The sequence below is a fragment of the Cupressus sempervirens genome, chromosome 7, assembly GCF_028749045.1.
Source record: "Cupressus sempervirens isolate cs-2001-9-10 chromosome 7, ASM2874904v1, whole genome shotgun sequence".
In the NCBI taxonomy this organism is placed as follows: domain Eukaryota; kingdom Viridiplantae; phylum Streptophyta; class Pinopsida; order Cupressales; family Cupressaceae; genus Cupressus; species Cupressus sempervirens.
Window position 1 is genome coordinate 423133586 of NC_143124.1, and position 144179 is coordinate 423277764.

The 144179-nt window shown below is 36.5% G+C and overlaps 1 long non-coding RNA gene across 1 annotated transcript; it reads left to right on the forward strand.

Annotated features, from left to right (window-relative positions):
* The first annotated feature begins 21813 nt into the window (after nt 1-21813).
* LOC149547339 (uncharacterized) lies at nt 21814-89414 on the forward strand. The gene is made up of 2 exons (XR_016354395.1): nt 21814-22145; nt 89117-89414. It is a non-coding gene; the product is annotated as an uncharacterized LOC149547339 (long non-coding RNA).
* The last annotated feature ends 54765 nt before the right edge of the window (nt 89415-144179 follow it).

Below are 144179 nucleotides of genomic sequence, written 5' to 3' on the forward strand. Positions count from 1 at the left end.
TTAAATTTTTGCAAGTTATTTTGATAGTAACATATTAGTTTTAGTTAACACACAATGAGTGCATGCATGGATAAGGATGTTTTATGAGTTCACTAAATTGTGCAAAGTTTTACGTCTGGACCTTGAATAACTGATTAATCCCCCCCCCCCCAGCCCCCCCCCGATTATTCTAAAAGAAATCCAACAACTCCTCTTCACTACTTCAATATTTACTACTATTATCGGGAAGAATTTAATTCGCCCAATCTTCATTTTAACCATACCCCCCTGCCAATGATAAATTGTAGTTATATCCCACTCTATATGATCACATCCTAAGTCCTAAGAAAACCTACAGGATGTCTTTTAAATTGTGAAGTGGTTCCAAAAAATATGAACCATAATCTATGATCTTTTGTGTAAATCCCTTTTCATTTTAATTATTTATATAGAAAATTAATGGCACGCTACTTCAACTAGAAGGAGCCATTCAATGGCTTCATATTTTGATATCCATCTCATGCATATTAAACACAATTATAATCATTAGGGATAAAGGTTGCAGAATTCAGATATACCAATAAAACCATGCTTCAGTACTACACTATGAATTACTGTTCTTATCTCACCTACAATATTTAGTAACATGCATACTATTTTTCTCAAATGCTAAATGAAATAAAAATCTCACTATTCTTGAGAATACAAACACTTACAAGATCCATAAACACAATATTACAACTTATGGTACCAAACTTATGATTCTTTGAGCAAGAGTGGGTATGAGAGATGACATTCTAGATAATCCTCACCACAAAAAACCTAAAACATTGCTAAGAACAACACAACTTGCATTATATTGTAAACAACTTATCTAGAGGTGGATAGAACTAGGAAAAGGAATTATTGAAAAAAGGAGGACAAACTTAATACCTACCCTATGGCAGGACCACTATCCCAATTTTTTATTTCCTCCTAAAGCCTTTAATCCTATAATAATTGTCAAAATTGTTTGCATCTACTCATTAATAGTGATTCTTTACTACCTCCTAAAGCCTAATTATATAATGGTTGTCAACAATATTTGGATCTATTGATTAACAGTGAAATCCAATTCTTGCATCTCTAATTTAATTAATATTTGATTATATCTAATTGATATTCAAAAGAGAAGAATCAATCAAAGTGCTTACGTCTTATATAGGGCCAAAGTTGAGCCTAATTGTTTGTTCCTCAAAGAATGAGTATGGAAATGGTACCTAGTTTGCATTGTTAGGCTAAATTTTATTAATGTCAAATAAATGTGGTAATAGAAATGTTGGTTTTTATGTCAAAGGTATATATAGAAAAATGACAATAATTGTCATTGATGTAAAAAGTGTATTATCACAACCAATAATGGAAAAAGACTACTATTCAATGTTTAATGACTAATATATTTTAGTTATAGATCTCATTCAAAGAAAGTTTATTAATGTACTATTGACATGCCATTTAATTTGTGTAGGATGATTTACCACCTATTGTTTTGCATAAAATTACCAAATATAATATAATATAATTGCCTAAGTTACTTAAACAATATGAAAGAGTAATCTAGTTGGGTAAAATCCACGAGGGAGTATGTGGGTCACTCTAATGGTCTTGCACTACCTCAAAAACTACTTAGGGTTGGTTACTACTAGCCTACTATGTAGACTAATGCTATTAGATATGATAAATCTTGTAAGAAATGTCAGATGCATGGTAACCTGATACATGTTGTAGGTGCGGAGCTCATTTTGATTGTCAAACATTGGCCTTTTTAGTTGTGGGCCTTTGATTTGGTAGGTTAGATACATCCAACTCATTAGTACGACACACATTCATCATTACAACTACTAAGTATTTCACTAAATAGGTTGAAGCTATACCACTTTCTGTTGATACAAGAAAATAAGTGTCTGCACTTATCTTGAACTACATAATCTACCAGTATGGTGTCCCCTCCTTTATAATTAATGATAATGGAGGAAAATTTAAGATTAAATATCTGAAACAAATGTGTAAGAGATTTAAGATCAAACAACATTGGTCATCCATCTACTATTCATAGGGGGATAAACAAGTTGAAGCATCCAATAAGACCATTCTAAAGATCTTTCATATAATAGTTAACAAGTCTGGTAGAGTTTTACATCTTCAAATCAATACTACTTTATGAGCTTATAGAACAAATATTCACACACTAACATAAACTACTAATTATGGCCTATTGAGGTAGAAATAACTTAACTTAGAGCCTCCATAAAAGGGTTTGTAACATATGAAGACTATAGAATATCACACATCCAAGAACTTCAGCTATTGGATGAATGTAGACAAACTATGTTTGATCACGTGAGATTATTAAAAAATAATGTCATAGAGTTGCAACAAGAAACTGGATCACAAGACTTTTGAAGTTGGTGATTTGGTTTTAACAAAGAAACCTAAGAATTAATAGAAGTGTGAACAACAAGGAAAGTTTGAACCAAGTTAGTTAGGTCCTTAAATCATCACACTACCTTTAGATATGATGCATATCAATTCTCAACACCAAAAGGAGAATAGCTCCTCAAGCCTATCAACACTCTTCACCTCAAGAAGTTATATGGTTAACAATCTCTGCATCTAGTGTTCTTGTACAAATCATATATGATCTTGGAAAAACTCCAAAAAAAATGATATATGGTCTTGAAAAAAATCCTAAAATTTGTAAAATGTTTTAAAAAATCACCATCTTAGTGAAAACATGGCAAAATAGTACTTTGATGTATCTCAATAAAAATTCCTTTCAAAAAATATCTTAAAATAGAAGGAAAAAAATCCTTCCAACTGGTGAAAACCTGGAAACATACACTACTTGTACTTTTGCGCTTTCATCTATCAACTTGTGACTTTGGCCATTAATCAATCAGCCTTTGCAATACTTGTGTCAATGTTTTGGAATCAATCTCCATCTAAATCTTACTAGGAGTAGTTTTTGCATCATTTTGGTCTCTAGGACAAACCAAAGTGTCTCAACAATTCGTAGATAGTTTATCTTCAACCAACATTTTGTTAACACTTTAGGCTATGTGATATATCTCACTTGTAAGCTTATATCTTAGAGAGTTAGCAATAGTTTTTATATTGCACTTAAACTAAAATGACTAAGTTGTTTTTAATGATATTTTCATTGTATGGTGTTTGTTATTGATGATTTTCACTGATGCTCCCTCCTTAATCTCTCTAGGATGTCACTTGACTAGAGGACTAGGGGTATGAGGCATATCTTCTTTGTCTTAGACACATAGGTGAGTTGAAATTATATCCTTGACTATTAGATCAAGTTTTTTCCTGCAAAATCATGTTAATGATCATCTTGACACTTGTGTCTCGATGCTAGCATAATCTTGCAACATAACTAGAACCTTAACCTTTAATGTCTTTGATGCATACATTAGTTTTCTATATTCTATGTGATATAGATCATATTCATATCTTCATAGTTGAACTTTCACTAGTGATAGTTGCATGATCTTGTGATATCCCTTAATAAGGATCAATGATAAGAATAAGGACCTACCTAAAGGCTCTTGCATTGTACACTTGCATATTAGACTTTTCATCTTGTGTAGAGTGAGGTAAAGGCTTCCTATCAAAAAACTTGGGCCATGGCATCTTCATGCTATCAACTATGTTTTATCTCTATCTATCTTCTATCCCATGATCATCCTTTCACCATTTCTAAGCCTTCTGATCATCATCATCCTTCCTCTATCCTGCAATCAAAGGGGTTAACCATCTTCATATTTTATTTATCCAAAACACTAAGTTTCAAATCATGAATCTATATCAATCTTGAGAACATCACATGTATACCATGATATTGGAAAGATAAGAGGAAGCAACTACTGATCCACATCACATGAGCATGAAAGTAAAGTGATATAATTAAAACACACCCGCAACATGTGTAAAAACATGAGAGGAAGAGACAAGTACAAAATGAATATCACCAAATCCAATATCCCATATATATAAAGTTGTATGAAGTAGGGTCTTGTACTCCTATTTTATTGTGTTTTTTCATGTAGGGTGCTTATTTCTAGGCTTCTAGCATTGCCTTTGCTAGTATGGTTATTTTAGAGTTTAAACTTTTTTCGATGGAAATCATTTGACAAAGGCCACCCCTTGGTTTCCTTTCTTTGTTTTTCATAGTAGCATGAAGGGTTTTATTAGTAGAGTGTTTTGTCCCTTTAATTCAGGCTCATAAGATATTTCAACTAATATTTATTTGATTGGGAATGCCTTCCATTTCTTTGACTATTCTTACACTCCTTGCAATCCTATATAGATGGTTACTAGTCAATTTATGGTCCTATTTCATAGATTGTGGTCTAAGGGTTCAATTTGAGGTCTTGGTTGAGTACAACCATATTTATGCTTCAGAGGCTCATATTAAGGTAGTTTTACATTATTTTTGCCTATACTTCTAGAAGTCCTATTGAGGTTACATTTCTTTCGTAGGCTTGATCATGGTCCTATTTTAGTTGATGTATTCTTAGAGCTCTTATTCAAGGTCTTATTTTTTTCTCTCACTGGTGGTTCCTTCACTGTCTCCTATGACCATGAAGATTTTTTGACTACCCTTGTTTATCTATTTAATGTCTGAGTTATAGATCATTTGTTTCCCAAGATCCTTGGCATCATATTCTGTTCAATTGTATATTCTATTCAATTGTAGACATTTTAAGATTTTGGGATCTGTTAGAGATAATGGTGCTAACCTCTCTTAAATCTTGTCCAAACTTTTACTGTGTAAAGTTTGGGTTTGGTTGTTAGTTTACCCCACTCTTAATGTGGATTTTTGTAGTTTGTAGTTCTATGATGTAAGGCCCCATTTGGTTGCAAGAATTATTGAACGTGAAATTCATCTATGCTGGAATAAGCTCTCTTCTGGAATTCATGCATTCTTAAAATAATTTCTAGAATATCATTTGGACCTATTTGGTTGTCCTAGAATAGGATTTGGCAAATGAATATTCTGTGTTTGGTTGCAATAATTGATTTTTTTTTTTTAAATATTAGTAATTTAAACTCGATCTGATAATATTTTAATAATTTTTAAAATAGAAAAACTATTTTAACTTTCTTCTTTCTTTGTTTAATTGACTTTATTACAACCTTGTAATTGTGATATATATATATATATATATATATATATATATATATATATATATATATATATATATATATATATATATATATATATATATATATATATATATATATATATATATATATATATATATATATTCATTGTTTAAGAATTCAAAAGTTAATATTTTGATAGCATTTTCTAAAATTTTGATAACATTTTAACAATATGTTAGGTGTAGTTTATACTTGTGATTTAGTGATGATCATACATGCATGATGATTGTGATGTTATGACATGATGTTCTATGACAATAGTTGGCTTATATAGCATATGTGTTAATTTTTTATTACATGGCTTATGCTATGATTTTTTTGATGATCTCATGTTGATGTATGTACTAATGGAGTTTTCCCTCCTAAGTGTGAGTTAGAAACATCAGTAGATCAATTCCTAGTATTCACCCCTCTTGGATGGTTGTCAGTTCAATGTGGTTTCCATTCCCATCAACTATGAGAAGTTTTCAATTGGTTGGCACTAATGTGGTGCATGTGGTAGGGATCTCATTCAAACACCTAGTTCACATTTGACTACTATCCACTTTCAATGTGATTGATCACTATCTTCTTAGGATGTTGTCATTTAATTGACACGTATATAAGAAATCCTCACTATAAATCATCTTTTCCTCAAAATATGTAATCACTATTTTCTTATTCATTGGTTTGATCAGAACTTTGATCATGGTAATCATTTTTATTATGCATCATTATCTCTCCATTTTCACTTTTGCAATCTCTTATGTTCATTGTATGCAAGTGTCATAATAATGTATATATTCATTGTTTAAGAATTCAAAAGTTAATATTTTGATAGCATTTTCTAAAATTTTGATTACATTTTAACAATTTGATTATCAATAATATTGTAATTAAATATTAAACATAATTATAAATTTGAATAAAAGATCAAAACTAATATCATTTCATGTTTAAATATATTTAAGAAAATAAAAACTACAATTAATGACAAGTCTAAAGACTAGATTTTTTTTTGTAAAGATAATTTCAACGTAGTAATTTCAACATAGTATAAATTAAAAGACTAAAGAAAAGAATTTTTTCGATAATATAGTTTTATCAAAATTTATAAAAGATATGCAATCCGATATTAGTCTTTTTTGTCATTTTATAAAAATCCTTATACAAATTTTAGCTATACCCTTTTTTGCATATGTTCCCAACAAATAAGTGCAATTATAAGGCAAAGAAGACATCATAAAAATAAATTTTCAGCCTTCACAACCTTGCAACACTTGCACTTTGTTCCTTCATCACACATTGTTTTGTTCTTTTTGCATCACTAGCCCAATCAAAGAATCCACACCCATCATGTCCCTACAAAATAAAATTTGCATTATTTCTTAGTATATTAATTATTTATTCATTATGCTAACTTGTAACAAATTTAATTGTATTAACAACCCTTTTCAAATTTGGGCAACACCAAAATTTACGGCCAGAATTTGTTTGTGTGTTTGATGTCTTTAACATACAGAGGCCAACACCACATCAACATGTTGGAACATTCATTAAAGTCATCAACCCTACAACATTAGAAGTACATTTGTATTGAGGCATCATCTACTTAATATTGATGAGATTTAATGACAATGACTTTAATAATGTGGAAGATAAGAGTACAACAAAAATTAAAATTGGCCTAAACATTGTCTTAGAATAGTGTTACAAATGATACATTATTATGACACTTGCATACAATGAACATAAGAGATTGCAAAAGTGAAAATGGAGAGATAATGATGCATAATAACAATGATTACCATGATCAAAGTTCTGATCAAACCAATGAATAAGAAAATAGTGATTACATATTTTGAGGAAAAGATGATTTATAGTGAGGATTTCTTATATACGTGTCAATTAAATGACAACATCCTAAGAAGATAGTGATCAATCACATTGAAAGTGGATAGTAGTCAAATGTGAACTAGGTGTTTGAATGAGATCCCTACCACATGCACCACATCAGTGCCAACCAATTGAAAACTTCTCATAGTTGATGGGAATGGAAACCACATTGAACTGACAACCATCCAAGAGGGGTGAATACTAGGAATTGATCTACTGATGTTTCTAACTCACACTTAGGAGGGAAAACTCCATTAGTACATACATCAACATGAGATCATCAAAAAAATCATAGCATAAGCCATGTAATAAAAAATTAACACATATGCTATATAAGCCAACTATTGTCATAGAACATCATGTCATAACATCACAATCATCATGCATGTATGATCATCACTAAATCACAAGTATAAACTACACCTAACATATACATGATATCAAAATGAACAAAAGGAATCATAATTGTACTGTGTGCCTCTCACAATCCCAAAGCCAAAATAACAGAGTATGGAGATCATTTCAAGAGTCTAGCTCGGATCAAAATTACCAAAACAAAATGCAACCATTGAGAGGAAATATTATCAATTTGATCTTTTCAATTCTCTAAAACATGATTTACATTCCATCCACACATCAACTTGCTGAAATGATCTTCTATATATAGCAACTTCATCAATAAAATCCCTCAATTAGGTTGGTCACAAATTGAACAAACCTAATTGCAATAAGTCGGCCACCATACTCAAATGCAATGATTGTGGTCCACTTTCGGAGATCAATGGGACCTAAATATATCATATCTTTCTGAGTAGCACAAATGGGTTAAGGGAAACAACAAATCCTACAAAATCAACATCAAATGTAACATGTAGATAAACAATGTAGTCCATGATTAGTTGGCGTAAAAACTTGATCTGATGCAAATAATTCAATGCAGATCTTCACATGCCATAGTAAGACAATTACATCTTAATTCAACTCCTAGTGTAAGTCTTAACCAAAAGAATGTGATCCAAACAATAAAACTGAGTTGGCCAAAGACTAACACAAACCACACTACTAAGAAACAAAACTTCACTCCAAATCTTGGAGAGTAAATCAACAGCTGAAAATTGAACCAATACATTGCACAAACAATTTGAACATGGTCTTGAAACCACAAAATTGGAGATGACATTGATCTACTTGAAGTTAACAATTTTTAAAAAAAAATAGTTATCCCCTCTGAAAATTTAGAGCTTTTAGATCTTCCAAGAATTTTGTGATCAGGAAAACATAGTGTTGAAATCTACAATTGTTGAACAAAAAAACATACCAACATGTCATTAAAATAAATGAAAAAATAATGATACTATTAGGATTCACCATCACAGTCACACCACATAAATTACTCATTACAAACACTCATTACATTATTAACGAAAAAAGCAAGATCACCAATGCTAATCACATTCATTGTCTAATGAAATGACTTTCTTACATTAAAAAAAATGCAATACTATAAATAATGCAACAACAACACTTAAATTCAAAATTATCTTATGTGTTCAAAGAGTGGTTAATGGTGAAGCAATTTGTAGATCTAGAAAGTTTAAGTTAGCAACAGGTTTGTTTACAAAACACTAGCTCTATTCTCATAACCCTTGCACACTTTGTAGATGTGGAAATTGTACGATTCTATTTTTCTTCAAATGAGAGAAATGTGCAAGGCTGGGCAATGACTTCAACCTTCAACAATAATTTCAGCCTTTGACAATATCACACCTTCAGAAATGGCAAATATGCAAAGTTGGGCAATGACTTTAGCCTTGGAAAATATCTTGAGGAAAAACAATAATAGGGGCCTAATTTTCAATCTAATCTTACACAATTCTGATTTAAATTGTCATAGTTTTCAATATATTTCTAAGCACATGATTTGAGCTTCAAATGTATAATGTAAAGGCATCAAATGTCATCAATATCATAGCAAAGAAATAGGAAAAAGGTACATCAAATTATAAAGTAACCATATAAATACAACATCCATATTTAAAGCTGATAAAGCAAGGAAAATATATTTTAAGTTGATTAAAATCATGGACAAATGTCATGTTTTAAGCTGGTAAAGATCATATGGGCTATCACTAGGCATGTTATGAAGCAACCAAAATTAAAGGTGACTATAAATTGAAATAGTTTTAACAAGGACTCCAGAGTCCTCCATACTTAAGTAGTATGTATTTAACTCTCTCCCTTTCACTCATTCTTGGAAAACCTTTCGTTCTTTTAGTTTTAGCCAAAAAAATACCATATGCCTTTATCATTGAATCTTCACTAATTCCAAGAATGACTTTGAGGGCTTCATATATTTTCTCTCCAACTAATTTCAGAATCCTCTTCAACCACTTTGACAAAGAAAGGCTTTAACATTTCCTCATGGATCTTATTCATGGCTTTCCAAATGGTGTCCATTGAACCAACCATGCTCACCTTCTTCCTCTTTCCCTTCCTTGATGAGGATGGTGATATTCTTTGTCTGGCAGTTGTAGTTGATTGGTTGGACTGAACAACATCATCATCCAAATGATCATCAAGATCAACTGGCACATTGAAATCCCCATCACAATCTAGATTGAGGGAATCATCCATAATGTACCCTTCTTCAGTCTCTTGAGCTATGGTAGTTGTAGTACCTTCTACCATGTAATTTCCCACAATGATGGCTAACTCATTATAGAATTGGAAAGGCTTCCTTTTATACACTTTTGAATTTTTGAATTCTCTCATCTACAAGTTGGAAAATGATTGAAATGGTTATTAGTATTTCAATACTAACTTTAAAATATAAAATTATACTTAAATAAAATGAATATTAGATACCATTTTACCTTCAGAAGCTTATTCCAAACACTATCTTCAACATCTACACATTGTGTAGCTTCATTCTAAGAAAAACCACTTATATTCCTTAAATCTTTCATTACTAAAAATCCCATCTTCCAAGTTTTGAGTTTATTCTTAAAATTATCCCTATTCAAATTTTTCTTTAGTTCTTCACTTAACCGATTTTGAATTGATGTCCAAGCTTCTTTTTTGAATCCACCTTCAACTTTTTGATCGAGTTGGACTTGCTTTAGGAGCAACTCAAGGAACTTGTGCTTTATATCTATAGTCCATAGTACCCTATTAGAAGGAGTAGGTAAATTTTTGATTGACAGTTCTTGAGCCATGGTAATGAACATAACAAAAATGGGTCAAAATACTTAAGCATATATTGTTGAATTCATTAATTTAACATATCCTTATACGCATGAATAGAAAAAATGCCCTACAAATTACTGCAAAATGCAACACATTTTTGTTATTTGTATCTCAATTTTATATCAACTTTGATATACATAAGAATCATGCCCATTTCAAATATCTAGTAAACCAACAAACTCCATGATTTTAGGATATTCATAAAGCTTTTAAATAGACGCAATTGGCTAGTCATGTAGAGGTAAATTTTGCAACATATCACAAGAGTTGAAAAAATGATGCAACCATATAATTCTATTAACTGATGTCTATGAAAACTATTTTAGCATGTGAGTCAAATTTTAATAAAAAATATAATCACAAGTACCGCAATTTTACATATAAGCGCCACTGATAATAGAAATAATTAAGAACATGCATGTAACTGATGAAGATGAGAACAATAATGATGAGAAGAGACTATCAATGTTCTACATGTGTACCAAGGGTTGACCTAATGAATTGGTAACCTTACTTTATATCAAAGAAAAAGCACCTATCCATAATCTAATAATGTTTGTAGGTTATATTTAGTATTAACAGGGCCATTTAGGAAATTGCTTGTGAAGCTATAAATTATATTTGATGATCAACTATATCTAAATCTTCTTCCGACATCAAAGCTGGAAAAAAGTCTTTATATCCATTCAGATGTTTGTGGATCTTGCACTTTGTTACATATTTCATAGGTTAATCTAAATATGTATTCTCATCATAATCAATATTGCTAATCACTAGACTTGCAATATGAGATCAAATTTTTAACAATGGAAATTTAAATTGATTTTATTACTTCTACATTGAAGTCATTTCTCTCTTCTTTTTATGGCCCATATAGTAGGTTGTACTCACATTTGTGAGCTCACAAGATGACTTATTTGTTATGTTTTTGTTCATCCTTGACAAATTTTTCTCATTGAGCATTCTAGAACAAAATGTCCCTGTGTCTTGATCTCTTTTAGTCCATAAGTTTACCTTGTGTTAGAAGCATTATTTTGTAACTTCTCACATTTCTCAAAAGGTTTTAGGGAGTTAAAAATATTTCATTATGCCATGTACATTCTCCAACTCTAATATTATAAATGAGAATCAAATAAGCAATTCTATTGGATTATGAGAGTCAAGAGAACACATGGTTGTATTTGTTAGAAACCATTCTAATGAGTAATTCTGAAGCTTGAGAATTGGCAATCATCTTCACTCTGTATTGTGGTTGTAGAAAATACCACAGATGTTTGTTGAACAAATCAAAGATTTGATGGTACATATGTTATTCTTTAAGGGCCTAATGGACAACTTTGGCCTACAGAATTATGCTGCATGAGAAGACTAACGACTATTGAACATGGTTGGATAAGATTTATTTTTTACCATAGCATAGAATTCGAAGATTTATTAGTTTTAAAATATGATGAGGAATCCCATTTTATTGTTCAAATATTTGGAGCAAGTGGTAGAAAATAGCAAAGTGTATTCGTTGTGACAAGTATTGAATTCCTAATGGAAGAAAAAGACAAACTAAAAAAAATCAAAAGCCATATTTTTTCTTGAAAACAATTTGCCAACTATCACCAAAGATTTGACTGAAGAAGATAGCATACATAAAAGGAATTAAGCCTTGTTTTGCATTATGGTATGAGATGACAAGATGACCGATCTATTACAAAGATAAGACACGTAAGAATTACTATTTGTCACATGATAATTTTTTTGACTTAATGGGAGTTGTTATCCAAGATCAAGATATATGTTACTTGAAAAGTTTATTTTAAAATTTTTATTAAGTTAGGGCCTTGAAAGTATGAGGATTATGCACATGTAGTAGGTCCTATTGCAAAGAATTTGATAAGTTTAAGCTTTGAAGATCAAAGTATTGATTATATTTTGCAAGCTTGTTGTCTGAGTTCATCAATGTGTACAAATATGCTAAAAACAAGTGCAGGGTACATGTTTGGTTGATGATGCTTTGTAATTATGTGATTGTAATTGGTTACTAGTAAATGCTTTGAGAAAACAATCACCAAACTTGTTGAAAAAAAAACTTAATCAGTCATTCAAACCAATTTGGATAGTAGATTGGAGTTGATGGAGTTTATTGACAGTCATCTTTTGCATGACATGGACTTGCATGGGGTGGATTATACTTGGACTAATAGAAGGTCGGGGAAGGACCTGATCCAAGTAAGGTTGGATAGAGCCCTTATTAGTAATGATTGGTTTTTGAAGTAAAAATGCTTCCTCTCTGCGCAAGTGAGAGTGGGCTCGGATCACTGCCTCATTTTTCTTTTGGCTAACCCTATTACCTGTAAGAAGAACTATCCCTTTAGATTTGAGAAGATGTGGACTCTCCATCTTCGGCTAGAAGACCTTATGAAATAATGGTGGGAAATTCATGTGGAGGGAATAACTATGTTTAAAGTCGATATAAAGTTGAGAAATATTTTTAAAAAATCAAGAGATGGAACAAGCAAACCTTTGGGAACATTTTTGATAGCAAAAGGAGGATTCTTGAGGAATTAAAAGAGATTCAAGATAACATCTAGGCTAATGGCTATGAGAATGTGTCTAGAAAGGAAGAAGAGTTGAAAATGATTGAAATGCATGATATCATTACAAAGGAGGAGGTGTTTTGAAGACAATGATTAAGAAAAGTTTTTTTGAGTGAGGGGGATCAGAATACTAAATATTTTCATATGACTACCTTGAAGCATAGAATGGTTAACAAAATTTCTAGGTTTAATATTCAGGGGGTTCCTACTGATGATGTTGAAGCTATTAAAAGGGAAGCCATGAACTTTTTAAGTAACTTACTGGAGCATGATCCCAATCTGGATAAGGACAAGCAAGAGGTGTTTTCAGATTGTATCCTAAATTGCATTTCTAATGAATAAAATAAAAAACTTATTGCTATCCCCAACAATGAAGAAATTACTAAAGTCATCTTTTCCTTTGAAGGAGACAAAGCTCCTAGACCGGATGGGTTCCCTTTCCTCTTTTTTCATAAGTATTGGCATATCATTCAAGATGATATTAATAATGGCGTGAAAGAGTTCTTTGGGTCTAGGAAGCTCCTGAAGGAATTGAATGGTACCTTTCTGGCTTTGATTCCCAAAAAACATGGGGCTGACTGTATGGATCATTTCACCCAATTAGTCTTTGTAATTCTTTTTACAAGGTTATCTCTAAAGTTCTTACTCTCGAGAATTTTATCTATTCTTCCTAATCTAATTTCTAGATAGTGAAATGGGTTTGTTCCTAGCAGGAAAATTTCAGATTCTATCATTATAATGCATGAAAATATACATTCGCTTACTAAATCTAAGAAAGAGGGGTTCCTTCTTAAGCTTGACTTATCAAAAGCCTGTGATAGGATGGATTGGAAGTTTTTAAAATGCGTGTTGGAAGCTTTTGGGTTTAACAAAAGATTTTTGGAGATGGTCCTTTTGCTAGTTTTCTCTGCCACCTTCTCTCTTCTTGTTAATGGTTCTCAAACACCTTTCTTTTGGGCTTCTCGTGGGTTAAGGAAAGGAGCTCTGCTATCTCCTATCCTATTCATTCTCATGGCTGAATGTTTAAGTAGATATATGGAAAAAATGGTTAGTTTGGGGGAATTTTTTGGTCTCAAACCTTCTTCTAAGAATCTTACTTTCTCTCATCAGCAATTTGTGGATGACTTGATCGTTATGACAGAAGCTTCTATGAGAAATGTGAGAAACATTAAGAAAGCTCTTGAGGATTATGGGCATACTTCTAGTCAGATAATAAACTGGAATAAGGGTGTGATTTATTTTATCAATGTTAACGAGAACAAACAAAATAAAATTAAAAGAATCATTGGTTATGAGATTGGTACCCTTTTGGGCTCATATCTTGGCTTACCCCTTTGTCTCGACCCTCCTAAAACTTTTTGGATTTCTTTGATTGACAAAATCCACTCTAAATTAGCTGGCTGGAGAATCAAGGGTTTAGCTTCTTCCTTAGTAATGAGGCTTCCCAAGGGGTTCTGTAACCTGGAAACATGTTTAGAAAAATAAGCAGATTATTAATAAAAGGGTCACATGGAAGGCTGAAAATGGTAGGACTATTCATTTTTGAAATGTTATTTGGATTCTTGATCATACCCTCAGTTCTAACCAGAGGTGGAATGGATTTATGGATCAATACAAGAACCTATTCAAATTTTTTGTTGTTGATTATTGGGAAGAGGAAAAATGGGTTAACCTTAATAGAGTGGATAACAATCTTATTGATCTCAACAAAATCCTGAATGTTGTCTTTTTAGTTCAAGAAGAGGATGATTTAATATGGAAATATAATTCCAATGGGTTGTTTTCTATATCTTCTTTGTATGCCAATGCTTTTGAGGGATATTAGGTGCCTTGTTGGGCTAATGCTTGGTATAAAGGAATGATCCCTAAGGTTAATATTTTTTTTGGATTCTTTTGCAAGATACAATTCTAACCACTGATAATTTGATGAAGAGAGGTATAAATCTTGTCAACGGGTGCTATCTTTGCAAGGAAGAAAATGAGTCTATTAATCATCTGACTATTCATTTTTCTTATACTAGAAGGTTATGGAAAAGGGTATGTAGTTTGCTAGATTTGGTTTGGGTCTCCCCCCTTACTATTCAAGAATTCTTTAAAGGATGAAAGTATCCTTCTTTTAATTCATTGATTATGAAGGTTTGCAATTTCATCCTCCCTTTTTTTTGTTGGGGTATGTGGAAGGAAAGAAATGATTGGGTGTTCAGGGGTAATGAGACTAATTCTTTCTAGTTGTTCTATAAGATTAAGCATCTATTGATAGAGAATATTAGGACTGTTGGGAATAGACACCAACCTCTGAATGACTAGGAAGAAAATGTGATTTGGAAATGGAACTTGGAAGGGTTAAGTGTTTCTCAAAATGGGAATAACCTTAGGAATTTGGCTAGGTGGGATTTCCCTCCTCAAGGTTGGTGTAAGATTAATTTTGGAGGGGCCTCAAAGGGCAACCCAGGGACAACAGGTTGTGGTGTCATCACCAAAAATATGAATGGGGATGGTTTGGGTGTGTTGGCCATCCCTATTAGGGAACAAATGTATCATGTGGCAGAAGCTAGTGTTGCTCTCTACGGTCTTGGCTATGGCAAGAGTATGAATTTGGACAAGATTTGGCTAGAGGGGGACTCCCTCAATATTATTAATTGTCTTAATAAAATCAACCTTTCATAGAAAAATTATAATATTATTTGTAAGGCTATTTGTTTAATTAATTCATTTGAGACTCGTGTTATCACTCATAACTATATAGAAACTAACCATGTTGTTGATTGGGTTTTGAACGTGGCTTACAAAAGTGATGAAAAGGTGACTTGGAATCAAGATGATAATATCCCTATTTGCGGGGTTATCCTTGATTGAGTATGACAAGGTGTGGAGTAGGCAAAGTTTTTTTTATTAATGATGAATAAGGCAATAAGGATTAATTATGATTTGGGTAGATATGGGGTGTGGCGGATTATGATTAGATTGGTAGGGAATTTTCATTCATTGCCACACAGATTGTGGACACATTTATTTAACAATTTCCTTTACTATGATATTGACACTGACCTTTCCTTTCTGAATGTTTATTTTGAGATAGTGAGAATCCACAACAGATTGAAGAATATGGGAGGAAGGAGAAAGAGGGTCAAACTAGTTAGCTGTAAGAACTAGAAGAAGAAGACAAAGATTTGGGAAATTCTGGAATAGGGGAAGTTCACAGGTTTTATGGAGAAGCTTAAAGGTAGCAACCCTTCTATTACTTGCTAGTTCATTAAGACTTGGAAGGATGAGAGAATTTTGGTGGGTAATCAAAGAATGGAGGTTACTAAGGATATCATTGCAGAAGCTACGGGCCTGGACATAGATGGAATCAATTTTTACAGAGATATGAAGCTTTCGGATCAGGCAGTGGAAGAATTTGTGGATACAACTAAAGAGTGTAATAGATTGGTTAAAATTAGTAATTCTTATTTTAACCCTAGCTCTATATCTCACCCTTGGAGGTTTATGATGTTTGTTGTTGTTGAATACTTAACTTTGGATGGCCACTTTACTAAATTATTCAGGTACCATTTTATGGTAGTAAACCATTTTAGGCATAGGGTTATGCTTAATCTTCCCTTCTACCTCAGGCAATCATTGGGTAATACAATATTACCTATTCAAAATGATCCCAATAGTGACCATGCCTATCATGAGGGTTTAATGGTGCTAGTTATGAACCTCCTCAAATCAAAAAAAGTGGATAGACCTTGATATAGTAAGAAAACTCTAGAGCGTGAGACTGAGGGAAGTGAACAGGATTAGGGCTTTGATGAGGATATGGAGGATAAGGTTGAAGAGATAGAGGTTAAGAAGAGGAAAAAGATTGATCATGGAAGCTCATATGGGAAGAAAAGGAAGATTAAATAGGTTGTTTATTAAATGGATATGGATTTTGAAGAGGAGTCATAAGAGGGTTATGGAAAAAGTGGCATTGTTGGTAGGGTTTCTAGAAACAAGGGGAAGAATGTGGATAGGGTTTCTAGCACACCTTCTGATGATGAACCTCTGATTAAGAGGATGGAGCGAAAAGGGGAAAATGCACTATCTCAAGGGAAGGTGGATGTTAAAGGGCTTGAGGAGACAGGTTGTGAAAGAGACAATTTAGGCGGGGATAAGGATGACCTTACTCATAACAAGGTCAATTATGACCAACGATTTTTGAAAGGGATCTTTGGCAATCCAAGAATTACAAAGAAGGACATCAACAATTTGCAATAGCAGATGTACGAAATCTTGAGAGAATTTGACCAACATCAAAACTACTAGAGGGGAGATAACTCTAGGACAATGTATTGATAGATTTTTTGAGGAGATTGGTAATGCTAAAGGGGTTAAGAATCTTATGAAACATGTTCCACCCCTAGAAGCCAAGAACATAGATTTGAATCAGATGATTATAGATTTCCATAGAAAGATGGATGGTTTGGATAACATAGTGGTTAATATGGAGAAGAAAGTTAAGAAACTAGTTGATTAGAATTATTCTATTCTGAAGACTATGGTAAACAACATTAATACCCTCTTGAATAAATTTGAACAAGGGAAAGGTCAAGGTTCCAAGGAAGTGAAAGATGACCATGGACCTAGCAAGCGCACTAGGGCCAACTCAAAAAAAAAAAGAGGTTGTCGAAGACAAAGAAATGGATGATCTGAAGGCCTCTGGAGAAAACATGAATATCCTCGCAGACCAAGCAATGGATTTGCTAAAGACCCTGTAGCTAGTTTTGTGCTATATTTTTGCTTTCTTTTTGTTGTCTTTTCCTGCTGGTTGTTTCTGGCTACTTGTTTTAGCTAGTTCCACTCTTAGCTATTGATGCACATTTCTTTTAGGTTTTTAAAATTTTTTGTTATCTTGTTCCTATATAGAAGGTTTTAGGTCCTTTAAAACTTGTTTTTACTTAATCAAAACTCAATCATTCATTCATCTTTAACAACCATTACAATGATTAAAATGTTACACATTAGTCATTCATTCAAATACCATACAAGTGTCAAAATATATATAAAAAATATTCTACAATAAAATGAAATGTTGAAACTACAACTAAGCTTGAGATCTACAGTCTTCCCACATCCTTCCAATTATTTCATTATGAAAGTTGGCCCAATCATCTCTATGCCTCTAATGCATCCAATATGTCTCAAGTATTGGTACATTTATCCCATCACACTTTCCCTCTTCAATTTCAACTTCATAAGGAATCTCATCCTCTATCGCAATGAAGTTGTGTAAGATGCAACATGCTAAGACAATATTAGTTTGTCTCATGATTTGATAAGATGTTGCATGCCAAATGTACATTGTATTGAATTTCAAATTGAGGACTGTCAGTGATTAAATAACTCTCGTGGAGAGTGAATTGGATTTTATCTACAAAACTCTTTTAGATGGTAGCATGAACACTGATATGGAGTGAGAAAACTAGGTACATTTGGATATCCTTGGTAGGTGAATGTTAGCTTTGGTTTACCTTGGTAGTACTTTTGAGTCTTTAGTTTCCTAAGCAATCACGAAATCTTGTCAGTTTGGGTGGGGTTTTGGTCAGTTTATTAAATAGGTATGAAGTTGAAATGTTGTGAATGTAAGAGTGGAAATTTATGATGAATCACGAACCATCCACCCAATAGAAGAACAAACCTTCATAATTATGGCCGATTTTTCAAACTTTGAAAACCATGAAATGAAGAACTTTTCAATAAGTTTCGAATGTACGCTCTTGGAGATTGAATGGTTAGAAAAAAATGAAAGGGAAATGGAAAATTTATGGTCAAGGTCATTTTTACACCCTATGCAATTGAGAGAAAAAATCATGTAAAAACTAAATAGAAATGAAGTGGAAATTGAATCTTCATTGTGGAGGTTTGTTTTCCACTAGAAATTGACAAGGCAAAATGAGAAAGTAAAACATAATTTCCTCGTTGACTATGAAATTCCACCTTTCATCAAGACAAAAATTCCTTGTGCACGGTGAATTTTCACCCTTCCTTATGTGGGGAGTTTCCACCTTGGGCAAGTCTTGACAAATGAATGCAATTTAAATTTCTCATGATGTGAATATTGAAACCATAAAAGAAATGAGCTAGCCCAATTTCTCTCTTAGATTGATACATTGTTCCATTTTGTGCTTGTTCAATTGTTTCTATAAGTGATGATTATATAAATGCCCAAAATTAAAATACACATGTTGAGTTGCATTACAATCTAGGGCATAGTAGAATCCAAAGACATTGAATCGATAATCAATATATTGGGGTATTCCATGGATAAGTGCTCCCTACCCTCCAGGACTGATCTCTACATTGTGGGAATGTTAGAAGGCAGAGTGGACATACCATCACCTCATCATTTTTTTTTGCATGAGCCTTATCTCCTCAAATTTGTCACAAATTTTTTGGAATCCTGACATTTAAGGATTACATGGGTGCATCATGTTGACTCTAAGACTGGGAGCATCAAGAGGCACTCCCAATCTGATGAAAGCATCCCAATAATATTTTGATGTCCCATTCATCATCATTCATTTGAAATAACATAAATTAAAAAACTTTTGGGAAAATGGATGTAAGGGGTCATTTTGGAATAATTACTTTCATGACCATTGATTCATAAGTATTACAACAACGAGGTATTTGTGATTGAGAATTTCATATTTATATTTCAATGTTTCGCTCAAATTTTGGGTCCATTGTTCATCGTAATGTTCAATGTTCATTGCTCAATAAAAAACCTTCAGTGTTATAGAAGTTACAGTTCTGAGTTCCATCCCTGTGTGGTATAGAACATTGTATTTTAATAGTGACTATAGTGTTGAGAACTTAATCCTTTCACACTTGAAGTAGCAAGTATAATCCAATTAAAAATGGTCTTAATGCTCCAATGACAGAAATATTAGCTACAACTCATACAAAGCAAAATAAAATAAAATACAACTGAGTTAATTTTTGTCCAATAAACCCAACAACTCAATGGTATGAACGAGGAAAGAAAATGCTGCCACACGACTATGAAAATCCTTTTGAGCTCCTCAGATCAAAATCAAGCCATAAACCCCCAACCGCCAAATCAAACAAGAACCATGAAAATGACTCACAAAATAACCTCTAGAATAAGGAGAACTAAATTAAATTAATAAATTGAAGCAACTAAATAAACATAAACATTCATTTTACAACTTAAAATACCTCGAAGTGAAGAAACAAACAACGATCTAGGACTAGGAATTCTGTGAATATCATGTAAGAAAACAACCATTGGTAAACTTGCAAACCAACTTCATCTAACAAATAACAAAAATGTTTTAAAAAGAAATAAACATGACAAAAAAATTTAGTGAGGCCATGACAAGTGACTTACCTTGAGATCCTACAAAGATTGTGTAGCATTGTCGATGATGTCATTGAGAAAGACTGGGCAGAATGTGGAAGGAAAAATAATCCAAAACCCTTTGAGGTACCAATTTCTAGATGAAAGATGCAACAAAATATAGACTACCAACTAATAAGCATAACTAAAATTTTATACTTTATACCAAAATGACAAACTAAACATATTGTAAGTATACTACTGTAAAATGCGAATTTGAAGAAAGTTCTTGTCGAAAGGACTAGAGGAAAATAGCACAAAGGAGACCCTAACAAAAAAGATGTAAAAATCCCTATAAAATCGTGATGTATTTCAAAATGCTAGCAAAATCCTACCAAAATTTAGAAAACCCTAAATCAGACACACAAAATAGAACCCAAGAAATTATAAAAAGACTTGGCTTCTTTTGGATTCTTAACAACCAAGAAAATACCTGTTGTATAAACCAACAAAAAAGCCAAAGAATGATATTTGCCCTGCAAAAGAGTCGTGCTTTGCTCTGCAAATGGAGGAAATGATCAACAACAATGGAGGGAAACAATCTCTTTCAATCGAGCGACAAAATGTATGAGCGTCATGGACCCGGAAAAAAATCAAATTGGGTTATTAAAAAGATGGAATAAGAATAAGCTATTCTTATTCCATCTTTTTTTAGGAAGCCCGCTATGCTCATTTTAGGGTAAAATTAGGAGATAATAATCCTTATTCCAATTTTGACTTTTGCAAACAAACATTAAAATGGTCAATGCGAGTATACAACTTCTCTTATTCTTGCCCTATTCCTGCAACCAAATGGGGCCTAAGTGACTTGTTTGACTTATGTGCTATAAGTGACCTATTTTGACTTATTTGTTTGTGACATATTTTAGCCCTTTATTCAGGTCAACACCTTGATTAGCTTGTTCTTGACAACTAAAAACCATGCCATCAAAACTTAAACTTTTAGAAAATAATATATATTTATTTCCATATCTAGAAATTAAAAAAAAAAAAAAAACTATCACAACTTTTAGCATTTTTAGATTAAACTAATTTATGTCATTTATGTTTGCATCTCATGGTTTAATGAACTAGGACTTCCAACGATAAATTTTTATATTGTAGTTGAGACTTAATAAACAAAATTCAAACTTTAAATTACATAGAAGTTGGTGGTCTTCTAAACTCTTTTATTAACATATTCAATTAACATTAATAAAAAAATAAAAAATTAATTAACAAAAAAATGGCAGAAGAGAAGACTTAAGCTAATACGACAATTTATAGCCATCCACCACCTCCTCTAAAACCTTAGAAAAGTCGAGATACTTTTTTTAAGGAAAAGATTTGAATTAGTTTTGTAACTTTGATTTTTTTATTTTATAAGATCTCCCAACCCTTAATGATAAAGACTCCCCAAACATATGGGAAAACCCGTCCTAATAAATAAATAAGAGCCCCCCTCTATTCTTATCCCCAAACTAATTTCATTGAACATACCTTTAATGTATCATTAAATTTTAAGCTGCGGACAATTAGGGACTACTTTTACGTATTATAGATATTTAGAAGCGTGCGCGCAATAATCATTTATATTTTTCAGTTTTACATAAATGTGGAGCAATTTCAAACAAAGTGGCCGTTGATATTTTTCAAAATTCCAAACTTAAAAATCTTCCAGTCCCTTCCTTGACCCATACCTCGCTTCCATTTAATCAAGCGATTAAGAATTTCATACAGATACAGAGAGTTTTAAGTTTGATGGACATCCAGTATTCGCCGTACTCAGACACAGACGTACGTCTGCATTATCCTTTAGCGGCAGGATATGGCGAAGGCCAAACATCTCCCTTCCTCGGGCAGAATAGGTACTATCTTTTTTCACTGTGAAATAAATATTCTATATATTGATTAATTTGAGTTTACGAACTCATTTGTTTGGCTTTTCACGACTTTATGAATTTTGAGGAACCGGAGTTTGCAATAGTTTAACATATGCATTGTACATTACTTTCAGCGGTTTTTGTTAATCAGTTTAAAGCGTTATGAATTTCATATTTAATTCTTTTTGTTGTGGTCTCCATCCGTTAGGATTTCAAGATTTTGTGTATTTGTTTACTATTTTGCGTTTATTGGGAAAACCAAACAGAATAAATGGGGTTTCCTTTATATATTTTATGCAGTGCTTGCAATCTGAACTGCATTTTGTGCGTAATCCCTGACTGTGAAACCGAGTCATAGTTCTTTCTCCAAAACATGCGAGAACGTGTGTTGTTGTAGCCCAATAAAAAGTTTCTAGGGTTTGTCTGTACCAAAGATCAAAAGGAAATACGTTGAATGTTCTGATATGTATCTTGTCAGGAAAAGTCATACAGCTATATTTATAGAGTTCCCTCAAAACTTAATTGAATTCATGTAACAGTACATTCAGTGTTGTCTTAGTGGGGAAAAATAGCTTAAATCATACAAGAGGTTGCTCAATTCAAAAAATTGTTTATTATGCCCAGCTACTGTTTTGCAGACTTTTAGCTTCATTTATTTACTTTCACACATTTTTATTGAGATGCAATTCAGTTTATTTATGCTTTGATTGGATTATGCTGCTGGTTCTCATTCTGATTGGATTTGAAATTTTGTGGAGATAATGTAAGAGAAAGCACAATTTTCAGATATATCGAGTGATCTTTAACCAGTCATTACTTTCACATTCATCTTCTATATATATATGTATGGTTTTGGATTGTTGTCCTCAAGTTTCTCTGTAGTGCTGCATGCCCTGTATATGGTTCCTCATTTTCCATAAATGCTTATCAGGGAGTTTCATCTGTAACATGTAGCTGCCCTGTAACATGTGTCATGTGATAAGGTTGAACTTTCATTGTGCTTTCATGGATTTTCAGTTCCTGTGCTGAAGTTCCTACTTTGGTGGAGCAGAATGCTGGTTAAGGTTATTGAGTCTGGTTTTACATCTGCCAGTGGTATGTGGTATAGTAGTGATATAGATTATGGCTTGAGGGAATCAAGGGTAGGCACATAATGAGCTCTATCAAGTTTGAATGGTCCTTAAACCAATTTGCACTCTGCCATATTCATGAAAATAGGTACAGTTTGATTATTAATATAAGTTTGGGTCTTCTATGATATATGAATTCATGTCTTCAAAAATCTTGATCACTGACTTAAAATAAGTAGGTTCATCTAATAATCTCCTAAAACCTCCAAGCCATGGACTTTTTAAAAGGTGAATGAGAATTTTGATCAAAATAATTGAATCTAAGCAGTTCCACATTATGATCCCTAGATTCAACCCCTACTATGTCATAAGGGCTATCTCACAATCCTCATTGAGCCATACACTTAGTTTATTTGTGATAGATGAAACTTATGAAGAACCAACTACTTATTTGTGATAGACAAAACTCATGAAGAACCAACTACTTTTTTTTTTGATAGATAATCGGCCGAAGCCTAGATTATTTATTATTCATTTTATTATTATTGTTAAGGTTAATTATTATTATGTGATAATCTCGAGTAGATTCAAACCCAAGACCTCCCCGATGAGAGGCTCAAAATTTACCGATGCATTGTAGGCTCTTGCCTAAGAACTAACTACTTTTATTTCTATAGAAGTTTTGAAAATTATTTCCTCTCCTAGCATTTTGCTAACCTGTTTTTCATGTAGGCCATTAGAGGTAGATTCTGAGAATCTGCCTCCCATTTGTAAGAGCCCTTCCGGCTCTAGCTTCACTACATATATTGAATTCTGATTGCTCTGAAGAATTTGATGTTCCTTTGCAATTTTATGCTGTCTTGGAATATAAGATTTTCTTTGGTTTTTTTGCTTTTTGACCATATATGGAATTCGATAACAAAGCTTTGAAAGTAACTAGTTACAATGCAAGGGAATTCAACAATACAGACAATGCTTAATTCACCTTCAATTAACATGCAGTAATTCAATGTAAGAAATATATATAATGCTTGCACACAGACTTGCTTCAGAATTTATAAAAACCTGGAATTGACTGTATAGACTGCAATTATCTTCCAAATACAAACACTGCTTGCCAGAAAATTCTCTCAAGAAAGAAGTGGCTGGAAAGCAATGTGGCTCCTTCAAGACAGAAAACAAGCCAACCCGAACTGCCGCAAGCTCTGCATATGCAGCTACCCTTCCTTATTTATTGACATTACCTCAAAACTCACACTGAACAGTACCAGCCCCTTATGGTTATCACACAACTCTTAGAGGATAGCCACAATCAAGAAATACAAGCCGTCCACCCCTTACAAATTGCAGAGATCATTTTCAAAATAGTCTTGCACAAATGCCTTAGCGATTCTCATCAAATTGCTGCAAGAAACTATTGATCCGAGGTACAATTTATTGGCAGTTGTCAACCAACTGAGAGTGCAAAAAAACATAGAGAATTAATATTTCTCTAGCTTGGAAAACTTCAGAAACCCTTGACGCCAATCACCAAAATTCACAAGATCACAAAATGCATGCTGGATGAATGCTGCTTCGATTTCCTTCTTGCCTATATAATACAAACTTGCCAAATCTGAGCAAGTAGCTTCTATGATACTCTTCAAATAAATTTTAAATTCATACCTATCAGCTTTTGTTGCATACTTTTGAACTTTAAATCATTAAATATTATTTCATGATGTCTCATGGAAAATCAAGGTCAAATAATTGAATAATAATTTTTTAATCTAATTCCTCCCTCATATAAAAATCCTTAGTAAAAGGGTCATGTGAAATGTTTAACCATTAATTGGAGAAAGGCCTCCATATTTTTATTAATTAACTAAGATGCTGGTTTGGATTTTGGTATGGATGCGGGTTTGAGATTTGGGTTTGAAATTCGCTCAATTTTATTTTGAGTTGAGTTTGTTTGTACAAGATTCTTTTTATTTTTTCTTTATATATATGTAAAAATATGCTGCAGTAAATAAGTTCATATACCACTATGCTAATATTAAAGCAACTTAGAAAAATACACCACCACATATATTAATGATTTATTTTGAATGACATAACAAAATGTTTAAATACACCATATATCAATGTTTCAATTCAAAAACAATAATGTCAACATTCATTATCAATCATTTGTGATCAAATATCATAAAAAATCATTAAACAACACATTGTTATTATGCTGTTGCAAATTAGAAGCACAGAGAGTGCCAGTAGCATTAGTACTAGCAGCCTCAGGCACAACCTTAGGATCAACTTCAACATCATTAAGTATCTCACGATCACCATCATCAATCCCAAGTCCATCAAAGTGGTTTCCAATTCTGCAAAGTCTGGTTCAACATCCCAATGCTTTGCCTCCCCTTTTTTGTAAGTATTCTCTTTGTGTGTTGTGCTTGGTGGTCACTCTTTGGTCTTATTTGCTTATCTGTCATAATGGAATTTGCTTTATCTCAATTTGATCTAGATTCAACTCATTTCTATTTCTCCTTTATCTCATTTTGATTTTGATCCCGAGGGGGTAGGAATATTCTATCATTTTTGCAAATTGTTTTTCCGCTATGGCTATCTATTCTTTAGGAGCAAATGCTTGACCTTTCTTTTTGCTCTTGATTCATCTGATTTCTTTGGCTACTTGGCTTGACATATTAGTGCTCATCTTGAGTATTGATACTATTTATATCCTAATGTTCAGTCTTGTCGCTAATAGGATGAGCATTGAGGATTTGCTATCTCTCTGCACTTCAATCTTCAGAGTCAGTTTCTACTATCTTGCTATCTTCATTTTTTAACTTAATGTGTGTTGGTACACAGATTTGTCACAGTAGAATTGCCCAACGGAATGTGTGGCAAACCGTTCACAACAGTTGGATAGGCCCTTGGTATGCAGCCTTCCTCTGTGTTTTGAGGGGCAGCTCCCTCGTATGATATAATTTTTAAAAGGTTTTTCGATTAAAGAATCTAAAACTTCAAAGTTCAAGACAAAGTCGTGGAAGACGAATGCACCACTCGCCCTCACAACCTTCTGTGGTTAACAAGATCGATAACAGAGGTGCTCAAGAACTACGCTTGAAAGCAACCTGTATTATTAAGCACATTCACTATCATCCGTAAACACTCGCATAGCACCATGAGAATGTCCACTACAACGTATAAAAATTTGGATTTTAAAATAAGAAACGCAAAGCAGATCTCATTTCATTTCCTTGCACCAAGAAAAACAATAGAGATTTTTCAATTTAGAGACAAAAAGTGTACATACTTTCCAAAATTTATCCCTAGATGAAAATTTCAGCATAGTGTTCCCTTATTTTTCCAACCAAAAAAGTCCCTTTACAAAGCCAAAAGGTGTACTTATATAGACATAGAGGTTAATAACTACCTCTTCGTGGTTAATAACCACCTCCAAAATACCTAATTTTGGAAGGTTAATTAACCTCAAGAAAATTAACCTATACAAGGAAACTTGTAAAAAACAAAACTTTAGCTAGAGTTCCTAAAGATATTTGCATATACAATCACTGATTCTTCTAGCTCCTAATTCTATCTACCTGGACACAATTGATCTATCTCGGAAAGCCCTGTAAGCATCTAGGATGATCATCATTGATTCATAGTTCGGAATGAACACATTTTCCATCCTGAGTTTGGCTGTGAAGTATCTATCTTGAATTTCTTCTGACTCCTGTTGATAGGCTGGAATGTTACAATCTCCCAGCGTGACTGCAACCAGGCTAAGCTTCATCATAGTTTCAGCATCTGATACACGGTTCTCTATTTCTGAATGAATCTGAACACTAAAGGAATCAAGGAGAAACCGACAATCAACATGCCGAAGATCACTTACCGGCACCCCACCTGTGATAGTAGAGATTAATTCATCTGTACTCTTTATTTTCAGTTGCTCCAAAGAAACTATTACCTTTTCGAACTCAATGATCCCTTTGCTGATGTTTATCACCTTCCAACCAACACTTTTACTCCAGATACGTATTTGATTGTCACTTGGATCAGCAATAATTTTCTCAAGAAGTAGGGTGCTCGCATCCAGCTTGGCCATTTCTTTTAATTCATCAGCTACTTTTTGCCAGTTGGATTTTTGTTCTTTGCTATTTTCCAGCTCCTCAGAAATTTCCTGTATCTGCGTGATGGCTTTCCCATATATCTCTTTCACTCCAGTTATAAGTTTTGAAGCGTCTTCTATCATCCTGTTTATCCAAGCCTCGATCATCATACTATGTGACTTTTGTTGGCCGATTCTTTGAACAACAGTATGATCTAAAATACCATCAAGACCTATTAGAACCGGTGGAGTGACCACGACTTGGGTATTAGAAGGATTGCTGATTGAATTAATATAAGCTGTCATCATTTGAACTTGTTCTTTGAGTTGCTCTTTGGCTCTTTTCTCTTTCTTCGCCCTTTGCAACATCTGAGTGGCAATCAGTTCAAAATTTTGAAACTCTCTTTCCGCATTAGAAGGACCAAGGTCAACCTTTTCTGGAATGAAATCTGATTTAGATGCTTCATCAACATTCTTTTCAACTATAGGCTTGGCTAATTCCACACACAAATTGCCTGAAGTTTTATCAATAGCTAACCTGGACGTCACCTTGGTCTTTTTCGCCTTAGGAGGCTTCTGAAGAATGCTAGAGATCATATCAAATGGAGGTGGGACCATTTGTACAACTTTCTTCCTCTTTTGAAGACTATCTTGGAACCACGAATGTGTAATTTTTGAAGCTTGTACGTCACCTGTTACATTTTCAGCAACCATCATTAAGTCTTCTGAATTAGATAATGGGTTATCTAACTGTGTGATGTCTATTATTGACATATCAGGAGGAGGGAGACTCAAATTAGGAATCACTGTATCATGAGGGGATGTAACAGGGACATGCGATTCAGCAATTTGAGGAGTTCTTGGATCTTTTTCACTGGATTCATTCCATTCTTGATTCATTCTACCTTTCATTCTTGTCCTTTTTCTTGTGACTGTAAACCTATCTGGCTGATTCAGATCTTCTTCTCGATCTTGAGCACCTGTATCCAGTTGTTGTGTCGTCTCACTAGAAGTTGCCTCTATCGCCATCTGAGACGATTCTCCTATATTATTTCTCCTCTCTGTATTTTGAGATTCACCAGTTGCTTTTTCGGTTCTGACTTTACTGATCTAGTCTCTTGTCCTTTTAAGAACATAGGAAGATCTCTCCTTCAAGCTTTTCAATTCAGGAACTGACCAATCAATAGGAGGGAGCTCTAGCAATTCAATTTTCTCATAATAGTAAGGATCGACCAAAGAAACCTCATCATCATCTACGCCTGTCACATCAATGTCCAACTTGAAGTCTATTACCTGTCGTACTGTAAGCCGCATCCAATCTCTCTTCCTGACTTCAAAGTCATTTTCACAATCCTCCCAAAAGTCTTCTAGAGCCGGGAAGTGACCAAGACTGGGATTTAACTTTAATTCATTCACTGCATAGCCCTTACTGTCATAAGGGAAACGCATCATGTAAGGATGCAAATTTATTGTGGCAATAGATCTTTCAATGTTCCTGGCATCTGATGCAGTGTCACAACTATAGTATCCGATGCCGATAGGAAAAACTATTTCGTCTATCCTCCTGTTCCTGCAAAGTTTATTGATTTGAGTAATTTGCCTGCACATTTCAATTAAGACTAGTTTATCATCAACAAATCTAGGTAACATCAGCGGACATCCACCATAGGCAGCTAGCCGGATATAAGTAAACTTCGGAAATTGTATAAAAACACTTCCATATTTTTGTACTTTCATCGCTGCTTCTGGTGAAATCCTGAGTCCAATGTTCCCCTGAATTTCCCTTATAGTTAGCATGGTGAACGCATCATTCACTCTTCTGAAATGGTGTAGGCTATTATCATACTGAATTTGAGGAAGATGATTATAAATGATGGTTGCGTCATCATAAACGCCTTGCCAGTTAAGTCTTGGCCAACTTTTAGTGCTTGCAATAGCATAGAAAAGGTATGAAGTCATATAAAAGTATTCATTTTCTTGAAGTCCCATGAGCTGTCTATGCAATGAGTCGCTGATAATTTCAGCCCAATCAATGTATTGTTTTCCTTCACAGACCATATTAATGAATAGAAACATCCAACCTTCGAACTCGTGTGAATCCCGAAGACCAACGATCCTGCTCAACAAAGTTACCATGTTCGCCACATCTTCTTTCAGTGATGATCTGTGAATGGATTTGCCTAATTGAGATTTTCCTCTTCTTGGTTGGAAGAACCACGATCTTGCCACAATATTTAAACATTGGGTTTGATTGGCAGTAAAATATTCCTTGGCAGTTCTCAGGTTAATGCTGGCATATTGCATCCTAGTGGGCAATCAAAAAATGATAGCAATAGAGGCGGGGTCTAGACGGACAATTGCTTCATTGTTCGGTGAAAGAACTTCTCTAGTGTTGGGATGATAAGCCTTCATACACTCCAACACTAATTCTGGGCATTGTACGGAAATGGGATGTCCGCCTGCTTGAGCCAAGCCACTTTCCAATATTTTTTCAGCTAATGGAGTCTTTTCTTCATTTACAAGAGATGACCAGAAGTCCTTAAGGCAAATACTTCCTAAAATGGTATCACCGATATCTGGAAGTGTAAAATAGGAGCATAATCCGGCCTCTGGTACTTGTACTTCATGGTTTGATTTCCAATTTTTCTTTCAAAAATGGTGGATGTCTTCAACCCCGCATTGCACTCTTTATTTCCAGCTGAATTTGAGTGACATAATCAGTGAGGCTTCCATGGCTATAGGTTAGGAACGAGCATTTCATTTTGTCAAACATTTTGCGTGCTTCCCTAGCACTCTATATGTCATGTTCATGCTCATCACCCTTTCTTTTTAATTTGGGCATTTTGTCAAATAAGTTAAGAGCCATCTCAAGTCTTGCACATATTCCGCCATGAAAGTTCTTAAGAAGCCTTCCCTGTCGGCACCTTCAAGGTTGAGATCTGGCGATAGAATGAACAGGTGACACAAATACTTTAAGCAATCCGTAGGCTCAGTTCGCTTTGCTTTAGAACGATAACGCACTCTATATGTTCTGTTTGTGTCCACCACCTTTTTTTATCTTGGCATTACGTCAAACAAATCAGGTGCGATCTCAGGAGCTGCTTGCATTCCTCGTTACATGTCCATGGAGTTGTATTTTGTCTTCACCAATACCCGAGCTAGATAGTTCTCCATTCATGTTTGCAGATGGGCGCTGTCCACAAATTATATTTTAAATGACTTTAGGAAATTTGAAAGCGTTACGGGGCTGAGTCAATATGTTATGCTTTGGGTCTGCGGCTGGTACTGTACTTGCATATCTTCAGACTTAGCAAAGGCAGTATAAACTCGGGTTTTAATATCATACCCACTGCTCACCAGTTGACGTGTTGGTTAAACAAACCAAAAATGCATTTGATTCTTCAACGTATCCTTCCCTTGCGCACGTGGACATGAGCATAGACTCCTCTCTATCGCTCAAGCACTCATGCGTGAGGTTGGCTGGCAGCGTGATCGTTTGATTAATCACATTAACCAATGTGCATTTGAACTTGTGCCACGTTATGGCCCCATATGGCTTACGAAATTTTGAAGCATCTCCCACTGTGAAGGAAAGCCGCTGCTGAAAATGACCCCAATAAAAGTAGAATCGTGGGTTGGCAAAGCGTTGAATGAGGTGGTGTGAAGTTGTTTGATAAACGTTCTTACCCTGCACTGCACTCTTTATTTCCTTATCATTATGACACCCTCTACACCAGCATTTGCTACAGCTGCATATGCACAGGTTTGAATTGTTTGCATTCCAATCTTCTATCCGGCTGTTGCATTATTAACAATGTTGCATATGTCACCTTAACAGGTTAATAACTACCTTATAGAGGTTAATGAAAACGTATTTTTGAGCGTTATCATTAACCTTTTGAGAGAGGTTAACGAAAACGTGTTTTTGGTAGCTCTCATTAACCTTTTGAGAGGTTAGGTTAGGAAAAACATGTTTTTGGGTGTTAACATTAACCTTTTTTTTATGAGGTTAAGAAAAACGTATTTTTGAACGTTATCGTTAACCTATTGGGAGGTTAGGAAAAAAAAGTTTTGGGTGGCGATCATTAACCTTTAATTACTTGAGGCTCAGGAGTCGGATTTTAGCGATTTCAAGTGCTGTGCGGAGCTACTAACGAGCAGGAGACATGGAGGCTTAAAGACTCGCAAAATTCACAGATAGAATGATCAATTTAAGGCTTAAAACTAGGCAAGTTTTAAATATTAACCATGCCTCATAAAATTGAAACAAATTTTATAGTCGGGCAACAGCTGGCTCTAACTGGGGACAAGGACTGACAAGGACGAAGCTCGAATCTAGAATGAATAAAGTAGTGCCTTATCCATTGGGCTGTAAAATAGAGTCATTTGAGGGACCAATTTACAAAAGAGGGAACGAACACCAAAAATAGGACAACAGAAAGAAAGACCAAAACAACACCAACTGACAGGAGCACACCAAAAATGGGACAACCTATATACAAAAAGGTGTACAAACACCTTCTACTGATGATAATGTTTTAGGTGTTGCCCATTATAAGGTAAGGGCAACTTGGTACCACTCAGGTATGACAAAATAAAAGAGTTCTTTTCGCATACCTCTTTGATCTGGAAAGGGCCTCTCCATAAGGAGTCAAATTTTCCATGTAATCCCTTTGGCTCTCTGCGCTTATCCCAAAGCAAGACGAGGTCGCCTTCTTGAAACATCCTGTGCTTAGCCTTTTTAGCAAATAACTTCTTGACACGGGATTGATGTTCCTGAATTCTATCTATAACCATTTCTCTTTCTTCTTCCAACTTTGTCAAATACAACATTCGTTTTTCAAGAGCATCTTTGAATTCAAGATTCTCAATGGCACTCTGTAATTTCAAGGTGGATAGCTCTAAAGGAAGAGGAAGAGCTGGCTCAGTTCCATACAGGATCTCAAAGGGGGAAAATCCTATTGCTCTCTTTTTAGTAGTACGATCTGCCCACAGTGCATCGTACAGGTGCTTGTGCCAGGATCTTTGATTAACATCTATCAGTTTTCGCACAATGGTCGTAATATTTTTATTGCTTGATTCCGCCTGACCATTTCCTTGTGCAAAATAATCAGAGGAATGGGAGAGAATAATCCCGTATTGATAGCAAGATGATGATATCTCTTGGGAAGAGAAGTTGGTAGCATTGTCAGTAACAATTTTATTCGGGACACCAAACCTAACTAGAATATTTTGTTTAATAAAATTGCACACCACTTCTGAAGTTGTTTGTTTGACTGGGATTGCTTCCAACCACTTGCCATCAAAATGTGAGTTTGTCCAGTAGTGGATGAAGGATGAATAGGACCTATGAAATCCAAACCCCATTGTTGAAAGGGTTCTTCGATCACCACTGGCTTCAAGGGCAGTGCAGCCAATTGGACTCTTCCTTTGAAGTATTGACAAGAATCACACTTCTTCACCCATTCTTCTGCATCTTTAAACATCCCGGGCCAGTAAAAACAATTTCTCAAAATTTTGTAAGCCGTTACTGATGCCGCGTAATGACCTCCACATGCTTCGTTATGAAATAACTGGAGCAACTCCTTTCTTTGTTCAGAATCAACACATCTCAGAAAAGTGCCATCTATCCCTTTCTTGTATAAAGCATCACCCCAGAGAATGTATTTTGCAGATTTCAATTTTAAGGTCCTCTTCTCTTTAGGTGATAAATGAGTAGGACATTCCCCATATGTCAGAAAATAGGCAATATTCGAAAACCAATCATCAACATTGCTAATGAATAAAACTAAAGGCATTTCTTCCTCTGTCTCTTCTTCACCTTTAGAAGATCCTTTTGCAACTGCCTTACACAAACCTTTCCCTCTGACAAGTTTTGTAGGTTTGATATCAAGATCATATTCTTGTACTTTAGCTATCCAGGAGGCCCTTTTGTTCACACCAATTTCTTGTTGTGTCAGAATAGTTTTCACTGCTGAATCAGGAATAAACACCTTAGAGTGAGAGTTCAGGATGTAAAACCTGAATTGTTTCACTGCTCTAACTAGAGCATAAGCATTCTTCTCGATCAAGGACTATTTCAATTCATGTTTCTTAGGAGGGATACTCATGAATGCTATTGGGGCTTCGGTATTGTCTTTGTCAGGTTGGGTAAGTATAGCAGATAAAGTGTTTTCGGATGCATAACAATACACATGGAAATCCTTAGAAAAATCTGGATAAGAAAGGGTAGGGGCATTTGCAATCTCAGCCTTGATTTGTTCAAAAGAAGCCTTACCTTCTTTTGTCCACTTAAAATTTGTATTCCCTTTCATCATATCCACAATTGACTTTGTTATTTTAGAGAAGTCTGGTATGAACCTTCTTATAAAGTTTATCTGCCCAAAGAAAGATCTGACTCCTGGTTTACTCATGGGAAGTGACAACTGTTGGATAGCTTTCACCCGTTCAGGATCTATTCGAATACCCTCTTTGGAGACAATATGCCCTAGTAGTTTACCTTCTGTCACCCCAAATACAGACTTCTTCAGATTCAGTGAGATGCCTTGAGTTCGACATCGATGTAAGATGGCTTCTAGATGATGCACATGATCTCTTCTTTGTTTTGAAAACACTGTAAGATCATCAAGATACATTACAATGATCTTATTCTTGAAATCCTCGAATGAATGATCCATGGCCCTTTGGAAGGTGGCCCCAGCATTTATCAAACCAAAAGGCATACGATTGTAGGCAAAAGTACCCCATGGAGTGGTAAAAGCTGTTTTGTGTTGATCTTCTGGTGCAACACTGATCTGGTTATAACCGGAGAAGCCATCTAGCATTGACATGAGTTCTGAGCCTGATACCAACTGCAAAATATGATCCATGACAGGGAGTCCATAATTATCCTTAAGTGACGCCTGATTCAAATTGCGGAAGTCAACACATATTCTTATCTCACCATTCTTCTTCCTGACAGGAACAATATTGGCTACCCATGTTGAATGGTGAATGGGATAAATAATCTTTGCTTTAAGCATCTTATCAACTTCATTGAAAATAGCATCAGCTACCTTGGGATTGAATTGTCTTTGCTTTTGCCGAAAGGGAGTCGAGCCAGGTTTCAAGGGAATCTGATGTTTAAATTTCCCATTCATGAATTCCTTTAGATCTTCATAACCCCAAGCAAAAACGTCTTGGTAGGCTTTCAACAACTTCATGAATCCTTCTTTCTCCTCTAATGTCAAATCTTTCCCTATCGGGACCATCTGGGGATTTTCTTCAGAACCAATATTTACTTTCTCATCACCCGAACAATTAGAAGGCTTAGTGTCTGTAGCTTTCTCTTTCCTTTTATCTTCTCTATCAAAAAGACTCTCTAGGGTGACTAATCCTCTCGGGATAACATTACTTTCTAATTGAATAACCTCAGGATCATCTCCTAATTTTCCATCATGATTATGCGATCCTTCAAATTTCAAGTTTGAAAATGGAGGCCTTCCCTCGAGAAATGCAATTATTTGCCAATCATCATCAAAAACTTGCTAGTGTCGATCATTATCAGGCACACTGGGTCTATGAATCATCTCTACTGTATAAACATCTCTGTTGAACTCAGGATGAGGGATAAGTAGAGATGCAGAGACTGCAAGACAATCTGCTTTAGAATTTTGTTCGCGAGGGATAGCAAATAAAGAAAAAGCATCAAAATGCTCAATCTCATCCCACACTCTATTCCTATATGCCTTCAATTTTGCATTCTTTGTTTGATATTGTCTTCGCACCTGGTTTACAATTAATTCTGCATCTCCTGATACCTTGAGTTGCTTGATTCCCTTTTCTTTTGCATACTCGAGACCAAGTAGAAGAGCTTCCTATTCTGCGGTATTATTGGTGGTCTCAAAAGCTAGCTTATAAGCTTTTGGAAATCTCTCTCCTTTCGGTGATATCAACACTATCCCAGCACTTGAACCAGAAGAAGAACTTCCGTCAAACTCCATTGACCATAATTCATTGGTTATATTAGGTATGAGAGGCTCAGTTACATCTTCTTCATTGGACGTCATCATGTACGTTCCATGCCCAGTATCAACATATAATATTTCAGCTCTGGGATCATCTGATTTCAACACTGTATATTTAGCTTTGGGTTCAGGGTCAAGCTTAACCTTCTTATTTCCAATCGGGATAAGAGCATGAGACATGTCCATCTTGATTTCACCACCAAGATCTTTGCAAAAGCTTCTGCTCAAAAGCATCCCATAACTAGCAGGAATATCAGCAACCAAGATATTTAGTTTTAACTTCTTCTCAGGATGTGCTGCAAGTGCTACTTGAGCATCTTTCAACTGGCCAACTAGTGGGACTTGTTTTGCCTCCATAGAATACACTTTTCCAGAAGGTTTATTTAGAGAAAGACCCAAGGCATGTGCCACCTTTGAAGGCATAACATTGTCAGATGCACCAGAATCAATGATACAATTACTTAACTTGCATCCAGCTATATAAAGAGAAACATAGAAAGGCTCAAGTTTGTCTGACAAAGACACTGCAACAAAAGATTCTTTCTCAGTCATGGGCCCTTCCAAATTATCTTCCGCTTCTAGAGAAACTCCTGATTCATGGTTGATAGTGATCTTAGGTGAACGTTTCCCTTTGCCAACACATTGGATCAACCTTTCTAATTGATGAGGGTTGGCTTTTAGGTAATCCAATTGAGAAATTTGTACTTTGGTCTTCTTACAATGATCAATAAAATCGAAAGAGTCTTCAACGATAGGAGGAGTTTTACCTTTATCTGTCTCCTTTGTTTGTGATGGCTCTTCTGGAGTATGCTTACGAGACAGAATCCTCTTAGCAGTCTCATCAGAAGCTTTTTCTTTTGCTTGTTTACTCCACTTTTCTTCCAATCTCTATCTCCAACTTGGTGTAGCCGCATTGCAAGAATGATTGTTGATATCTTCAGTTTGGTCATCATCAGATTCATATTCCAAAAAGTCAATAGAAGAGGTGCCAACAATGGGTTCTGTTACATCTTCAGGAGCCACATATTCTTCTATCTTCTCCGCAGTCAAATGCATTTGCATGAACCTAGCCATCTCAGGACAGCTTGCACAATCATGATCTGTTGTTAGGTGAAAATCACACATAGCAGCCTGTTTACCAGATGATGAGGGATGTTCGATGGCTAATCTTGGTGTCAATTGGGGTAGCCACCTAGTCTGTCTATTTTGTTGATATGGCATATAATTCCTCCTTGGAATATCTTGATACAAAGGTGGAGGATTAGAAGGCAACTGCTTTTTGAGTTGTAACAGATCATTAGCCAATTTTTGATATAAAGGATCAGTGGCAGTGACAGGAGCTTGTTGACCTTTTCCCTTTTGTAGATCACGACTCCATTTTCCTGAACTAAGCAAGTCATCTTCCACCTCGATAGCCAAGGTTTGCGCAGCCGCTAGATTAACGGGTCTTGTCCTTCGTATTTGAAAGCTTACATCAGAAGGTTGAGCACTGATGAAGAAAGTCATTTGATTTTCTTTAGTGGGTCTTTTGTTGACAGGAATTCGATTCACCGTCTGATTAAAACGAGCAATGAATTCTCGCATTGGCTCATGAATTTCCTTCTACATTGAAGTCAACTGGGAAAGGAGCAAATGTTCATCTTCAGCAGTCTTAAATCTCCTCTCAAAAGCTTGAATCAAAGTTACCCACGAAGTAATTGATCCAACTGGTAGCTGTCCAAACCATTCAGCTACGGCTTCGGTGAGTTTTTCAACAAAAAGACGGACAGAAACATCTTCATATTGGATTGCAAGAACACCGCTTGCTGTAAAGAATGCACTTATATGCTGATCAATAGTGACTTTTCCGTCACCAGAAAACTTGGGAAGAATTTTTCGAGAACCAACGGGCATGTGATGTAATTGGTTCCCTAAATCTAGAGGGCCGATAGCAGCTCCCCATGGGACTGGTGGCTGCGGTGCTTGATGTGCCATGGTTGGAAGAATGATATTCAAGGGCTGTAAATTTATAGCTAAAGGTACAATAGTACCTGGCAAAAGCAAAGCTTGAAAGGCCGTAGGAGAAATAGTAGCCTTAGTTGGAGAAGAAGACCTACTAACAGACTTGACCTTTTTCTTCTTCTTAGGAGTAATTGGCTTAAAATCTAACTTTCGGAGGGCTTCAAAGTCTTCGTCTACCAAACCCTTTTGTCTATCAATTCACGTGTATGGTTTATCAGCCAGCTTAATGGTTATTATTTATTTGCCCTTGAATATGACCAAGATTCTGTCTGTTTCTTCTTGGAATAACCGCTATTCTTTCAATAACTACAATGTTCTGACCAATAGGGGCTCTTCGCAAGATTTCTCCGAACTCCTCTTCTTCTTCAAGAACTCGATTAACTTGATGATATTCTTGTACACTTCGTCTACACCTCCAGGCTAAAGTATTCAAGTCTGAGATGATATCTTCCTAGGTGTCTTGAAAGCCAAGGTTCGGTTGGAGAACAGGGAAAACGTTCTCATGCGGAAGCACCATTGCACGTCATTACAGGCGACTGTCAATCTTTCTGTTCAGTCTTCCCAGCAGAGTCGCCAAAAATCTGTTGGTACACAGATTTGTCACAGTAGAATTACCCAACGGAATGTGTGGCAAATCGTTCACAACAGTTGGATAGGCCCTTGGTATGCGGCGTTCCTCTGCGTTTTGAGGGGCAGCTCCCTCGTATGATATAATTTTTAAAAGGTTTTTCGATTAAAGAATCTAAAACTTCAAAGTTCAAGACAAAGTCGTGGAAGACGAATGCACCACTCGCCCTCACAACCTTCTATGGTTAACAAGATCGATAACAGAGGTGCTCAAGAATTACGCTTGAAAGCAACCTGTATTATTAAGCACATTCACTATCATCCGTAAACACTCGCATAACACCATGAGAATGTCCACTACAACGTATAACAATTTGGATTTTAAAATAAGAAACGCAAAGCAGATCTCATTTCATTTCCTTGCACCAAGAAAAACAATAGAGATTTTTCAATTTAGAGACAAAAAGTGTACATACTTTCCAAAATTTATCCCTAGATCAAAATTTCAGCATAGTGTTCCCTTATTTTTCCAACCAAAAAAGTCCCTTTACAAAGCCAAAAGGTGTCCTTATATAGACATAGAGGTTAATAACTACCTCTTCGTGGTTAATAACCACCTCCAAAATACGTAATTTTGGAAGGTTAATTAACCTCAAGAAAATTAACCTATACAAGGAAACTTGTAAAAAACAAAACTTTAGCAAGAGTTCCTAAAGATATTTGCATATACAATCACTGATTCTTCTAGCTACTAATTCTATCTACCCGGACACAATTGATCTACCTCGGAAAGCCCTGTAAGCATCTAGGATGATCATCATTGATTCATAGTTCGGAATGAACACATTTTCCATCCTAAGTTTGGCTGTGAAGTATCTATCTTGAATTTCTTTTCACTCCTGTTGATAGGCTGAAATGTTACAATCTCCCAGCGTGACTGCAACCAGGCTAAGCTTCATCATAGTTTTAGCATCTGATACACGGTTCTCTATTTCTTAATGAATCTGAACACTGAAGGAATCAAGGAGAAACCGACAATCAACATGCTGAAGATCACTTACCGGCACCCCACCTGTGATAGTAGAGATTAATTCATCTGTACTCTTTATTTTCAGTTGCTCCAAAAAAGCTGTTAGCTTTTCGAACTCAGTGATCCCTTTGCTGATGTTTATCACCTTCCAACCAACACTTTTACTCCAGATACGTATTTGATTGTCACTTGGATCAGCAATAATTTTCTCAAGAAGTAGGGTGCTCGCATCCAGCTTGGCCATTTCTTTTAATTCATCAGCTACTTTTTGCCAGTTGGATTTTTGTTCTTTGCTATTTTCCAGCTCCTCAGAAATTTCCTGTATCTGCGTGATGGCTTTCCCATATATCTATTTCACTCCAATTATAAGTTTTGAAGCGTCTTCTATCATCCTGTTTATCCAAGCGTCGATCATCATACTATGTGACTTTTGTTGGCCGATTCTTTGAACAACAGTATGATCTAAAATACCATCAAGACCTGTTAGATCCGGTGGAGTGACCACGACTTGGGTATTAGAAGGATTGCTGATTGAATTAATATAAGCTGTCATCATCTGAACTTGTTCTTTGAGTTGCTGTTTGGCTCTTTTCTCTTTCTTCGCCCTTTGCAACAGCTGAGTGGCAATCAGTTCAAAATTTTGAAACTCTCTTTCCGCATTAGAAGGACCAAGGTCAACCTTTTCTAGAATGAAATCTGATTCAGATGCTTCATCAACATTCTTTTCAACTATAGGCTTGGCTAATTCCACACACAAATTGCCTGAAGTTTTATCAATAGCTAACCTGGACGTCACCTTGGTCTTTTTCGCCTTAGGAGGCTTCTGAAGAATGCTAGAGATCATATCAAATGGAGGTGGGACCATTTGTACAACTTTCTTCCTCTTTTGAAGACTATCTTGGAACCACGAATGTGTAATTTTTGAAGCTTGTACGTCACCTGTTACATTTTCAGCAACCATCATTAAGTCTTCTGAATTAGATAATGGGTTATCTAACTGTGTGATGTCTATTATTGACATATCAGGAGGAGGGAGACTCAAATTAGGAATCACTGTATCATGAGGGGATGTAACAGGGACATGCGATTCAGCAATTTGAGGAGTTCTTGGATCTTTTTCACTGGATTCATTCCATTCTTGATTCATTCTACCTTTCATTCTTGTCCTTTTTCTTTTGACTGTAAACCTATCTGGCTGATTCAGATCTTCTTCTCGATCTTGAGCACCTGTATCCAGTTGTTGTGTCGTCTCACTAGAAGTTGCCTCTATCGCCATCTGAGACGATTCCCCTATATTATTTCTCCTCTCTGTATTTTGAGATTCACCAGTTGCTTTTTCGGTTCTGACTTTACTGATCTAGTCTCTTGTCCTTTTAAGAACATAGGAAGATCTCTCCTTCAAGCTTTTCAATTCAGGAACTGACCAATCAATAGGAGGGAGCTCTAGCAATTCAATTTTCTCATAATAGTAAGGATCGACCAAAGAAACCTCATCATCATCTACGCCTGTCACATCAATGTCCAACTTGAAGTCTATTACCTGTCGTACTGTAAGCCGCATCCAATCTCTCTTCCTGACTTCAAAGTCATTTTCACAATCCTCCCAAAAGTCTTCTAGAGCCGGGAAGTGACCAAGACTGGGATTTAACTTTAATTCATTCACTGCATAGCCCTTACTGTCATAAGGGAAACGCATCATGTAAGGATGCAAATTTATTGTGGCAATAGATCTTTCAATGTTCCTGGCATCTGATGCAGTGTCACAACTATAGTATCCGATGCCGATAGGAAAAGCTATTTCGTCTATCCTCCTGTTCCTGCAAAGTTTATTGATTTGAGTAATTTGCCTGAACATTTCAATTAAGACTAGTTTATCATCAACAAATCTAGGTACATCAGCGGACATCCATCATAGGTAGCTAGCCGGATATAAGTAAACTTCGGAAATTGTATAAAAACACTTCCATATTTTTGTACTTTCATCGCTGCTTTTGGTGAAATCCTGAGTCCAATGTTCCCCTAAATTTCCCTTACAGTTAGCATGGTGAACGCATCATTCACTCTTCTGAAATGGTGTAGGCTATTATCATACTGAATTTGAGGAAGATGATTATAAATGATGGTTGCGTCATCATAAACGCCCTGCCGGTTAAGTCCTGACCAACTTTTAGTGCTCGCAATAGCATAGAAAAGGTATGAAGTCATATAAAAGTATTCATTTTCTTGAAGTCCCATGAGCTGTCTATGCAGTGAGTCGCTGATAATTTCAGCCCAATCAATGTATTGTTTTCCTTCACAGACCATATTAATGAATAGAAACATCCAACCTTCGAACTCGTGTGAATCCCGAAGACCAACGATCCTGCTCAACAAAGTTACCATGTTCGCCACATCTTCTTTCAGTGATGATCTGTGAATGGATTTGCCTAATTGAGATTTTCCTCTTCTTGGTTGGAAGAACCACGATCTTGCCACAGTATTTAAACATTGGGTTTGATTGGCAGTAAAATATTCCTTGGCAGTTCTCAGGTTAATGCTGGCATATTGCATCCTAGTGGGCAATCGAAAAATGATAGCAATAGAGGCGGGGTCCAGACGGACAATTGCTTCATTGTTCGGTGAAAGAACTTCTCTAGTGTTGGGATGATAATCCTTCATGCACTCCAACACTAATTCTGGGCATTGTACGAAAATGGGATGTCTACTTGCTTGAGCCAATCCACTTTCCGATATTTTTCCAGCTAATGCAGTCTTTTCTTCATTTAGAAGAGATGACCAGAAGTCTTGAAGGCTGATACTTCCTAAAATGGTATCACCGATATCTGGAAGCGTACTTCTTAAAACAGGAGCATAATCCGGCCTCTGGTACTTGTACTTCATGGTTTGATTTCCAATTTTTCTTTGAAATATGGTGGATGTCTTCAACCCCGCACTGCACTCTTTATTTCCATCTGAATTTGAGTGACGTAATCAGTGAGGCTTCCATGGCTACAGGTTAGGAACGAGCATTTCATTTTGTCAAACATTTTGCGTGCTTCCCTAGCACTCTATATGTCATGTTCATGCTTATCACCCTTTCTTTTTAATTTGGGCATTTTGTCAAATAAGTTAAGAGCCATCTCAAGTCTTGCACATATTCCGCCATGAAAGTTCTTAAGAAGCCTTCCCTGTCCGCACCTTCAAGGTTGAGATCTGGCGATAGAATGAACAAGTGACACAAATACTTTAAGCAATCCGTAGGCTCAGTTCGCTTTTCTTTAGACTATCTCCGTCCCGCTAGCTCAAAAACGATAACGGACTCTATATGTTTTGTTTGTGCCCACCACCTTTTTTTTTCTTGGCATTACGTCAAACAAATCAGGGGCGATCTCAGGAGCTGCTTGCATTCCTCGTTACATGTCCATGGAGTTGTATTTTGTCTTCACCAATACCCGAGCTAGATAGTTCTCCATTCATGTTTGGAGATGGGCATTGTCCACAAATTATATTTTAAATGACTTTAGGAAATTTGAAAGCGTTATGGGGCTGAGTCAATATGTTATGCTTTGGGTCTGCGACTTGTACTGTACCTGCATATCTTCAGACTTAGCAAAGGCAGTATAAACTTGGGTTTTAATATCATACCCACTGCTCACCAGTTGACGTGTTTGTTAAACAAACCAAAAACGCATTTGATTCTTCAACGTATCCTTCCCTTGCGCACGTGGACATGAGCATAGACTCCTCTGTATCGCTCAAGCACTCATGCGTGAGGTTGGCTGGCAGCGTGATCGTTTGATTAATCACATTAACCAATGTGCATTTGAACTTGTGCCATGTTATGGCCCCATATGGCTTACGAACTTTTGAAGCATCTCCCACTGTGAAGGAAAGCTGTTGCTGAAAATGACCCCAATAAAAGTAGAATTGTGGGTTGGCAAAGCGTTGAATGAGGTGATGAGAAGTTGTTTGATAAACGTTCTTACCCTGCACTGCACTCTTTATTTCCTTATCATTATGACACCCTCTACACTGGCATTTGCTACAGCTGCATATGCACAGGTCTGAATTGTTTGCATTCCAATCTTCTATCCGGCTGTTGCATTATTAACAATGTTGCATATGTCACCTTAACAGGTTAATAACTACCTTATAGAGGTTAATGAAAATGTATTTTTGGGCGTTATCATTAACCTTTTGAGAGAGGTTAACGAAAACGTGTTTTTGGTAGCTCTCATTAACCTTTTGAGAGGTTAGGTTAGGAAAAACGTGTTTTTGGGTGTTAACATTAACCTTTTTTTATGAGGTTAAGAAAAAGGTATTTTTGAACGTTATCGTTAACCTATTGGGAGGTTAGGAAAAACACGTTTTGGGTGGCGATCATTAACCTTTAATTACTTGAGGCTCAGTAGTCGGATTTTAGCGATTTCAAGTGCTGTGCGGAGCTGCTAACGAGGAGGAGACATGGAGGCTTAAAGACTCACAAATTTCACAGATAGAATGATCAATTTAAGGCTTAAAACCATGCAAGTTTTAAATATTAACCATGGCTCATAAAATTGAAACAAATTTTATAGTCGGGCAACAATGTGTTCCCAGATCAATCACACATTAGTCAAGGAGGGGCAAATGTAATCACCCAAAAATGGTCATCTAGCCTATGAGCCCCCTTTCTAGCAATTTTTCATAATTTATCCATTGCTTATCTTTGATCAAATCGTCAAAAATCTACTTATTCGATAATAACCTATGGTTTCACCACTTTATCCAAAGTCTTTTATTTAGTTGAAAGAACTTGCTTCCTTTTAATTAAATAAAAAGTTCCACTTCCCACTTATCCAAAGTTTGGACACAAAGCATTATTCCTATTTTAAAAATAAATAAAATCCTTTTTGTCTCATATGAGGTGGACACTTTCCAAGGTGGGTGGAATCTTCATTCTCCTCCACACACTTCTCACCTTTTTGAACTCCACCATTGATCTTGATTAGATAAGATGCTTGTGCACATAGATCACTTAAGATGCATTCTCCACCCTTGATTAAACCTCTCTAGGTTCTTAATCTCAACCGTCCGGTTTACATTAAAAAAGAGTGCTATCTTCTCATCCTCCATCTTTTTTGTGTTCATGCTAGCATTATGTTGCAAGATTTCTTGGTGCTTTGGAGCTTTTGAAGATTTGGAGCATTTGCATTCTCATATTGGCATATCCATTATAGCTTCTTAACACTTGCATTATGGCATTTTAGTTTAGATTTCCTTTTATGCTTTAGCTTAGCTCACCTAGTCTAAATAGAGGGTTTTGTAATCTTTCATACTTGTTAGCTTGCATCTTGCATCTCATTTAGTTAGCTCTCATCTTGCATTTCATCATATAGTGATTCTTGGATGCTAGTATTGTTGCTTTCATCTTTGAATCTTCCATTCTATGGTGCACCTTCCAAGGAGTGCATGGGCTAGGTTCATTTGAGAGCCACCATTTCACTATTTGCACATCATAGATAGGAATCTATAAGCTGCTTGTTGAGACTCCCTCTTCCATGGATTCTCTCAATTGCAATGGTTTATAGAAGTGTGCTTGATTGTCAGTATACACCAATAAGCAAGTCGCCAATTCTTAAATTAGCGTGCAACTCTCCCTATGTGATGTAACACTACCTTTCAACACCAAAAAGCCATTGTTCATTGATAATCCTATTTATCTTAATTGATCGTAGGTCCTGATTGAGGACATAAATCCTTGTCAATGCAACCGCAGGCCCTGAGAGATCATTCAGAGGTTCTGCTAATTAAATCGTAACTCCAAGTATAGATTGCAAGGCATGTGACCCTTAAGGCAAGCCCTAGATTGTAGTTGCATGCCCTTATTTTAAATCCTAGGGCTCCAAATATGAAATGTAGGCCAAAATCCAATTTGCAAGTCTTCTAATCAGTGAGGAAATCGCCCAACAATCAATCACCAATAATGACGAACCATGGGCGCTTCATTTGCAGATGAATTGACGTCAACCAATAGAGAATTTGAAACCTAGTTTGCAAGGAAAGTTCTTGCCTTTGTGTTATTGTGTTTGTTTATTCATTCACATAATTCAATCCCCTTGAAGACTATTAAATTCACCACTCGATTGATCTATGACAAACACTCACAGCAACCCTCAAGAATTGTAGGTTGACCTCTTTAGATTTGTAGGTATAAACGTAATTAGAAATTCAAACAAAAGGTATCTCTAGCAGCCAATGAACTACCCAAACACTAATGAAAGTAATTGAAGACTAACAATTAATTCCCTAAACTCAATATCAATCCCTCATCAGAATTTCCTCTCACCCATAGTTTGAGAAAATCCAAGCCAACCACTATACCTCAGCAATAGTGAAAACCTTCAAGCTTCAAATCCTTATACTTCAACAAGGGCATCAAAATCAAAACCTCAAAAATGTCACCAAGACAACAAAAGAAAATAGCGTTCAATCGGATGTTTTTTCCATCAAATGTGCCCATATTTATAATCTCCCGATGGCAAGCAAAGATAATTAATGTAAAGAACTTGGACTAGTGCAGATCAATAATGCCAGGTTGAACTCCCAAATCACTTTCCTTGTTGTGTCAACACTATTTGATATTTTAGAATTTCCATGATTTGCAATGTCAGGGCTGTTAGGCTGAACGCAAGGCACAACAGACAAATCAGGATCTAGAAATAATTATCGCAAACTTTGCTAGATGAAATGCAGGTCTCCCAAACAAAATTGCAATCCTATAATAGTATTTTTGCAAGCCTATCTTGCAGACAGAGACCTTTGTAGGCATTCCTAGCTCCCAATAAGCAAGTCATCAGTTCTTAAATCGGCATACAACCCCTCTTATGTGATGCAACATTGCCTTTCAACATCAGAAAGCCATTGTTGATCGATAATCTTATTTATCTTAATTGATCGCAGGTCCTAATTGAAAACACAAATCCCTATTAACGCAAGTGCAGGCCTTAGGAGATCATTCACATGCTTTGTTAATTAAATTGAAGCTCCGGGCATAAATTGCAGAACTTGTAACCCTTAATGTGGGTCCTAAATTGCAATCGCAGGCCTTTAAAGTTGTGGTAATTAAGATTATTTTTAAAAAATGTAATTGGCATTTTTATTGGTGTGTTCTAAATGCAGATTTGAAAACTTATAAATATGAGAGGAGACATGTCTTATGAAGAGACATTTCTCTACAGTTAATCATCATTAGATTATAATTATATATTAATAATATACATAACCATATATATAATAATAATAATAATACTAATAATATTTGTCCAAATGATGATTTACCATCAACCATGTATCTCATGATCGAATCAATCCGACTGAAGCTACAAACTTAACACTCCCTCTTAGCTGGGGAGGATGGTTATAGAACACATTATGCTCTCAAGTATATGAAGAGATATCATCTCAATATGATATTCTTGGAACGACATATTTAAGGATATCAACATATATCCATCAACTTAGATGTTATCATTCAATATAATCTAAAGTATGATTCAACAAGAAATATCAATCAATTGATATTCATCATACATATATTCTTTGGATGTGCATTGGCATCAAATCCTTGATGCCTACCAAAAGAATATGTTATATCCTAGTATGATATGAGTTATTTAATTTCCGACACTCTAGGACAACAACTTATTGTAGTCTATCAGATAACAAGAAATCACAATGTCATGGTCTCTATTATGACGAGTATCATGATCTCCGGCACTCCAGGACAACAACTTAATGAAGTTTGATCATGATACATTTGTTATCATGACTTCCGACACTCCGGGAAACAACTTAATGAAGTTTGTCATGACACAAGGTCAAACTATTGACAAGGTTGCCACCTTACAATAGCTACCTTCCAGATATATATATCAATGAAAGATCGTCACCTTTCTTGACATAATCTACATATGCAAAATAGTAACCACCATGAACCAAGTTAGACGGTCGAATAAGGTCTTTCACTTCATGTAATGAAATAACTTGCACAATAGAAGAAATAATATAAAATATTACATAAATACTTGATAATAACTGAGAGTAATAGGCCACTTCGAGGGCAACCTCCAAATATCTCCAATGAGAACACACTTCACAATATGATGTTGAAATAAGACTCACAACCTCCTATATATACCTAATTATGATTAGCTTGAATAGACACAACCCCATATAACACCTAGACCGACCTACTTACCTAAATAATAATATAATAATGATAGCATGACATAATTAAAGATTAAGATAGCCACAAGTTGACTATTTGTAACCCTATATGCACCAATATTAAGGGCGTAGCATGCCCCCTCTCTTGAAAGAAGCATTGTCCTCAATGCTAACCAAGTGTGGATTTTTTTGAATGAATTCCTCATCTTCCCATGTGGCCTCTTCAACTAGTAAGTTTTTCCATTGGATGAGATATTGAGTTAGGGTTCTATTCCTCAACTTCTTCGTACGTGCTTGAAGAATGCACTCTCGTTCCAAAATTCTTCTTCTTTCTTCATCAAGTTCTATAGTAATATTTGAGTAGGAATATTCTGCCCAATTACCTTCTTCAAATGAGAAACATGAAAGACTGGATGTATCTTTGTTGTTGGTGGCAACTCAAGCTTGTAGGCAATACTACCAATCTTTTGCATGAATTGGTATGGTCCATAATATCTTGGAGACAACTTATTATTCTTTTTTTGTTGCTTCATTGAGATTTGTTTATAAGGCTGCAATCTCAAGAAGACCCAGTCCCCAACTTCAAAATTTCTTTCACTACGATGTTGTTCTACTTATTGTTTCATTCGATTTTGTGCCATAGCTAAATTCTCCTTGAGTCCTGAAAGTAGTTGTTGTTGATGAAGCAAGTGGTCCTCTATTGTCGGAACTCTTGGTGACACCTTAAATGATGATGTGATGGAAGGAGGATGATATGCATAAAGTGCCAAAAATGGAGACATGAAGTATTGTACCACCATTTTGCAAGAGGTAGCCAATCTACCCATTGAGATTGTTTATTGAAGTGAAACAACATAGATATCCTTCCAAACATTTATTAACAACCTCAGTTTGCCCATCTGATTGAGGATGGTATGAAGAACTATGAGCCAATTGAGTACCCAAACATGAGAATAAATCTTTCCAAAAGTGATTGATAAAGATAGAATCACGATCACTACCAATAACCTTAGGTGTACCATGTAGCTTTTGGATATTCTCTAAGAAATTTTTTGCCACTATACTTGTTGTAAAAGGATGTGATAATGCAATGAAATGTGCATATTTAGTGAGGCGATCAACTACTACCATGATGACATTATGACCTTTAGATTTGGGAAGCCCTGTGATGAAGTCCATGGATACCTCTTCCCAACGTTGGCTAGGAATAGATAAAGGTTGCAGGAGACCTGGTGTCTTAATTGTTTCCCCCTTATTTCTTAGACAAACTAAGCATTCAGCCACAATAAGGCTTTATCTTTTTTATCCTTCCTGGAAAGTGCATCAGACACAATATTTTCCTTCCCTTTCTTTTATAAAATTTCAAAGTCATATCCCAACATCTTAGTGACCCATTTTTTTTGCTCTTCTGATGATAGTCTTTGTTCCAAAAAATATTTTAGGCTATCATGATCTGTCTTAACCTTGAAGCATCGACCCATTAAAAAAGGCCTACATTTTTTAATTGCATGAAGGATTGCTAGCATTTCCTTCTCGTAAATATGTTTGAGTTGATTTTTACCTTTTAATTGACGACTCTAAAAAGCAATTGGTCGACCTTCTTGCATGAGAACTGCTCCTATCCCATTTCTAGAAGCATCACATTCTACAATGAATTCCTTGGTGAAGTTTGGAGTGGCAAGCATTGGAGTTGTACACATAGGCATCTTCAATTGTTGAAATGATACATTAGCAGGTTCATTCCAATGAAAAGAATCCTTCTTCAATAGAGTGGTAAGGGGTGCTATTATATGACCATAATTCTTCACAAATCTTCTATAGTTTCCTATCAATCCCAAGAAACCCCTCAACTTCTTAATAGTTTTTGGAATAGGCCATTCTATGATAGCCTTAATTTTGTTAGGGTCCACCTTTACTCTTTCATGTGAAACTACGTGTCCCAAATACTCCACTTCCTTAAGACTAAAAGCACACTTGGATGGCTTAGCATAGAGCTGATGATCTTCGAGTAATTGTAATGATTGATCTACATGCTGCAAATGTTCTTCCCAAGTCTTGTTATAAATTAATATATCATCAAAAAACACTAACACAAACTTTCTCAAGAACTTCTTAAAAATATAATTCATCAAACTTTGGAATGTAGATGGTGCATTGGTAAGACCGAATGACATCACCAAAAATTCATAATGACCCTCATGAGTTCAAAATGCTGTCTTACAAATATCTTCCTCAATCCGAATTTGGTGATTACCTGATCTAAGATCTAACTTGGTAAAAGACATAGCTCCATTTAATTCATCTATAAGATCATTGATTACTGGAATAGGAAACTTATCTCTAATGGTATGCTTGTTGAGCACTCTATAATCTAGACACATCTGCCAAGTTTCATCTTTCTTACGCACCATCACAATAGGTGAGGAGTAAGCACTATGGGTATGCTTGATAATTCTTGCCTCTAGCATTTCCTCAACAATTTTTTCTATCTCACTTTTTTGTATGTATGGGTACCTGTAAGGCCGTATGTTTGGTGGTTGTCTCCCTAGAACTAGTTGTATATCATGGTCATGATCCCTCTTAGGAGGAAGTCCTTTGGGCATATCTCCAAAAATCACTTAGTGACAATCAATTATTGCTTGTAAATCTGGATGAGTAAGAGCATTAGATTGAGAGACTTCTAATGAACATAGGTGGGCTGCAAATCCATCCACACCTTTCTTAAGAAGCATTTGCATTTGATGAGAGCTTACCATTTGTGGGGATTTTGCCTTCAATCCCCTTAGCTCCACTACCTTTCCTTTTGATTGAAATTGCATGAATATTTCTTGGAAGTTCATTTCAGTTGTTCCCAATGTAGTAAGCCATTGTACAACCAAAACAATATCCGCTGCACCCATGTATATTGCATACATTGGGGTATCAAGTTGATAATCTCCCATGGATAATATGACACTTCCTCAAACAACTAACTGTGCCCCCATTTGCAATCAAAACCTAAAACTCTGGGGCTGGATATATAAAACAATTTAGAAGAGTTGCCAACTTTTTGTTGATGAAATTATGAGTTCTACCTGAGTCGATCAACACTGTTACTTTTTGCTTCGTTAAGAAACCCACTACCTTGAGAGTTTGTGGTGCACTGAAACCTGAAAGTGCATGACAAGAAATGATTGGTTCAGAATCATGTGATTCCTCACCCGACTCCCTATCCTCCTTTGATATGGACTCATCCTCTTCTTCCTCACTTGGACCTTCAATATAGAACAATTTATTTTCACTACTTTTATGTCCTCGACCATATTTGCTATCACAATTGAAACACAACCCTTTTGCTCTTTTCTCCTCAATTTGCTGTGTTGTCAACCTTGTAGGTTGAGGAAGAGAAGGTGTTGAATATCCTTTTGCTTTTGTCACATGAGCCCCTTGCTTTCTAGGAATCAAGAACTTCTCCTCTACCTTGCGTGCCAATATAAAAGACTCATTTATTGAGCTGGGACAAAACATGCGTACCTCATGTTGAATGTGATCCTTGAGACCACCCAAGAATAAATCATTCAATTTCTCCTCTGCAATTGTATCCACTCTTAAGGATAGATTTTGGAATTTTTGAATATAATCCTTCACTGATCCTGTTTGTTGAAGCTTAGCAAGTTAGCTAAAGAAGTTTTCTGTCACACTATTGTTATATTGTGCTTGGAATTCTTCTGTAAAAATTGACCATGATACAATGAGAACCTTTTTCCTCCTATGAGTACAAAGCCAACGATACCAAATGAATTGATCTGGTTCTTGATATAAGGAAGTCATCATGACCTTTTGTCCATATGGGATTTGATGAACTTCAAAAAAATTCTCCATTTGATTTATTCATGTTAGAGGATCCTTGCCATCAAATTTGCGCATATCCACCTTTGGAAAAAAATTCCTAGATCCCGTAGGATTAATAAAATTTGTATCATTATTAGTCAACTTGAAGGTTTCACCTTGATTGCTTGAGAGCTCCTTCCTTGTTTCATTCATATAGGTGCTTAACATGCTTCGTATATTTGATATATCTCCTTGTAGGTCACACATATCCCTCTTAACCTCTTTGTTGAACTTACTAAGTTCCTCATTGGAATTACTATCCTTTGCTGCTTCCCAATCTTGATCAGAGGATTTCTCCGGTGTGGTAGCATTCTTTTTGCCTCTTGTTGAAGGCCTCGTCATGATGGAAACCAATATTTTTGAAATAAATCACACAAATGAAATTTAAATTCTTTGATTTATTTATTTATTTTTTTACTGTAATTTACTAGGGCTAAGATACCTTTACTCGGAAAAAAATCCCAAAAAAATTAGCAAATTTGCTGTCTTGAGAGAGAATTTTCCTAATTTTGCAATATCTTGCTTATTTTTTTCAATTTCTCCAAGGTTTGAAATAAAGGCTCCTCTACTATGTATTCAAAAACCCAATACAAGTTATACTCCAATTCGGCAGAATGTGAGAGATATGAAGATCTCAATAAATTGTGTACAAATAGTAATTTTGCAATAATTTCTGCAAATATGCTGCAATTCCTCTAAACTTTGGACTATAGCTTCTTTAATATGGTCTTCAAAAACCCTTTAAAAATCTTTGAAAAATTCGCTAAAATCTGAAAGTTACACTCTTTCCAAAATCGCCCCAATGTTGAGAAAAAATCTTGCCTCTATGGTGCCAAGATCATGCTCTGATACCACTTGTAATGAAATAACTTGCACAATATAAGAAATAATATGAAATATTATATAAATACTTGATAATAATTGAGAGTAATAGGCCACTTCGAGGGGGCAACCTCCAAATATCTCCAATAAGAACACACTTCACAATATGATGTTGAAATAAGACTCACAACCTCCTATATATACCTAATTATGATTAGGTTGAATAGACACAACCTTACATAACACCTAGGCGGATGTACTTACCTAAATAATAATATAATAATGATAACATGACATAATTAAGGATTAAGATAGCCACAAGTTGACTATTTGTAACCCTATATGCACCAATATTAAGGGCGTCACACTTTAACTTCTTTCTCACAGAGAAGATATCATTCACAAAAGGATTGCACCTCAAAATTCTCCCTCTGAACAATCATCCTAGGAAGTTAGGTCCTATAGTTACTCCCTTAAGATTCTCTTCCCTCAAGGATGCCTATTGGACTCCCTCTGAATTTGATATCGATCTTCCGACTTTTTTGGTAATAAGTCATTATCTCCTCATAATGTACACAGGAGTAGGCCCTTCAAAATCATGTAGTCACACACATTTATTTTTAGACTCCCTATGAATATCAATCTTCTAAGATTCTATTTTGCTTTTGAAGAAGTGTCAAACTCCCTCTTAATATAGAAGGGTACTCATAATCTTAATCAAGGATATTCCCTTGAAAACCCTTACTTTATCTACCTTGATATATACAGCAGGATTATAAGAGTGTGTATTAGAAATAAGTAAATAAATAGTATAAGAAGAGTGTGCTTTGAAGACAATAAATTCCTAGACAAAAAAATGGTAGATTTGTTAAAAGAAAAACGTAGGAGAGAAGTATATGTAGATATAAAATATCAAATTGGGAAAGAACGATGTGCAAGAAAAATGTCCATCATCAATTGAGTTGGAAACATTATCAAGGTGGAACAGAAGTTTGTGCGTAGTGGGTTGGTGCTCATGAAAACAGTAGTGAGGTTTGGTGCTTCTAGTAGGTCGGAGCTTGCAAAGTGTGGGACTTGGAGCTTCTAGTGAGTTGGTGCTCATAAACATAGAGGTTGCAGCCTCTAGCAGGTCATAGCCTACAAATCTTTGTAAAAGAACAATTTACATAAAAACATTTATTGTCATGGTTTTCTGCTGCACTGGGTTTCCACGTAAATCTTGTGTTATTGTGTTCATGTGAATAATTGTTCATTTCAGCATTTGAAGTAAATTGTTTGGATAAAAGTTTTATTTTGGCAAATTTGTTAATACACTAATTCACCCCCCTACCTCAGTATACTCGTGTGTTCTTCATAAACATCATCAATGTCATAGGTATGAATGAGGTTGTCATTGATAAGAAGTTGATCTTGATGTCAAATGTGCTCAGTTGCGATTGTTTTGTTGATATTTAAGGATTAATGCAAAAGGACCAAAGCACTTGTATACAAGATTAACTTGTTAATGATAAATAAATGAATACCAATGATTAAGAAGACATAGATGTTTCTTGCAATGTCCCTTGGTTGGGAACCCAAGAATATTGCAACAAAATGTCTCAATTTCTCACATGTGCTATTTCTGAATCTTAAGCTTGATCTAAGTAATGGAGATTAATTTCAGGTCCAGTTACTATAAAATATTATCAATAGATTCTTGCATTAATGATGGATGTTCTATATAATAATATAAACTATGGGATTCTGGTATTTCATCCATAGTATGGGGTATAAGCATGTGCCTATATGATACTAGCACCTTTACAGAGAAAATCTGATATGGATGTTTAAATAGGATTATGATGTATGGCATGATGACAAGTGGAATTGTTTGAATTATCTTTTTCTATCCAACCAAAGAGGTAGGAGCCTTTGGTGTGTATTGTAATTCTTATTTGTTCTCCTCCCAAATGTTCTAATGTAGTCCAAAGGCAAGAAGGATTTGTGTTGCACTAGTTGTCCCAAATCTACTTAGTCTCAATCCATAACTAATTGCGTCCATAAATATTGAAAAAGCAAGAATAATTTTTGAAGACTCTTCACTTTAATATTAATCAACTCCTTCATATCTAGTGACCATGAATGGAAACAAACCTTCTTATCTATCCATTGCTGATATTATTCACTCATTCTAGTCGCATCTATAACAACTTGAATCCTTCTATCTGGATACATGTGATTATCTGACTTGTCTTCTTCCTACATGCCATTCTCCTTTTTAAATTGCTCTATGTCTCATCTAGAGTGTTAATTCCTTTCTTTTGATAATGCTCAATTTATTTAATATATTGGTCTTGACTCAATCTATATTTGTATGGGAAGGTCGACAATCTAATTCCATCCTTGTTCAGTGGTTTAATTTTCCTTCGTCTGAATTTATATCTCCTTTTCTGCGATACCTTCTTATTGCAATGGTCACGGTAATGTATTTCCCTTTTACAAGAAATCCTCGATTGGAAATGATTTTCTTTATTCTAAATCCACCTATATATGTCTATCCCTCCTCTGCTGAGTCGGTGTAAGAAATATGATGGGTCTGTCTCTTCAAATGGTCTACACCTTTACTTCCCTATTGCACATAAGCATCGAATTGTGTCATCCTTTACTATTTTGATTATTTGTTCCTTTTCTCCAATGTGTTATTGTTCGGCCATGTTGTTCATTTGCTCCCGTTCTTTGATATTCAATGATTTCCAGGTTTGACATTCTTTCATCCGGATTAAGTGCTCCATTTTCCGTGTGCATCTCATTAACCTATTCGTTTTTCCCTCTATTCTGTGCTTTGTTACCTGTCCTGGATAGAAAACATGTTTTATCTTTCTCTGCTATCTCTGTCGCCCACATTGAGGTAATGGATTTTGTTCAGTCCGGTGCTTATAATCTCCCCTCCTATGTTTCTGAACTGTCTGCCTTGATGGAGTGTAAATCATTTCTTCCGTCTGTAATGTGTGCTTGTGATGGACGTTGATGTCTGCCCCCCATCTTTGATATCTTCTTCCTCCTCTTATATGAAGTATGGATAAAGTTGCGACTTTTCCCTTGCTGACTATTAGCTATAGCTTGGAATTTGATTTTCATTACTATGATTTTATTATTTTTTTGTTAAATTGTAGAATATTAAATAATATCTAATGTTATCTAATCATTTTTATTAATGATATATTATATAATAATATATCATATTGTATTATATTATTTGCATTGATGTTTTAGAATATTATTATTCAGTTATAACATAATGATAGTATATTATTTATCTATTTTATATTTTAGTATTTTAATATTATTATTTATTCATTTAATAGAATTATATCATTTATTTATTTTCAAATCCTATTTTGAGGGTAACATTAGATTTCTTAAGAGTTAAGAAGATGCAAATGTTTCTTAAAGAGGTAAGATCAATATATATCAGCAGAACATAACAGCAGTTGTATTAAATCATTGTTAACAATAAGCAGCAAACAAGGGAGACCTATATCTACACAGACATCTAGAGATGATAGAGTCAAACACAAAAAAAAATACAAATTGATATTGGCCATAAAATATCTACAAAAACAAGAATGCATTAATCATATATAATAAACATCAATGTCATAGGAGAAGCAATGAAACTGATAGTGCACCAATGAAAATATTTTCAGATCAAGAACATATTTATTTGGTTGTTTGCAGTGATTATGATGGAAGTCAGAAAGCTAAAATCCGTCTTATTCATAGAAAAGACAGAATAAGAGTAAGACAAAAAATTGTCTCATGTGAAGGATAGCACACAAAATATTAAGAAGATAAATCAGATAAAACAAAAATTTGCCTTATTCATATGTAAGGTCAGAAGTTATATTAACATACATAACAAAAAAAACTAGTCCGATATATATGATAAGGTGCAGAGTATTTTTTCAAAGGATTCATTCAATTGGATTGCTGTATTACTTATTGTCTATTGATGAAGAAAGATTGGAGAGTATTCACACAAAATCATTATGACAAAAGTCAATCTAATCATAGACAAGAGAACAAAAATAAGGGCAGCGATAAATTAGAGATTTGATTTGTAAGTCAAATCTCCTCTCATATTTATAAGTCAAATCTGCATTTGGAACCCACCAATATGATGGCAGTATTATTACATTTAAAGAAAATGGTCTATAAAACTCAATATGGTATCAAAGACAGACTGCAAATGTAATTGAAAAAAACCTGATATTAATTGATCCTCATCAATATACAGTTGACAACCAAAGCTCATTGACTGGGCAAGTAGTAACCACATCACACAAACTCTTGAATTTCTTTGTGCTTGTGTAAGGAGCCACACCAAATTTGGGCCTCTCATGGCTGGAATGTTACTCACGGAAGAATATATCAGAAACCCTCAAGAAAATGAAGGGGTCACACTTAGTCTCGAAGTCTCCAACAATCTTTTGAAATATATGAATCTGCCAATGATTACTAGTTGCTGGCTTCTAACAATTGTCAAGCTTTTGTCAAATAAATATTTTCCCCTTGAATTCAATTATTTCCAATATTTGGAAATAGCAGCCAATGTCAGATAGACACACATGGCTGAAAATTAGATGGTATGAATCCATTACAAATCTGAAGTGCTTATTGCTAGCGAACAATAATGTTGCAGTGTTGTTCAGATGCCAATGAGTTGGCAATCTAGTACTAGTGCAACCTTCGCTATTTTTCTGTAGCATTCAAGTTTCCTATTCGTGATTTCATTTTCAAGATCCATTTTGGGTTAGATTTTTAAGGATACACTTTAAAAAAAAACTTGTAATTTGAAGATAGATTTCCTTAAAGAGTAGGTTGGCTTGGTTCCATGTAATAACCCCAATAGGTTATAACTTCTTGAACACCAAAAATCTTTATACTTCAGTTGTTTGACATTTCGTCAAACACTTTGCAAGCAAGCTCTGATACCACTGTAATGGCCCTCCTCAAATCTGCCCTCAAAAAATGCTGATGAAAGCTCAAGGAATCTCATCAAACAATTCATATGCAAGGGACGTATGACTGATATAGTATTTCAGCTAGCTTCAAATGACTTTTTCTTCAATTTGCATCAATGAGAATCTTGTGCTAGAAGACTACAATGGACTACACAATGACCTAACATGAGTGTGCTACTAATTTTGACAATATTCAGTGCATATATATGATCTAAGCATGAGAAATGAACACTTACAGCCAACTGACATTTTTACAAACAGTTGGTATGCAAACTAACTAGCTGATAAATAATGATATTAAATTGCTTAAATAACACCAGCAACTATTATCTTTTTAATTGCAATGAAAATTACAATGCTCATGAAATATGGCCAAGACTTTGGCATTTACATGGATTACAAAATGATAATGCTGGTATAATGCACACTTACAACTGAAAGCTTAAAAAACAATACTAACAAAAGAACCTGGTTGTAGATGGCTGTAATAATTTCCTTCTATGCTGCCCTTTCTGCTTTGCTTTTTTCGAACTTCTTTTTCGGCCTGCTTTTTTCGGTTTTGCTTTTTCGGATTGCTTTTTCGTACCCGCTTTTTCAGCCTGCTTTTTCGGTTCCACTTTTTTCGGACTGCTTTTTTGTACCCGCTTTTTCAGACTGCTTTTTTGGTTCCTCTTTTTCGGACTGCTACTATGTTGAATCTCAAGACCATATCTTTCAATGGCGTCAAGATTTTCAATTTGAAGGGATTTCGTCCTCCAAACTATTGAGACATAATCTCTAGAAAATTTTCCAATTTCTTTGATATTTCCAAGCCTACTAAAAAGAAGCTCTTCCCTTTCTTTTATAGTGTTCTCACAAGAGCTCAATCCTTCGTTTTTTCAATGTGGGATAAAAGATAACTCCCTTTATGTAACTTATGTCTCCAATGTGTTATAAAATAAAGGGGACTCTTTTAATTTAAATATTTCTCATAAATTATAGTCTATGCATTAATAAAGTTAAATATTTAAATTTAACTTTATAAAATAGCTTTATCAATGCATAACAAATCTTATCAATGATAAACAAGTCTTTTTGTCGATTTTAAACAATTACCATTGACATACCGCTGCCACTGGATGTCTGACCATATCCAAGATGACTTACTATAAATAGTAAGTATGCCCAAAGTTGCCTCAAAACCCCCTTAGAAAGACCTGCAACTAAAACTATCTAGGCCAAATGGCCTCTAAGCCCCTTTAATGTCCTGGTTAGCCTACGGGACTGTGGGGAAATAGGCTAACGACAACATCATGCTATGAATGCTAAAAAAAGGAACATTACAGTCCACCCTTCCCAAAATTGCTTGTCCCCAAGCAATGGTCGAACAACAACCCAATCAATCCACCTGGATCCCAAATGTAGTCATGAACTATACTGTTGTCAATTAACATAGGCTCCTGCAACAACCTCTGAAAATTAACCAAGAGGAATCCATAATCAAATTGGCGAATACAACTCACCCAAACTCCAATGTCAGGAACCCATGAGAAACAAGCTCTTGAAATATCAGAACCCAAGTAGAGTAGATAACCCAAACTGCCAACATAGTAAATACCATCAACACATCCCACTAGCCTATACGGAATGTATAATCCAACTCTGCAACAATGGTGAACGCTCCCGAATGAAACTGTACCAAGTATGGAGAATCCACACATTGTACAACTCCTGCAGTCAACACAACTCTGCAGATGACCGGCCACTGTCTCATAACCATAACTCCCATGCACCGCTGATGGTGAAAAGACATCACAAGATAAACAACAAGAAATGGAACCCAAACCAAATTTGCCTGCCACCAACTCCTCAACACAAGGATCAAATGCTAACTGATGTACATACCCTGCAGTATAATGCTGATAAAAAGAACCAACCCTAGTGAACAGCTCACCATGAACAAGTGATACAACCCACTGTGATTGATCACTAGCTAAGTCAGGAGATGTCATAGCCAAAGGAGTAGAATCAATAACAACAACTGCTGAAGCATCACTCCCAAACTCCTGCTCTAAGTCATGTATTATCAAGCTATCAACTGCAGAACCTATTGCCATGTCATGCCCATCACAACTCTCATCTTGTGGTGTCAAACCATCCCATAACTGATGACAAGCACTAGGAATCAAAGTATATCTCCGTATCATCATCTCATCAACATGGTTATCAAAGGTAAATTGATGAGCATACCTCACAGTGTAATGCCGATAGAATGCGCCAATCTTAGTCAGTGGCTCAAACTGCAACCCAGATGAAACTAACTACAATTGATCACTAACCAAGCTGGAACTGATTACTACCTCCGAAGACATCGCCAAGGGAGTAGTATCACTAGCAAGAACCATGCCAACTGCCGGCTCACAAACATCACACATGATCTTTGATACAATATCTCTAGTCTCCGTGCCATCAGTACTAGAGGCCACCACCATGTCAGGCATACCACAACAATCTGCTATAGCACCCAACTCAACTGAACCTGACTCTAGTAGGAACGAAACCGATATGCCAATGTTAGTATCAAGGGTGGATGCATCCCTATCTCCACTGTCTCTGACAATCTTGACCATGGACATCCTCGGATCACCAGACACCACAGCTTGTGACTGTACAGAATTTGGTAAAGACTGCAGTCGCTCTAACTCCATGGTCACCTTAGCCAAATGAAACTGTGACTCCTCGAAAGCCAACTGCGTACTCTCAAGAATCTCAGAAGTCACCTCGAGCTGTTGAGTAAGCTCACTCATCTCATCTTCCTTGGCCAATAATGCATCGTATGCTGTACTCCCCCACTCCATAAGATAATCTCTGTCGGCTACCAACTGCATATAATCCTGTCTCAGAATCCGAATAGCCTCCCATAAAGAGTGGATCTTTGTCAAGGAAAGATAACTACCTCCCTGCTCATCACTAGTAGGACAACCCCATCCATAAACTGCTAACAACTGACGAGCAGTGTCGAAATGCTGGCAAGCGATAGAAATGTCTCGCTCACTAACTCTCAACTGACTAGACACATGATGGCACTGGCTAGACTGTCTCCTACAAACCTCCTCTGATACACTCTCTAAAGGAGCATCCTCAAAGTTACTGGTCTCTAGAGTATTACCATCCATATCCTGCGAATCAACTCCAAAGCTCATATCAACATACATAGTATCAAAAACGGTAGCATTGTTGTCCAACCCCTCCGTACCATAAGAAACTGCTGAGGAAACTAAGTCCTCAAAACTATCCACAACATCCCCCTGGGTGTCGTCTGTAATAATTAGATCCTGGGACTCTCCTGTAAACTCTGTCACCTTTGAGAAATCATCAACATGTGACCTGATTGTAAAAGAAAACTGAGTCCCTGCTATAAGCACTAACTCCCGAACTGAGTTCACCTCAAGACAAAGCTCGTCCACATGTCTCTCAGAATCCTGGAGAGCCAACTGAATACACACCAAGGAATTCCGAGTATCCTCTAGCTCATGAGAAAGCTGGTCAACCTCCTCCTCCTCCTTCTTCAATGAATCTAAATAGATCCCTGCAAGATTAAGGAGATGATCGTGATTTGAAAGTTGGTGTATGTAACTTACCTTCATTGCCTCCATGGCTTCCTTGATTTGCTGTAAGTCGTCACAAGAAGAACCTGTTGTGACTCCTTTCTGTGTCTCCTGTAGTTGAATCATCCAAATGTGATTCTCAATCAATCCATACATCTTGTCATGATGAGATAAAGCCGCGACAATATCCTTGTCCCTTGTCTTCAGCTGGCTCGCCAAACCAAGTGAATAGCTACTAGCTTCTATCTCATGTGAAGAAGCATCCAACTGTGCTTGATACTCATTTTCTGCAAAGTCCTGAATGCTCACTTTCTGATCAACTGTACTATCCTCAAACATGACAGTATCCTCAACTGCTATAACTTCATCCAGCCCAACTGTACTGGAATCACTATCTATGTCAATCATGCAATCCGGTGTGCCTATGATATCACCTTCTGATGCAACTGGCTCAACTTGCGCAACATCTGAAACCCCTTCTGCCCGTGAAGATGATGCAGATAAACCATTACTTGAAGATGTGCTGAACTCTCCTTGTATCGAATCTGCATGTCTGTTAAACTCCTCATACAAGTTTTTGCCTGTCATAGGGAAGGTATGATCCTTAGGCCTATCAATGCGTTCAATCAGTCTCTCCGTAAACTCCACATATGAGGTAATGTGTGCATGACCCATAGTTACCATACCATGATGCCACCACTTGTGTGCTAACCCATCCAGGTGAATTGCTGTATACTTAATAGCTTCTTCCTCAGGCATAAGGTTCAATTGTAAGTATGTGTCAAGCTTTTGAACCCAAGCTCTTGCTGTAGACTTCCCCGAGCCATCATAATATGGCAACTGAAGTTTTCCTACTTTCTTTCGTAGCTCATAGCTCTGGTTCCTGTCATGTCCACATGGCATATGCTTCATCCACACATCTATATATTCCCTAAAGGTGATTGCAGCAATAAAATTTGGACCTCCAGCTTCCCAATGTCTCCTCAGCTGGTCCTGTATATCAATGATCTGGGGCTCTAGTACGGGCTGCCCTGGAGCTCTAGGAGAAAATGTGGGAATAATGGGCCTCGAACTCACTGTCCTAGTTTGCTGGGGTGCATGACCGAAATTGTTCCCAATTTGTTCGCATCCATTATGTGTCCCATCCTGATTATTACCACTCTGGTTATTACCATTCTGATTATTTCCTCCACCCACATTACCATTCAACCCCATTTGATGAGCCATCATCTGCATCATAAGCTCCAATCTCTGACTCTGTTCCTGTGCTCTCTGCTCTGCTGATCGCTGTCCCTGTGCTAAGGTGTCTAATAAGTGTACGAATCTTTCCTTTCCCTGATCTGGACTGACATTCATTTTGTCAAACATTTTTCTCTCTATCTGGCTAATCTAAATTCTCAATAAGACCTCCACAGGATGACAAGAAACCGCTCTGATACCACTGTAATAACCCCAATAGGTTATAACTTCTTCAACACCAAAAATCTTTATACTTCAGTTGTTTGACATTTCGTTAAACACTTTGCAAGCAAGCTCTGATACCACTGTAATGGCCTTCCTCAAATCTGCGCTCAAAAAATGCTGATGAAAGCTCAAGGAATTTCATCAAACAATTCACATGCAAGGGACGTATGACTGATATAGTATTTCAGCTAGTTTCAAATGACTTTATCTTCAATTTGCATCAATGAGAATCTTGTGCTAGAAGACTACAATGGACTACACAATGACCTAACATGAGTGTGCTACTAATTTTGACAATATTCAGTGCATATATATGATCTAAGCATGAGAAATGAACAGCTACAGCCAACTAACATTTTTACAAATAGTTGGTATGCAAACTAACTAGCTGATAAATAATGATATTAAATTGCTTAAATAACACCAGTAACTATTATCTTCTTAATTGCAATGAAAATTACAATGCTCATGAAATATGGCCAAGACTTTAGCATTTACATGGATTACAAAATGATAATGCTGGTATAATGCACACTTACAGCTGAAAGCTTAAAAAACAATACTAACAAAAGAACCTGGTTGTAGATGGCTGTAATAATTTCCTTCTATGCTGCCCCTTCTGCTTTGCTTTTTTTGAACTGCTTTTTCAGCCTGCTTTTTTCGGTTTTGCTTTTTCAGGCTGCTTTTTCGTACCCGCTTTTTCAGCCTGCTTTTTCGGTTTCGCTTTTTTCGGACTGCTTTTTTGTACCCGCTTTTTTAGCCTGCTTTTTCGGTTCCGCTTTTTTAGACTGCTACTATGTTGAATCTCAAGACCATATCTTTCAACGGCGTCAAGATTTCCAGGTTGAAGAGATTTCGTCCTCCAAACTATTGAGACATAATCTCCAGAAAATTTTCCAGTTTCTTTGATATTTCCAAGCCTACTAAAAAGAAGCTCTTCCCTTTCTTTTATAGTGTTCTCACAAGAGCTCAATCCTTCGTTTTCTCAATGTGGGATAAAAGATAACTCCCTTTATGTAACTTATGTCTCCAATGTGTTATAAAATAAAAGGGACTCTTTTAATTTAAATAGTTCCCACAAACTATAGTCTATGCATTAATAAAATTAAATATTTATATTTAACTTTATAAAATAGCTTTATCAATGCATAACAAATCTTATCAATGATAAACAAGTCTTCTTGTCGATTTTAAACAATTACCATCGATATACCGCTGCCACTGAATGTCCGACCATATCCAAGATGGCTTACTATAAATAGTAAGTATGCCCAAAGTTGCCTCAAAACCCCCTTAGAAAGACCTGCAATTGAAACTATCTAGGCCAAATGGCCTCTAAGCCCCTTTAATGTCTTGGTTAGCCTACGGGACCGTGGGGAAATAGGCTAACGACAACGTCATGCTATGAATGCTAAAAAAAGGAACATTACATTCCATCTGTGTAGATGCTTATCAACTCATAATGTTGGCTTCCATGCAAACATTAACTTTTGTACTTTTCTTATCACATTTAAGTTTTAAACTGCAAAACCCAAGGATGCAACAGTGGTTGCCTGGTGTGATAATTTAACTTTACATTTTCTTGTACATCTAACTAGAATTCATAATCACATTGATACATGGGTCATAATAATGGAGTATGGAGCAGGTTAGAGAAATTTCTCTTCCCAGGAGTCGTTCGGCATTGGAGTTTCATTATGTACCTTCTTCATCGGGTTTGTGCTAGCAGATATAATACTTCAATCAGAGCATAATATTCAGAGAAGGTGTTCATAAATTTCTATTGTTCATTCTATTCAGAGTTCGGAGGTCTGCATGTATTCATTCTAGGTTTGACACCCATGAATTCAGAAACTCTTCTCTATTATTGTGATTAAGCTGATTCTCTTCAGGTTGATTGGCTTACAGACAAAATGAGAGCTTGGGATCACACAGTTTCTGTAACACAAGGTGATATGGATGAGAATACCAGAGTTATCAGTATGAGAAAATTTAGATCTGTTTCTTTTAGAATACTGATGACAACTGACCCTTTGGTTCGAGGTGGGTGGTCGTGTAATGGCAGAGTTGATGCTCTTAAGAAGAGAGGTGTTTCGTGACTCAATGCTTTGATGGGAAGTTTGACTACTATGGTAAGGAAAACAATTTTCTATAGAAACACGGAAGAATTAAGAATCATCATTGCATTAACCTCTTAGCAGACAGTCCTAACTGGGAGATCAAATAAATCAATATCAAGGAATTTAATATCTATTATTAAATCAACAGTGAAATCAAATGAAATAACTAGTAAAAGCAAGCCAATGAGAGAGGATTTCACTAGCTATTGAGGGAGGGAACCTTGTTTCCATGAACGGGAAAATTGGTTATCGAAGGATGTATGCATTGAGCTTTATACTGTCCTTGACACAGAATTTGCAATTTGTAGAATCATATTCATGCCATCACAAAGCAAGGTTGAGAACAAAAATCGGTCACTATTATCAACTCCAATGGCAAGGCATATGTGAAGGTGAATCAGTTGATGATGGTTGTGATCCAAAGAATCACAGTTGAATCCTGATAGCAATATCACAATTAGACTTGTTGTGGAAAATATCTCCTACTTATCAGAATAAATTCTATCAAGGTCGTGATAGCAGATGTATGCAAATTGTTTAACAAAATGTGGTGCTCATCTTCACCTTTGAATGCTTAAAAGACCTTTGAAGGAAGAAATGGATCAGAATAAGATGTTATAATTGTTAGGTCATTGTTTAGACAATCTGGGGTCTTTTGTAAGCATTCTCTTTGATGCAAATCGAAACAAGAGTTATTGTAGCAATCAGAAAAATTATATCAGTCATATGACCCCTTGTATGCAAAGTGTTTGACAAAATTCTTCAAGCCTTCAATCAGCATTTTAAGGTCGGATTTGAGCAGGGTCATTATAGTGGTATCAGAACTTGCTTGCAAAGTGTTTGACGAAATGTCAAACCACTGAAGTATAATTGAGCAGGGTCATTACAGTGGTATCAGAACTTGCTTGCAAAGTGTTTGATGAAATGTCAAACCACTGAAGTATAAAGATTTTTGGTGTTTGAAGAAGTTATAACCTATTGGGGTTATTACAAATATTGGCAATTCTGCCGGAAACATACTTGGAGTTTTTACAATTCCATATACTCATAATAAATATGTATGTTACCTCTATCTTTTCTCTTCACTGCTCTGCCCCTTTTTCTCATATATATTGCATTAGATTCTTCAAATATTTCTTTTACATTCTCTTTTTCTCTTAAGCACACTCACCTTCGTTCTCACCTATATAAATATTTTTCTTTATTTCCGTTCTCTTTATAGCAAAATTGATATCCTTTTGAAATGACCTGTCCTTTCCACTTATAATAATAATAATGTTTGTCTAAATTATTATTACTACTCATACTTTGTAATCTGCCGTGACTTATTATAATGTTTCTTTGAAAACAATATACTACACATCCTCTCTTTAATTCACACATTTGAAATTTTAGTCTCTCAACCATAATAATCTAATGAGCTTTTCTTATTTTATATTTTATTAGCTTTTAAAAGCTGGCGCTTGATTTCAAATTAATAACCTTTTTGTTATGCTCACATAGCTTTATCAATTCATTCAATTCTAATCATTTGAATGCCAAATCGACCTTTCAATACTGACTAGATTTTAAATTGAGGCTGGAGTTTTGTTTATTTGATCATTAGCTGTGTGCTGAAGATTGTCTTTGGCCCTTCATGCTTTTGCCCTTCACGCTTTTGCCACTGAATATTCAAATCGTATGTATTGACTGTGACCTTTCAAGAAGAGCTTTTTCCTTCCTACACCAAACCTCCAGCAACACATCTGATGGCATATGTATTTGTCATTCTTTATTTTGATTCACATATGCTGATATGGATTAAAGTGTTTCCAAATCATATCTCCTTTATGCATATTTGTTGCATCCTTCAAAACTTGCTTCAAATTCCCACATTGTTGGACGACATGGTAACATTCATAGACATTTGCTCTTTTCTCCATCTTGTATACAAATTATATTGCTGGCATAATATATATTTTTGGATTCCCTTCAACTTTTATCGGGCCTGTCTTTATTTTATCGATGTCTATCTTGGACTTCATTGAACAACATCTTTCAGAGACTTTTATATCTTTCCGCGTTTAATTATTACAGCCTGTATAAATTCAAATGCTATGATTGCTTTGGTCATTTGTATTGAATCGTTGTCTCAGGGCTCCGTCTTCCTTAAATACAAGAGCAACGTCAACCTCTGTTCAGCACTTAACTTTCGTCTTTGTCGGGCTACATAATATAGACATCAAACTTTTTTTAATTAATTTTATCGTTTCTCCAAAAACATTATTGGTGTCTTTTTCCTGAGACTTTCCTTGTTGGGGTTGTGTCATTTATAAAGCTGTGCAAATTCTTCATGCAACTGCATACGTTATTCAATGCTTATTTGCCTTGGAACTCCTTTCAATCAAATTCTGAAGCAACTGCTTCCAGATTGTGCGCTTTGTAGTGATTCAAATATGTTGTCATTCCATCAACGTTGTTCATGCTGCTATGCTGTGCTTTGTGGTAGAATTTAAAACATTTTGCTGGAGTAATAGATATTATAATGAGAGTAATGTGTATCACTAAACTTCTGATACTATCTTTGCATATCGATGACTCTTCCTGTTCACTATATAGGGCAAGCTCTGAATTCTTTGCAACAGATGTGGTGATGTGCCAAATTTGAATATTACATACTGTTATTGTTTTCTGATTTCAATGTATGTACAGAGTTTTGTGTATGTTCTGATCTGTTTGTTCCTATACTATGGTAAGCTGACTAGATGTTATGCTTCTCTAGGATGCAGCTCCACTATTTCATGTACTGACTCCTTAGTACTTTGCAAAATATTCTTATTTAAACCGTCAATGACAATGTTCCATCCCTGTGATTGCTTAAGCACTGAAATCCTTGCCTCTATAAATATAGCCTTACCCATAGTTCTCACTAGTCTCATTTTGTAAGTGTTTATTTTCCGTATTATATTTTTCTTCTATAACAAATATATTCTTTTTATGTGAACTGTCATATGATTACCTTTTTCACCAAATAATTTACCTTTCACATAGCCCAATTAACAACACCTACAATATTTCCAATTCTCTTCTAGAACAGGTTTGACATTGCTTACAACATGATATCTTTACACCTTTGACATCAATGACAATACTTTCATCAAGCACAAATACATGCAAAACGTCACATGTCAAGGCCCTCCAAGAGTGCGTTTACATCAAAAGTCCCAAATGCATGTGTTTTAAGTTGTGAATTTTCATCTTGACATCACATTTTGACTTATGGATGCATGAAAATGCTTCAAGAGACGACATTTTTCGTCCTTCCTGCCAAAATTATCTCATCTGTTTGGCTTTCTAGGCTTGTTTTGCCTTAAAATGGCCAAATATATGCATTTTTTCAAAAACTTTTTGCATGTAAATGAGTTGGGAGACGACGAATTGGCATTTACAAGCAAAAAAGTACATGCTATTGGGCTTTCAAAGTTTTATTTGCACCAAAATGTTTGAAGAAAGAGGTTTGTAACAATGTCTTTGCCTTTCCAAACTTCTTTTTCCTCCATTTTTGGCTCATTGAACTCCAAGTAGAAGAATTCAACTTTGTTTGTATTTCTTAGTTGTTTTGCTACAATATTGCATCCTTTTGCTTGTTTGTGCATTTGTAATTTCCCCGATTTAGCATGTTTCCAGAGTTTGGATTTGTCAATTCATCATCGCAACCCTCATGAGTTGATGTTTGGATTTGGTGGTCTTTGTTGAGAAATTACTATTTTTAGTAAGTCACTTTTGGCTAGTTGCTATTTTTGGTCAAATAGTTTAGGTCGGGTGATCGTTTGGCATTTGGGTACTTTTTCTCACAATGTTTTTTGATGAAGTAATATTTATTTGGAAGAGTGTTGGAATTTAATAAATATTTAATGTACAATAATTATTATTGTGCTTTATATTATAAAGTGTGAAGACTTTATATTATAAAAGTTGCTTATAAGTGAAAGGTGCGTGGGTGAAGCTAAATGGCTCAAATTGCATTATAAATATGGCTTTTTGGGAGATTGTGAGACATCTTGAATATTATATTTCTCATTGATTATCCGGTAGAGGGTTTTTGTGAAGATTTGCTGAGAATTGCTTTGAGTAGTATTGTAATCTGTAGCTAAGGATTAATAGATTGCAAGTATCTCCTACTGTCCTCATTGTGCCTTGGAGATTGGTTTGAAGTGTTGTACTGCCGAATTGCATCTGGAGGTAGCGTTCTGGGCATTATAATTGTGTTGACAGAATTCTGAATTAAATTCATCCATCAAGGAGGTAGACAACGTTAACATTGGGTCTGCATTTTATTGCCATCCGTGTGGACACTCCACCCCTAGTCATGTGAGCTTCATTAAGGGTCTGGGTTTTTGTTTATTGTTGCTTGGTGGCTGTGCATTGAGATTAAAGGGGCCGGCTTTGCATATTTATTAGTCGCGACTGCGCTAGAGGATAGTTTGGCACACTCAACAAAGTTGTGAGTCTTGTCGACAGCCTGCAGCATGATTGGACCGTACAACCTCCCCTCTTCCATCGTACAACCGTCATACCACAACATCTCTGCCCCACTGTACACCCAGACACCGTATGGCTAACAATTTGCTCTTGTACGACCTCATCCTTGATACCGTACAGTTAACTCAGTTGCATCGTACGATCAAGACCATTGCTGTGTACGGCCATATCAAATAAAATACCTTGCCGTACCACACACTCCAACTAATTGACATGAACAAAATTAGGATATAGCGGATGTTTTGTCTTCTCCGGGGTTGGATTATTACAGTGGTATTAGAGCACTTTGATCTTGCCAGCCTGTGAATAGTGAATGAGATTTTATAGCCGGAAGAGACAAAGAACCCATTCCGTTGATAGAATGGCTGTCGAACCGGAATCAACAGCTGTTGAACTCCTGGCAGCAAAGAATCAGGCACAGATCACCAATAATTAGCGACTCATGGAAGAGACTCTCAAGAAGTTGGCAAACAATAAAATATCCAGAGAACAAAATGGTCACGACGCGGGCTCAATGTTGGGTAAAACAAATCCTCATCTAGCACGCTTTCGATCTTCCATGCCATCTTTTCAGACACCACATTGAGGGAAACAACCAACCTTCAAAGAGATGCAAGAACAACTGAGAGAAGACTGGAAGAATGTGAATTTTGAAGAAGATATATACTACAAAGATTACCCAGATGTGAGAATGAGATATTCAGGAGGTGGAAACTGAGGATATTTTAACGATGATCTTAGAAGAATGTTGATAAAGTAAATCTATCTCCATTTGACGAATCCAAATCCATATTTGTGCAAGTATGGGTAATGAAGGCCGACACTTACTTCCAGTTGAATCCTATGCCATAAGAAGCAATCAAATTTGCGGCGCTGCACTTGGAGGGAGTTGCGCATGAATGGTGGCATCACGACACCATCACATTGGGCCATGATCAAATAAATACTTACGTGGAATTCATTGATAGATTAATAAATCGATTTGATGGTAAAGATCCGAAACTCAATTTCAAAGATTTGGCACAACTGAAGCAAACTGGATCTGTCAACCAGTACATTGCGGAATTTTAGAAACTATTTGTTTTGTTCACGAACATTTCTGAAAGAAGACAGTGTTCTTCATGGATGGATTGACAGAACCAATGAAAGGTTGGGTAAAAGGGTCCAATCCTACCACCTTTTCGGAAGCTATTAAGAAGACACAGAGAAGGAGCATCATCATCGACGTCATCCTCTCGAAGTTACACCGAAAACTACTGATGTTTCCAAGAGACAGATAATAAACCTCGGCCCCATAAGCCGTCATTGGACGAAGCTACCAGACAAGAACATCGAAGGAAGAAATTATGTTTCAACTGCAAGGGACCTTGGAAACTTGGCCACAGATGCCTTGGAAAAGGAAAAATACACTACATTGAGGTCATGTTCAATGATGAGGGTGAACACGAAGAAACACTTGCCGAAGACAACCAACATCATGACGACACCAATATGGTTAGTTTGAATCGTACGGAAAGGATTACAACGTTGGTACGATGTAGAGGAACTATTGCTCAAGCTGGTAACCTGAGGTGCACAGTGTTTCATGTACGGGGAACCCTTCAAGGACAAAGGGTTATGGTGATGCTCGATAGTGGAGCTACGCTAAACTTCATAGACTCCTCTCTGGTGAAACAAAGAGGTTTACCTACAGAGACATACACAAGATTTTAGGTCAAGGTTGCTAGAGGGACTCTCCTGCTCCGCACACACCTTGTTCCTTATCTAAATATCACAATGGAAAATCACATGATGACCGAGGATTTCTTCATAGTGGACCTTGATGATATGAAGGTTATTTTAGGCATACAGTAGATGGAGACTCTTGATGAATACACTCAGAGTTTCAAACGGATGGACTTCACTTTTGTTGTTGATGGAAAGAAGGTTGTTCTCTGTGGAATGACAAATGAAGGTCTGAAGGAAGTTTTTGCACATTGGATGGAGGCTATTTTTCGGTGCGATGACGTTGCGTGGGCTGCACATTGTTTTGTCTTAGCGAAACCTATAAAAGGACAACGAACACCTCCCTAGGATGATGATTTGCAGAATATTCCGAGTAAACATGATAAAATTTTCATTGACATTCCTCTTGGCATACCACCTCATCGAGGGTTTAAACATACTATCGAATTGGAAGTTGGAGCCAAGCTGGTCATAACCACACCCGACTGACATCCCAAGAAATTCAAAGATGAGATCGAAAAGGGTGTTCAGGAATTGTTGGAGAAAGGATGGATCCATCCTAGTTCTAGCCCCTACGCGTCATCAGTAGTATTAGTCAAGGAGGACGGGACAATGCACATGTGTGTGGATTACCGTGCTTTGAACAAAAAATCAATAAAGAATAGATATCCCATTCCAATGATAGATGAGTTGTTGGATGAATTACATGGTGTAGTCTATTTTTCAAAAATAGATCTCCATTCTGGATACCATCAGATCCGCATGAGGGAGGAAGACGTAGAAAAGACGACCTTCCATTGTCACTATAGGCATTATGAATTCTTAGTCATGCCATTCGGATTGACAAATGCACCTGTGACATTCCAATCATGCATGAATCGCATCTTCAACAGACAATTGCGTAAGTGCTTATTAGTGTTTTTTGATGATCTTATTTATAGGACATTTGAGGAGCACCTGAAGCATCTGGATGAAGTCCAAAGGATCATGGAGGAGCACTCTTTGTTCACCAAGCAATCCAAGTGTGAATTCGGTATGATAGAAATATTGTACCTAGGGCATGTTGTCAGTAAATACAGAGTTCAAGTTCATTAGGAGAAGATTCAGGCTATCCTTGATTGGCCTCCCCCAAAATCGCTCATGGATTTGCAAGAGATTTTGTGATTGTGTAGTTATTACTAGATGTTTGTTAAAGGATTTTCTCAGCTCAGCGCACCCCTAACAGATCTGCCAAGGGGTCTTTCTAGTGGAACGAAAAGGCATAACTCACTTTTGATAGACTGAATGAGGCAATGAGCACCTATCCCGTACTTGCATTACCTGATTTCACTTGACCATTCATTTTGGAGAGCGACGCATCCGGAGAAGGCATTGGTGGGGTACTGATGCAGGATAGACACCCCATAGCTTATGAGAGCAGGAAGCTTACACAAACGAAACACTTATATTCCATCTACGACAAATAAATGTTGGCCATCATACATGCACTAACCAAGTTTCAACAGTATCTAGTGGGTGCCAAGTTTGTTGTCTGTACGCATCACAATAGTTTTAGATATTTTCTGGAGTAACGTGACTTGAAGGAGAGCCAACAAAAATGGGTAAGCAAGGTTCAGGCTTTTGATTTTGACATTGAATATGTGGAAGGGAAGAACAATGTGGTTGCAGATGCCTTGTCTAGGAAACCCGCCATCTGCTCACTAGACCAGATTTCAGTTGACTGGAAGACACATCTATTGGTAGAATATTCCAAAAACACATTTGCCTGTGAGCTAATGGATGGAAACACGTAGGATGATTGGTATAGAGTGGTGGATGACATTATCTACTATAAGAATAAGATATTTTGTGTCAGAATCCAAATTGAATCATAAAATTTTGAAGGAAGTACACGACTCACCCTTGGCAGGATGCTCGGGTTTGCTCAAAACTTACAGAAGTCTTTGGGAGAGGTTTTCATTGACAGGAATTAAATCCTGTGTTGTAGTAAGTGAGTGTGCGTTCTACCAGCAGAACAAATTCGAACATACTCTACTTGCCAGGTTACTGCAGCCTCTACCAATTCTAGAACATAAGTGGGAAAGTATCTTGATGGATTTCATAACAGGGCTTCCCAAGGTGAACGAAAAGGATTCTATTTTCGTGGTGGTTGAAAAATTGACAAAGTACGCACATTTCTTTGCCATCCTCTCAGATTTTTAGGCCCCACAAGTTGTCGATCTGTTTTTTAGAGAAGTCTTTGGTTTGCACGGGTTACTTTGAAACATTGTCAGTGATCGGGATGGGCGATTCATCAATATCTTCTGGACATAACTATTTCAATTGGCAGGGACAGATTTGACAACAAGTACTAGTTACCACCCTCAGACAGACGAACAAATGGAGATTGTGAACAAGTGGCTTGAAGGTTACCTTCGAAACTATGTTTCAGCACAACAGAAGGCGCGGGTCAAGTGGATACATATAGGAGAATATTGTTACAATACCACATATCATATGTCCATTAGGATAGCACCATTTAAAGCTCTATATAGGTACAAACCCCTTTGCTTCATCGGCACAGTGCTGGGAGATAGTCACGCACCAAGGGCGAGGGATTGGCTTCAGGAGGGATAGGACATCCTACGATACTTGAAGGAAAACTTACAATGGGCACAGAATCAGCAAAAGATGTACACGAACAGACATCGAATGGAGAGGAGTTTCGAAGCAGGGGACTTGGTTTATCTCAGGCTCCAACCATATCGACAGTCCTCATTGAAGGAAAAGGAAAAAGAAAAATTGAAGCCACCATTTTATGACCCCTATCACGTAGTCCATCACATTGGTGAAGTTGCCTACAAGCTGAAACTTCTTGGGGGAAGCCGTATTCATGACGTCTTTCATATTTCATGCCTGAAGAAGGCTGTAGGGTAGAATGTCACAGTAGCCACACACCTTCCACCACTCAATGAAGAAGGAAAGCTCATCTTGGAACCAACCGAGATCATCGAAGTACGTGAGAAGACTCTGTGGAACTGCACGGTGAAGGAATATTTGGTGCGTTGGAAACACTTGCTATTGGACGACGAGACATGGGAGGGGCGAGCACATTCTCCAGCACCCAGCATTGCATTTGCTTGAGGACAAGCAAAATTTGAGATAGGAGGACTATAATGTTCCCATTATAAAATAAATCATTTATCAAACTATTGTTAATGGGCTGATTGATTTAATATATCTCAGACCATTTTTATTTTTGTTTCCGTAGTTTTTGTCGCCGTCGGCTATCTTTGTACACCCTGAGAAAGTTTCCCGACTGGTATTTAAGAAAGGCTTGTAGGTAGTCTTTAGGTATGCATTTTGGATTATTTCTTTGTACTACGAATTCTAATTGGGATTGTCTATTGTTCGCCATTTCGGAAGTGAAAGATCTTCCCTACTTGGTTCTTCTAGTTTTGGTGGGATTTAACCCTCACCCTATTCTGTCACTTGTAGCACTTCACTTGGATTTGGCACTTGATGAAGTCATTATTATCAAATTCTCTTGTGTTGAATAAGGTATCTCATAGAACGTTCTGTGTTTTCCTTGCATTTTATCATCCGTTCTATTATTTGCAAATTTCGTACTTCATTCTGTACAACATCAACCCTCCTTTTGTGCGGTATTCATCACCATATGACCCTCTTTATCCCATCGTACGACCTTCTTGTTTTAGTGTTTGCACCCACCGTATGGCTTTCCACATCCCCCTTGCATCCATCGTACAACCAAAAAACACTCGCCTTCAAACATCGTACAGACTGTGCTATCAAACGTACAACCATCCATCCTTGACCGTATGACCTCCCCTCTTCCACCGTACAACCATCATATTGTACGGCCACAGAAACATCTCTGTTCCACCATACACCCAGACATCGTACAACCAACAATCTTCTCCTGTAGGGCCATATCCTTGATAGTGTACGATTAGCTCAGTTCCATCATACGGTCAAGAACATTGCTGTGTATGGCCATATCAAATACAATACCTTTTCGTACCACACCCTCCACCTAATTGATAGGAACGGAATTCGAATATAGTGGAAGTTTTGTCTTCTTCGGGGTTGGATCATTACACAGTGCATCTTCGAACCTCTACTATCTGCGCTCCTCCGCTCCTCTGCATCCAGACTTTGTACCTTTTTAAGGTAAAACACAAGTACTGGGGATGCGCACATGGGCATGTGCGCACCCTCAGTAGGTGTGCTAAACAGAATAAATCAAAGCCCTCCCATAATAACAAAGCCACTTAAAACATCCGCATGTGCGCACCTTGCGCAGATACACAGCACACATTGTTTTGAAAAGGCCACATCAAAGCACATAGGTGCACATTGCACACCTGTGCAGGTGTGCTAGGTGTGCATGTCCAAATTTCAGGCATTGAGGGGATTTTGATCAGTTTTGTTCTATTTTTGGTCAGTTTCTTGTCAGTTCGGGTCTTGTCTAGAGTCATCAAAGTCTTTTGACATACTGACATTTCTCCCTCTTTGTGCAGATAAACACACGAAGATCCGAGATACTGCATTGGAACACATTGACTGGAACGTATTTCTCACATTATGCAACAAACCTAAATAGAGGTCAGCTATGGTGTCGACTCTGATTCGAAGTGGGTTGGTGAACATGGCTTCTCACCCAACATCAATTAAATCATCTGAACTGATCATGACCTTAGCACATTACTTTGGACTTGAGGAGAAGGTCGTCAAGAGTGTAACTAGAGATATAATTTTGGATTTGAGACCACGAAACATTGAAAAGGTGTTCCACCTTCCAAGGGTAGATCAATATATTTAGATCACTTATGAGGGCGCAGACAGATGGTATAGTGAGAATGAAACAAGGGTTAAAAAGTTGGTACAATCAAAGAACCTAATTGGCAGGACACCCTTGGTTAGAAGAGTTGGAAAGATTGATATGATACGTGGATATATGATTGATGATATTGGCTACTCGATAGTTCTCCTAAGTAGAGCCATGGGCGTTCCTGTAGCAAGCCTTTTGGAGAGATGGATGGTACACTTAATTGAAACCATCATAATAGGCAAGATGCCTATTGATTGGGCTACAATCCTGAGTGATAACCTGGATGAGCAGCTGATTTTGGTGAAGAACGACCCCTGCTTCTACATGACTTAATATATGGCAGATTTGTTGGCATCAAGAACTATAGATTGTCTAGGATTATATAGAAAGGGAAGCATGTAAGATGCAAATGCTTGGCCTTATGTCGTGTGCCCATAGTTGGTAAAGAAGAAGCTCCCACTACAAATTGTGGAATATAGGGTGGTCAGTGATGGTTTCATATTATCCATCATCAGGTTTATTGAAGGGGACTATGCACAGAGGATGTCAGTAGAAGTTGTGGCACAGATAACACAGGGTGGTGCTTACTACATCCAGTTTAAGACCTTTACCTATCTCTGGGTAGCTGGTACTCTCTTCTGCCCAAAGAAGCTCCTGTGATATCCATTGGATATGTTGATATTATTGGAGATAGCCAAACAACTTGCCATTGCATATGACAGGGTAAGAAAACAACATAAGAAGACCTGGGTGTGGCTGATCACCATTGGAGCCTTCGAGGTGAAGCAAAAGAAAGATATTGCTACATTTGATTAAGAATGGGATCAATATCCTATTGAGGATTATTAGGCACCCCGCCTATATTTTGACAACATTGGGATAGTGTAGCATCTGGTGGGGAAGAAATTTGTACCCCAAGAGGCCTTGGAAGATCACTAGATGAACGTTGTAGGTGACTATGATGTCCGCAATCGGGACTATTGTAGAATGAGTCTACAACTTGCAGAAAAGGCATTGAATATGGATATTCCCCTCAAGGCATGAGACAAGGATATCCTCGAGATACTAGATACCTTGTACAACAAGGACAAGATTTATGAAAAGCCCATTATGGCTATAGAAATTGGGCATGAGGAGAACAATCATGTCAATCATAAGGGCCGACATGTAGTCGAGCTAACCAGAGAATGGATCAAGAAGCCTTTTCAGATGGATCCAATTCGTTAAGCCCTACCTCTTCAGGCTACAACTTGACCAAAGAAGGGAAAAGGAACAAAGGTCACTATACCAACTTACCCTTCCAAATCACTAGTGAGGCTAGAGACGGTACAATAGCATGAGTAAGAGGTTGAGTACTTTGAGACACAAAAGGGCAAAGGTAAGAAAAGAAAAGGAGCTCCTAGGGTCAGAGAGCAAGAGACTGAGGCTCAAGTAGAACCGACTGCTCAAGAAGAAGCCCAACAAGAGAAAGAATTGCCGCAACTAGCAAAGGAAGGAGTCCCACCACCACAACCTCCTCTAGCTACAGAAGCCTCGCCGTCGGTGCCCAAAAGAGCTAGAATAGAGATGACGGTGGTAGGTGTGAAGAGGAGACTAAAGAAGAAGAGCACTCCCTCACCACGGGTATCAAAAACTATCGTTGAGGTGGAAGATGAGGAGGTTAAATAGGAGGACTCGCTCAGCTACTACGGCTGAAGAAGAGAGGAGAAGAAGCTTGACTCAGACACCCCCTTCTGCCCTTAGGGAGCCTATCTAGGTTGAGACCTTAGACGATGAGCAACAAAAATAGATTGCAGAAATGGAAGGTAAGGGGGTAGACATTTTTGACTTCTTGGATTTTGACTTCATGCTTGTAGGTATGGAGATGGTAGGAGAGAAAATACGGGACACCCCTAGGAGCGAGCCATTAGGGGAAGATTGGAATCAACTACCTCCGCTACCATAGCAACCTCTTGGCATTCCTCCTTCACCGACCTAGGATATGCCTAAAGTAATGGATAAAGGAAAGGTAGCAAGCTCTGCTCGATACAAAGGCTAGGTCCCTAGCCCAACATGACATAGAAACTCACTCTGGAGTTCTTCCTCAACACGAGAAGATTTCGGAGAGGAGTGATAAGGGAACTTGCAGTAGAATTGATCTCTTCAACACAATACATGTCACCAATGGGGACAACGCCATCATGGCTTAAGAAAGAGGTCATGTTCAAGAAAAACAGACTAATGGAATTGACTGAAGAAGATAGAATGGTGGAATTAATGAAGGCGATCAAGAAACCTGAGTCACCTAGGGTGATGCTAGAACATTTGCCTTCATAATGAAGAATCAAGATCAGGATCTTCTGGCGCATATTGCCATCCCATCTTCCCATGCAGACACTAGAGATTCAACTCCAAAAGATTACAAAATAAAAGAGGTAGTATTATGAAAACCCTTGGTGGACACAACAAAGCTTTTGATTAATACAAGTCTCAAACAATTGTTCACACATTTGGACAAAGACGAATCAAAACTTTTGATGCTGAGGAAACAAAATGAGCTATTGAGGGGATACCTAAATGAGGTAGTGGGGCCGATAGACTTTGCGAATCCCGGAATTGCTCTGGGTGCCGCATTAGAAAGGAAGCAGACAGGGCCACCAATGGATTTATTTTTGGATGCTTGTTAGAAATGGCGTCACAATTTTGAGGAAAGGGGAGTGTAAATAATACAAGGTAATTTGAACCTTTTGCACAATTTCTAAACTAATGCGACAAATTGGTTGCCATTATAAACCAAGATTTTGGGCTTATGGATGAAGTATGTACTTGGGCTAATGATTTGTAAGCACTCAAATCTATAAAAGGGCAAAGGTATCGGATGCTAATGGAGATATACTTGGCGGAGGAATTAGATAAGTTAGATGACTAGATAGAGAAGATATCTTCTGGGAATAAAGAAATGGAAGGACTACATGAAGATATTCAGTAGATAAAGAATAAGACTCTAGAGGAATTTTTGGAAGTGGATAAATACTACAACGCCGCTGGCCTTGAGATTTTTGAAGATGAATCTAGGACTAAACTCTCGTCAGTACAAATAGTAGTTTAACAATTCAGGGATACATTCGAAACAACTTCATCAGAAGATGATACTAGACAAGCTTTCAAAACAGAAGAAGCGTTGTTGGAACTAGATTCTAGGTTGGAGGATTTTGTTGATACGAGGATTGAAGTGAGCAATTACCGGCAAGTAGTTCAAAATAAGTATGATTCATTTGATTCATCGGAGGCTAAGGAAGTAATAGAGATAATATAGAAATTCAAAAGCAAGCATCCATACATTATTTCGGTATAAAGTGGAAGAAAACCCGGATGCTGGAAATCAAGTTGTTGGATTTTTGGGTCCGATCACCAAGGTGCACTTTTTGAAGGTGCGCTTTTGTTAGAGATACGCTAACAATTTTGTAGAATAAGCACTGCGCCAGTTTCTATTTTAGAGCATTCCATGCATTGGAAAACACATTTTGATGGCAGTTCAACTCTTAGAGACACCTAGAGAAGGCCAAGATTACATTTTTACAGCTCTCAATGACTCTCTAATCATCTCATAGCTTCTATCTTATTATCTCATTTTATTGTTTTAAGTCATGTAAAGGCTCATGCACCCATTAATTAATATAAACAAGGGTGAAGACCTACTTAGCACCATTTAGAGAGTTGGTTTGTATGTAAATAATTTTAGTTTACTAGTTTTTTAGCATGAAGTGCATTAGAGGAGCTCTCACTTCTAACACAAAAGGAGAAGAGGATTTCTTTTAAATACATGGATGTAATAAGTATTCTAGGCCATTATTTTGATGCAATAATATATGCAATTGGTGCTCTCATTCTGAGTGTAGTAAATCTTGCTAGAGTTTGTTATTTTTGTGAATGCATGTTCATGAATAATAATGGAGCTAATGGTTTTACTGCATTGTTATGATTGTGCGATCTTTTAGTTCTGGTGCTTGCCTTGTGTTAATGAATTTCGTTGTTGTGACAAATTGGAGAAATGATCACTATTGTTCTTGCGTAGTGTTTTGTCTCGTGTGAGTGCACTTTCCGTGGCTTTACGATTTGATGAAACTTGAAACATCTTACAGTTATTATTAAAGTTCCCATTGACGATTGCATTAGTGGAGTTGAGGAAGCGCTGCTCCTAATTTCATTGGTTTCCTATCAAATCCTATTGATAATTTAATTTGCAGATGTGTTGTTACTTTGGTTGATGTCCGTTAGGAATTTCCCTTTCAGTAATTTGCTTCAAATCTCTTGTTTTTCTATCTTCATTATTTGCATTTCAAAACACTTGGTTAAAATATGAATTCATATAGTTGCATTGGTTAGAAATTGCATTTATCATTAAACAAAAAATACAAAAATATATCTTTCTTTGTGGTTACATTTAATCAGAGTTGTGCAAATTGGTGGTTTCCTGCAAAGGTCTCCTTGTGAACATACACATTTATCTTCAATTGAGTTATCTAGCAGGTTGAAAAAAAAATCATCTAGGTCCATGGAGATGGTCATTGATAAGCTTTTCAAGAGAGAGATTTGAAAGGATTTCTGCTGTTAAGCATCGTGCAAAATGACCACTCAACAATCTCAAGTAAAGATGATTAATTTTTACGACATGTAATGACCTCTAGAGAACCTCATTTTGGTGAAAAGTCTCTTTTAAATACCAAAGTTGTCATTTTGCACATTTCCATATGCATCCAACTTGCATTCTTGCCCATACAAACAAAAGCCCATGTTTTCCCACATGCAATCCATCAGTCTAAGTCCAATTTTGGTCCTTTTTGCCCAAATACACATTGTTCTGTTCATTTTCAGCCATAACATTTGTTCCATAAGTATCTAATCAATACTTCGAACACCTTGTTCTTCATAGATCTGCCATTGCAAACTAAAGTCTAATGCCTCCATGGATCCAATTCCTTCAAATGATATATTTACTCTTTGAAATTTCCATGTTGCAGCTCAAGATATGTTTGCATCATCAGAAGTGAAAGGGAAGATGAAATAGCAATATGATAAGGAGTTGGCTCACACAACTGCATTGTTCGTTTCATCTACTCTGGACCAAATCTTAGATATAAAGATTGGGCATGTAGACATGGCCAATTTCTTCCAGAGGATTGAAGCTCCTACCAACAAGTATATGCAACGTATCAACATGAGTAATATTAATCTGGTATCCACTTTCCCTATGGCTGCTTTGCAACCTGAGTTCGTCCTGGGATGTGTTTGTCATTTCAGCCATAAATAAAAAATAGTTAAGGATGCAAATGGTAAGGTGGCTGTCGCTACTTATGATTTGCATTTGATGGTGGGTTAATGACACCAATAAAGTCTAGACCCCATTACATAAATGGCTGGTCCACCTGAATAGGCTATAAGAGCAGCGCTGCTAACTTTTCTTTACTTGCAAAAATTGAACATTGACTGCACTTTCTTACCCCAAGGTGTGTGTCCTTAAACACACTTGGCCAATAATAGCTTGCCTTCATCACCTTAAGAGCTGTAGCTTTTGGTGAAAAGTGACCTCCAGCTGGCCCTTCATGAAATTGGTATAAAATATGTTCAATCTAATATGGCTTAATACATCTTAGCAACACACCTTGCAAATCTTTTTTGAATAAAATACCATTCATTAAATAGTAAGGAATGGCTTGCAATCTATAATACCTTTGTTTTGACCTTTCCAAACCTTCAAGATAGCATCCTTTTTCCAAGAATTTTATCATATCGTCCACCAAATCATTATGAATATTGTGGACAGCAGGCTGTTCATCATCTAATAGGGTCAAAACAACATTATCTTCATGATTCAAATCATTATTTCCATTTGCAGCAAGCTGTTCGCATAAACTTTTTCCTTTTACCGGCTTGGTTACATTGATTTCAATGTCATATTCTATGGCCTTTGTGATCCAACCTGCTGTTTTAGTATTCAGATCTTTGTTGAGCATGAAATTTTTAACAGAAGGGTGAGAAACCATTAGTTTAATCTTTGCCTCGAGTGAACTTAGGTAATGCAAGTATGGGACAAGTGCTCATTGCCTTTTTCAGTTTATTGAAAGTGAGTTGTTCCTTTTCGGTCCACTGGAAAGATCCCTTCTTCGTCAGATCCGTCAGAGGTGCGTTGAGCTGAAAGAATCCTTTGACAAACCTCTGGTAATAACTGCATAGCCCAAAAAATCCTCGCAAATTTGTGAGTGATTTTGGGGGAGGCCAATCAAGGATAGCCTGAATCTTCTCTTGATGCACTTGAACTCTGTATTTATTGACAACATGCCCCAGGTGCAATATTTCTATCATGCCGAATTCACAATTGGATTGCTTGGTGAACAAAGATTGCTCCTCTACGATCTTTAGGACTTCATTCAAATGTTTCAGGTGCTCCTCACATGTCCTGCTATAAATAAGAAGATCATCAAAAAATACTAATAAGTACTTATGCAGTTGTTTGTTGAAAATGCGATTCATGCATGATTGGAATGTAGTAGGTGTGTTTGTCAATCCGAATGGCATGACCAGAAACTCATAATGTCCGTAGTTGCAACGGAAAGCCATCTTTTCTATGTCTTCCTCCCTCATGCGGATCTGATGGTATCCGAAACAGAGATCTATTTTCAAAAAATAGATTGCGCCGTGCAACTTATCTATCCTTGGAATGGGATATCTATTCTTTATTTTTTTTGTTCAACGCATGGTAGTCCACACAAATGCGCATTGTCCCATCCTTCTTTTTGACCAAAACCACAGATGACGCGAAAGTGCTGGAACTGGGACAGATCCATCGTTTCTCTTGTAATTCCTGCATCGTTTTTTCAATCCCATCTTTGAATTTCTTTAGATGATGGTACGGTGTGGTTATGATTAGCTTGGCTCTTGCTTCCAACTCAATAGTATGCTCAAACCCTCGATGAGGTGGTATGCCAAGAGGAATCTCAATGAAAACTTTATCATGTTTATTCAAAATATTCTACAATTCATCATTCTGTGGAGGTGTTCAATGTCCTTTTATAGGTTCCGTCGAGATAAAACAATGCACAGCCTATGCACTGTCATCATGTTGAAAAATTGCCTCCATCCGATGCGTATAAACTTCCTTTGGACCTTCATTTTCCATTCTACGGAGGACAACCTTCTTTCTATCCACAACAAAAGTGAAATCAATCCGTTTGAAACTTTGAGTGTATTCATCAAGTGTCTCCATCCACTGTATGTCTAGAATAACTTCCATGTCATCCAGGTCTACTATGAAGAAATCCTCAGTTGCCGTGTGATTCGCCATTGTGATACTTAGCTGAGGAACAAGGTGCGTGCAGGGCAAAAGAGTCCCTCTAGCAACCTTGACTTGAAAGCCTGTGTGTGTTTCCGTGGGTAGACCTCTTTGCTTCACCAGAGATGAGTTTATGAAATTTAGAGTAGCTCCGCTATCCAGCATCACCGTAACACTCTATCCCTAAAGGGTACCCCTTACTCGAAAAATTGTGCACCTTGGGTTGCTAGCTAGGGCAATAGTTCCTCCGTGCCGCATCGAAGCTGCAATTCTTTCTGTACGATTCAAACTAACCATGTTGGTGTTGTTGTGATGTGGGTGATCTTTGACAGGCGTTTCCTCTTGTTTATCCTTGTAATCGAACACGACCTCAATGTAATGGATCTTTCCCTTTTCGAGGCATCTGTGGCCAGGCTCCCAAGGTCCCTTGCAATTGAAACACAGTTTCTTCCTTCGAAGTTCTTGTCTAGTAGCTTCGTCTAACGACGACTTCCTGGGCGAAGGTTTGTCCCTTAGAAATTTTGGTGGTTTGGAATGTGAGTAACTTCGAGAGGACGACGACAATGACGATGCCATACTCCATGCTTTATTGATTTCCTCTGACAGGGTGGCAGGATTGAACCCCTTTACCCAACTTTTAAGAGGTTCTGTCAGTCCATCCTTGAAGAGCACTACTCGTTTTCTTTCAGAAATGTCCGTGACCAAAATAGAGAGTTTTTGAAATTTTGCAATGAACTGATCAACCAATCCAGTTTGTCTCAGTTGTGCCAAATCTTTGAAATTGAGTTCCGGATCTTTACCATCGAATCGCTCTATCAATCTCTCTGTGAATTTCGCATTAGTATTTATTTGCTTATGTCCTAATGTGATGGTGTCGTGATGCCACCACTCATGCGCAACTCCCTCCAAGTGCAGTGCCTCTTCTTTAGGTATATGATTCAGTTGGAAGTAAGTATCGGCCTTCATTACCCACGCTTGCGCAGATATGTAATTGGATCCGTCAAATGGAGACAGATTGACTTTACTCAACCTTCTTCCTAGATCATCATTAGAATAGCCTCTGTTTCCACCTCTCGAATATCTCATTCTCAGATCCATGTAATCTTTGTAGGATATATCTTCCTCAAGATTTGCACTTTTCCAGTCTTCTCTCTGTTGTTCTTGCATCTCTTCAAAGGTTGGTTGTTTGCCTCCGTGTTGCGCCTCCGTTTGTGGGGGAATGTCGGCATAGAAGGTTAAGAGCGTGTTGGATGAGGGTTTGATTTACCCAACATCGAGTCCACGTTGTGACCGTTTTGTTCTCCGGATATTTTATTGTTTGCTAACTTCTTGAGAGTTTCTTCCATGAGTCGTTGAGTATCAGTGATTTGTGCCTGATTCTTGGCAAGTTCCCTCAATAGTGCCATGAGTTAGGCAACTGTCTATTCTGATTTGAAAGCCATTCGATCAACGGAATGTGTCCTCTTTCGTCTATAAACTCATTCATTGTTCACAAGTTGGCAAGATCACTAGCTCTGATACCACTGTAGTGTTCTGCACTTGCGATACGCCTTTAAATCAATGTGCCAACCCTGAACTGAGGCCGTATGGTCGACCAAGTGCAGGCAAAGATTTGAACCGAGGCCAAATAGTGATGTATGGTTGGTGAAAGGTTGTATGGTGCTGTTGGTCACCCAGAGTGATAGTATAATGAGCAAGAGAAGGGAGTCGTATGGTGGTATGGCCGTACTTAGTATATGCATATGGTGGTATGGCCGTATGATGGCAGGATAGTCCGTACGAGGGAGGGAAGATGGCTCGTGGGGAGGAGAAGAATAGGCCGTATAGTGAGGCTAGAATAGGCTGTACAATGAGGTGGTTGAGACAACTATTGGAGGGCCATATGGATATGGTGACACCAATTGGGGAAGGATATTATGTTTACGGTTAGTGTATGGATGGTACCAGGCAATTCGATGATACCGCTTTAAAAATGGAGAACGCAACATACATAACTTGCAAGAGCAGAGACTGAAAAGATACACAACAAATAACAATGATATTTCCACATACAAGTAATTCTTCAATTTGCTAGATTCAGGCTAAGCAGAAAATAATCCAAAAGCATGATTAAAGACTACATACAAGCCGTGCTTAAATACCCATCAGGAAACTTTCTGAGGGTGTACAAAGATAGCCGATGTCAACACAAACTACAGAAACAAAAATAAAAATGGGTCCGAGATACATTAAATCAATCGACCCGTTACAAAAGTTTGATAAATGATTTATTTTATAACGGGTACATTACATTGTGGATGCTAAAAAAACAAATTGATCTTTTGGTAATTCTTCAAAAATGGGCACTTTAGATTCAGAATGATCACAAACATTTAAATCTTTAGGAGAACCAATATCTTCAATAACTATCTCAGATTCCTTAGAATTTGCTGGCTGATCTTCAATTATAGGATATTCAAATGCTGAAAAATCTGATCCAGATGGTGAAACAGACCTTCCTCTTGTAAATAGTGGTGTCCTTCTTCCTCTTATTGACCTTATGGGAGTTCTTCTCATTAAGAAAATCTTCAAAACTGCAATTGTATCTGTGATAAACCTTCAAAACAGAGTCGCTAGGTGTTAATAAAATACCTTCAAAAAGGCTGAAATATTGCTATTCACACCAAAACAGCAGTAAAAACTTATAATTCAGAGAATTGTGAAGCAATTCATGGTCCCATCGGGTGTACCAGAAAACTGTTGTCAATCAGGAGTGCGCCTATAGCAAGATGCAGAATCCAGCCATCCTGTTGAAACATGAAAACTCTCTCGGGTGTTGGGTTGTCCTAAAATGATAGATGAATCTCCGGAAGCTAAGCCGGTTCCTAAATAGTGATCACCTAAACCTAAATTATACATGAGATAAGGGATGAGAAGTGAATGACAAATAATGAATACTAACCTAAATGAGGTGATACATCGATGGTTTTGAATTTAACTTTAGTTAAATCAACATGAATTACGAAAGACACGATTGATTCACAATACTCAAACAAACATGCAACCACAAAAGTGTTTCTATGCAAGGACCGGGATCTTTTTTTTTGAAAGGAAAACCTAGGCTTTACCAATTTTCTGCAAAAAAGCAATGATCACAAACAAAGCCCTGTAATCACAAGTATCAAGATTCAAATCTGCAATAAGGAATATAACTTAAATGAAGGCCCACAAAACATGAAAGTAAAGGATCCACAATATTGCACAAGAATCAATGAGAAGGAACCGCTGAATCTCTATAACGAATGTTGAAAAAACCTCTGCTACAAATTTGCTCTTACAATCAACTCAAAATTTGCAATGCGTAAAAATCTGAATCCGAAAGAAGATGCCTTATAATGAAGTGAATGTACAATATATAAAACTCATAACCCTAATTTGGATTCCAAGATCATGCTTAGAAAAAACAAGTCAAAAATGATAGAAACCATGAAGAAGTTTCTGAAAACTGCCATCAACCACTTGCCCAACTGATAGATAATTGGAAAACTACCTCTAGTTCCTCAAAATCATGCATAAAACCATAACTCGGATCGCTCAAGTAACCCAAAAATATAGCATTTATAACTCGTCATAATTATGCAAAATATGCATAAAACAGGTTCTCATCATGAACTGCATGCAAAACTGGCCTTTACTACCCCATATATCATCAAAAATAGCTCTAAAGTGCTCTATCACCGCATGAGAAACTTAAATTGTCCTTAGCCTCCAAAAATAGCTCCTTATTTTTACATGAAAGTGTTAACTGAATGTCACTTTGGAGTTTAAAAGTATCCACTGAAAATTCTCCTTGCATTTAGCATTTAAAATTGTTAATTCATTATAATTCCCTTTATTTAATTAATAAAATCAAAGGCTTTGTAATTATAGCCATTTGATATATTAGTTTTACAATTTAAAACTTCTTTTTTGGTTTTTATATTTATTAATATTAGTGTGTTTAATAATTAACAATTTTTTCACATTAATATTAATAAATATAAAGAAACGGAATATAAAGTATATTTTTATAAGTTTTATATGAATAAAACATAGACATTATTCTTTTAATATATATAAAACTTATAAACATATACTAAAGAGTTTTTAAAATAATAATCAAAGTTCTTATGCATGAACCCGAAAATTATATCAAATGGAGTTTATACGGGTTATGAAAGGAAAAAGGGTGCAAAAACTTTGTTTAGTTTTCATTATTTGGTGTTCACGCATAAGAAGGAGAAGAGGGTTTTGGAACCCTAGCCGCGATGTCTGCTGGTCCTGCAATTTTCTCCATGCTTTCTTCTTGACTAGATGGCTTGAGCTTGCTTAGCTGTATGCTGTGAGCCGTATAGTGTTTTATGTCTCTCTCCTTGCGGATGTTGACGCCATGAGGATTTCATTCTAGGCGTGAGTGTTGGATGCCATGTTTTGGCATGAGCCTTCTAATATTTGCTGAATGGACACCATTTCTTCGATTGCGGTTTTTTGTTGGATGGGCGCCATTTTCTTCAGACTTCCTTCTTGTTGGACGGCTTGAGCTTGCTTAGTAGTGAGTCTCTTTTATCTTCATAATATTTTGCTTTGTTTTGGAGTATCTACGAAAGAAAATATTGAGCACTCCACACAAAAGGATGCTGAGTGTATAAGCTGTTGAACAATGTAATATTATTTTGTAGATTTAGCATTTTGTCCATATTTGACCTACATAGCTGATAATATATTCTTCCCATTCTTCTTCAATCTGTTCGCATACCCATGTAATACAACAATACTGTTAGAGGGATTGGCTTCTAATGGGTTTTCTGCCATATTCTCCTTCCACGTTTTTCATTTTTTTACATTTTGCACAAGGGTTTTGCAAAACGAACCGCATCCTAGAGGTTACACTTGAACTGAGTATAGCAAAAATATTGTGAAATTATCGTCACACCTTTCCTTTCAACATGCTTGATTTGGGTATTGTGATTCTTTATTTATATTTGGGTATCAATTCTGATTTCTCTCTCAAATGACAATTATCGGGTGAATCTGTAGATATTCCTGATTTGTGCATTGGGTGTTTCTGTAGAGCTATAGGTGTTAAATAACTCGTGCTTTTGTCATTCTATCATATGCTTGTACTTTATGTTTCTTAGCACATTTTCTTTTAAAGATTGAGGATGCTGTTGTCTTTCCCTTGATGACCACAATAGACATTTCTGACTGTGATACCCTTCTCTACAACCCATCTTGCTATCACTAACACACAACTTTTAAAACCGATAAATGTTCATCCATACCTTACAAGCATTCTTGTTTTGCTTTTACTAAATCTCTGGAACCTTCTCTCTACAGGTCAAATCCATAACTGTCGTGACATTTTGAGTATGCTTGGTAGGCTCTAGCTGACTCTTTAGCTGAATATGTCAAACCTATTTTTGAGAATAACTCATGAAAGCAGCAATTCTTTCTTATAAGCTTTATATTACTGCTTTATGTAAGGTCTACTTGATCTAGAACGCTTACTCTTTCTATGATAGGAAGGTCAAGACAGAATTCTCAAACTATTAACATTCCTATCTCTTAATATTTCTTCTTGGCATCAGCACTTATTCAATTATGTTTCTAGCATAATGTTTAACATTCTTTGTGTTTGTGACACGTATGATGGAGAATTTAAAGTAACATTATCCATTCTTGTGCAAATTTTGTTGTAGTCTCATGCCTGTATCTTAACTAACAAACGCAATTGAATTTCATTGTTGTACCAAAATAATAATTTGCACTTTTATTCGTACCCACTCATGATTTTAAACTAGTTGAGATGTTGCTTTGTTATGATTCTGTGATAAGTAATATGATTGCTGATCCACTGCTAGCATGATGCTGAGATAGTACATGAACTCTAAATAACACCCTCTGTTTTTGTTAAAACTCATTGCATCTTGCTTTTATTTTAATGTTTTGTTGATCAATGACATGCTGAGCTGCTTTGACTGTTTTACTTTTGAATATTATGTTGAAAATATTCTTGTTGCTCCTATGAAATCTGCAACTTATTTCTTTGAATTTTGCCTGTATTCATATGCATGTTTATGCGTTGTTTATCTGATTTTTTTTAATAACAGTGAACAATTTTCTATTTATGCTATAGCTTGCATTATACTTATCCCTGACTGCATACTTGTAAAGATTTAATTATTTCCGTTTGTAGACTAAGAATTCCAAATGCCCTCCATGATTTGTCTGAAAGGTTTCATACCTGTAACACATGTACATCCCTTTAACAATCTCCTCATGTGTCCAACCTTCTGCTATGGTTCAATTAGAAGGTCCCATACTTGTAATTTAAGTATGCCCTCTCAACAGTCTCCCCATGTCTTTAGTCTTCGCCTTTACATGATTTGACCAAAAGGTTTCACGTTTGTAATTTATGCGTGTCCCTTCGATAGCCTCCTCAGTCCTTCAGTCATGGCCTCTACATGATTCAGTCGAAAGGCTTCAAGTGTGTAATTTATGCAAGATCCTTCAACAACCTCAAACTTCATACCTGTATCTGTACATAAAACAAACTCATTAGCATAAACATGTTTTACTTTTCAGATTTCTCTCTTGCCTTCTTGTCTTTTAATATAGTTATCTGAATAACCATGTTGTAGGAACAGTAGAGTATAGATGAGTGGACAAATTTCCATTGCTCAGTTCATATGAACTGACCCTCCTCTTCTTTCATTTTTGCAGGGTTATTTCTAGGTGGAGATGCAAACTCAATCCTTGAACATTCGGGACAACAAATCTTTCATTCAGGCAATGGAGGCCTTTCCTTTTATCTTCAATACTTTTTTGTTTATATAGTGTGTTTATTCAGATGGAGCTCAGAATGCTTGTGTGATATCTAAATGCATTGTATTTAAGTACTGTGTAAAATTTGAACACTTTGTACCCTATCTAAAAACAAAACAGTTTTGAATACTTCAATAAAAAATGAACTGCTTTGGTACTTGTATTTCGAATAAAAGTGATCAATTTTCTTGTTTACCGATTTCCATATTTTATTTTCTGCATCCTTTTCATTCTGTAATATGTATTCTCAGCAACTAAAAACACTTAGCTCAGTATAAAGGCAAGCATAACATAGCAATTTATGGGGTATGTTAAATTTGTAACATTTTTGGTGACCTTTCAGGGGTGTTTTCCTGCTAAACAGTAATAGACCAGTTGCTTTATGCAAATCCATTGGGTACAGAGTCATCTTCACTATTTAGAAAACTAAACCTTCTCAAAATTTTAGAAAACTACCAAACTGAAAAACTGAAAATCATTGTTGAAATAAATACACTTCACCACACCAATCTTAAAACTGAAACTAAAGTTGAAAATTAAAAATTGAAAACTGAAAACAAATCTGTTAGTTGCCATAGGATCTCGTAGCTGTTTGTTTTGATAACCAGGATGGAGTTGTATCACAACAAAGAGATAAATATGATTTCTTTTTATGATCTCTTTTTTGTGGCATCACAACTGTATCGTGGTTGTGAGGATTAATACTTTTTGGCTGTTATGACACCTTGCAAATTTGGCTGATAAATCCATTGAAAACAACTATAAAACTTCCACTACTAAGCTTGAATCTATACCTTGCATCATAACAGCAATGTGGTGTGTTATTTATGATTGTACTAGGGTGATATATTAGCTGTTTTGTAGTGACCATACCTTCTATTTTTTCAGTATTTTCATATTTTTATACAACAGTATATTAGTCTAGTATGATGGTGGATAAAACATCGTATTACTATTGTGCGACAAGATGCTATTCGAGTCAACTATAATTCAAAATCAAAATTTATACTGCTATTTTTTCTGAAAGCATTTCAAAAGAATTTGTACCAGCAATATGCTTGAATGTTCTCTGATTTCCTTATAGTTGAATAATTGAAAACTATACCATGTCATCATGAACCTGTTATGAATCCATGGAGTATGTATGATTCAGGGCATCGGAATTCATTCCATGCTTTGTGTGATATGTACCTCATGTATTGATGATAGATTGATAATGTTGTGTTGTAGTTTCCAATTTTATGTACCTCCATAGTTAAGCGCACTCAGGCTGGAGTAGTACTGGGATGGGTGACCTCCTGGGAAGTCCCGGTGCTTTACCCCTGTGAGCATCACCTAGATCCAATGAGTGCTAAGTGTTCCATTTATTCTCATGAGAGATGGATTCATGTTGAATCACTACTCATGAAACATGGGTCATCGAGTTTGACTCAAAAATCACACAGTTAAATCCTGATATTCACATCACAATTTGACTAGCTGTGGAAATCATCTCCTACTTATCAATTGATGAGCTTAAGGGGCTTTCTAATGAATGGTTCATAATGCACAACACTTGGTGAAGGTTTTGCAAATGGGGTTGCAAGCTTTAGGTTTAACTGTGGAGGAAACTCCATAGTTAAGTGCGCTCAGGCTGGAGTAGTACTGGGATGGGTGACCTCCCGAGAAGTCCCGGTGCTTCACCCCTGTGAGCATCACCTAGATCCAATGAGTGCTAAGTGTTCCATTTATTCTCATGAGAGATGGATTCACGTTGAATCACTACTCATGAAACATGGGTCATCGAGTTTGACTCAAAAATCACACAGTTAAATCCTGATATTCACATCACAATTTGACTAGCTGTGGAAATCATCTCCTACTTATCAATTGATGAGCTTAAGGGGCTTTCTAATGAATGGTTCATAATGCACAACACTTGGTGAAGGTTTTGCAAATGGGGTTGCAAGCTTTGGGTTTAACTGTGGAGGAAACTCCATAGTTAAGCGCGCTCAGGCTGGAGTAGTACTGGGATGGGTGACCTCCCGGGAAGTCCCGGTGCTTCACCCCTGTGAGCATCACCTAGATCCAATGAGTGCTAAGTGTTCCATTTATTCTCATGAGAGATGGATTCATGTTGAATCACTACTCATGAAACATGGGTCATCGAGTTTGACTCAAAAATCACACAGTTAAATCCTGATATTCACATCACAATTTGACTAGCTGTGGAAATCATCTCCTACTTATCAATTGATGAGCTTAAGGGGCTTTCTAATGAATGGTTCATAATGCACAACACTTGGTGAAGGTTTTGCAAATGGGGTTGCAAGCTTTGGGTTTAACTGTGGAGGAAACTCCATAGTTAAGTGCGCTCAGGCTGGAGTAGTACTGGGATGGGTGACCTCCCGGGAAGTCCCGGTGCTTCACCCCTGTGAGCATCACCTAGATCCAATGAGTGCTAAGTGTTCCATTTATTCTCATGAGAGATGGATTCACGTTGAATCACTACTCATGAAACATGGGTCATCGAGTTTGACTCAAAAATCACACAGTTAAATCCTGATATTCACATCACAATTTGACTAGCTGTGGAAATCATCTCCTACTTATCAATTGATGAGCTTAAGGGGCTTTCTAATGAATGGTTCATAATGCACAACACTTGGTGAAGGTTTTGCAAATGGGGTTGCAAGCTTTGGGTTTAACTGTGGAGGAAACTCCATAGTTAAGCGCGCTCAGGCTGGAGTAGTACTGGGATGGGTGACCTCCCGGGAAGTCCCGGTGCTTCACCCCTGTGAGCATCACCTAGATCCAATGAGTGCTAAGTGTTCCATTTATTCTCATGAGAGATGGATTCATGTTGAATCACTACTCATGAAACATGGGTCATCGAGTTTGACTCAAAAATCACACAGTTAAATCCTGATATTCACATCACAACTAACATGCTGAAACTTAAATCTGAATGTGCTGAAACAACACTTATTGAAATTTTAAAACTAAATCACACCTCTACTCTACTATGCCAAAGCAGTTATTGTAATATGAAAAAATACCTCAAAATCATGGCTTGAGGTAATCCCATTAACCGAGATTTTTAACTCCTCTCCTTCAAGTGTAGATAGATGAAAAACATTATGGTGTGTGCTGCCCGTTATGATATATAGACCAGCCCACAAGGCATCAAATTTTGTATGCTTTCCAGGTCTACTTTTTAATTCATTCCATTTTAATAGTATGTCTCCTAGCTAGAATTTTTTTGGAGATGCTTTCTTATCAAACGTCCTCTTCATTTGAGCTTGATGATGCTCAATTGTTTGCAAAACACCTCTCCTTTTTTCTTCTAATTCAGTGAGGTGAGCCAGCCTTAAAGTCATAGGCTCTTCATCAATCATATCTAACTGATACATAAAATCTAATGCTGGAAACTCATCTGAGATAAGTAATCTAGCCTCTTTACCATAAACCGACGAATAAGGAGACATACTAGTTGATCTTTTAGGAGTTATTCTATTAGCCCACAGTGTTGATTTCAACTATTCATGCCAAGAACGCTGATTCCCTTCAAATGTCTTCTTTATAATACGAATCGGATTCTTTTTAGTGGATTTAGCTTGCCCATTACCTTGTGGGTAGTAATTTATTGAAGTATTTAGATACACGCCCTTCTTGACAGCCCATTCTGCAATCTTGTTTTTGTGAATGCAAGTGTGTTATCTGAAATAATTGAATCTGGTACACCAAATCTGCAAACTAAATCTTCATAGAAATTTAGAACAAGAGTTTTGTTTGCCTCTTTAAGAGCTGCCGCTTCAGTCCACTTCGTAAAATAATCAGTGGCTGTCAATACCCACTTATGACCTACACTTGGTGAGTTAATGATGGCAATAAATTCTAGACCCCATTTCATAAATGACTGGTCTACTTTTTTTTACCTACAAAAATTGAACATTGCCTGCACTTTCTTACCCAAAGATGTGCGCTCTTAAATACACTTGGCCAATAATAGCTCGCCTTCATCACCTTAAGAACTGTAGCTCTAGGTAAGAAGTGACCTCCAACCGGCTCTACATGAAATTGGTGTAAAATATGTTCAATCTGATCTGGTTTAATACATCTTAGCAACACACCTTGCAAATATTTTTTGAATAAAATACCATTCATTAAACAGTAAGGAATGGCCTGCAATCTATAATACCTTCGTTTTGACCTTTCCAAACCTTTAGGATAGCCTCTTGTTTGCAAGAATTTTATCATATTGTCCACCCAATCATTCTGAATATTGTAGAAGCAGGCTGTTCATCATCTAATAGGGTCAAAACAACATTATCTTCATGATTCAAATCATTATTTCCATTTGCAGGAAGCTTTTCGCATAAACCTTTGCCTCTTACCAGCTTGGTTACATTGATTTCAATATCATATTCCATGGCCTTTGTGATCCAACCTGCTCTTTTAGTATTCAGATCTTTGTTGGGCACGAAATCTTTAATAGAAGGGTGAGCAACCATTAGTTTAATCTTATTATTTGAAAGCATGTGCCTAAATTTTTTCAAACTTCTAATAACAGCAAGAACATGCTTCTCAACAAAAGTATAATGCAGTTTGTAATCCTTAAGCCCTTGGCTGAAAAACACTAATGGCTGTTCAAAACCTTCATCATTCTATTGTACTAACATGATAGCAATGGAATCAATGTTTCCATAGGCATGTAATATGAAATCTTTTGAAAAATTTGGATTTAACAATGTAGGAGCACCAACTAATGCTTCTTTTATCAGCTCAAAACTACGTTTACCTTCTTTTGTCCAACTGAAAACCATACTTTTTCTTAACATAACTGTCAATGACATTGATAATTCCGCAATATTTGGAATAAATCTACTTACAAAGTTAATTCTACCTAAGAAACTTTGAAGTCCTTTTTAATGTGCTGGAAGTGGTAGAGTGAAAATTGCACTTACTCTTTCTGGTTCAATAGTAATACCTTCTTTAGATACAATGAATCCTAACACTTTGCCTTAATGAACAGAAAACCACTTTTCTTTGGATTCAAAGATATACCATATTCCCTACATCTCTCAAATATTCGCCTTAAATGCTGAAAATGATTTGCTGCATTCTTTGAAAAAATAGTAATGTAATCAAGATAAACAAGCACAAATCTGTACATTAAGTTCAAGAAGTTGCTTTATCCATTGCTTTCTGGAAGGTTGCAGCTACATTTGACAAACCAAATGGCATCTTCTGATAAGGCATAGCTCCCCATTTGGTAGTAAATGCTGTTTTAAATCTATCCTTTTCCTTGACTAAAATCTGATTATACTCAAAAAAACCATCTAGCAATGAAAACCGTTCTGAACTTGAAACAAATTGTAAGATTTGTTCCATTGAAGGCAAAGGATGTCTATCCTTCAATGAAGCTCTATTTAAATCACGGAAATCAACACACAATTTGATTTCACCATTTTTCTTCCTAATTGGAACCAAATTTGAAACTCAAGAAGTATGCTTGATAGGGAAAATAATATTGCTCTCAATTAATTTATTCAGTTCGTTGATCATAAGAGGTTCTAATTTTGGATTTATTGGCCTCTATTTCTGTCTAACTGGTTTTGCACTAAGTTCCAATTCAATGGTGTGTTGAGCAATATTAGGATGAAACCCCTTCAAATCTGAATAATTCCATGCAATAATATCGTGGAATTCATTGCACAAATTAACAAAAGTTTGATGCTCTTAAAGAGTACATACCTTTCCAAGTTTGAGCTTCTTATCCTTTGCAATTGCAATTTCTTCATAGTGTTCCTCTTTGATCTGCAAGCTAGATTTATCCTTTTTAAACTGATCATCAGTATTAAAAATGGATTCTAAAGTTACCAAACCCTTAGGCATCTTATTTGTCTTTAATTGACTAATCTGGTCCTCATATTGTTCCTGTAGTTTCTGCTGGTTAGGCTGAGAAAACTCAGCTTCTTCTCTTAAAAAATTAACAATATGCTGATCAGATTCAAAGACTTGCCAACTTTCAACATTATTTGGTACAACAGGTCTAACAATAACTTTTACATGGTTATTTCCTTTATTTTTATTGATTTCAGATGGTATATCATATTGTGCACCAATTGCAGCAAGTCTATCAGCATGTTTATTTTGATTTCTAGGTACAGATTGCAAATTAAATGCTTCAAAAACTTTGATTAAATCCCATACTACATGTTTATAACTTTTCAGCAGATCATTTTTAGTAGCATGGATGCCTCTAACTTGGTTAACAATCAGTTCAGAATCACCAAAACCTTGTAGACAGCTAATACCTCGCTTTATGGCCCATTTTAATCTGTTTACAAGTGCTTCATATTCAACAACGTTATTGGTACAATTGAAAGTAAATTTGAAAGAAGCATAATACTTTTCATTTGCTGGTGAAATCAGCATAGAACCTCCTCCCGCACTTGTTTTGCTGCATGAACCATCAAAAAATAATTTTCACACCTCATTACCTTGCTGTTCCAAACTTAAATCTGCACTTTTCATGACATTTGGCAGAAAATCAGTAGTTTTATGAATGACATAATTGCCCAAACTTGGTTCTTCATCTTGTTCTTCTGTAATTTCAGCATTTTCAGCAGCCCACTCATCTAATAATATGTCAGGAACATTGTCTATCTGCGTTTTGGACTCATGAACAACATTAATTTTCCCTTGGTCAAATAAAATAGCTGCTGTCTCATTTTCAGTGGCAACAACATTATGTTCAAGGCAATCCTTAGCAATAGGTTTAGATGGAATTGTGACCTTAGTACTATACCTGTTGCAGCAAAGCATGTGAGATCAATCTGCAGATACATAACCTCCTATTTTGGCTATGAAATCATGTGATAAACATATGGAAAAATAAGGAGGTAAGTCAATGATGTATACATCCATAGGGACCGAAAAACTGGGACAAGCATGCAAGGTCAAATCCATATTCCTTATAATTCCAATTATTTCAATAGATGTCCCATTTACCTGAATTACCCCGTTTTCAATTTGCTCATATTTAAGGCCTAGCTGGTCAACAATCTTTTTTGACATAACTGAGCTAGTAACACCTGAATCTATCATTCAATTATGAAGGTACTTGCCTATTATCAGTGTAATGTAAAAAGGTGGTGGTTTAACTATTTTGAATGGCTATTGTGACTTATTAGCGTTTGTAGCCATTAGAAAAGTAGGAGTTATTTGTGGTAAAGCGTTATTAGATAAGGTAAGTGACTGTAATGCTTCCTGTAGCATATCTTTTTGACTTGGGAGTCCTAAAATGTCCCACATGGAAACAGGAACATGAGTCTTCTTTAGATGTTCAACAATATTGAAATTTTGTGTACTAACCTTAGACTGGTTTCTTGGTATAGCAGGCTCCTTTTGCTGTTGTAATGGTTGTAAGCTTTCTTTTTGCACTTGCGCTTGTTTGTGATGTTGCGGTCTAGATATATACCATCGAAATACAGTTATGGAAGCCCGTAAGACAAATTTGGCCAAGTTCTTGAGCCGTACAGTGTGCAAGAGGGAGGTATGTGTTAAAAATGAATGGTGTTGGTAGAACAGGTTGGCCATATTGACTTCCCAAGGCCATATGGTGGGCAAGAAATAATGGTTGTACGGGGCTAGTAATGCTGTTTGGTAAGTGTGTGGGGGTTGTACGAAGGTGTTATTGCAAGGTGATGGGGCCGTACGAGTGTGTGGAAGCTGTACAAACGAGGGTGCCAGGCAATGGCCATACGGAAGATGTTCAAACTTGCTGATTAATAAGCTTCCCAATGTGTCTCATGAGGAAATTGAATTTACATCTAAACTTCTGAACCAAATTAACGCTTTTCCTTTGACAGAAGCTGCTAATAACTTTAAAGCCACATCTTCATATTGAACTTGATGTAATCCACAAAGGGTAGCTATATCTTTGATATTTTCCACTGCTGAAACATGATTTTTACTAGTAAAATATGGCACACTTTTCAATGCTGCTGGTGGAATATCATGATGAACAACAATTTGTAAAGGGTTGCCAACATTAAAAGCTACGAATGGCAAATTTCGGGCCATTTGATGAACTAGTGGTACTTGCTGTTGTACTGTAAATGGCAATAAAGGTTAGGTAGGATGATTTACCTTCTGCTTATATGTTTTCAGACTTTTAACAGCAATTGTAGTACCACTTGTGTGTAGTGTTTCGCACCTGCGATATGCCTTTAAATCAATGTGCCAACCTTGAACTGAGGTCGTATGGCCGACCAAGTGTAGGAAAAGACTTGAAATAAGGCCAAATAGTGATGTATGGTTGGTGAAAAGTTATACAGTGTTCTTGGTCACCCAGAGTGATAGTACAGTGAGCAAGAGAAGGGAGCTGGACAGTAGTATGGCCGTACTTAGTATGTGCATATGGTGGCAGGATAGTCTGCATGGGTGAGGGAAGATGGCTTGTGAGGGGTTGGGGGAACAATAGGCCGTATGGTGAGGCCAGAATAGGCTGTACGGTGAGGTGGCTGAGACAACTATTGTGTAATGTCCCCATTTTAGCAGTTGACCAAGTGTGTGTGCGTTACCATTGTTCTACATGGTCTCGAGGGTGAACGAAGGGTTTAATGGGATCCTGGAGTGTTTTGGCCTGGTCATTTCCAGTTTGGGCCAAAACGAAGTTGATTTACTCAATTTCAGGCATACTTACTATTTTTAGTAAGTCGGCAGGACACAATGCAGGTCAATTTTGGTGATTGGATTTGATACTCCTCGGTGAGAGCTTTCCGATGAGCTATCACTCACATTATTCGGAGTTCGATTGCTAATACATTTTAATGCCTGAAGTTTTATTAAAGTAACGTCTAATTTAATTATAAACTATTAAAGTGTTACTTTAATATTTATTTTATAGGGATGTGTACCCAAGGGAGACATAAGGGGTATTTTAATATATGTTTTAAATATTACACATCTTTTATCCCACATTGCCCATATGAGTTGAGCGGACCCTTGAAAATAGAATAAAAAGGAAGCATTTGTGGCTTCATTAGATAGGTTGAATACGAGAAGAAATTGGTGTGTGAGTCATTCCCTTGGGGTTTGGCCTTTGGAATTCTTTGTTATCAGCTTAATTATCAGGCAGTTTAGTTGCATTTCCGGCTATATGCAGATTTGGTATTTTGCTCATATCTTCTTCACTACTTGTCCGACGCTTATGCCGCTTTGAGGGAATGATATTATGAAGGTAGTGGACTGATTGAAGGACAAAGCATTGTAGCAGCAAGTTCGAAAGCATGGGCTGGAGTATTATGTCAATAATGCTGAAGTAATCAGTGAGTTGATAAATCTGTGATGTATTTGGTTTTATGAATTTTGAAAATAACATTTTATTGGCAGCAGTTCATTTCCACTTTGGATATTATTGTAGTTTCTTTCTTGTTTATGTTGTATGATACCAATTCCATGCACAAAACAGAACAAACAAATAAACGTTGATTTTTGGAGTTATAAGGGGTTTAAAACATTAAATGGAGAAATAAGAGGTTGAATGCAAATTGTTTGACATAATTCCTTTCAGCAATTTGGTTTAGTTTTTTGGACATTTAGGGGTGCCCATTACAGTGGTATCAGAGCCTAGTTCCTGCCATCCTGTGGAGGTCTTATAGGGAATTTGGAACAGCCAGATAGAGGGAAAAGTGTTTGATGAAATGTCGAAACTCTAAAATCAGAAATGAATAAAAAACACAAGCTAAGCATTTATGTTTGAACATGCGACAGGGGCCTTATAATTTCCGCGATACCAGAGCAAGACAAAATAGGATTTCAGACTTGCAAAGCAAACAGTCTAGTACATCCGTGCAGGGGGACATTGAATCCAGCCATACAGACACAGACGAGATATTCTTTGATCAGGACAACAATATGGGTGATCGAGATGACAGGAATACAGGATTAGGGGGAGGCGCGAATGCCGGTCCAGATCAGGGGGAGGTAATGTTTAGACAATTACTGGATACATTAGAGCAGGGGTAGCGTATGCAGCAGGAGCGAAATAGGCGAATGGACATGATGTTGCAGTTTATGGCTAGACAGATGGGTGTCAATATTAATCTAGGTGATGCCAACAATAGAAATAATAACAATGAGGGAAACAATAAGAATGGGGGAAACAATAATTATGGAGGCCAAGGCAACAACAATGGTCCTGAGAATAACATTAATGGTAATAATGGACCCGGCAACAATGGGAATGAGGCTGATAACTTTAGACACGTTGCACGCCCAGCGCGGACTGCGAGCTCGAGACCTCTTCTACCCACCTTCCCACCTAGAGATCCGGTTCAACCAGTAAACGAACCGCAGATTACCGAGTTACAGGATCAGTTCAAGAGGGACTGAGAGGCTAGTGGAATGGAGTTTCAAGCGGATATTTCCCTCAGAGATTATATGGACTTGAGGATGAGACACAAGCCTAGAGCAGGAGGGAGGAATCAAAACTTTGAGCTGAGAAAGAAAGTTGAAAAACTTTACTTACCTTATTATGATGCTTCAGGGAAGATGACTGCACGAGCTTGGGTGCAGAAGGTAGATACATACTTGCAGCTAAATCCAATGCCTGAGGAGGAGGCTATCAAGTATGCGGCTATGCACTTGGATGGCGTTGCACATGAATGGTGGCATCATGGCATGGTGACTTTGGGGCATAATCAGATTACATCCTATGAGGAATTCACCAAAACATTGATTGAGAGATTTGACACTAGGGATCCCGAGTTACATTTCAAGGAACTAGCACAGTTAAAACAGTCAGGTTCTGTGGATGCTTACATTGCCGAGTTTCAGCGCTTGTCTGTACTTGTTACTGATATCTCTCCTACGAGATTGGTGGTGTTATTTTGCGATGGTCTTGCTGATCCATTACGAGGTTGGGTGAAGGGACATGATCCACTCACCTTAGCTGAAGCAACTAAAAAGGCACGAGATTTAGCCCCTTCGGTATACAAAGGAAAAAACCATTCAAGAGATTCTTCCTACCGCAAGGACAAAGACAAAAAATCGTTTCAGAAAGAGTATAGCAAACCCAAAGAAGGATCAAAAGGACTAGACGATGAAACCTTGAATGAACTTCGAAAAAAGAAGTTGTGCTTCCATTGTAGAGAGCCTTGGGACTTATCTCATAAATGTTCTCTCAAGGCTAAGGCAAATCAAATGGTGTATTTTTTAGCAGAAGATTCAGAGTCAGAGGGATCAGCACTCCGATTCAGATGAGGGTAACACTATAGAGGAGAGCAACATTCCTAAGGATGATAGATCGTTGGCACGCTTGACAGGGGCCCAAAAGGCAATCACATTTAAGGTCAGGGGTACTATCTAGGGGCAGAAAGTGATATCTCTTATTGACACTGGGCTACACATAACTTCATATATTCACAGTTGGTAGCCAGGAGAGGGTTACAGACAGAGGAGCATGATGGGTTTAGAGTCATGGTGGCTAACGGTGATAAATTATTATGCACTCGGAAGATATCTAATCTTCGCATTAGGTTTGGAGATGGCTACGAGTTGGAGGATGAGTTCTATGTTGTGGACATGGGAGATTATGATGTCATCCTCGGCATGACATGGATGGCTTCACTAGTTGAGTTCACACACAACCTAGTGAAATTGGAGATGAGATTCCAGCATGAGGGCAGAACTGTGGTACTTAGAGGACTTTCAGATGGAGGTTGCAGAGTAGTCTCCTTGAGGAGAATGCAGAGACTTTTTCGTCATAATGACATAGAGTGGGCAGCAGAGTGCTACATTATGCCAACTTCACCAGAGCCACAAGAAAAGAGTCATCCACCAGATATCCAGAAGATACTTGATAGACACGCTAAAGTATTTAGCGATATTCCTCATGGGATTCCTCCTGACAGAGGGATGGAACATGTTATTGAGCTCGAAGAGGGAGCCAAACCAGTTATGATTACTCCCTATCGTCATCCTAAGAAACACAAGGATGAGATAGAGAAGGCGATTAAGGATTTGTTGGAGATGGGGCATATCAGGCCCAGTAAGAGCCCTTTTGCTTCAACAGTAGTATTGGTAAAGAAGAAGGATGGGATGATGCGCATGTGCATCGATTACAGGGCACTGAATAAGAAAACAATTAAAAACAGGGATCCCATTCCTAGGATTGATGAGCTGATTGATGAGTTGCATGGGGCATGCTTCTTCACCAAAATTGATTTGCGATCCGGATACCATCAGATCAGGATGAGAGCAAAGGACATTGAGAAAACAGCCTTCCGATGTCACTATGGCCACTTTGAGTTCATGGTTATGCCATTTGGTCTAACCAATGCACCCGCTACATTTCAGAGTTGTATGAACCAAGTATTCAGGAAGCAGTTGAGGAGATTTGTCTTGATCTTCTTTGATGACATCTTGGTCTTCAGTAAGACCTGGGAGGAGCACTTACATCATCTGGAGGAGGTGTTATCTATTCTGGAGAGAGAGTCATTGTATGCCAAGGAATCTAAATGTGAGTTTGGCATGACTGAGCTCCTTTATCTTGGGCATATCATTAGTGCAGATGGCGTTTGGGTTGATCTCGAAAAGATTAGAGCTATTGTAGAGTGGCCTACTCCCTCAAACCTTACACAGCTTAAGGGATTCTTTGGTTTATGTGGTTTTTATAGGAGGTTTGTTAAGGGATTCTCACAGATTGCTACACCCTTGACAGATCTTACTAGGAAAGGAGCCTTCGTGTGGACAGGGGCAACACAGAGGTGTTTTGAGCATTTCAAGCAGGTAATGTCTTCATGTCTAGTTCTAGCTCTACCGGATTTCACGAAGCCTTTTAAGCTTCATTGTGATGCATCAGGTGATGGGATTGGAGTAGTATTGATGCAGGAGAAGCATCCCATTGCATTCGAGAGTAGGAAGCTCCGAGGAGTTGAAAAGAGTTATTCTGTCTATGACCGGGAGATGTTGGTCATAATGCATGCATTGGCCAAATTTCGATCATATTTGGTAGGTGGACATTTTGTGATCAAGACTGATCACAACAGTATTAAATACTTCATGAGTCAGCGTGATCTTAATGACCGGCAACAAAAATGGGTGACTAAATTGCAGGCTTATGACTTTGACATAGAGTTTGTCAAAGGTAAGAAAAATGTGGTGGTTGATGCCTTATCTCGAAGACCTCACTTATGTGCTCTAGCAGAGATTACAGGAGATTGGATAGATCGGATTATAGCAGAGTATGTCGGAGATGCTTGGGCTTCTGGATTGATTTCAGGAACCATACAGGATGATCGCTATGAGGTGATAGATGGATTGATCAGAGTTCAGGACAGGGTTTATTTGATTCCATCATCACATTTGAGAGAGGCGATATTGAAGGCATTTCATGATGCACCCACAGCTGGACATCTGAGGGTCTTCAAGACCTACAGGCAGATCTGAGAGCGGTTTTCATGGAAAGGGCTCAAGGATGATGTTCAGAGGTATGTCAAGGAGTGTGTGGTTTGTCAACAGAATAAGGGAGAGCACACATTTCCTGCAAGTTTATTACAGCCTTTGCCCATTCCTGATAGGAAATGGGAAAGTATTTCGATGGACTTCATCACTGGTTTACCACAAGTGCAGGGAAGGGATTGCATCTATGTGGTGGTGGACCGCTTGATGAAGTTTGCTCACTTTTTTGCTATTCCGTCCACTTACACAGCAGCATAGGTGGCGGATCTTTTCTTTAGAGAGATATTCAGGTTACATGGGCTGCCCAAATTCATTGTCAGCGACTAGGATAGTAAGTTTATGAGTGTTTTTTGGCAAGAGTTGTTTAGGTTGTGTGGTACAGATCTTACACCTAGCACTAGTTATCATCCGCAAACAGATGGGCAAACAGAGATTGTAAATAAATGGGTGGAAGGATATTTGAGGAACTATGTAATTGCACAACAAAAGGCTTGGATTAGATGGTTGCATATAAGAGAGTATTGTTATAACACCACTTATCATATGTCCATCAAGATGACTCTTTTCATGGCACTCTATGGTTATGAAGCACCTAGCTTCATAGATTTAGTTTTGGGGGGCAGTAGAGTGCCCAAAGGCAAAAACTTATTGCAGGATAGTTAGGACATCCTGAAAGTGCTCAAAGAGAATATACAACAGGCCCAAAATCAACAAAAATTGTATGCTGATCAGCATCGAATAGAGCATAGCTTCGAGGTAGGGGATATGGTTTACTTGAGGCTACAACCATATAGACAGTCATCGCTCAAGAAGAGAGGAGCTGAAAAGTTGAAACCTAGATTTTATAGTCCCTACAGGGTGATTCGCAAAGTGGGCAAAGTCGCCTATGAGCTTGAGCTTCCAGAGGGCAATCGAGTGCACAATGTGTTTCATGTGTCTAGGCTTAAGAAAGCCATTGGTCAGAGTGTAGTGCCTTCTGCAAATTTACCCCCTTTGGATGAGGAGGGGAAGCTGGTGTTAGTACCCGAGGCTATTCTGGACACCAGAGAGAGGAAGCTTAGAAACAGGACAGTGAAGGAGTATTTGGTCAGATGGAAAGACCTGCCGGAGGAAGATTCTACATGGGAGAGTGAGCAGGTTATTCAGCAGGCTGGACTGAGATTGCTTGAGGACAAGCAATTTCAAGGGGGGCAGACCGTAATGTCCCCATTTTAGCAGTTGATCAAGTGTGTGCGCATTAGCCTTATGCTACATGGTCCCGAGGGCTAACGAAGGGTTTAATGGGATCCTGGAGTGTTTTGGCCTGGTCATTTCCAGTTTGGGCCAAATCGAAGTTGATTTACTCAGTTTCAAGCATACTTACTATTTTTAGTAAGTTGGCAGGACACAGTGCAGGTCAATTTTGGTGATTGGATTTGATACTCCTTGGTGAGAGCTTTCCGATGAGCTCTCACTCGCATTATTCAGAGTCCGATTGCTGATACATTTTAATGCCTGAAGTTTTATTAAAGTAATGTCTAATTTAATTGTAAAATATTAAAGTGTTACATTAATATTTATTTTATGGGGATGTGTACCCAAGGGAGACATAAGGGGTATTTTAATATATGTTTTATATATTACACATCTTTTATCCCACATTGGCCATATGAGTTGAGCGGACCCTTGGAAATAGAATAAAAAGGAAGCATTTGTGGCTTCATTAGACAGGTTGAATATGAGAAGAAATTGGTGTGTGAGTTGCAGCTCTGTTCTTGGCATTTGAGGATGTTTATCCTCTCTTGTAACATTCTAGACGTCATTCCCTTGGGGTTTGGCCTTTGGAATTCTTTGTTATCGGCTTCATTATCAGGCAGTTTAGTTGCATTTCTGGCTACAGGTAGATTTGGTATTTTGCTCATATCTTCTTCACTACTTGTCCGACGCTTATGCCACTTTGAGGGAATGATATTACGAAGGTAGTGGACTGATTGAAGGACAAAGCACTGTAGCAGCAAGTTCGAAAGCATGGGCTGGAGTATTATGTCAATAATGCTGAAGTAATCAGTGAGTTGATAAATCTGTGATGTATTTGGTTTTATGAATTCTGAAAATAACATTTTGTTGGCAGCAGTTCATTTCCACTTTGCATATTATTGTAGTTTCTTTCTTGTTTATATTGTATGATACCAATTCCATGCACAAAAGACAACAAACAAATAAACGTTGATTTCCGGAGTTATAAGGGGTTTAAAACATTAAACGGAGAAATAAGAGGTTGAATGCAAACTGTTTGACATAATTCCTTTCAGCAATTTGGTTTAGTTTTTTTGATTGTCAGGGGTGCCCATTACATATTGGAGGGCCATACAGAATGGCCGTATGGATATGGTGACACCAACTGGGGAAGGATACTGTGTATGGTTAGTGTATGGAGGGTCCAAGGCAATTTGATGATACCGCTTTAAAAATGGAGAATGCAACACACAACTTGCAGTAGCAGAGACCGAAAAGATACACACCAAATAACAATGGTATATCCACATACAAGTAATTCTTCAATTTGCCAGATTCAGGCCAAGCTAAACACCGACGGAATAAGGTGAGGGTTGAATCCCACCAAAACAACACAAGCTAAATAAGGAAGATCTTTCACTTCCAAAATGGCGAACGATCCAGAACTCCAACAGGAATTCGATAGGGTTGGAGCCAGAGATAGACCAAATCTCTTTCTTTGAAACTCCTCTCCATTCTGTGTTTGTCGGCGTACATCTTCTATTGATTTTGTGCCCTTTGTGATTTGTCCTTCAAGCATCTCAGAATGTCTTGTCCCTCCTGAAGCCAGTCCCTTGCGCTTGGTGCGCGGTTGTCTCCCAAAATTGTGTCGATGAATGAAAGGGGTTTGTACTCGTACAGAGCTTTGAATGGTGGCATTCTGATGGACATGTGGTACATGGTATTGTAGCAATATTCTCCCAGATGGATCCATTTGACCCACACTCATTGTTGTGCCGAAATATAGTTCCGGAGGTAACCTTCGAGCCATTTGTTCACCACCTTCGTTTGTTCGTCTGTCTGCGAGTGGTAACTAGTACTTGGTGACAATTCTGTCTCTACCATCAGAAACAATTCTGTCCAGAAGATACTGATGAATTGCTCATCTTGATCATTGACAATGTTTCGGGGTAACTCGTGCAGACGAAAAACTTCTCTAAAAAACAACTCGGCAACTTGTGCTGCTTGAAAATACAATCCTTCTCGTTCACCTTGTGAAGCCGCGTTATGAAATCCATCGAGATACTTTCCCACTTATGTTTTGGAATTGGTAGCGGTTGCAGTAACCTGACAGACAGAGTATGTTCGGATTTGTTATGCTGGCAGACCACACACTCTCTTACATACTGCAACACATCCCTTTTTAATTCTTTCCATGAAAACCTCTCACGAAGACTTCTCTAAATTTTGAGGAAGCTTGGGTGTCCTGCCAAGGGTGAGTCATGTAACTCCTTTAGGAATTTTTTGCTTCAATTTAGATTCAAGTACTAGGAATATCTGACTCTTATAGTAAATGATGTCATCTACTACTCTGTACCTATCATTCTTGGCAATGCCATCCATTAGCTCACATGCAAATGTGTTTTTAAAATATTCTACCAACAATTGTGCTTTCCAATCGGTTGAAATCTGGGTTAGTAAGCACGGATTTTTTGGACAAAGCATCTGTAACCACATTGTTCTTTCCTTTTACATATTTAATGTCAAAATCAAATGCATGAACCTTGCTTACCCATATTTGTTGCCTCTTGTTCAAATCTCGTTGCTCCAGAAAATATCTCAAACTATTGTGATCAGTGCGCGCGACAAACTTGGCACCCACCAGATACTGCCGGAACTTGGTTAGTGTATGTAAGATGACCAAAATCCGAAGGCCATAACTCACGAACCGTTGCTCCGATTGGCTACTATAACCACTTTTCAAAAACACCGGCTCTTAATCTACAAACTCGGAACCACGCTAGCGCCCTTCGGTCGAGCTTTCTGACCTCATCTGGGCACAAGACCTTCAATGGTGAGCTTGAAAATTTTTCTACAAATTTTTCCACTGAAAATCCACAATAGCTTCTTTGATACTAATGCTTGAGCATTGAGATTTCTATAGTAGGTTTACAACTCTAAAATGTATCTTCTTGTAGAAAATGAGAACATTCTGAGCTCGTGTGACAAACTTACTAAAAATAGTAAGTTTCCATAAATGGTAACCACCCTTTCTATCAGTCATTATTAAAATGGAAAAGACTGAAAATAAAATATTTTTGGGTGATGCAAGATTGCCCTTGCACCCAGGATGCTCCTGCATCAGACACCCAGGGCAATTTGAGAAGTGACCCCGTCACGTCTTTGGTGTTCAGAGGAAAACCAAGATGGTTAACCTCCTCCTTTGCTAGCCATGATGAATCTTGAACTGGTCTCCCTTTCCATTTGATTGGATATTCCTCATAAGTTCTGTTTTTGGTACTTTTTTCAACACGATTGTCTAGTATCCCCTCAAATCTCCTTTGTAGGCAAACTAGTTGCTGGAATGCTACACTGTGCTTTTGCAACTTCATCTCCATCACCTTCTTCATAATACTCTGTCAAATTTGAAATATTAAATACTAGTGAAATATTCAATTCAGTAGGCAACTCCACTTTATACACATTGCCAAAATCATGCCTCTTCACTATTTTATACGGTCCAAACTTCTTCATCTTCAACTTATTATATGTACGCACTGGAAAACGCTCCTTTCTCAAATGAACCATGACTTCATCTCCAATTTGATATTTCTTATATCTGCTTTTCACACACACCTTAGCCTTATATTGTGTATTCATCTTTATGATGTGCTTCCTCACCTCCTCATGAATGTTCTTCAAATGTTTAGCAAATTTTTTTGCTTCAACACTACTTATCTCTCCCTTATCCAACTGTTCCAATTCAGAAGCATTTCTGGGACTACTCCCATATACACTCTAGAATGGTGATTTACCAGTATTCCTATTTATAGAATTATTATATGCAAATTCCGCCTGTGGTAAAATCATATCCCATCCTCTTAGTTTATCTCCAACCAAGCATCTTAGCAAATTTACCAAACTGCAAATCATAGCTTCTGTCTGTCCATCAGTCTGTGGACGATGTGATGAACTGAACTTCAAATCCATCTTCAACTTCTTTCACAATCTCGATCTGAAACTATACTCTTGGCAGACCATCTAATCTCACCACTTTTCTAAAAAACAAGTCTGCTACATGAACAACATCACTAGTCTTCTTGTAAGGAATAAAATATGCCATCTTTGAAAACTTGTCAACCACCACAAAAATAGAATCATGCCCGCACTGTGTCCTTGGTAATCCAAGAACAAAATCCATGCTGATATCCTCCCATAGGTTCTTTGGTACAGGTAATGGTTGATACAACCTTGTATTCTGCTTCACTCCTTTCGCCATCTGACATACTTTGCAACTTTGTATAAATTTCATCACATCTTGTTGCAACTATGGCCAGTAGTAATTTTTAGCAACCAAAGCTATGGTTTTATTTTCGCCAAAATGTCCAGCAAATCCTCCACTATGCTTCTCCTTGATGAGATTCTCTCTCATTGAACTTCGGGGAATGCACAACTGTCTTCTTTTGAACAACATATTATCCTGGATCATGAAATCCAACCACTTTGTCTTGTCAAGTGTAATAGGTTTTGTACAAGCCTTCCACGCTTCACCAAAATCAGGATCATATAGATACAATGTATTGAGTTCCTTAAACCCAACCACCTCTATCTGCATTTCTGTCAGCAAAAGTTGTCCTCTATTAAGAGCATTTGCAACTTAGACTTCCCACTCTTGTGTTTCAAAACAAATGTATAACTTTGCAAAAACTCAACCCACTTTAAATACCTTTTGTTCAATTTTCCTTGACTATTCAAATTTTGCAAAGCTTGATGATTAGTATACACATCAAACTCCTTAAGAAGAAGATAGTGTCTCCACTTCTTCAATGCTTGTACTATAATATAAAATTCTTGATTATAAACAGAATAATTTCTTTTTGCATCATTCAACTTCTCATTGTAATAAGTAACACATCTACCTTCTTGGCTCAAAACAACTCCTATTGCAGTACTATTAGCATCACAGTCTACTTGAAACTCCTTGTTAAGATCAGGAAGTGCTAAAACAGTGTGATCAATAACTTTCTGTTTCAACAGTTTAAAACTCTTATTTGCTTCTACAGTCCACTTAAACTCTTTCCTATTCCCTCTCATTGTTTCAGTCAAGGGTCCATAAATATTGCTAAAACTTATGAAATTTCTGTAAAATGTAGCCAGTCCATGAAAAGATCTTACCTTTGTCGCATTCCTTGGAGTAGGCCATTCAAGAATAGCCTTCACTTTCGCCGAGTCCATTTTCAAACCTTCTCCTAAGACTACAAATTCTAGGTACACCAACTTTTTCTTTACAAAACTGCACTTCAGGTTTATCAGCAATTTTTCTTCCCTCAACTTATCAAGCACTTTGCAAATATGAATCAAATGCCCCTCGAATGTTTTACTAAAGATCAATATATCATCTAGGTAAACAATGACAAACTTGTCCAGAAACTCTTTCAGTACCTCATTCATGAGCCTCATGAAAGTGCTTGGTGTAGTGGTTAGCCTAAAAGGCATGACTGAACACTCGTGTAGTCCTTCCCTTGTCTTGAAAACAATCTTCCACTCATCACCTTCTCTGAAACGAATTTGATGGTACCCACTCTTCAGATCTATCTTTGTGAAATACTTAGCTCCACTCAAACAGTCCATAATATCATCCATCCTTGGCAATGAAAATCTATACTTTATTGTGATCTTGTTGATAGTGTGAGAATTTGTGCACATCCTCTATTCTCCATTCTTTTTTGGTGCTAATACTATTGGTACAACACATGTACTCAGACTCTCTCGAATCAACCCCTTTTGCAATAACTTATGAACTTGCCTGTTCAACTTCACTTTTTGCCAGTGCCATTCTGTGCACTGCCTTATTTGGCAAATTGGCTTCTGGAACCAAATCCATCTAGTGACTGATCTTTCTCATTGGGAGCAATCCATCAGGTACTTTGTGTACTTCTTTACTATGTTTAGGAATTATAGCAAAACACATATGCTCATTTTTCATACCTTTAAGAAACTCTTTTCCATCAACAAAACATATTCTAGCAGGACTATATACATTTTCTTCTTTATCCTTCAACGGTTTCAATTTATGTTTCACTCCATCGTTAGTTGGAGTATAGGTATTTGCTCGCCCATCATGTACAACATGCCTGTCAAACTGCCACAGCCTACCCAACAACATATGACATATATCCATAGGTATGATATCGTATAGTATCTCAGCTTGGTAGCTTCCAATCTTGAACTTCATTGAGCACTGCTCATTGACCATGACCTTGTGGTCATCTTGCACCCAAGCAATACGATATGGATGCGGGTGTTTCTGCCTCTTCACCTTCAACTTGGTGACCTTCATTTCTGAGACCAGATTGTTAGTGCTTCCACCATCAATGATCACATCACAACGCTTATCTTCACATCTGCACCTTGTGTGAAACAAGCTCCTTCTTTGCTCAGGTTTATTCTCACCACTCAGCAGGACTCTTCGGTTAACTAGGACTTGTCCTCTTTCAGCATCTTCAGAATGTGAGGATCTGGCATCTTCATCAACATTTGCAACTCTCGCTTGATCTTGTGTTATTCGAACTGTCCTTTCTTGGCACTGGGTACATTCAAATGCTCTATGCCCTTCTTCTCCGCAGTGAAAACATTTTCCACGAAAGCCTCCTCTTCTAGATCCTTGTCCTTTGCCTCTTCCTCTCTGATCTCTATTGTTCTGATCATGGAAACGATTGAAATTGTTTTCCCTCTGGTTTTGACTGCTACTTCCAACCTCATCCTTGTTCTTTTGATCATTATTACGACTGGCATAAGATCATCCACCAGATCTTCCATCGCGACCTCTTCCACTGTTCTTATTGTCAAACTTCTTGCTCAGTTTCCCCTCAACTCTTAGGGCAAACTGGTAGGCCTCCTCAATACTGCTCATTCAAACCAGACTTAGCTCATCCTAAATGTTGAGCCTTAACTCATTAAGATAACGAGCGACTTTCTCCTTATCAACTTCTACATGGCCGGTTCTAATGAGAATCGGTAGAACTCTTCGGTATACTCTAGAACAAATTTCCCTAGTTGCTTCAACCCTTGCATCTTCTTCAATAGATCAAGCTCATAATTTGTTGGAATGAATTATCGCTTCAGTTTATCTTTCATCTGATCGCATCTGGTCATTTTGTCCTTTCCCTTTCTATTTCGCTCCAACTAAACCTCTTGCCAACAGATCTTCGCATGCCCTTTTAGTTTTGCCTTCGCAAACTTGACCCTATTGAGATCATCAATATCTTCATACTCAAAGTACTTCTCTAGTTCATTGATCCAATCAATCAGCTCTTCTACATTAAGATTTATCGAAAATGTAGGAACCTCAAACTTAGGACTTCTTTCAATCTTGGAGATGGCCCTAAGAAGCCTCTCTTCCTCTGGATTTAGAACTGCCTCTGCTTCGGCATTTTCTTATTTCATCCTCATGCTCACGAGAACAAAGAAAGAAAAGCAAATGCGAGAACAAAATATGGACTTTTTTATTTGCGCTGCAAATGCGAAATTATAGAATTCACAAGTACAATATGCTAACCGACATGGGCGCCTTTAGTACAATAATTTGCAAGACAAGCTGTGAACTATCACCTAGAGTTGTCCTAGACAATGTTCGGACCTTTCTTAAATAGGCAGTTTTATGCCGCTCGGGAAGGTTCTAGATACTCAAACTTAAAACCTAGGGCTGACAGACCCTAACAATACACATAGAGTCAGCCATATACATCTTTGACAAATTATTTTAGAAATTTTGGTAGCCCAATTTCTGAAGGCCATAACTCACGAACCGTTTCTTCGATTGGCTATTGTAACCACTTTTCGGAAACACCAGCTTTTGATCTATAGGCTCAAAATCGCGGTAGCGCCCTTCCGTGGAGTTTTTGGACCTCATCCGGGCAATCTAAGGCCTCCAACGGTGAGCTTGAAGATTTTTTTACAAATTTTTCCGCTGAAAATGCGCAATAATTTCTTTGATACTAATGCTTGAGCAATGGAATTTTTTTTGTAGGGTTAGAACTCCAAAATGAACCTTCCTGTAGAAAATGAGAACATTCTGAGCTCGTATGACAAACTTACTAAAAATAGTAAGTTCCCATAAATAGTAACCACCCTTTCTACTAGTCCTTATTAAAATAGAAAAGACTAAAAATAAAATATTTTTGGATGATGCAAGATTGCCCTTGCAACCAAGATGCTTTTGCATCAATGACATCCCTACTTCTTACAATTTTACAATTTTCAAAATCCCAAAGCCTATAACCACATTCATCAATGCCATATCCAACAAATACACATTTCTTTGACTTAACTTTCAGTTTGGTTCAATTTTTAGAATCGAATCGAATCATGAATCGGCTATGAATCGGTAAATTAAAAAAAAACTTTTAAATTTAGAGATTTTAACAATTTAAAAATTATTTGATGCACCCTTTATTGAATATAACTTAAACACACTATGACATCATCAAATAGAAGTTAACATTCATTCACATGGAACATAAATGATAAATCCTTCACATACATAACTATGTTACATGCAAAATGTAAATCGTAGGTTGTAGCTGAAGTAAATAGAAATCATATTATCATAATGATTCAAATCATAGAATGTATGTAAGATGAAGATCCATAAGAAATCATATCATAAATGCATGTAAAATTTAAAATGAAGATCCATGAAACTTATGTCTATCAATATTTGTAAACAAAATGAGAAAACAAGGCTCCAACTCAAGCCTCATCATCATCGTCAAGCTCAGTCGCAACCTTAGCCTCAGCCTCTGAGTATCCAGTCTGGCTACTAGAAAGGCATCTAAAGTAGGTCCTAGAGGATTACCGAGCCATAGCCCTCGCATGTAAGATGGGCTCACGAACAACATCACTATGGCCTGTGTCTATGTATGCATGTGTGCGTCTACCAGTGCCTAAACGTGCTCTAGCTGCCTCCTCCACCTAGTTAGTCCACTTATGGTCTTCCTTAGTCAAGACTAGATCCATAGCCTCAGTAAGCCACTTTGATTCACTATCAATCTCCTCTAGCATGATCGTAGAGGAAGCAATATCCATAATCTGTTTGATTCTAAGACGAAGGTTGTAATGAACAAAGACAAGATCATTTGACCTCTGCATAGTCAACCTATTTCTCCTCTTCGAGTAGATGTGTTCGAACATGGACCAATTGTGCTCACATCTAGAAGCACTGCTTGCCTGACTCAAAATACAGATGACGATTTTTTGAAGTTTTGGGGTTGTGGCCCAAACATTTGCAACTTTCTATCTGAAATAGGGGAAAACAATTTTTTTTTCTCATTTACAACTTTAAAATTTCATAATCAACAATTAAAATGGACAACTTATAAGTAATAAACTTTAGATTCATGAATATATTATTTAATTTTTACTTGGTTGTATTGTTGTCCGACTATCTATGGCCATCCTGCAAGAGAAAAGTGGCCCTTCTTTATTATTGAACTTGTTGAGCTCAATGATTGCAGTAGTGCTATCCTCATCACTACTTAACCCATGGATCACTATATATAAGCCGGTGAGTACCTCCTCATCCTCTTTAATGTCAGGACGAAAACAAAATACCGGATTCAAAAAGTAAGCTATTGCATGGATGGTTCGGTGGAGCTGATTCTGCCATCCCCTATCAATGATATCCCAAATAGGAGTATACTTCTCCTGCACTCCTGCATATTGGGCTCATATGGTCTCCTTGGCCCTATCCATGCCCTCATATATGTAGCTCATAGAGGGCTTCTCCCTATCAACAATTCATAGGAGAGATACAAGGGGGTCAATGACCTGCATATAATGTAAAAAAAAATTGAGTCAAAACTTAAATATAAAATAACATAATTAAAAGTAAAACTAAATTATTAAATAATTAAATATTAAATAATAAATATTAAATACTAAATAGTAAAATACTAAGTGTTAAATTGCAATAAATTTACCTTAAGGATTTCTTTAGCAGGTTTCGAAAAACCATCATCATCAAAGATGAAATTCACCACATCTACCCTTGTAGTGGTCGTAGCATAGGAAGATGTAATCCACTCCCACGCAACAAACATGCTCCTTAAATCGTCCCTTGATGTCAACAAGGACTACAATGTAATGAAATTCGAGGCAAACCTCATGATGCCTGAATGCACTAACTCCTTGCCTCCTGTGTAGTCCCTCATCATGCTAAGGACGAATGAATGATTATAGATAAACTTGCATATAGACTATATGATTATAGATAGAGGGACCTCTATTAGTCAATTATACAATAGTATTGACAGCCTCTGCCCAAATATTTAAGGGCACCACAGCATGCAGCCTCATGCTCCATTATTGTCCTGTTCTTGCGTTCAGCCACTCCATTTTCTTGTAGAGTCCTTGGATCAATTTTCTATCTATAGATACCATTAGTGGAGGAATAATCTTCAAATTCGTAATTGCAATAGTCACCACCATTATCAGATTTGAGAGATTTTAATCTCTTACCAGTCTCATTTTCAACTAAGCATTTCCATTTCTTAAAATATTGAAATACATCAGATTTCTCTCTAGACTCTAAGGAAAGAAACTCATACTTTTGTAGTTGCATAGTCAATAAATGTAACAAAATAATGAGAGTCACCAAGGGAAGATACTTGAGATGGTCCTTATACATCTGTATGCACAAGCTCTAATTTCTCTTTTTTCTTTTTCTTCCTACTCTTTACAAAACTCACACTTTTTTGTTTTCCATACACACAACATTCACATAAATCCATATTGACACATTTTAAACCTCGCAAAACTTTCTTTGAATGAAGTAACTTCATACCTTTCTCACTTATGTGCCAAAGTCTATAGTGCCATAGTGTTGTATTGGAATTACAACAACTGTTTTGTAGGCAATGACCTAATAGATGCTCCAACCCCTATACAAGGATATAAGTTGCCTACTTTCACAGCTTTTTCTACAAGGGAACCTTTTGAAACCTTTCAATTTTTATCATTAAAAATAACTACGCAACCCTCATCACCGAGTTGCCCTACTAAAATTAAATTTCTACTCAACCTTGGAATATGTCTTATCTTATGCAGTAGCCAATAATTCCCATTCTGCAACTTTATCTTTATATTTCCCTTTCCAACAATCTAATAGGGTTTATCCCCTCAATAAACAAGCTCAAAATCCCCTTGGACATAATCAATAAAATAATCTCTATGGGGTGTTGCATGAAATGAAGCCCCAAAATCTAAAACCCAAAAATCATCAACACTTTCTAAAGAAAGAATCAAAACATTCTCTTTGCATTTGTTACTTCCCATATTTGTTTCATTGCTCCCTTCTGGTTTATTTCCTTCATTGTTCTTTCGAGTCCAACAATCTTTCTTCTTATGCCCTGGTTTCCCACAGTACCATCAATCTCTTGGGCCTTTGGATTGAGACCTCTTCCCCTTTGATTTTCCTCTTGATTTCTCATGATTTGAAGAATTACATCCTCTCTCTTTTGTTTTGCCTCTGCTTTGTGTGTTCAAAGCACTTTCTAATGTAGATCCACTTGTGGTTTTCCTTCGATTTTCCTCGCTCAGAATAACACCAATCACGTCATCAAATTTTTGGGTATTTGATGCAGAAACAAAATTACTCAGAACCATTATCAAACCATTCCAACTTTCAGGGAAATAACACAAAATCAAGAGAGCCCTAATTTCATCATCGAAATTAATATTTACAAATGATAATTGAGTTGTAATTGTATTAAAGTCATTGAATGATCTGTAACAAATCCACCTTCTGCCATCTTCAAATTAAATAAATGCTTGATGAGAAACACCTTGTTTGAAGCAGAGGTCTTTTCATACAGTTTTGCTAGGGTTTGCATCAATTCTTTCGTCGTCTTCTTTTTTGTAATATTAAATGTCACTAATTGTGCCAGGCATTATCAAATACTTCCAAGTGCCTTGTCTCTAAAATTTCTCACTCATTTGTCAAAGTTCCTTGTTTCTTGGCTTTTCTTTCGAATGATTACCTAAATCCTCCCGATAAAGATAGTCCTTCATTTGCATTTTCCCTAACTGAAATTTCTATGCATTAAAGTTCTCAACCTTCAGCTTACCCTCATCTGCCATCGCTCCCACTCAATGGTGAGACATTGCAAAGGATAGCCAAAAACGATGACGGTCTAGGCTAAAAAGAACGACGACAATCTAGCTTTAATACCACTTGTTAGGATTAACTACAGACAAAAATAACAGTTACATGCAAATATAACTAATATCAGAAAATAATAAATCACACAAAAGAGAACACAAGACACAAAGATTTAAGGTGGTTCACCAAATCCCCAGGTTACATCCACCAACAAGTCAAATATTATTACTATCCAGTGATTACAACTTGATTACAATTTGTAATCCCTTATAGCTCAATACCGCGGTAAGAAGCTAAAATATCATCATACATCATAGATAATAAAATCGCTAACCCTAAGCTATGTTATATAAGCTTTTTGCCTATTACAAAATTAGGGCTACAATAAGTCGTCCAAAGGAAATAACAACAGACACCTTTTACAATAGTAGAGGCATTTTCAGCTTTAGGAGCTTCGCCCCCAACCTTGCTAGAAATAATCTGGGGGAAAATTGTGCCAAATAAATCCCTTGTGTCTGATTAGGATTGACATCACAAATAGTTGGAGCTTCGAGTTAGTTGGTGCTCATAAACATAGAGGTCGTAACCTCTAGTAGATTGGAGCCTACAAACCATTTTGTAAAAGAACAGGGCTATATATAGAAAAACTATTTTGCTGTGGTTTTCTCCCGTATTGGGTTTATACGTAAATCATTGTGTTATTGTGTTCATGTGCATAATTGTTCACTTCAGCATTTGAAGTTAATTGATTGGATAAAAGTTTTGATTTGGCAAATTTGTTATTATACTGATTCATTCCCCCCTCTCAGTATAAATCGTGTGCTCTTCAAAAAATTTATGACAGTAATAACTATGATGACTTCCATAAATAAAAATGATAGCTTTCAACATTTAAAATATTTTAGTACGGAAAGATTGAGATATTCGTTAAACATCAAAGAGTTGCATATATTAAAGAAACTACATATCTTTTACGACAATCACATAATATTTAAAATAATGATATAACATTTATCCTTTACTAAAGATAATGTCTTCAGCGAATGGTAAGGTGCAGATGGCATTACAAGTCAGCACTCTAAACAAAGCATATCATGTATGTGTTTCCTGTCAAGTCATCATGAATTTATAGGGATTGAATTTGGATAAGTTAAAATGGTGATTATGGTCCATTTGTTTTCCCCGCAACGATCACACAAATGAAGACGAACATAATTCATAATGGCTGCGAATAAACATTGATCTAATACATTACAAGACGTGTGAAGAACTATACAGATATGGAAGACTGAAACATGCATTGCAGAATATGGTCCAAGGCTTTCTAAAATTGTTAGGACAAAAGATAGAGCAACCACGATAAGGACTCAAGCAATATAAAGCTAAACTTCTATAAGAAGCATTTTTAATAAAAATACTATGCCCAGTCATCGTGTGATTCAATGTCACAATATGGAACGTACATATCGCATGTTCAATAATAATAAGGGGAGTCCAAGTGACATTGGCTACCCAGCTGGTTGGAGCAAATAGAAAGTGTTGTTGATTATGGAAGAAAAGATTATGAGTTAGTATTTTAAAGTAGTTTCAAAACTATACATAAGATACCTGACAAACTTAATCAAGAAAATCAGTGCTTGGATAATAAAATAAAATCCAGATTTAGAAAAGGTGCATAGTTTGCATATGACGTATCTTTTTGCCAAGAGACACACCATCCATTTGGAGTAAAACGATATAAAAAGATGGATATGTGAAATAAAAATAAAGGAAAGTAGAAGTGAGAAATGTGACAAGTGGATAAGAAACTAGAAGTGAGCAGATTGAAAATAAAGTATAATAAAAAGAAAAAGAGAGGTCCATGGTGAAATAAAAGAAGAGAAGTTTAAAACAATGTAAACATATATATATATATATATATATATATATATATATATCGAAGTGAAGTAAGAGCAAAAGAAGTTGAATTGGAGTAAAATGAAATAGATAAAATTAGAATTTTATCTAATTAAATATATCTATCATAGAGTGTATTAGAATGTAAAAGAAGAATAAAACATTATATATAACTTGATTGAAAAATTGACTTCAAGGGAGAAGAATGTATATATTCATACAATGAAGAAGTTGTGAAATACAAGTGTCTATCATCGGTTGAAGTAAGGAAACATCATCAAGGTGAAGAAGTTTTTGTCCAATGGGTTGGTGCTCCAGTAGGTCGGTGCCATCGAAGTGTGCGAAATGAAGCTTCTAGTGAGTCGGTGCTCATAAATATAGGGGTTGGAGCATCTATTAGGTCATTGCCTACAAAACATTGTAAAAGAACAAGTTTATATATAAAACAATTGTTTGTCATGGTTTTCTCTCACATTGGGTTTCCACGAAAATCTTGAGTTATTGTGTTCCTGTGCATAATTATTGATTTCAGCAATTAAAGTTATTAACAACAATTGTTTGGATAAATGTCTTAAATTGACAAAGTTTTCATTGTACTGATTCACCCTTTCCTCCCCTTTCAATATAATTGTGTTCTCTTCACATCAAAACTCTCTTGGGTTTGTGGGTTACCCAAAATTGGAGTGAGTCTCCAAATCGTAGGCCAGTTCCGATATCATGCTTCATCTAATGTCTCAAAAGCTTAATTTTTCTGAGGAAAAGGGATAGAAAGATAACAAAATTGAAATCTGAGGAAAAGGGATAGAAAGATAACAAAATTGAAATCTAAAACCTATGGTGATGCACCAAAATCTATCCTTGAGCCTTAACAGATAACACACTCACAACATAAACTTGTAATGCAAGAACCTTATTATACAACCCAATAACATGATATTTGCATAAACAATTCATAAGAAGGGTGAATAAGCTCAACACTCAAGAGAAGAAAGATTTGTTCTTACAAATTAAAACTAACTCTTAGGACCAACACAACTCACAACTTGCAAAGAATTGTTTATCTTCTTGCATAAAGGCACCAATATGTAATACAACTCTAAGGACAAAAAACATCACAAGAACTTGTATTTACAATAAGGACACAATATCAAAAAAGAATGAGAAGGCACAAACTATGTAATATTGCCCAAAGGTGTTACAAATTTGAATATCTCAAAATGACTTGCAGGAACTATGCAAATTTTTTTAGAAAAAAGACTAATAAGCTCATACTTATGCTTTTTTCAATCCAACTGCATTTAGGAGAGCAATAACTCCTTGGTTGAATTTAGCTTTCAAAGTCATTTTTGAACCCCTCAGAGGACTTCAAAAAGGCATGAAAGTGGTCCAAAAGTCACAACTCCTTTAAGTGCAGTTTGATCTCTCAAAATATCCCGCAAAAGTCTCTTAATTGCAATAACTCCCATCTTTAGCTATCTTAATATTAAGACTTTTAGAATTTGCCATAACTTTGCAATAATATCTTCATAGACTTTTTAAAGGTAAAATAAATGTCTGATTTTTATCACAAATATCAAATGATTTGTAATTTGTTTATCGAATCAATATCTGAAATATTGATTAGATAAATGAATTACAAGACTTTTAATACTCTTATTAAATTTATAATTTTAAAAATAATTTATAATTTATTATTTTCAATAAATATTAATTACATTAATGTTATTTATTAAGTGATAAATTAGAAATCAGCTAATAATATTATTAATCTAGTTAATAGTTATTTAAAAGTAATACATTATATATTATGTAAAAAATATTATTGAGTGAGAATTAAAATATTTAAGAAAATCTTAAAAGTTTACCTGTCTATCTCTTTCACTATTAGACCATATTAGTAAGGTGATAAGATGCATCACTTATTAATATTGGTTTTTACATTTTTTAAAACTCTGCAAGGAAATAATACTTCGTCCATCTTTGAAAGCAAAGAGATATCCACGAAGGCTTTTTCTCCTTTTTGACTTGAGATTTGATTTTTCATTTATTAGGCAAAAGCCTTTTTTTCAAAACTTTAGGTGGGGGCTTTGGAGAAATTAATAAATGAAAAAGAAGAAATTAATAGGCATTGTTGTCCTACATTTTGTTGCCATAAAATGTTGGTAACACGAAAAGTTTTCAAGCTAGTTTCGCATTTCTCTAAGCTTGAATTAAATATTCAATTGCTTAATGTTGATCAATCGATCCTTTTCAATTTGTATATCAAATCTTTTTACCGAAGGCCTTCATCAAGTCTTTTTTGTTTTTCTCTATGTCGAGCCTTTGCTTGATTTTTGAAGCCTTTATCGTCCGTTCTTTTCTTTTGAGTTTGTGTTTGTTGGTTTTTAGTCCTTTGGGTTTGTTCATGTCATGCTTTTCGCTTTTTCCTTCAATTCGGTCTAACCTAGAGCTCAATCAGAGTTGTTAGTCAAGAGATATGCCCCCTTTTAGTGCCTCAAAATTGGACCTTTTTGGTGAAACAACACGAATTAAAAATATGATGTTATATTTTTAATTTGACTTTCACTTTCTGATAAATATAACTTATGTTCACTTTTTGTTATATTTTTAAGTTACTTTAAATTTTTAACTTAAAGTGATTATGCACTTTATGTTATAATTTTAAGTTGAGTTAGTTTTTAATTTTTCACTTAAAGTAGCTATATAACATATAGTTTCAGTTTACTTTTTGGTTTTTAAATCAAATGCTTATTTAAATATTACCTTTTTAAATGATGTTTATATTTTATATTTTTAAATATGATAGATAAATATTGTTTATGGTCCATTTAGTAACATTTTTATAAATTTAAGTGAATTAAATGACTTAAAGTCATCTAAAGTAGACATTTTATATGCAATTACATGTAAAATCTATCAAAAGTGGATATTTTACATATCACTGCATATAAAGTTCATTTTGGTGGACCTTTTTGATGTCATTATATCAAAAGTCTATCATAAGTGGACCTTTTTGATGCCACTGCATCAAAAGTGAAGTTTTTATGCTTTTACATCTAAAATGTGAGATGTATTTTAAAACATGCATCCTCCTCCACAAGGTTCGATTTTATACTAAGAGATGTTTTAATATATGCTTTGGCCTCCAAAAAATCCGATTTTAAAGAACTTCATGTGTTTTCCCTCCAAGAACCCTATTTTGATCACGAGTGGAGATTTTCTTGATGGATTTACATGAAATCTTTTCCACTTGAGGCGTTTTTGATGGGCAATAAGTTTTCTTGCATTCAAAATGGATTCAATAAGCTAAAAAACATTTTCGGAAGCTCCAACCTAGGGCACATTTTTGAAGAAATCAGCTAATATTTTTGCTCCATTCCAAATCGATTTGGCTTTATTTGGTGTTTGCATGGCATCTTGATGCATATTTTGGTGTTTAAACACCAAATTGATTTGATCTTGTTTCTTGGTGAAAAACGTTTTTTACCAAAAAAGTTCCAAGCATGAGCATTTCAAAAACGTTGGATTTTGGAGCAATCTTAGAGCATGTTTTGGCATCTTTCAACAACCTTTCCTTGTTTGCTGCCCTCTTCAATTCGAATTTGTAAAAGGTTGAAAGATTCAGATGTTTTTGGAGAATTTTTCAACTTTGGAGCATCTTTCTCCTTCATTTTTGACACTTAATCTTCTTGTAAGTGGACTCTTTCTTTCTTGCTATTTAATTCGTGCTTATCTTGCTGATTTTATGCATGTAATTGCTTGATGATTGCCACTCGTTGAAATCTTTTCCATGGAAAGTGCATTTTTTCTTTAAAAATGAAGAAATTGTTCATTTTCATGTTTTTGGTTCTTTCCTAAGTCCCAATTTCGAATTTGAGTGTTGAAGTGTATTGCATATTGGCATGTTCGAGTCACTTTCCAAAGGTACGTTTTTCTTTGTATTTTTGTGTTTTGTGTTTGTTTGTCAATTTTCTCCACTTTGGAGAAGTCACAAGTTTTTCCCCAAGAACTTGTTGGTTTTTCACTTCATGCGAAAGCATTATCTCGTTCCACATTCCTTTTCCCTGTCATGCCTCACCTCTCATTCAATGAATGCGATTACATGTTTTCTATTTCACTCGCCATCCACACATGTATTTAATCTCATTTTCCGTTTCCATTTTTGCTCATCTCACTTTTTGCATCCATTCGCACAACATGATTACACGAAATGCCTTACGTGTAATTATATCCAAAAGGTCTGAATTTGATTAAAAGTCACATTTTGAAAAGTCAAAAAGATGTCATTTCCATCTCCCATGTATTTTGACTTCCCCTTTTTACCAAAAATGACTATAAAAATCATTATCCCTCTTCCATATTCCATTTTCGTCCCTCCATAGGCATTTGCGCCTCCATGAGCAAATATATATTTTTGCATCTTTTCATGCTTTCCATCTCATCCTCCATTCACATTTACATGTGATGTGCATCCTCCACCCGCATTCGCATGTCATCTCACCTTTCATCTCTCGTTACATGTTGCACTTACATGTACTCATTTTTCATGCAATAATACCTTGAAAACCCTAAGTCACGTGTGAAATCAACAATCTTCCTTTGCACGCATCCCCATGCATTTCCACCTTTACACTTTCTCATTTCATTCCACCTCATTTCGTCTTCCATATTTTCCACCTTCATAACATGTCATTCCACTTTCCGTTCATTTCATTTACATCCATTGCATATGCATATGATTTCTTCAAGATCATTTCGTTGGATCTACTATGTCTCCAATTTGTTCCCAAATCTTTGTTGATCACAAATCAACTTGTATGGCGATTCCATCTGATGATGTATTTATGTTTTGAGATTTTTGTGTTGCAATACAAGCACAAGAACTGTAGTCACTGTCAAATCCAAAGGCAAAATGAAATATCAATATGATAAAGAATTGGCTCATGCAACTCTTTCATCAGTCATATCTATTCTGGATAACGTGATGGATACAAAGGTTGGTCATGACGTGGCTAATTTTCTACAGAGAGTTGAAACTCTAGTTGGTCATGAAATGAAGTGTATCAAGAGAAGCAACATTCACCTACTGTCTACATTTCCTATGGTACCTGAATTCTTTCTCGAATGTGTACGGTGTTTTACTCCAAAGACGAAGACTACCAAAGACGATAATGGAAAGGTTATTATTAGCCTTGATCCCGAAGTCATTAAACAAATCTTCAAGGTTTGACATAAAACAGAATGTGCAAATTTGACCAAAGAATCATCTTTGGCATACTGGAATGGGCAAAAGGGGGACTATTAGAAGTATGTCAACCTTTATTGGTTACACAATAAAAGAACCAACTTTTCCAGATGACCAAAGACTGTTCATCGGTTTAACTTCAAGCAAGAATATAAGGATCTCATCATCCTTCTCAGTAGAATTTGTAGCCTTAAAGATTCTATTGATTTCGAGCCATGGATGTATAATTGCATGTTTCAAATCATCGAGAATAAAGAAAAAATCTTTTGGGGAGAGCTCATCAGCACTGCACTTTGCTAGCAGATAGGCAACGTGGGAATATTAGCATCCTTCTACATGAATTCGTATCTTGTTTATATAGCTACTGCCATGGGATCTTTCTCTGGTCTTTCTACCAAGGGAGATCATCTTTAGGTTCCTGTTTGGGATTACTATGACCAAATCACTTTGGGAAATAGTAAATTTGATTATAGAAGAGTCCAAGATGTTTTCTTTGGGCATTTCCGGTGTTTGTTCAATAAACATTTATTTGTCAAAAGGGTATTTGATGCAGCATGGGAGAAGGTGAACCAATACGACTGTATTTTCATTCAGTTTCCAAATTTTATATATTTGAGAGTTGGATATTTCAAAGGTGAGCCGTATATATTAACCAAGTATGTTACAAATCAAATTATTTTGATGGAGTTAGCTAGATAGCTCATGGACGTGCATAGTGATCAGCATGCTATGCATATGCCTGGTTTCGGCATTATCTCAGCTAAACCTTTGGCTATTGGTAACTATTCGATCATTTCTGTGCCTAAACCAAAGAACATGGAAGCAGAGTTATAGTTGATCAATTTGAAGAAGTTCAAGGCCAAATTTGACTTTGACTAGTGAGAGATAAACTCTCAAATGAAAAGAGCTTATACTCGTGTTCATCGCATTGAGGACATCTAGATTGATATGAGTATAGAGCTTGACATAATTAAGATGGACTACTTTAGATTAACCCTGCAACAAATATTTGATCTTAACATGTTGGAGATCCCTTCAGATTTCCAAGTTGAAGATGATGGCGACATCTTTGATCCAGAATTTTATCAAGTGGACTTTGATAAAAAGTGTCATTTTCCTATTCGGTGGCAACAAAAGGAAGGTTCATCTATCAAGGATAGATTTCAATCTATTTTAGTAAACGCCAATAAATGGTTGAAAAGTAAAGGTCTTAAAAGAGTAAATCTTAAGATGGGCTTGGATTGTGGAAGTTTTGGTCCTCTTAGTAGAAAGTCATAACTGGAAATCATAGGAAAAGATAGTGCTTCATCTTCTGATGCTAAGGGTTCCCTTAAATTCAAATTGAAAGGTGAAAAAGGAGCTAAATCATCTCAAATCTTTGAACCAATTCAAAAATTAGTGGAAGAATAAAACAAGGAATTAGAAACAGAATTTGATAAAGAAGATTCGGATGAAGGAGAAATCATGATCATATCTCTTCCAAAGTCTGCAAAAGCTTGTACATCTTCTATACATGAAGAGCCTTTTCTGCATGAGGTTGATGATAATGTGGATTCATTCTCTATTGTTTTCACTCCCTCCATTCCAATCTTGGAAGTTAATACCATGGCTTTTTCTATTCCTCTATTGCTCCTCGCATTCCTACAAATGAACATTATGAACATTTACCAAATGTGTTTGACGAGTTTTTGGCTCTTGCCAATGGCCAAGTTTCCCAACTTGATACATCTTTGACAAGGTTTGAGCTTTTCATGATGGAGTCTTCTCAGCGTGTTCCTATGCCTTTAACTGTGCAGACTGAATCTTGTTCTGTTACAACGGAAATACAATTAGGATCAATGCCAATGGTTTCTAGTGTTTCTGCTTCTATGAATGAAGGTTTCAACCGGGCTGCATGGTTGAGCAAAATAACAACGAAGAGGAGAAAAGTGGTTGTTCCTCCAGACAATCACCTTGATAAGAAGACCAAATCCAAAACTCAGTAAGACAAGATTGTTTCAAGAGTTTTGGTTGATTTAGATAAAACCAAATTTGTTGAAGTTGCTGAGCCTTTGATAGATAAAGTTGTTGAAGAACTTACTCATTCTGATTACAAGTTCACTAAGGTTGAAATCGGAAGACAATCATGTTTGAGTTGTTCGCAAGATGCTCAAGATGCATTGGTTAATGTATCAAAGAGCAATCATGGGCTTTGGGAAAAGAAAAATTTACTGAAGCAAGAGGTCTCTCATTTGAATGAAGTCATTTGACAACAATCTTCTCAGAGTGTTGTTGCTATGTCTCAAACATCTAAAGAGGGAAAGCTGATTGAAGCCGCCAAGTCTTGGATAGAAGAAATCATTTCTGAAGGAGTTTGAGCCATCATAAAGACATTTGCAATTGTTAGGTGCATCAAAGAGATGAATGAAATGGAGCGAAACTTAATCTCTTCTTTGACTCAAGAAGTGGATAACTTGAAGGAAATCTTTGATGATTGGGATCAAATGGTAAGATTTGATCTGGATGCTTCGGTGTCATGTGACATTCTTCTGTTATGTGAAATGTTCTTTGAATATCAAGGTCTCATTGGTTACAAAGAGGAAACATTGAGGAAGCTGATCAGAAAGTTGCATGTGGCCTTTGGAGATTGTCAAGTAGTTGAAACCAATGTTACTTGTGATTTGAAACAGATGGGATGCCATGTTACTGATGAATCAATTAATCTTATTGCAATAGAGAAAGTAAGCTCAAAATATACTATCAGGATCAATGCTAATGTAGATTTTGAAGACTTTGGTTCACATACAATGAACAAGTTTGTTTTGTATAAATCCTTGACAAAACACTTGTTAGATACTGCGACAACAAATTCCAAAGTTGTGCAAACAACATATGCAAATGCAATGCGAGTAGAAGCCATATCGAAGACCATGGAAATTGTTGATCGTGCCATAGTGCGTGACATCATTGTCAAATTCAAAGAATTGAGAAACATTCTTTAAGATTGTTGTTTTTGTTTTTATTTCATGCTAGCAGTTATAAAGGATGCATTACATGAAAAAGTGTAATGTTATGTAATGCAAGTTACATGTATGTAAAAGGATGTAATGCAAGTTGCATGTGCAGTTGCATGTAACCCTTTTTTTTTTTATGTAGTTTGATTAGGTCAAAGTTGGTTGAGTTGCTCCCAGTTTTTCCTCCACCTTTTTCTCATCTCCTGTGCCCCCTCATTGTAAAATTATTATTATCTTTATGCAAGAGAGCTCTGGAGAAATTGTGCCAGCAGAATTTTATTTGTGTAAGCACTATTTTGAGAGAAAGTGAATACAAAGGAGCATTTGAGACTTAATTTTGATTAAGTGAGATTGTTATTTGTTTGAATTGTAAGCTTTGTCCATAATTCATCCAAGTTATCTTTTATTCATGTTATCTTGTGTTATTGGTAATTATATGTCGTGAATTGAATAGAAAAGAGTTAAAAAGCAATTGGAGCCAAAGCTCTGACCAGGAGCAATTGTGGAAGTGTATAGCTTGAAGCTTTGTCTATAGCTTATATTTTCTTCTTAATCCCCAAAATAGTTAAATTATTCTTACTTTTAGGAGTCTTTGGGCCGTAATTGTAAATATTTTTCATATAGATGTACAACCAAACTTCAAGCCAAACCGGTACATTTTCAGCTAGCCTTTGAGTTAGTGAAGGTTGATCGGTATCACTGTTTCCAGTTGTTGATAGAAGTGTAGTTAGAGATTAACCCTGCCCATTACTCACTCCACGAGTAAGTGGATTCTTTCTTGAAAGATAAGAAGAAAGAATATTGGTAACACCCATTTTACAAACTCTCTCGATTTCTTGCTTACCTTGAGTTGATCCAAGGAATAGTGAGAAGGGGGAGCCTTTCCTTTAAGGTAGGAGAGACTCTGTCTCACACGTTGTGGCTGGTCATCCTATTTTGCAACTGGATTTTTAACCAAAACTATCGGTTGCAAAATATCCACCCAATAGGCATAAAGCCTTCTCTTGTGTGGCGTACTTGGAGGTATACAAACCCTAAGATATTTCAATTTTTGTTTTATTTCATTGAGCTCTTGTTTTGCCACCATGGGAAAAATATGGGTTTCAGCTGAATATAATATGCAGACCTATTGTTGGAAAGGGAAACCATGTAGTTTTTTTGGTCTCTCTGTACATTTTGTAACACGAAAATGAGAGAAATTTGCATTATTGAAACTTTTCTTTTGTAGGTTAATCGGGGAGCATTTTAAAGCATTTTTTGACGTTTTTCTATCGTTTTTTCCTTGGATATGTCGAGACTTTGAAAGTTGGAAATGAGTGAATGCATTTTTTAAAGCTTCTTGCCGTTCTAGCTGCATCATGGCTTAAAATGGAGTTGCATGAGTTTTTTGTGTCTTTCCTATGTTTTGACATTTTCACTTATGAAAATGGGGACTTTTATGATAAAAGAAGGGCTCTTGCTTATTTTCAAAATCACATATCTTGTAGGGTTTGTATTGCATGTTGGTGCCTTTATGCAAGAAGATACACAACTCTTTGTAGGTTGTGAGTTGTATTGTTCCTAAGAATTTATCTTAATTTGTAAGAAAAGATTTCTTTGCTTTAGTGTTGAGCTTATTCAACCTTCTTAGTAAACTGTTTATGCAAAAATCATGCTATCGGGTTATGTACTAAGATTCTTGTATTACTGGTTTGTGTTGTGTGTTAGTTATCTGTTTAGGCTCATGGATACTCGCTCCAATTTTGGGTAACCCATAGACCTAGGAAAGTTTCCATGTTTCTCGAGGTGACCGATTTTTTGGAACTTAGTTAAAGTGCAACATTTAGTGATAACAATTTTGGCACATTATTGGCTGAAGTAGTTTACTTGCCATGGCTGAAGTAGTTTACCCCTATTCTTCATTTTTCTGAATCTTTATTGGTGACCAAGATGTTATTGATTATTTCAACTATGAACAATGAGCCTTGACTATATAGTTGCTGCATATTGCTTAGACCATTGCTTGATGATCTTTTCCTTGTTGAAATTTCTATGATGGATGGGACCAATCATTATGACTGCAGTTTGGATTCTAAATGTGCCCTTTCAATATTCAGTATTCTGTCACCTTACTTTCTATAGCATGATACAGTTATGACTGTGTTGCATGAGATGTGATTCATGACAGCCACACAAATAGTTGGCAATCTTTGTTTTGCTGGCACATGGCTGCAACTGTATTTTGACTATATCAATTGTCTTTTCCTTTGATGGTAACATGACTTATGATATGCGTTCTCTTTTGTATATTCTCCTTTACTGACGTTCATTAGCTTGAAACATACAAAGCATTGTTCCGTGCATTAACTAATACTTGTTTGATCCTTATAGATTTATTATCCTACTTATAGATTTATTATCCTACTCCTATATCATGTCTTTGCCTCTGCAATAGTAAACTAGAAGTATTTACACATTTTCTAAAATATGTTCCTTCAATAGCTTATTATTTGTGTTCTAAATCTGCAACATGGCACATTGTATTTGATATCAAAATATGCATTTGCATCCTACATTATTCCTTGCTATATGGAATTGAGTATACTTGATTATCTCTCAATTGCATGTTGATTTGGTCTCTTACTAGCAAGTTGGGCTCGAACCCTTGTGGGAGCCACATTTACATCCACTTGCTAATCAGAGGCACCTGTGACTGTGCATGAAGCAAACTAGTAAAGAATAAATTTGTATTTTTAATTTTGAAGTATGTATGCATTTGTGAGGTATATCTGTGAAGTAGGACTAGTGATTGCTTAGATCCATTGGATCCAACCCCTTCTCTTTTACACTTTTCAGCACTCTAGGCAGTAAGGATACAGGATAGCGGGAGCTCCACCACCATCGGAGCCAACTGAACACAACCAATTATTTAGGCAATGATTGACCCTATTTCTCCTTTATGTTTTTCTTTTATTACACACATGAATGCATGTTTTGAATTCAAAATACATAATTCATTTCTAGCTAGTTTTAGAGCTTGTGTAGAACAAAACAATAATTTGATGAATAAAAGTATTACATTTTCTGAAAAATTTGCATAGTATTACTTCTATGTTTTGATTTTTTCCTTATTAATTGTAATAATTTGGATTTGCATGTAGTAATTTCGAAGTTATTGCATTTGATTGGTAAAGCACATGCTGTGAAAATGTAGGCTCTACCTAAATTGAGTCAGGGGTGAAATTTGGGTAATAGGTCCAACCATAGTTCAAAATAGCACCGATAAGTGGTCAATAATTCAACTTCTCACGAGAAGTTTGGAGTGGCGAGAAAATACAAGTTTTTCGTGCCAAAATCTAAGTCGAGAAGTTGGCGATATATCGCCAAGAAGTGACATACTTTTCTCGAAAAGTTGAAAAAATCTCACGAGCAACCCAATGTGTAATGTCCCCTTTTTAGCATTCATAGCATGATGTTGTCGTTAGCCTGTTTCCCCACAGTCTCGTAGGCTAACCAGGACATTAAAGGGTCTTAGAGGCCATTTGGCCTATATAGTTTCAGTTGCAGGTCTTTCTGAGGGGTTTTGAAGCGTACTTATTATTTATAGTTAGTCATCTTGGACATGGGCGGACATCTAGTGGCAACGGTATGTCGATGGTAATTGTTTAAAATCGACAAAAAGACTTGTTTATCATTGACAAGATTTGTTATGCATTGATAAAGCTATTAATGCATAGACTATAGTTTGTGGGAAATATTTAAATTAAAAGTCCCCTTTATTTTATAACACATTGGAGACATAAGTTACATAAAAGGAGTTATGTTTTATCCCACATTGAGAAAACAAAGGATGGAGCTCTTGTGAGAACACTATAAAAGAAATGGAAGAGCTTCTTTTATGGATGGTTGAAAATATCAAAGAAATTGAAAAATTTTCTGAAGATTATGTCTCAATAGTTTGGAGGACAAAATCCCTTCAAGTTGGAAATCTTGATGCCATTAAAAGATATGGTCTTGAGATTCAACATAGTAGCAGTCCGAAAAAGCGGAACTGAAAAAGCAGGCTGAAAAAGCGGTTACGAAAAAGCAGTCCGAAAAAAGAAGAACCGAAAAAGCAGGCTAAAAAAGCGGGTACGAAAAAACAATCCGAAAAAGCAGAACCGAAAAAAGCAGGCCGAAAAAGAAGTTCGAAAAAAGCAAAGCAGAAGGGGCAGCATAGAAGGAAATTATTACAGTCATCTACAACTAGGTTCTTTGTTAGTATTGTTTTTTAGAGTGTTATAAGCTTTCAGCTGTAAGTGTGCATTATACTAGCATTATCATTTTGTAATCCATGTAAATGCCAAAGTCTTGGCCATATTTCATGAGCATTGTAATTTTCATTGCAATTAAGAAGATAATAGTTGCTGGTGTCATTTAAGCAATTTAATATCATTATTTATCAGCTAGTTAGTTTGCATACCAACTGTTTGTAAAAATGTCAGTTGGCTGTAGGTGTTCATTTCTCATGCTTAGATCATATATATGCACTGAATATTGTCAAAATTAGTAGCACACTCATATTAGGTCATTGTGTAGTCCATTGTAGTCTTCTAGCACAAGATTTTCATTGATGCAAATTGAAGAAAAAGTCATTTGAAGCTAGCTGAAATACTATATCAGTCATACGTCTCTTGGATGTGAATTGTTTGATGAAATTCTTTGAGCTTTCATCAGCATTTTTGAGAGCAGATTTGAGGAGGGTTGTTACACAATGTGATACCATTTAGTGGCCCATTTAAAAATTTGCAACCTTTAGAGGAGAGGAGAAGGGTTTGGTGGATAGAAATAGTCATTGGAAGCCTTGTAGATTTATTGCAAGTGGATTGAAAGAGACTTTTGAACAAAATACCGATTCAAAAGAGGGTGGTTTTGGATCGAGATTGGATGATAATCAAGAGGAGGGTAGTGAGAGGACACTTAAGGACACTGAGAGTGAGAATATACAAGATTAGGAGCTATTGCTAGGGCCAACACCAGCTACATCTAGGATGGATATTGAGACAACTACAACCACAACCACAATGGACTGCTTGGGCAAGACCCCTTCCCACTCCCATAGTTTTTACTAGAGCTACAGGAAAGGGGAAGAGGAATATGTTGACTAATTTTATATTGTACTTGACATTTGTAATTGTTTATCTTTTTACAATGACAATTTGCTTTTTTTAGTTTGCTTTAGACTTGAGAGTCTTTAACTATGGCTGTCAGCTATTGACATTCCACACGAGGATGAGATTTTGTTATGTATTGCATTTATATAATATCTAGATTAGCTTGTTTGGTTTGTTTACTTATTGACTAACTCATTAGATGCATCTCGTTATTGAATTTAGCAAAAAAGTGCATTTTAAATTAAATTAAAGTCATTTTTTAAATTGTCGATATTTTCCCGAGAAGTTACCGATTTATCTCCGATATTTCCCAAGAAAAGTTTTTCTTGCCTCTTTGATAAGTGGCAGAGAGCGAGATTTTGAACTATGGGTCCAACCATTAGTCATGATGGTGCAACCCTTATTCCTGCATACCTCGCGATGCTCGTCTATTGGAGCTTTTACATCAGCCAACTTTTAGGTCAAACTAGGACTTTTAGCTCCTCATCATTAGGGCCTTTGAATCTTGAGTCTTGAAAGAAAGAAAAAAATTAGACATAGAAATGAAAATAATAACAAGTACCTTGTTGCATTAAATGAAAAGTTGTTATAAAAACAAATATTTTTAAATGCCATGTTTGTAGCTTCATGCTTCTTATTCCAACCCATGTTCTCAAGTAATGGTTCGGCACTCAAAGTCATGATTCAAACAAAATGGAATCTAGTGTGGATTTCTTCTTACGAATTTGAGGTCCATTGGTCACACTCATAGTACCACTACTAGATAGAGGTAGTGCAAAACAAATACTTGAAGAGATCTTTCCACCCAAGTTTTCCTTTTTTGCTTGTTACTTCGTTTTCAAGCCTTTGTTCTCTTCACATCCCCCTTAATGAGCTTGCATTTCACGTATAACTTACTGGTGCGCTCCTTTACATGGTATAACACCATGCCTTGATGTATATGCATGGTGATATTTCAATCAATTAATACCTCACCCACTATATTTATGTAGTGTCCCTATTTTAGCAAGCCCATGCGGCTAGGTTATGTTAGTTCACCATGGCTGTTTTGAGGGTCTTTGTGGTAGACTTGATATTTCTAATAAGTCTAATTTGAAGTGATTTTTATTTTTAGCAGTGTAGTAGAGGCACTGGCGGTTGATCTTTATCAACAATGGTTTGAGCATATTCATGGAGCTCATAAAATAATTTATTACTGAGGTATTTATTATTAAAAGACTCTATCTTATTTTATGTCATAAATTAAAAGTGTAAATGAGAAGTCTTAAGTAAAAAGTGTCTTCATGAAGCCACATGTTTGCAATTTATGTTGTTGAATAATTAGTTGGAAGCTTGTAATTGAAAGGTTTGTTGATGAAGCAACTTTAATGAAAGGTGTATTGGAGAAGCCAAGTGCTTTATTAAAGAGACTTCATGAAGCAATTAGAATTATCTCTTGTCTTTTGCTTTTGATATTGTTTTGTGATTGTGACATATCTTCATCTCTTGATCATTGTGATGCTATTCGTTAGATGTGGGCTACATTTGGTAGGGGTGGTCCTATGTTAAATGAGCACGGTGATAGTAGTTCTTCCCTAGCAGAGATTTATGCGCTTCAAGAGGCTGCTAGGATCTTGAAGCATAATTGGTCATAGTTAGTTATTGACAAGGATTGATTACCTTATGCAGTGGGGTAGCACAAGTTATAAGGTATTGTTAGAGAAAGAGGAGGAGGTGGCTGAGCTCACCTAGGAGCTTGAGGTAACTATAGACTCTTCAATATACTTAGTTGGCTTTGTAGGAGTCCTAATCAGGGTTGGATGAGGTTATCGTGGAGTCCGAGTTGGTATAGTGGACACTAGCCCCAAACCTTGTTCAGTTGCACACTGTGATTGGTGGTGAGTTTGCTTCCATGGTTCGGAATGAAGGGCGTAATGATGTGGCAATCACATTTGCCTAAGAAATGGTTGCACTAGGTACAAAAGAGGTGAGAGCATCAGTTGAGGACTGCAGTGTGATTCCAGTTGTGCCACGCTTTCAGACGAATCAACTGTAGATCGCGATGGAGCAAGTTGATTTTTCCACATAATTTCTACTACACTAAGTCGTTCAAAGTTGAAATGAAAAGAATGAAAATGATTTTTAGGGTTGGATCCCTAATGTTCATGTGAATGGAGGGAGAAGGCATGTTTTTACCTTATGTTTTATTTCGCTATGAAAGGCATTTATTTATTTGCCTTTACTTTATTCCATCCCCTCTAAACTCACGTATGGGTTTCCATTTTATTTTAAATGCAAACTCAAGTATTTAAAGTGGTGTTTTGCCCACTTTTAAGATGTAAGTCAATATTAATTAAAGTAATGATTTTGTAAATTACTTTATTAATGTTTGATTTTAAAACTTAGTAATATTTATTGATTTTTAACATTATAAAAATATATTAGTTAATTATAATATATTTAAATATTTTTGATAAAATTTATAATTGCTTATAATAAATATATATTATATTGACATTATTAATTGATTTAATAATCAGTTAATGATATCAATATAATTAGTATTTATTAGTAATAATTATAAATTTCTCATTTTAAATATTAAATATATTATAAATAATTTTTATATTTTTATATGTTGAAGGTTTAATAAATATTTTGGCTAAGTGGACAACAAGATGGGACAAAATGCAGAAGGTGGATTGGCACTCATATTATGCAGACATTTTTAGAGTGGGTGGCCATTATGATAGAGATAAGAAGGCATACTTGTTGGAGCATTGTTTTTGAGTATTTTTTGAGATATTTTGAGGGTTAGGACTGCATTTATGAGGAGCAGTTATGATGATATTATCAGGCCATAATTTTTGGGTCATTTGTACACCTTTTGAAGTCTTTTTGTGGGCTCAAAAAGTGCCTTTTTGACTGAGCTCGCCCAGGGAGTGGGTGCTTTGCATTTATGATGCAAGTTGGTTGTAAAAGCTATAAGTTTTGAGCTTTGGGCTCATTTTGAGGGGTCTGTGATTTTTGTTATGAAGTGAAATTTTGTGACATATCTTTGTCCCTAGTACGCTTTGTAGAATTTTGTAACTGAGTTTGGAAATTTACTACACAGTGATTGAACATTTTGGAGTAAATTTTTTGCAGTATTAATCTTCTTTTCTTTCTGTATTTTGTGTTCAATGCATGATTGATAAAAATAATCTGTGAATTTGTCATTCCTCATTGTTTTTTGTGTCAACTAGTACCTTTCTACCGAAGTGTATGTTGTTTGCAGGCCATAGTTTGTGTCTACAATATTGTTAAGTAAGCAGTCTTTTTCTTAATTGGCATTTTCAGGACCGGATTGTGAAATACTTGTGCAAGCCTATATAGAAGAGAAGTTTTCATCTACAAAATACAATCTTGCAGGATTGAGACCAGTTACCTGTTATGTTATCATTTTTGGTGTATCATCTTCCCAGTTTTTAAGTTCTTTTCATTTTCCTTCTCTCCCTTTTCCTCCTAAGTTTTATTTTTCTATCTAAAAGAACAAATAGGTGATTACCCAATAGGAACCGGCCTAGAACCCGAAGATTCCCTCCTATTTCTGTTATACCCACTACCTAGTAGTGTTTCCATATTTCTCGTAGTGACTGAGTTTTAGAATTCAGCCAGGGTGCAACTTTTAGAGATAAGAATTTTGGCACGCTCGGTGGGACTCTTCTTTTGACTAAAATCTTTCAGAACTAGTCTTTACAGACAATTTTAATGATATTTTTGCTGATTCTGATATGTTGTCAGTGAAAACAGACCTGTTTTTGAGGTTATTTTGCTGCATATCTGGCGACTCAATCTCATGGTTATGAAAAGTAGTGTTGTATGAGACGCATTGAGACTAGAAGCTCAAAATCTTTTGAGTATTTAGAGCATTCTTCACCAAAAAGAAGAGGGAGAACACTTCAAAGAACTCCTCCTTGAGAGAGAAATTAGTCTACACCACCTGGTACAGGAGATAGATCGTGGTTGTCCTACTGAAGGAGAAGGAAGCGTTCAAACAAAGAGGTTAGAAGACATTTAGCCTCACCATCTTTCAGGATAGGGTCTCTGTCTTTATTCTTTATATCATCTACAACAACACAAAATATTAGACATTCAGCAAGTGTTGTTGGAACAGTTTCAAATCAGCAAGTACCTGTACCACGAACAATAATGGTCAAGCAATTTGCCTTTGTGCCTTTTAATCAAAGCAGCCCCTTAAATCTTGGTCAACATGACAATATTCCCCTTGGAGCACTAAAAAGTTTACTAGAATATACAGGGGAAGGGCAAACCACAGCATTAGAGCACATTAGAGATGTGGCAACCCTATGTTACGCCTATTATATCATAGAAGATAATGTAGTAGTAAGATTGCTGGCAGCGTCCTTGAGGCAGAAAGCACTTCAATGGTTCAGAGGACTAAACATGGGTTCTATCACCACACGGGATGACTTAGGAGATGTTTTGAGCAGATATTTTTAAGATAAGTCAAACTATTTGTCCTTGGTGGACTAGTTAACTACTATCAAAAGGGCCCCTCAAGAGAAAATGACTAATTTCAATATGCGGTTCCAAAGGACTTGGAATAGAATTCTGATTCAAGTCAGACCTTCAGCTGAACATACCTTTTTATACTATTTAAAGAGCCTAAACAACGACATATCAGTTTTGATCCAATCCATGAGAGGAATCCCACTACCACAATCATATAACTTAGCTGTGAGGGCAGAAAGTTGCCTAATTCAAGCTGGAAAAATAGCACCAAGGCCTCCAATGCCTATATTTCCTGATATTCATCCGAATATGCTACTGATCATCCCTGCTTTTGAAACATTACCTGCTGTTCCAGCCTTGCAGATTTCTATGTCAAGTGATTCAACTTCTGCAGGGCCATCTGAAGAGTTACAAATGATTAAAAGTAGTCAGCAAAAGATGGAAAATATTTTGCAGACCATAGAGAATGAGTTGGTGAGCATCAATGATGCAGAGCATCTTAAAAATCAACCAATTAGTGGGATACATGCTGATCCCTTCAAAATCCATTAAATAAACTCCATAATTAGAGGCATCTTACAAGGGAAAACAAAACATTTTCCAACACAAAAATTATCAACCTTTCTCCATTCACATGTCCTGATTTCTATATCTGATTCCATTATTCATAACTTTTAATTCTTAATGTTTCTTTCCAAATCCTTTGGAGAAATTGTTCAAAATTAGGAATACTAAAACATATCCAAAGATGATCCAAAAAGAATAAATCCATTGCAAGTTATAGTCTCTGCACTTTGACCCATTTTCTCTGTAAAAAATCAGAAATAAAACTGGTAACCCTTCCTAGGGCATCAAATAACTTTCTTAAAACGAATTCAAATAATCCCAAACCAATTCTAAATTATCCATTTGTGAGTCTAGTTTCCAAATTTGTAAGCCATTAGTTTATCCAATACATAAATCATCGTACAAGCACAAATCTTTTCCTGGAACACCATTGAAGACATTTAAAAACCAGTTTCCACTCAAATATTATTTATAACTTTCACAAATTGTTATAAAAATGTTTCAAACAAAAAGGAAATGGAAGGTAATTCACATATCTTTCCAATGAATACATTTAGACTTCCTGATACATCCATATTTGTTCATACCAAATGCTGCAACATGACATTTTGCAAGAATTCTCAAATCTGAAAATAGTAACTTTCACCAAAATGATCATAACTTCCTCAAAACTAAATGAAATTACCCCAAACCAGAGAGAGAAGAAAGATAACTCATACCACTATCCAAATATACAGATTATATAGGGTTACCAGGCCGTACATGGCCGTACAAGGCCTGGAACCAGCACAAATCAAAATAGCAATAGTTGAAGACACCAAAATTCTCCAAAATGATTCTTTCTTCTCCTTATTCTCATTCAATTGATTTGGAATAATCTGTACAAAGCTTTTATAGTACTTTCGATAGTTGAGAACTTCCCAACCAACTTTTGAACCAACCTGTTACATTCTTTAACCCTTTTTGTACTTTTTGCAAAGTTTTAAAGTAGCAACATTAAAGCAACTTTTACATTTTAGAAATTTTGACCTCACAACTTTGTTCCAACCTTACTAACATGTCATGATGGAATATTAGTCACCATTTACAATATTTTTATCCTTGGGTCACATTTTGACCTCTTGACCAATTCATGACCTTACTAGGACAACTAGGGCAAATTGACAACTTTTACAATTTATGACAAATTGGCTTCATAGCCTTTACATCTTGACTCAAATACAACATAAATGACTCAAATGGATTTAAATATCTCAAATAAGGAATCTTAGCTTTCTCATGTTCTTGTACTTTATGTGCTCCTGCACCAATCAAGAAGCAACAATACCAAGGACGACCAACTTACCAACAACAGAATCAAGGTGGAAATCCGTATTACCAACAACAGATAGGAGGACAACAACAACAGAATCAAGGTGTGAGTCCACCTTATCAGAATAACTATCTAGGGAACAGACAAAATGTGAACTCAAGGCCATTTCAAACATATGCACCAGCACTTTGAATGCTATCAAAGACATAGTACTAGCCCAGAACAATTTAGCTGCTGAATATGAATGGTGCTATCCGTGTAATCAAGCGCATAATCAGGCAACATGGTCTAATGGGGTCATCAATCAAGCATTGATGGTCCAGAATGCTGCAAGTACACAACCAAAAGTAGCTGAGGATGCAACGGAACAACAATATGATTCAATTCTAACTGATATTGCTTTTGTTAATTGGCAAAGAGAGGAATTTTGCAAGCTGAATCGTGATACACGAATCACAACTTATACCAGAGCAAAGAAAAGAGCTTTGGAAGCAGAGCAAGTTGCAAATAAAGGTAAAGAACTTGCAATCAATGAGGCACCATTCAGCCAAGCACATGTGTCACAAAGCAATCCTATCGTCCCAACTAAAGAGCAGCCCCAGCCACAATCAAATCAGACTGATGTCAAGGAGTATCCCAAGATACTTCCACCTATGTCTTACAACATAGTGGACAACTTGAAAAAGTTTAATGTCACAATGTTTAAGTGCAATTCATTAGCCATCCGAGGGCAAACCAATTTGCTGAAAAAGGCTTTGTCTGAAGAGAACAATTCTATGCAAGTTACTGATGAGAACCCCATGTAGTTTTGACAAATGTTGTTCCAGAGGTTGTTTCTCAAGACTACAATAAAATTCAAGGTAAGAATGAACCACAAGTGACTGATGAGAACCCCAATGTAGTTTTGACAAATGTTGTTCCAGAGGTTGTTTCTCAAGACTACAATAAAATTCAAGGTAAGAATGTGAAACCACCTCTTTTTTACGTATCATTGATCATTGGAGATAAGTTAGTGCATAATTGTATGGTAGATAGTGGAGCTACCAGTTCTATAATGCCAAAGAAGATAGCTGATTAACTGGGTTTAGTTTATCAGCCTTTAGAAAATGGGGTAGTACAGCTAGATGGTTCCACTGTTAACACTTTAGGAGTTGTTAAGGATGTCAATTTGACACTAAATGCATGCCCCAACTTCTCTATCCCTCAAGATATCTTTGTAATTGATCTTCCCCCATATTTTGCCTTTTGTTTATCAAGAGAATTTACGGTGGAAATAGGAGGATACCTTTCCTCAAATTGGTCCCACATGCTGTTTAGAACCCATTATGGGACCAAAGTGACCATTAAATCAGAGCGACTTGCAAAGAACCACATTGAGCCTTATATACCCAACATGGTCAATGCAAATTGTGTTGCATTTGATCGAAATAAAAACCTTTCTATCTTAGAAACAAGCATCCAAGTAGAAAACATTCCTGATATTCTCCTTGATGAGTGGGCAACTGAAAATACCTCGAGAAATCAAAACAACGCTATTTTAGATGCTGGCTTAGGAAATTATATATTCTAAGAGGTTGGTTCAATTATACCAAACCTCGTTAAAAGTTCAAATGAGTTTAATGATGAGCAGGATAAGGTTTGGGAGTTGTACTTTGATGGCTCTAGAAGCAATAATGGTTTAGGCGGAGGAGCAATGTTAGTATCTCTTAAAGGAGATAAATACTATGCAGCTTTTCGATTCAGTTTTGCATCTACAAATAATACAGCTGAATATGAGGGTTTGATTCAAGGGCTAGAATGGGCTAGAATGAGGGGTGTTAAATGCTTGAAAATATTTGGAGACAGTGAACTAATTGTCAATCGAGTTACAGGGCTACATGTGACCAAAAATGACACATTGAAGAACTACAAGCACAGAGTTTGGGACGAAATTGAAAATTTTGATGCTTTTGATCTTATTATTGTCCCTAGAAAATTAAACCAGCATATTGATAAGTTGGCTACTGTAGGAGCACAATTTGATATAGCTGAAAATATTAATAAGGAACATGTACAATAGCATATTAAAATTGTAGTCAGGTCTTCTACACTTGATAATGATGTTAACTGGCAAGTATTTGATAGTGATTAGCAGATTTTGAATTTCTTGCTTGAAGAAGATGTGTTTTCAACATCCAATCAGCATAAGCTAGAGCAACAATATGGTGATCAGATTATACAACTAAAGTCCAATAAACTGCCTAAGGGATTGGTTACCCTTGAATCTATCTTCAATGTTGATGAACAGGCCAGAAAGAACAAAACCAGCTTATTGGTCCAGCAAGATCATTATGAAGATCTTGAAATTGCTAAGGGAAAAAACTTAAAGTTCAGAAAGGTAATTTTTGTAGAAAAAAACCAATCTTATATTCATCTTTTTCAAGAATTTAATGATATTTTTGCATGGGAGTATGCAGATCTTAAGGGTTTTGATCCACAGCTTACCCAACACACTATTGATTTAAATTCAAACTCCAAGCCTATAAGGCAGAAGCAAAGACCAGTCAACCCAAAACTTGAACCTTTAATGCAAAAGGAAGTATTCAAGCTTATTGAGAGTGGTATAATTTTTCCTATCAAACATAGTAGCTGGGTATCAAAGCTTGTTCCTGTTAGAAAAAAGAATGGGGAACTAAGGTTGTGTGTTGATTTCAGAGACCTCAACAGAGCATCATTGAAGGACAGTCACCCTTTACCATCCATAGAGCAAATACTCCAATGTGTTTTTGGTTCAGAGCGTTTTTCGCTTCTTGATGGTTATTCGAGATATAACCAAGTTTTGGTTAAAGAGGAAGATCAGTTTAAAACTGCATTTACCACAGAGTGGGGTACAATGGCATATAGAAGGATGCCTTTTTGTTTGTCCAATGTAGGAGAAACGTTCCAAAAAGCCATGGACATGGCTTTTCATAATCTGATGTACAAATTCATGCTGGTTTATCTTGATGATATCACAGTTTATTCAAAAAATGTTGCAGATCATATTGGTCATCTTACACAAATTTTTCAGAGATGTAGAGAGTTTGGTATATCTTTTAATCCTAAGAATTGTGTATATGCTGTGCATGAAGGTAAGCTATTGGGCTGTGTGGTGTCTAAGCAAGGTATAACAATAGACCTGGAATGAGTTGCAACTTTCTTAAAGCTTCCCTTACCTCATCATAAGAAAGGGATGCAAAGTTTCATAGGAAGAATAAATTTTGTTAGACGCTTTATACCTAATATAGCTACCCTTTTAAAGCCATTAGTGTAATGGCCACCCAGGAATGCCCAAAAGCTGAACCAAGGCTGAAATTATATTAATGCTAAGAATGCTGCAATTAATTACAAAGAGATGTATTCCAAAGGTCAAACCCTAAGGGAATGACGTCTAGAATGTTACAACAGAGAATGAACATCGTCTATTGCCAAAAGAAGGGAGTGTAATTCACACATCCAAGCTCTTATCAAATGCAAGTCATAATCATCCGATGATCAGCAATATGACTTTCAGCCCTATTTATCCTTTTCTTCATCCTTCTGGAAGGAACTAAAACATTAATTAATTGCAAGAGCTAGAAGCTTCCTCCTTCCAATAATTAATGCGTTCTCTAGAAATTCCTCCCTATCAATAATTAATTAAATTACGAAAGGCTTCCGTCCTTCGAATAATTAATACATACCCTAGAAGCTACTCCCTTAAATTAATTAAATACAAAGTCACCTTTAATTTTTAATTGAATGACTTTATAAGAAATTAATTTTATTTCTTCTTATCCTCCACTTAGACTTAGGAGAACGTGAATGCTAAAACATGGGAACATTACAAATCCGCCCTCCTTGAAATTGCTTGTCCTCAAGCAATTAAGTAACATAATGAACTCCAACCTCCACCTGGATCCCAATTGAAGTAATATGTGATATCCATATGGACATTAAACAAATTGCAAATGAACATCATTAAGACCAACCACATGTCCTGCAAGTTAGCTCCCAAAACTTGTGCTGATGAAGTATAAGTTTGGATGTCACCAGAAAGTGGCTCCATAGAAGATCTATGAAACCTCTTCCTCCCAACTGCTGCAACACAAAACTGATTTTTTGTAGATGGTGAAAATTGAGCCCAACTCCACTCCGGTGAATGATCAACATCAGCCTCAAACATCAGATTGTCATAAGACAATGTTGCATCCATGTTGAACATAGTACTATGCCAAGAGTGAACATTAACACTTTGTTGATCGATAGTATAATATGACTCTGTCACTATATTGCTCACCTCATTAGCAATAACAAGTGTACTATCATCAGAGCACACATCTACAACCGCATGCATACTGCCAAACTCCTCGTTGGATGGTTCAACTGACATAGAAGTGGCTGCTGATATGATAGTATCCTTGCATTCTTCTAATCCCACATCGATGAACTCCATATCACCAGCATCATAGTTAGGTGGCTCTATATGTGTCTCGATCCCACCTGAGGAAACAACTACTTTTTGCACTGGAGCAACATACAGATTGTCGATATTGATGCCCATCTGTCTAGCCATAAGCTGCAACATCATATCCATTTTTCTATCCATTCGCCTGTTATGCTCCTCTAATGAACTCAGTAACCTAAGCATTGCATTTTCTTGATCTAGACCAGTACTCCTATCATCTCGATCATCCATATTGCTGTCTTGTTCAAAGAATCTCTCCTTTGTGTCTGTATGACTGGATTGTGTGTCCCTCTGAACGGATGAACTATCTTGTTCGTTATGTGAGTTAGAACTCTTACTTTGTCTTGCTCTGGTATTGCGAAAATTATAAAGCCTTTGTCACATGCTCAAACATAGATGTTGAAGATATCCACAGGATGGCAGGACTTATTGCTCTGATACCACTGTAATGGCCACCCAGGAATGCCCAAAAGCTGAACCAAGGCTGAAATTATATTAATGCTGAGAATGCTGCAATTAGTTACAAAGATATGTATTCCAAAGGCCAAACCCTAAGGGAATGATGTCTAGAATGTTACAACAGAGAATGAACGTCCTCTATTGCCAAAAGAAGGGAGTGTAATTCACACATCCATTCTCTTATCAAATGCAAGTCATAATCATCCGATGATCAACAATATGACTTTCAGCCCTATTTATCCTTTTCTTCATCCTTCTGGAAGGAACTAAAACATTAATTAATTGCAAGAGCTAGAAGCTTCCTCCTTCCAATAATTAATGTGTTCTCTAGAAATTCCTCCCTAGCAATAATTAATTAAATCACGAGAGGTTTTCGTCCTTCCAATAATTAATACATACCCTAGAAGCTACTCCCTTAAATTAATTAAATACAAAGTCACCTTTAATTTTTAATTGAATGACTTTATAAGAAATTAATTTAATTTCTTCTTATCCTCCACTTAGACTTAGGAGAACGTGAAAGCTAAAACATGGTAACATTACAATTAGCAGCGATGTTGAAGAAAAATGTAGTTTTTAGCTGGACTAAGGAAGGAAAGAGTAGTTTCCTAGAGATCAAAGAGGCCTTAGCATCAGCCCCAACATTGGTAAATCCTAACTTCAAGAAGGATTTCATTTTATATGCTTATGGCAGCTATGATATCATTTCCGCAATTTTAGTCCAGCACAATGACCAAGGCTTTGAACAGCCTATGGCCTTCTTTGGTAAAGGCTTTGAAGATCATGAGCAAAGATATAACTTCGTTGAGAAGCATGTATTGGTTGTTGTAAAGAGCTTGAAGAAATTCAGGCATATGTTGTCTCATAACAAGTTACATATTATGGTAGCCCATCCTAGCATCAAAGAGTTCTTACTAAGTAAAGATTTGAATGAAAAGAGGGCCGGGTGGATTACTAAGGTGATGGAGTATGACATGGATATCCAGATTACTAAGTTGGTTAGAGGGAAGGGTCTTTGTGAGCAGATTGTTGATGTAACCATTAAGGAAGACAAGGAGATAGCAAAAATAACTGTAGTTGTCTATGGAGCAGCTGCAAATGATCGACCAACAAGTTGGTTAAAAGAAATCACTCACTTTCTTCAAACTAGAGAGTGTCCCCCTAATCATGACAAGGCCAAGAGAAGGTATTTTAGATTACAGTTTGTGCCTTATGTATTAATTGTTGATATTCTGTTCAGAAAAGATCACAATACTATTAAGATGCGTAGATAATGATCAGTTTGACAAAATCTGGTTTGAGTTCCATGACAAACCTTCAGGAGGTCACTATTCACCTAAAACAACAGCATTTAAAATTATGAGGGTTGGCTATTACTGGCCAAGTTTGTTCAAGGATGCCCATGCTTAAGTAAGAAAATGTGTTAAATGTGCCATGTTCGCTGGAAAAGAAAAGCTACCAGCTTTACCATTACAACCCATTCAGGAACAACCCTCTATGAAGAGGGGAATACATTTTAACTGAGCAATTAATCCACCCTCAAGTGTGGGGCACAAGTGGGTCCTAGCTGCGACAGATTATTTTACCCACTC